At 38.4% G+C, this 128,074-nt stretch overlaps 5 protein-coding genes and 1 long non-coding RNA gene across 8 annotated transcripts; 4 read left to right on the top strand and 2 right to left on the bottom strand.

The window, feature by feature from the left end:
* Positions 1–15,829: 15,829 nt before the first annotated feature.
* Positions 15,830–37,617, top strand: LOC124167943 (endoribonuclease CG2145-like). 3 transcript variants are annotated; one of them, XM_046546009.1, is made up of 6 exons: positions 15,830–16,166; positions 16,443–16,508; positions 32,537–32,702; positions 33,138–33,334; positions 35,065–35,297; positions 36,994–37,617. In XM_046546009.1, exons 1-6 carry the CDS (start codon positions 16,100–16,102, stop codon positions 37,225–37,227), a joined length of 963 nt encoding a protein of 320 aa, XP_046401965.1. In that variant the 5' UTR covers positions 15,830–16,099; the 3' UTR covers positions 37,228–37,617. The 3 variants fall into 3 exon arrangements, with proteins under 3 accessions (XP_046401965.1, XP_046401966.1, XP_046401967.1); XM_046546010.1 differs by lacking the exon at positions 16,443–16,508 and having other exon boundaries at positions 15,833–16,166; XM_046546011.1 differs by lacking the exons at positions 15,830–16,166; positions 16,443–16,508 and adding an exon at positions 30,918–31,024.
* Positions 37,618–38,188: 571 nt separating this feature from the next.
* LOC124167944 (endoribonuclease CG2145-like) lies at positions 38,189–49,558 on the top strand. Its single transcript, XM_046546012.1, has 6 exons — positions 38,189–38,377; positions 39,582–39,830; positions 42,344–42,509; positions 43,411–43,607; positions 46,957–47,189; positions 49,070–49,558. Exons 2-6 carry the CDS (start codon positions 39,767–39,769, stop codon positions 49,301–49,303), a joined length of 894 nt encoding a protein of 297 aa, XP_046401968.1. The 5' UTR covers positions 38,189–38,377; positions 39,582–39,766; the 3' UTR covers positions 49,304–49,558.
* Positions 49,559–55,577: 6,019 nt separating this feature from the next.
* Positions 55,578–63,489, top strand: LOC124167761 (endoribonuclease CG2145-like). The gene is made up of 5 exons (XM_046545775.1): positions 55,578–55,734; positions 57,741–57,903; positions 58,002–58,198; positions 60,054–60,286; positions 62,664–63,489. The coding sequence occupies exons 1-5, from the start codon at positions 55,671–55,673 to the stop codon at positions 62,895–62,897; spliced, it is 891 nt and encodes a 296-aa protein (XP_046401731.1). The 5' UTR covers positions 55,578–55,670; the 3' UTR covers positions 62,898–63,489.
* On the bottom strand, positions 58,637–64,609 carry LOC124167762. Its single transcript, XR_006866756.1, has 2 exons — positions 64,529–64,609; positions 58,637–59,141 (listed from the first exon to the last, which is right to left on the bottom strand). It is a non-coding gene; the product is annotated as an uncharacterized LOC124167762 (long non-coding RNA).
* A 53-nt stretch (positions 64,610–64,662) lies between these two features.
* Positions 64,663–88,423, top strand: LOC124167760 (probable 2-oxoglutarate dehydrogenase E1 component DHKTD1, mitochondrial). Its single transcript, XM_046545774.1, has 19 exons — positions 64,663–65,054; positions 65,140–65,260; positions 65,700–65,868; positions 65,976–66,198; positions 67,459–67,620; positions 70,855–70,928; positions 73,406–73,519; positions 74,335–74,556; positions 75,427–75,584; positions 75,672–75,807; positions 76,689–76,817; positions 76,979–77,099; positions 78,535–78,674; positions 79,191–79,347; positions 79,931–80,133; positions 85,490–85,610; positions 86,327–86,515; positions 86,596–86,681; positions 87,681–88,423. Exons 1-19 carry the CDS (start codon positions 64,832–64,834, stop codon positions 87,786–87,788), a joined length of 2,856 nt encoding a protein of 951 aa, XP_046401730.1. The 5' UTR covers positions 64,663–64,831; the 3' UTR covers positions 87,789–88,423.
* Positions 88,424–99,412: 10,989 nt separating this feature from the next.
* On the bottom strand, positions 99,413–127,424 carry LOC124168276 (MKRN2 opposite strand protein). Its single transcript, XM_046546421.1, has 4 exons — positions 126,853–127,424; positions 105,901–105,978; positions 104,012–104,230; positions 99,413–99,855 (listed from the first exon to the last, which is right to left on the bottom strand). The coding sequence occupies exons 1-4, from the start codon at positions 126,984–126,986 to the stop codon at positions 99,654–99,656; spliced, it is 633 nt and encodes a 210-aa protein (XP_046402377.1). The 5' UTR covers positions 126,987–127,424; the 3' UTR covers positions 99,413–99,653.
* Positions 127,425–128,074: the final 650 nt, after the last annotated feature.

Raw genomic sequence — 128,074 nt, 5'->3', positions numbered from 1 at the left:
TCACTATGGGAAAATTGACTGTGCCAAGAATTTGCTGATGTTCCTTATTCCATTCTAATGAGCTCAGTATATTCACTGCCATAAATTGAGAGTCGTCTACGAGGAAGCTTAATAACCTACATTTCAGGTTTTGCAGTTAATATCATGAAATAAAGGCACTAAACTCCCTAAAATGAAATGACAACACCATGTTCATTAGTGAGGTAAAAAACTTGTGCATTCTGTCATTTACACTCGAGTATTGCTTCTGGTTAAAAAATTTTCAAAAGGAAAGCAAAAATAAATGATCTTATTGATCACTTTATGATAATTAAGCCGTTACCTGCTTAATAAATTATTCGCCTCGCTTTGGAAATTTTACTCATTTTAATTAGAAAAAAATCGTTCACCATTCCTAATTCTTACCAATGAGATCCTTCTCAGTGTTATAAATACTTATTCAGCTGATCCCGTGTGTCGAAAATTGTCTTTACCATTGTACAGATGTCTGAGTAAAATGTCTCCACGGCTCCAACAATCTAAACATGAACTGCCTAGTGGGAATAAGAAAAGAAAGAAGAGCTATGAATAAGGGAACCTCATTACCAAGAGTTCCCATTCATGGTGATGCGGTCATGTAGATTTATGTGTGAGTGCTTCGAGAGAACTGAGTGAATCACAAGGATATTATTATCACATATCATATACCTGTGAATTCGCAACGCTTATATCCTCTTCCGTGATCACTAACGCATCTTACGTTCGGCTATTGTTTTCTTTTTAAACGTGCTGTGATCCGTCCTCATGAAACGACTATTTTTCTTTTTTTATTATTTTGCACTCATATCTGGAAAAAAAATCCAGAAGGAACACAGACAGAATATTGGAACGTGTGAAGTTATTCGGTGATCGACATTTACTTGAAAAAAAAAGAATACATTATTTTCATTACTTTTACAAAATGTCGAATTAAGATAATTTCGACACCGATGACTGTGTTATTTACATTCATTCATTTTTCCAGTAATAATATTTGTACTACAGTTAAAAAAATCATGGAATGTACATGGTGAAAATCTGTTTTGTGTAACTGAAACCTAGCATTACCAATTTGTGATTGACAACGGGCAGTTTACCGCCTAAATCGTTTTAAGTGTTCCACTAACCACCATAAAACTAATGCTGAGAAGTCGCCATATTAAGCGATTTCCATGTTTTGAATAACTAAAGCCCGAATTTAAAGATAATTTTTTCCATCCCTTTCGAGGGACAGCTCCAGCGATAGCTCCATTGATGGAGGAAAAAATGACTGTTTCACGCGATAATTTTCCACGATGGCTCGAGGAATGCAAATCCTATCCCTTTTTCCATAACTCAGCACGTACCTTTTTCCGTCGTTGGCACAGTCCTTCAGCCAATCAGAACGCACGGCCGCTTACAGCAATTGCAACGCCACACTCGGCTTTTAATTGAATGCCAGTTTTTATTACGCAAAGTGACGGAATGAGCGATGGTAAAAGGGACGGTAGGAATGCCGATGTGATTTAGAAAATGATGGCTCGAGCGATCACTCTTTTGATTCCAGAAAACCTATCACTTGAGCTATCATTCTCAAGGACGGGGAAAAAATTATCTCGTGATTCAGGCTTAACCCAGGCAGTTGCATGATTGGGAAAAAATTCCAGGCCATTGCGGTATTCTATACGTTTGCAACATTGTTCTGAAACGAAAATGATCGACCTGACCAGGATGGGACAGAGAGAAGTATACTCCTTGGTAAGTACGACAACCAAATTCATCGTGGTAGGAAATGATGCATTTTATGTTAAATATAAAAACAAATACAGGATATTGTCGGATAAAAACGATAAGCATTGACTGCCTTGCGTTAAAATACAGCTAACCCAAATTTGAAAAACAATGGAAGAAATTAAATATGACAAAAACTGAGAGTCAAGCACTCTAATTTTATCAAACGAAATACCATAAATCAGAGAAATCACACAAGAGAGTAGAAATGACATTCTATTGTGTAAATCTTACTTTCCTTTAAAATGAGGCTATTAAAATAAAATATATAGTTTACAAAATCCAATAAGAATTTTTTAAATTATCAAAACACAGAAATAAAAGGTGAACGTAATGTCATTCAGCTATTATTTACTGATTGTGAGCTAATTCCTCCTTATAAAGATTAAAATAACTTCCAGCAGGCTCTGAAGGTATCATTCACTGCAATCCTTTAAGAGTTAAGATTATAATTTCAAATATTTTCATTGATTGCCATTTGTTCCCCATCCTGAAACTCCAAGTAGCCTTTTCCATGTACTTCCACCGGGTCAATGAGTCAGTTTTTTATGGTCAAATTCTGGCCTCCAAACATATAATAGTATAAGAAAACTCGCTCTTTAAATTTAATATTTATTAACGAATAGGGATTTGACACGTAGGTATGTCATAATCAAATGTCAATTCATCAAATCAGGACGATCAGAGTAGGATCCCGGTTTAAGAGTATCAAGTAATTGACTTTTGTGCATCTGTGCATTAATAACGACGTGAGTATTGAGTCATGATCGATAACGTATGAGTCCGAAACGGACAGAGCGAGCTCTTATTCAATACCGTGATTTTTCATATTAAAGCCACCAAAATTTAAACAATATTATAAAGACTCTAGGAAGATTGCAAACGAAGGCCGCACTAAATTTAGTATTAGTTGAGGTTAGGGCGTAACACAATTCATTTATGGCACTCGATAACTAAATAAAAATAGCAGTTTACCGATTGTCAACAACTCTAAACACTACAATCTCACTTCCGAAGATTGTCTGATTGACTGATTCATACAAATGCTTAGGGCGCACGAGGCTAGATACGAAAAAAGTAATGGAATCAACCCCCTCTACAATCGTCTGTAATCTTATAAAAATCGTCGAAACCTGAATTTTCTCTCTATTACAGTGTTGGCAACTGCCACTATGCATCTATCGGGGAATTTGAGGGTCAAACAATTGATAGTAATGAGGAATTTGAACATCGCGGAGAAGCTTGTTAAGGCACTGAAGCCATTATGGGTAGCTATTACTCCACACATTGTACGCCAGAAAGCCTGGAAACCAAGAACCGTCTGGTATTCCTAGAATTCAATTTATGTACGTTAGATATCATAGAGAAAATAAACGATCCTTAGGGAAAAAAACGGCAACAAAAATTTTAAGAACTGGTAGGTTGACAAGAAAAGGCTAGCGAAAGCGAATACTGTTGTTGTTGTAAGGAAGTTGTAAATATATGGAGGTGCTGTTTCCGGGTTTTTGTCGTGGTAAAATTTCCGCCATCTTAGTTTGACAATTTTTGGACTCAGTCTCCGACTGATATTTTGAGGTGGCTAAGCTTTGTTCTGAAAATGAACTAAATTAAGAGAAAAATGCTACCATAATCATTAGTATTTCGCGGGCGATTTTCATAGGATTTTTCTCATCATTCGCGATGCTTCTATTAATGTATAAACTGTGTGTCTGTTAGCCACTGTACTGGTGGGGATACCCTTTAAAATATACTTCATTACTGTGATTGCTAGGATGTCCCTTGACTATAATAAAATTAAATACCCGTATAAGTGCAGAGAAATGACTATTCTACACTCGTATATTTTATTTTCAGCTGAGCTGGTTCTAGAACGTAATCGAAGCAGTGGCGGATACAGATGGGGGGCGCGGGGGGCGCGCTCCTCCCTTGCGGGTCCGGCCGTATTGCCAAACATTGCAGAACCACAATTGTGACTTTTTTATATCACAAGATGGCATTGTCTTATACATGTATATAATTACTTTAATGAAAATTTTATTTTACTCTGCCTGTGACTTGATTATTTTTTAACACGATAAAGTAAAGGCAACTCAATATATCTTTTGCGCCCCCCCCCCCCCTCTTGAGTGTTTTCTGCATCCGCCACTGAATCGAAGTGATTGATAACAATTTTTCCCTGCGAAAAGATATGTGAGGCATAACGTGGCGAAGCCTACCAATGAAGTAAGAAAAAAAGGTTTACATTGCGCGTTCCGTTATTTATTTTAATGTATTAACGATTTATAACCAAAAATTTCGCCAAATTGTTGGCATTGACCCTAATGGGATTGCCAATGTTTTAGTCTAACAATAAGTGGGCGTGGTTTGTCCTACCCAAACATCTCCATTCCGGCCACACTTCGCTCCACGCTCGAAAGTAGTGGTGCCCCCTCCAGATATTTACAGCCTCCTTGGGAAGACCTCACTCGAAAGGGCATTGTAACGCTGAGCGCTCCGATTGGTAGCTGAGCAACAATTGCGAAGGAGCTACCCCAGCTAGCGGAAGCGAGTCTACCACTATGACCTCGCCATTTTCTGTCCTGAAAGACTGAGAGCAAGTAAAAAGTCGGATATTAAGGAATAGAAAAAGGCTTTCAAAGGGTTGCATGAACTGATTGTATATATCCGCGGGTTGCAAGGCACCCATCTATCTGTCTTTCCCTTCAGCTCTTACCTAATCTCTTGAGTGCAGCCTGCTGGGGCGGAAGCGGTGCTCCTAACCGACCCACTCTACACAATGCAACACTGGCGCTTAAATAACATAATCCTATTCCCGCCCCTAACCGACAATCGACCATACATATTTCGAAAACGAAAAATATATGTTTAAAAAAATCAGAAGAACTAAACGTGACGGAATGGAATTTTTCCATATCGTGAATAACTAAACGCATTTTTTTTAAATTAAGCCATTCTCTTTCAGTACCGTATTCCTCCTAATATAGTCCCCCTCTGAATATAGTCCCCCCCCCCTAATTTTGAGGCTTGAGTTTCGGGAAAAAAATTTTAAAATGAGTTTGAATATAGTCCCCCCCTTAAGTTTTATCACGGGCATTATTGGAAAAAGGGGGGACTATATTCAGACATATACGGTGTATAGTATCGAAATATACTACACATTACTATCGAAATACAAACAAATTTTAACGGCTCTAAAAGTGATAAGTCAGCGGTAAAAAAATCAGATACTTATGTTTCATTCTTTAATTGAATGGTCTAATACAGAAACCTCATAAACAAAAATCTGTAAATTTTAGGAAATCGAGAAACCATTCATTCCTATTATTTTTTCATCATGGTGCAAATGTTCTCATATGTCAGTCTCTTATTCCACTACCATATCAAAAACTCGCCATGGAAGAAAATAAAATAATGAGTTGGTAGTCTAAATCCAAAAATTCAGGTCGAGAATTTTCTCAGCAAGATATTTTAAAATTTCAAGTCTCCGGCACTTTTACCAATAAAAAATAATTCCGTGAACGTAAAAATAATTAGGTGCCCATCAAGCGACCGCGGAAATGCAATGCAATCGCGAAGAGGATGTGGCCTGAATTTGGGCCGCAATGAATTTCATAACAAGCAGTTTTCATCAGTCACGAAAAAATAATTCCAGAGAACGAGAGTAGAAATAAAAATAATGTTGGCTCTGATAAAAAGGCCAGCGGATGTGGTTAGACGACTTTCAACTCGCTTTGGCCGAGCCGCAGTCCAGAGAAAAAGCACATGAGAGAACCATCATGTAAGAACATTATATCATTTCCAGAAGATGGAATATCGGACGGATTCACCCGGGCCAATAACAGGTAGGTGTGTCTCCACCAAGGAGGTTGTAAATATCTGGAGAAGGCACCACCGGTTTCGAGCGTGGAGAGAAGTGTGGCCGGAATGGGGGTGCTTGGGTAGGAAAGCCACGCCCACTTTAACCAAAACACTGACAATCCCATTAGGGTCAATGCTAACTATTTGGTGAAATTTTTGGTCATAACTCGTTAACACATTAAAATAAACTATGGAACGCACAATGTAAACATTTTTTTCTTACTTCATTGGTAGGCTTCGCGAAGTTATGCCTCACACATCTTTTCCCAGGGAAAAATTGTTATCAATCACTACGAAAACGCTCTAGAACCAGCTCAGCTGAAAATAAAATTTATGAGTGTAAAATAGTCATTTCCCTGCACTTACACGGGTATTTAATTTTATTATAGTCAACGGATACCCTAGCAATTACAGTAATGAAGTATATTTTCAAGGATTTCCCCACCATTAAAATGGCTCACAGACACAGAGTTTATACATTAATAGAAGTATCGCGAATGATGAGAAAAATCCTATGACAATCACCGGCGAAATACTTATGATTATGTTTATACATTATTGATGATTATATTATTACATTTTTCACTTTATTTGGTTCATTTTTAGAACAAAACTTAGCCACCTCAAAATATCAGTCGGAGACTGAGTCCAAACATGGTCAAACCAAGATGGCGGAACTTTGATCACGCCAAAAACTCGGAAACAGCGCCTCCAATTATTTCACAACCTCCTTGGTCTCCACAAACTACCTGACTATCGCTGTAGGATTTAATTATCAAGTACACAAACTAGAGCTAATAATTGTGTCTCCATAATCTACAGTTACCGACTTCTTTTAGCAACTAGTTTTTGAAGCTGTTCGGATTTTTAGAGAAAAATAAAACAAACTAACTAGGATTCAAAAAAAACGAAACCTTTTCACGACGAATAATATGGAACCATCCGGTTTTTACATCGTCTGGACGAAGGCTTATTTTTTTATAAGTTCGCTTTCCTCTTAATGGGATTTATGTAATCTAAAAATTATCAATGTATATTAACTCCAGTGACATATGCTTGTGCTTATGCTTTGTCAAGTAGTCACACAAAAACAATATCTCACTGAAAATTGAAATATTCTAAGAAATAAGAAGTGAAATTAGACCTTCACAGTAAGGGCAATAAAATCTATGAACCTACGGCTAATTTACTAATAGTTTTGTCATTCTTAACCGCAGTTTATAGCAGCCTTTTACGGTTATTGACGCATTGCCCTATAGCTCACCCTAAAGCCCGAATGACACTTCCCAATTTATTTTCCAATCCCTTGGATATTGGATCGTGGTCCAACTGACACACACCAATTTCTAGTCCAATATCCTTTTCACAATATTGAACACAATTTCTCGCCCGATTTGGAATAGGGTGGTTTCCTATTATTTTTTTATTTCCTAAATCGAAAGATTATTACTCCTATGGAGTACGTATTTCACGCTTTTAGATTTTTAAATTACGATATCTATTTTTCGCGATTAAATGAAAAGTGAAAATTTCCAAGCGCGCGAAAACGCGACGGCTAAGTATGAATGCCGGGAAATCTCCGTGTGACGTCGTTCTGGTTCCCGCTGCCGCAAGTAAGGTGACCTTGGGGCGAGGCTTTGAGGGCTGATACGACGCAGGATGCTAGCAGGTAGCCTAGTACCCTGCTAGCTGGTAGCGCTTGGCTTAAATTAGGATTATTAATACCCTGCCATACGAAGGAAACTTTCCGACCTTAGGCAATTTTAATACGCGATTATTAAGAGATGTTTCCCTGAGCTCCGTGCCTCATGCATGCATTGGTAATCTCAGACGATGTAAAACTCCTATCTACTCGTATAGAAACTAGGTCCCTGTGACGTCACGTGGAGTGGCATCGCATGGGCGCCAATCTGGCCTTTTTCAAATGAGAATAAAATTGACCCTTGCCATTCGTCTAAACCGGTATTTCTAAAACCAAATAATTTTTATATTATGAATACACTAATGGTGGGTAACGAATCGCAATCAATGCCTTCCGTTTTCTTTGATGAAGGAAACTACCCTAATAAGAACAGGTTCTATATTCTCGCCGCCAATGCCCAATCAGAAGTCAGTTTTGTTTACTCCTCGAGGTCAACACAAGAAGATCTTTGCAAAACAACCCATTTGGCTGTATAACAATGGTTTTCCGATAACTCAGTTGAAATTTCTTTAGCGTGGACGTAAGAAGTTGCTCCACCATTGATTCAAGCGTACAAATCACACGAATGCTCATGCAACGTAAAATCATCGAAATACAGTGGCGTTCTCTAGCGTGACATTAGAACACTATTATGGCCATATTGGCGTGAATATTGATACGCGTTTAACGCAGGGGCGGACTGGCCAGGTCGGTTGGTCGGCGATCGCCGAGGGCCCCGAGCTTATGGGGCCCCTACAACGCTCGCGTCCACCGTGAAGCGTTTTTGAAAAGTGTAATTAATTAAGAATCAGATTACTTGAGCTCCAGAGATTTTTTGCTATTTTAAAATTCTAAGTTTTCATTAATTTGCTTTATTATACAACATACTCAGTGTAAAAAGGTCATATAAAAATAAATAAAAAAAAATAGTTGGAAGAATGAAGAGAACATGATTCTTATTTGAAAGGGATATTCGAAAAGCTCATTGTAGAGTTTTTTTTAGATTTATTATTTAATTATATAAACTGACAAATTCTCACTTTTTACAGTATTTTTTTCTGAATAAATTGCTATTTTTATTAACTTTTATCTAGCTTTAATGAGCCAAAATAGCGTCAAAATCCATTTCCGGACATGCATGCGCGTTGAAATGATAGAATAAGCTACTGGTATCAAAGAAATCAAGAAAAATAAGTAATTTATTTTTAGATCCAAAAATGCCGCTCCAGAACTTTCTCAGTGTGTAGAACATCGTCTGAGCCTCCGACAGTTTTATTTTAAAAAATAATTCGGTAAACCTCAAAATAATTAGAACCCCAGCAGGCGACTGCGGAAATGCAATGCAAACACGAAGAGGTTATGGCCTGGATTTGGGTCAAATTGAAGAATTAATACTATAAAAAATCTTAATCAAAAATAGTATCTAATCCAGTATTATCCAATAGTAACTAACGTAATCTTAGGTAACACTTATCGCGTCAATCACGTCAACTGTCGAAATGGTGAGACAATTCTCACCCTTAAGTTTGCATGTACCTTGATTATTTTTCATTACGATAAAAGTGTAGGTAGCTCAAAATATCTTTTGCTCACCTTCCCCCGTGTTTTTTCTGTATCCGTAACTGAAATGAGTTATTCCGTCACTAGACTTAATCTATGTGCCTCTGTTCATTCCCTGGTATGGTTACTTCCATTCGAAGCCGATAGATAGCATAAACATGCAGAATTGTAATGTTTTCAATCATCATACGTTGAGTGGTTATTTTGTAATGGAATTTTGAAAAGAAGCAAAAACGGCCGGCATACAGGGAATGATCAGCGGTTTTTAGGCCGGCATGCTAAGTTTTAATGGTATTATCTAGCATTGTGTGAAAAATCCACATATTCGCCTTGACCAGGATTTTTCATGCATTGCGGGTGACTCCGTAAAGATATCACTGTAGCTAGTCCCGGTATTCTCAAATTATCTAGCATTGACTAATATTTTTAATTTTGTTTATTTATGCCCGATAGTAGTTTAGTCACATGATAATTCAGAGAAGTATCGCTGGACAAAACGGATGTAATGAGTGAGAAAGCAAAACGACGGAATACTTCTTCAAGGTTTTCTGATGTAATTTTTTCAACAATTCAAAATACAGTGCTAATAGGTTTCACCTTGTTTTTTTACGAGCGCGCTCCATATCCAGGCCCATAATTTTCCGGGTTAGATCCTCCAAAACCCACGTTCCGTTGATAATGTAGCATATCTACCAGGAACCCCGGCAAGAAGTAAATTTCCCCCTCCAGAAAAAAAAATTGAGTGAATACATGACCAAAAAAAAGTTCTGATGATTTCTCTCTACGGACGATTTTACGTCATTGAGCTTCGTGTATTTTTTCATAAACACTTTGTAAGGCGATAAAAGACTTCAGGTTTTCCCTGTGAAACTAACAGCAAACATCGAATTAGCGCGGTCAAGGCAACGGAATCCGGAAAAATTACCCAGCAAAGAAACGGGAGGCTCTAATTAGACGTACTGAGTCATCGTCGTTGGCTGCTTAAAATCACCAGAGCTGATAATTCGAGGCGTTAGCTCACATATCTAGCTTGCTTACTCGATACGGTGCCTGGAGTGAAAAAATCTGGAATAGAGAGGATTTTAAATGCTATGAGTTAGTAAACTAATTTATTGAGATTAGATACTCGTGAAATGTTCAAAATTGCGTGACATCCCATGCGAGGTTGTGTTCAGAAAATAGCGGGAACTTTATTTCATTTGTCTCGCGAGTTTGGAAAGTCCGATTGTCAATTTTTTAACACGTACATAACATGCCCCTGGGTTTGTATGATAAAATGTTCAGCTGCATTTATTGTTTACTTTGTCTGCGGCAGCCGCTAAGGTTAGACGCGTTTTCATGAGCTCTGCGATTTGCGTTTGTTAGAGAAATGGATTATTAAATTAGTGTATAATGTAATAAAGTATACACAAGGCATGTGTTATGTTGAAAAAAAGACCTTCGGTGAGTCTTCTATGAGTAAAACAAGAATTTGCGAGTGGTGCAAGCGTTTCCAAGATGGCTGTGAAGACGTCGAAGACGACGGACGCCCCAGCACATCAACAACCAATTAAAACGTGGACATTCTGAAAGAAATGGTTTCGAAATGGCCGTGAAATTGTGACTATTTTATAAGCGACAACATTAATGCAAACATGTAAATAAATACATTCTTTCTTAACTAAATGTCCCCTTATTTTCTGATCACACATCGTATATTTAAAAGGAGCACACTTCCAAAGGTCCTTCCCAAGATGGCCAGATTTCGCAATGGCGCAATTTCTTGGCTACACTTGGGGAGGTGGTATCGGTATTCCATTTTTAGAGCTCCGAGGGCCAAATCGCCGACACCTTATATAATCGGAAAAATGCACAAGTATTCTCCAAATATTTACATTCTCGACTTTTCATCGCGAATGGAATATTGTGAGCTATGTGTTCCATTTAATAAAAGAAGCACATGTCCAACGCGGCTGAAAGTTAGGTCCATCATCGATTGTTTATCTATTAACCGCTTTAACTATGGTGAGCACCATCGGTGAGTCAGGAATACCAACCTCGGCGTGTTGTTGCGGCAGCAATGTTTGTTTTTTCATGCTTCTAAACAAAAGAGGATCTGTTTACAAATGAAGTGATGGGAAACACGATATTTATGCGGCTGATTGCTCTTACATGTAAATAATTTCACAACACCGTGGCACGATACACAATATGGGTTACATCGGGCATCATAACACTATAACGCAAGAAAGTGACCCAGTTTCTGACGATAACTGCAGTCGCCAACTGCGCCAGTTCCGTAACTCAATCGGCAGATAGATCGCTCCTAGCCTCTGGACCCACACCGTCACATGCGATCAGAGGTCATATTCTGTTACGCTCATCTTGCATACTTCACTTTTCGCAAGGCATATCGATGGCTAATTTCTAACAACACGTATCTTAAATTCGGCCGGTTTGTGACGGGTATCTTTAACAAAGTGTAATATTGTTAAAAAATAAAATAAAGGCAAAAAAGAACTGTTTGTTTACAAATGAATGCTTCTTTTTTAGTTTTATGTACTTTTGGTTTTTAATTTCAGGCGACAAGTAAAGAAAATAAAACTGTTTTTTGCTCACCTGAAAAGTTGCTATTTTTGAGATACGTGTTGTTAGAACTTAGCCATCGATGTATAATATTGCTGTTTCCACCCCGTCAACAATGAACCATGGTTTCCAATACCCAGTGTTAAATTCCTGCTGAAACGGCGCGGCGCGGCGTTCCGGTACCTCTCAGCGAAAATAGGGTCGTGTCAAAAAATGTATTCTTTTTTTTATAATTGGTATATCATAATTCCTCATTGTAACTTTTATTACAAGTTTTTTTTTAAATCATAATTTTTATGGGGAGGGAGTTTATATTTTTAAATCGTTTGGATTAAGTGTAGGTATGCTTTCCGGTACCTAAAATTTTATAAATTAAGCACTGCCAATACCATATACAAACGTACTCAGGTAAAACACGGAAATATTCACATGAGTCTCTCATTGTTCACGTAAAACCGCGAAATCACACGAAAAATTTATAAATAATCTTAAACCACCCAGCTATTTCATATCGAGGCACACCTGATGGATACATAAATAATTTTCACCTTTAAAATCAACATTTGTACGTGTAGACATTAATTTTGACCTAGATTGGACCCTTGTGGAACTTGCAAACAGACATGAGTATGTTATAATTATCGTTTTCATCCTAAACTCGTACGCAATGATGCCACGTAGTCTAGAAGCTTTTGAGCATTAGATTCACCTGGGGGTATGGGATATTTTTTTCATAGCTCACGCCTGTTTCAGGGATATATTTCATGGCTAACTACTTCAAAGGTCTTTTTTGTATCCGTTATACGCTTTATTATTTATAATAATTATTTAGTTATATTCAGAGCATTAAATCTATCAGTAATAGCATGAATTGCACGCTTAAAGACCTTAGTAGTTTATTTTAGGAGTTCATAAACTTCTTTTGTCATCCGAACGTCACAATTGGAGCTGAAATTAATGAATGACGTGTTCCGTTGAATTTTGGATTGGCTTTTTTGATGCGGTAGTACATACAAAAGAACCGGTCTATGTTTGCCCTTAGCTGCGTTCACGTGGTAAAATTCCATCAAAAGAACTTCAGACAGACATATGTAGCTCAACAGTCGGGTCCACTGTTAAGCCTTATCAGCTGTGATTTGTTTTCGGGCCACGTGACCGACGCGACGCGGTTCGATTACATCACTACCGCTCAATGTCAAGGTGGGCCGAATTTACTATAGTAGAATAATTTTCCAATGTTGTTTAATATTTATAATAATATCGTTTTCAATTCAGGTTTGGGAGAAAGAAAGCGAGCATATCATATATTTCGAGGTAACACCAGAAACTGTTAGAATACGATGAGTATAAGGAAGAGAAGGAAAATAATAATAATAATAAAATGCCTTTATTCGGGCGAGGTTGAGACTGGAAAGTCCCCTCTTCCACCTAACCCCTAGACAGCACCAGCAATAGACACCATGAAGAAAGAATAAAAGAAATAATAGCACCGGAATAGTAAAGGCAGAGTAGAAGTCAAATAATAACGTATAGAGCTAACTGATGAAGAAAAGTTTTAATCATGGAAGGGACAATAAGGGAAAACGCAGGAAATAATAAATCGAAGAAATGAAGACACAAAGCTATGAAAAGAGAAATTAAACGATATACTACGCCGGGTAACGGTATGGAAGGAACATAAATGCAACGTAAGGGAGAATTGGATAAGAATGGAGAAATAAGTGCACTGTAAGGAAAGGAATCGCTTTACAGCTTGGGAAAAAGAGGGCAGACAATGTCGAAAACTCAGCACATTAGAGGTAAGCGGACGCAGAAGTAATGATATAGGTAAAAAAATAGCGTGACAGAGGAGGCTCTCATGAAAGGAAGAATTAATGGGAGTATAGAAGATTGAGAGTCTAAGGAAAGCGCTCTCGAAGATTCTGGTCCAGAGCATCTCGCTCAGCAAGGTATAATTTTTAGTAAAAATATTCATCGATACACCTTTGTTTTCCTTGATAGTACGAGGAAAGAATGACATTTTAAATCACTCAGTCCTGCCGTCTATTTTCTTTATTTTCATCTCGCAATAACGCCTACCTTAGAACGACGGCAAACGAAGGATACGTTTCACGTCGACTAAGAAAAAAGACATGGTTGAAAAAATGGACCAAAACTCATGCCAGCAGGCGGTGTGACCTCTCAAAGATCATGTATTGTTCCATGCAAGCTCACCGCAACCATGCAAAAAAAATACAAATTATGAAGTTGAAAAATGTCCATGCAGCGGCATGACACTTGTTAAATGTTGAAAACAAGGACCAACAAAACCAAACGAGAAAAGAGAAAAAACATTCAATTGGTCTACCTAACGAGCGCAGCAATCAATTGCATTATCGCCAAATTTTTTACTATACCTGGTAGCCCTAGGAAATAACGTAATCTTAAATCTCTCTGTTCTACATTTTATTTCCTTCATCTTCCTCTAGTGAATTCTCCTATTTTAGTACGACGGTAAGTGAAACAGTGGCGTAATTATGGGGGGGATGAGGAGATATATCCCCCCAAAACCTCAGAGAAAAAAAATATTTAAAACTATTGTCTATTTTTGACGTATAATAACTGCATCTGCTTAGAGGAATATTTTAAATGCCAAAATGATGTAAAATATATTTCCAGGCATTTCATTTTTCAAAAATTTTCCCGGACTCCCGTTACCAGGGGGGTTGCTCCCCCAGCCTCCCCCATCCCCCCCAAAGCATATTAATATTTACGCCACTAAAGTGAAGTATTTCTTTCTTGTCACCAGCGAATACCTCCTCACGCATATGTCGACTATAGGCGTCTCTCCAGGCACAGGAAGCTGACTCATCCATTCCAAACAAAAAAAATAAGAGAAGGTAAAGAAAGACGAACAAACACTCCTCGCCAGATGCGGTTCGATCGCGAATCGATAAGGGATTTCGTAAAAATGAGAAAAAAATACATTCCCCCTTGCATTTAAAAAATGAGCCGGCCCTTCGTCAGAAAAGATTTCACGTGGGATGGAAGGCGACGAAGAACGGGGGAAGAAGAAAGAAAAGATGATGATGATGACAAGGAGGAGATGAGAAAAAAATTTTTGGAAGAACAAAAAAAAACAGGCGAAGTCTTCTGGGCGTTCACTTTATTCCTCTTGTGTGGGTCCAGTATATAGGCATTATTGTGAATGCAAATCATTGTATGAATGCTCCTAATAATAGAATATGTATCTGATTCAGCACACTTTCCAGTATTAAATATAAACTTGTCAAAGGAAATGTTTCGGGGACAGATATCGTCGATGCTAGCGACGTTATAAATTGATATAGAAATTTTGATGTGTCATTTAGCCGGCCTTGTCTGCTCTAGTAATTAAATGCACTATAAGTGTATTGAGTTCTTTTTAAATTAAGATTGAAATTTGAGATAAATTGTGAAAATAGGTAACCCATTTATAGTATTTTTATGTTGGGTGAATTTAAATTTATTAAATAAATAAAAAAGGACAAGGTACCTACGAAGAATGAAAAGACGATGACGAAAAGGAGTAAGATGAAATCGATAAATACTGTGAGAGGCTTTTCTCTTTAACTAAACATACATTCTTCTTTCTTTGACACACTTTCTTTATATCAATAGAATCAATCAAAACTAATTTAATAACTTATCAATAACCACTTCTCAATAGCAACCGTAACCATACTTATGTATAAAATGTTTGGTATGCCAATACCCACAGAGGAGACAAGGGCGTACCCAGGATCATAACTAGGGGAGGGCAAGCCATGGTCAGGAGGGGGGCAAGCCAAGTTGAGACATTTTAGCATGTAAAAGGTGAATGAAACCAACATTTTAAGAAAACTGTAATAGCGCTTTATTAGTTTATGAGATATTTACCTTGAAAAAATAGTTTTATTTTAGTTACCTATCTTCTACTAATACATATCATTTTTCGTGGGTTTAAAGAAACTTTGTTGAATACTTTCGTTCCAATTAAGTACTGATTTTGCTTAAAGACTTATGATTTTGCTTAGAGGCTTACGATTTTGCGGTTTTTGCTTCTAGAGGGGGCAGCTGCCCCCCTGCCCATCTCTGGGTACGCCCATGAGAGGAGATGAGAAGATTTTTTTCCAGAAATGAAGGAACAAAAAAACAGTTGAAGTGTGCTGGGCGTTCACTTTTTCCCCTTGTGTCGGTCTGGTAGAGGCATTCTGAAGAAGGGACTGGGAGGAGTAGGGCAGATGAGGGGAAGTGAGAAGGCGAAGGAGGGGAGAGAGACGGCTGGTGAGAAGCGAGAGTGAATTATTACGTTGGGTGGAAAGGGTAGGCGGGAAGGTTGGGAGAGTGGGGCGGACAGACCATAGGATAACCTCACGCCGGAGGACACCCAACCAGTTGGAAGACCGAAGGCGTCGTGAGAACTCGACCCGTACAGCGACGAAATGTAAGGAATATCCACACCAAAGCCATCAGGAATACGTGAATTATTGTCAAGGACGCTAGCGACAGTTGTGACGTGAAACCAAGCCAAACAACCGTCGTGTTCACACCGACGGCGTCGTAAAGGATACAGCAAAACAATAGGACTATTCCAAAACAACCAGAAAACACCACTTCTAGCGGCTGGGTTCAACCGTTAGGACACCAATGGCTACGGAAACGACATCAGCGAAATGGTTGGCGACCGCAGCGGTCATCTTGGCTGTTATCTCTCGTGAGTCTTCATGAAACATGTAACTGTCGTCGTCAAGGCGATGAGAAGAAACTCTCAACAATGCTAATAATAAGACGTGCCCCTTTAGGATATCCTGCTGTCCACTAAAAGGCGATTATTCACTCTGTATATTGAAATAGGGGAGGGATAGAATGGGCATTCTCTCAATTTTTAAAAATAAACCCAATGGCTCTGAACACCTTCGCAAATTGGACGCGCACGGTGTGAGGTACGGAAAGAAATAACCTGAGGCCTTGTTGTGTCCCTCTGTTACAGTGTTGCCGCATTTTCAAAGCCCAGAAGACTATGTCGAGGATGTTGAGAACGAGGCAGGATTTGAAGGCAAGGAATACACGATGGCGATCTGCTAGCATTTAAAGGATCCTAAAATGACTCCCCATCTCAGGTCGTTGGTTCAAGTATTAAAGAGGAAACCATGAGTTTCACATCAACTAGAAAGGAAATAATACGCATATTCAGTTCCTGCGCGACAGTAATCAGTAGAAGCAAAATGTCTTTAAAGAGCAAACTATCTTTAATAAGAAATTGTTACATTACCAATTTTCCTTTAGAGTAACGTTGTAGAAATCCTTGAAAACAAATCTATTCCCTCACGATTTAATGTTCTTAAATTTAATGAATACCGTTTTACATTTCCCCATAATTGTCTTGCCGACAAGATTAAATCTGCCGCGAACTATGACCCTTACGAACTCTTGACGGTGCAGCAAATGGCATACGATACGTCAGATTTCAGAAGCATGATTTCAGCCTTCACGTTTGCAAAAATAACCCTAAAAAAAGCGTGCCACGTTGGAAATTTTTCAAAGAAAACATAATTTCGTGAACACCTTTGGTGTTTGCCCTTCGGACAACACACCTCACTTGTTTTTTCTCCCGCCGCGTAATTCATTCCGGCGTCTTCGTGAGTCACTGAGCGACTATCCAATGTTGCTATTGTCACAACACGTTCTTTTACCTGATTAATACGGTATTGTTTCGTCATATGAATTTCCGGAGCTTCCTATTGCAGTCGACGGATATTTCTTTCAATGCCATGATTCATTTTGATTTAATGAAAGGTAAACACAATGAGGCATGTCGTGAAAACAATCTGAGAAATTTCCACCATAATAAGTATTTTACCTCGCTTTATTAGATTATATCTTTTGACCAGCCAGAATTTATTTTATAACATTAAAAGCGTTTAAGATACATGAAAAGTTCTTCTAAAACTCATTGTAACTGTTACATTAAACATTTTTGAAATTTTCATTGATTTAAGGGGCCGTACATTTTTATTATTTTTTTAATTAAACTGTTTTTCATATAAAAAATTATATTTTATACGGCAATATTATTTTAGATTTTTTGCTTGTAGTTTAGATTGATAACTTAACGTTAAAGAAGGCGTAAGGTTAAATGAACCTGAACATCTCTACTACCAGCAGAATTCAGCGTAAGGAAAAATTACTGAACAATATCCCATCCACATTAATTCGAAAATTGAAATAACAAATTAAGACCATACAAAGAGATTGCGGGAAAAGTCCGTAGGCATCGAAGAATTTTCAGCGCAAAATTCGAAGGGCGTTGTAATAATACAAATCTTGAATTGAACTGACGATAAGAAATATTCAAGAAATTCTCCAAAGTTTTTATCCCATGGATGTGCAGGAGGTGGCCTGAATCACAGAATTTTAAGAATTCCGTTCTGCAAAAATGTCGGCCTCCGCAGTCCAATGAAACCGTAAATTTTACTTGTTTAAAACTGTTGGTCATGATGAAATTTTCAGAGCTTAGAAAGCAGACCATTGTCAATAACCATCCATTTCTCAAATACGTAATTTCCTCCATACATAAAATGCCGAAGAAAAAAATTCTTATTTAAATTACGGGAAAATATTGAAAATTCTCCTCTATTATAGACCCTGAAACTACTGAGATAATAGCGTAAATTTTCAGCGAGCAATACGTACGTTTTCACTGGGATGCCGAGGTCGAAATTTTTGTCGAACAACACTCTTTCTAATCCGTGAGGTCTAGCCACCTCTAAACATACATGGAAAATAAATAAAGAGTGCTTCAGGAGGCGGTATTGGAGACGATTTTAAGCATTTTTTGTCCATAAACATGGGGTCGCTGCTACTTAGTTACTGACCTATGGCATCGAAAACATTTTTTGGATGGTTACCATGAAAACAGTTTTTCTTGGGTATACAGCCTTTACGACATTTTATTTAATATTCTGAATTTTTAAGGGGATTAAAAAAATTAAGGTTGGACGAAAATGTGCGATTATAATTGTCTGAAATGATTTATTTTAAAATGCGTGTGATTGGCAATCGCACTACTGATACTCACTCAAAGCTCTCGGTTAATTAAACTCAAAGGCTGCATACCTAAAAAAAAAAAACCTTTTTCATTGTAACTGCAAATGGCATCCAAAAAAATGTTTGCGTTGCCATAGCTCTGTAACTAAGGAGTTGCTACCCCATGTTTATATACAACAATGCTTACAATTCTCTCCCCTACCACCTCCTGAAGCATAGCAGAATCCTTCTGAAACACCGTGTAGATAAGAATGAATATTTATTTCTGTCATTTCAATTCAGAATTTGTGCTCTAACAACGCCCTTCGAATTTTGCGCTTCAAATTCTTCAACGTCTATCAACTTTACTTGAAATCTCTCCAATAAGCCTCAATTAATTATTTCAACTTAATTATCGAATTAATACGCATCAGAAAACATAATATATTTTTTCTCTATGCTGAATTCCGCCGGTAGTATAACTTATAGAGAGGTTCAGTTTATTTCACCTATTTCTTATCATGTGTTACGTTACCTGTGACGTCAGATCTAATCAACAAGCAAACATAATATTTTTTGTAGAAAACATATTTTTGTGGAATGATCTCTCTTATTTATCGATGCTCAAGCGGCAATCTCCTTTGAGAAAGATCTCCTTTTTGTGCCCTAAGAATTTGAAGATGATTCGTCAGTTTTAAACAAGAAATACGCCACGAAAAAGGACCGGTCTAGTGGTGGTGATGCGGCAATTTAACCCATTACCGCCCAGAAAACTTTCTGTTTGCGATTATGGAGATATTTAGATACGGTACTCTCCCATGGTCGTCTTCAATAATCCAGTGAAATATTTTGGTGATATCTCGACTGGTTTCTTCAGAATGACCCGTAGCCACACTGGGTGGTAACGAGGTCAGAATAAAATTTTGTCCAATTTCTGCAAGTGATCTTGATTAAGAGAATTAATCTTCAGGGAAAGCATATTTTTAGTTGAAGGAACGTTAAAATAATCTAAACAACACCATTCCGAGTTTACTTTTATGATACATGCATGTAATATACAGACATTAGGCGTCCATATTGAATGTCCGTTAAGGCCGTTTTACACGGTACACGGAATTGCGCAATCTGACGTACGTGCGAAGGCGCATTCAAAATTGCGTCGTGTAAAGCGGCGAACTGCTAGAACACATGCGAGAATGCGTGGATGCGATACGGCAAAATAGCCCCTGTTCTAATTTCGTTCATGCATTCGCGCAATTCCACGCCATTTTAGAAATTAATGCAGCTCTAACCTGCGTAATTCCGTGTACCGTGTAAAACGGCCTTTACGCAACCGTCTCTTTATGCCAGTGGGCTTATAGCAATCGGCTCAAAAAATAAATGAAAACTAGGATTAAGTTATTGCAAACCTCAACAACATATTTGTGACAATTAGACAGGAAAATGGAGCGTGAGTTTTCTTCAAGAGCCTCATAAGCCCAGAATGGTAGGATGTAGCCATTTGGCTAAGATGGGCGAAAATGGATGAAAAGCAACTCCTACCAATACACACCACCCTCCAACAATGAAACCCCGCTACATTTAATTTATTAGAGATTTTAGAGAAACATTACTTCTTCAAAATTTTGAAACGAAGTCTTTCAACGGACTTTACGCCCAAAATCCAGTTCTCATGTGAAAAAAAACTACGAAAAGCCACGAATGGCGATAAAATTCATCGTTGGTTGTGTGCGAGGGGGCGTGGCCTCTGGCCCGTCTTGACATTGAAGGGTAGTGACGTAATCGAACCGCTTCGCGTCGGTCACGTAAACCGAAAAAAATCACAGCTGATAAGGGTTAACAATGCAGTCGACTGTTGTGCTGTGTCTGTTTGTAGTTATCCCACTGGAGATTTCACCACATGAATGTAGCTATGGGCAAGCCGGGCCAAGATCTTTTGTATATATTTACTACCGAATTAAAAAATTAAATCCAAAATTTATCGAAACACATCATTCATTGGTGATAGTTTTCCGGGTTTATACCGCGTTGATTCATGTTTTTGCGGACGACAGTTTCGGGCGCGTTCCAGCTCCCGTATTCGGGTCCAAACGCGCCCGAAACGCGCTGGAACGCGCCCGAAACTGTCGTCCACAAAAACATGAATCAACGAGGTGTAAACCCGGAAAACTATCACCATTCAACTCACCGCGGAAGCCTCCGTAATAATCACACCATTCATTACTTTCAGCTCCAATTGTAGGGTTAGGATGGCATAAAAAGTTGATGAACTCCTAACATGAGCTAATAAGGTTTTTAATCGTGCACTTTACACTGTGACTGATAGATTTAGATATCCGACTCCAAATTGCACGGCAGAATTTCACAGACACGTTAGCATGGGCGTACCCAGCGAGGGGCAGGGGGGGGGGGGGCAGCTGCCCCCTAGCAGCAAAAATCGTAAAAGTCTTTAAGTAAAATCAGTACTAAATTGAAACGAAAGTATTCAACAAGTTTTCTTTAAACCCACGAAAAATTATATATATTAGTATAAGATATGTAACTAAAATAAAACTATTTTTTCAAGGAAATAATCTCATGGCTTCCCCCCCCCCCCCCGTTATTATTGTAGACCGTGGCTTGCCCCCCCTAGTTATGATCCTGGGTACGCCCTTGCACGTTAGGATTTAAAATTCGTTAACATATATATTCTGATGTCACTACACAAATTAATATTTAAAGTATTAAAAAATAGGTACTAGGTTATTATCTGACGCCAATAGCTAAGGTAAATAGCTAATTTTATCAGCCTAATCTATTAAGGTTTCATTTTCGTTTTTGATTGATGGTGCGGGTAACGGACATTAACTACTAGTTAGCATTTTGTGAACACTTCACACGTAGTTTTCTCTCACTTTTTGCGTTCAATTCACTGTTTATCGAAAAAAAATATGTTCCAGAGTTCAAAAATGGAAACTGTAGGCAAAAATTTCCGCTTTACGGCGGTATTCTCAGTTTTTGGCGTAAAAATATACTCCAGCGGTACAACCATCCATAATTTCCCTAAAATAGATATTATTGCTACTTTTCATCACCGCACATAGTAACTCTTGAAGGGCAACTACATTTTACATCCATATTTGCACCACCTGATAAATTGGTTCGTTACCTCCATGTTTCCACTCTCAGCTGACAGAAGATTCTTCTTTTTGTAGAAAATCCTCTTCGCCTGCGCTCTCCTACTGACTATTTTTTTTTCTTTCTTCGTCCATCGTATGTAATTTGGCTTCTTCGGTAAGAAAATTCTTTCTCCTCTTCAATTTTTTTATTTTCTTCGTTAAATATTTGTCCTAGCCTCCTCTTTTTTGCTGTATACTAATATCTTAGTCTTGTTTTCTTTGATTTTCAGTTTATATCCGGCCATTTTAATCCCCAAATTTGTCAAAGTCTTCTTCAAATCATTCTGTCTCGTCTTTGACCACTAAGTCGTCAGCAAATCGCAGCAAAGTAATTACTCTTCCGTGGATATTACCACCCTAAGCCTTTTCCTTGATTTCACCGATACTTGTCGGTCTAAGCATAAAAAACATCACGGGAGACAGTAATCATCCTTGTCCCTTTCCTTTTACTACTCTTGATTCTGCTTAGTTGGGTCCACATTTTGACACAGCTACTTGGTTTTTATAAAAACTGTGCACGATTCCACGATCATTTTAGAGCACTCCAACTTCTTTAATAATTCTAAACATTGAATTCCATTCTACGTTATCAAATGCCTCCTCCATGTCGTCAAACGCTATGAAGTCAGTTTGTTCTCCTCCATTCTCTCCAACGGATTTAGTAAGCTCAAACGCACTTCGCAGTAAACAGGTAACAAGACCCAATTAGCGATGCTGAAGTTGAATCACTTCCACAAATAGGGGAGGTGTGATTTATGGGCGTTTAGTGAGGTATTAGGAGAGTTCGAGAGTTCTTATGTTAATATCGTGTTTTCCGAAAGTTTCTGGGGGGAAGTTAAAATCCTAGACCCCCACCTCTTCCGCCGACCACGGCCTTGTCCTCTGCTTAACTCACTGAGAGATAATAAAATCATCAAGAGATAAAAGAAAAAGTAGATCCCATACTTAAAGCGGAAATTTGGCGAAACCGCTCGAAAAATAATCTTTTGTATGCAGAATTTTTTCATATATGCTGGTGAATATTTCATTAAATTTTATGGAATGGTGACAGGAAACTAAAAAAAAATACTTGAAAATCCCATAGCTCTCCTGCCCAGATCGAAAACGACCCACCGGGCACGCAGTGAAAAATGATGGTAAAACTATAGATGAATGTTTTTATTATGTTTAATTTAATTTAAATCGTTTAAAACATTATAAATACGTTTTTTTGATGCAGCTTTGGTACGTGACAACATACTTAAACACTAAATTACAAGTTATATCTTTTTGGTATATTCTAATTTTTCAACGACTAAAATCCCACTTTTAATATTATGCAAAAAAGTTAATGAATGCATTTAAACGAAAACGGATAAACTTAATCATGATTACATTAGAGTAAAAAATAATACTTAAGATAGCAAAAATCTTACTGCGGCACGGCAATCCGGTTGGTGTGATGGCTAGAGCGTTGGCTTCCCACCCCGTGGGCTCGGGTTCAAATCCCGGCAGTGGCAGAGAATTTTCAGAGACTACCGGATCCCTGCTTGAATGTTGTGTGGAGGACATTTCAAGCGCAACACTCCGTCCATCGGATGGGACGCAAAGCCGTTATCCTATAAACGCCTTTCGTTAGAAGCAGGCTAACGCCGACGCCGGGTTTCTCTCCACCCTTCCTTCCATACCCTTCCCTCATGGCGCAATTGACCTAAGCTGTCGGTCGCTTCCTCCAAATACCATACCTTATTGCGGCATACTCTACATCTACCTGATGACGTCAGCAAGTGTCATCCATGATCTACTAGTACAATTACATAGCATTGGCCTTAGAGATGCACTCGCATCCGCCTTGGTGAACCCCGCTCATTTTGTTTCACTCCTATCAGGGCCGTATTTCAATGAAAAGAGTCCTAATGCTGTTCCGCTTATGAGGGCCTTTCACCTCCCATTTTTAAGTTTGTAAACTTCATGAGAGATGATAAAACACATCATTAGTGTGATATACAAAAGAAGGTGAAATAGAGAATGTGAGAAACTACAGCTAATTGGGAACTTTGATAACAGAGGACTGGAAAAGTATATAAGAAATAAAAAGAACGATATGAACGGCGAGAGAAGTTTATAAGAAAAAGAAAAAGTTTTGTGTAACAAGGGACTGGACTTATAATTGAGGAAGATATTGGTGAAGTTTTATGTGTGGATGTGTTTATGTATGGATCTGAGACATGGACGATGGGGAAGAGAGACAGGGACAGGATTGGGGCGTTTGAGATGTGGGTTTGGAGGAAGATGGAGGGAATACGGTGGACGGATCGAGTAAGGAATGAGAAAGTGTTGAGAAGGGTAGATGCGGAAAGAACATTGATGGCTAAAATAAATAAAAGTAAGAGTAACTGACAGGGACATGTGATGATAGTTAATGGCATTCTGACGGTAGCTTTCGAGGGAACGGTGGAAGATATCAGGAAAAGGAGAAGGCTGAGGCTAATAGGGTAGTTTCCTTCATCAAAGAAAACGAAAGGCATTAATGCGATTCGTTACCCATCATTAGTGTTATCATAATATACAAATTATTTGGTTTTAGAAATCCCAGTTTAGATGAATAGCAAAGGTCAATTTTAACCGCATTTGAAAAGTCCAGATTGGTGCCCATGCGATGCCACTCCACGTGACGTCACAGGGACCTAGTTTCTATACGAGTAGATAGGAGTTTTACATCGTCTGAGATTACCAATACATGTATGAGGCACAAATCTCACGGAAACATGTCTTAATAATCACCTATTAAAATTACCTCAGGTCGGAAAGTTTACTTCGTTTGATAGGGTATTATTAATCCTTATTTAAGCCAAGAGCTACCTGCTAGCAGCCTGCATCGTATTGGCGTTCATAGCCTTGCACCAAGGTGGCCTCACATGGCGGCAGCTGGAACCAGAATGCTGTCACACGGACTTTTCCCAGCATTCCTACTTAGCCGTCGTGTTTTCGCTTGCTTGAAAATGCTCACTTCTCATTTAATCGCGAAAAATATACATCGTCATTTAAAAATCTAAAAGAGTGACATACGTACTCCATGAGTAATAATCATCCGATTTAGGCAATACAAAAATAGGAAACTACCCTTTTGTCAAGATCGAAGTTGAAAATTCGAGTTTGGATCGAAACTTGAAAATCATGGCTCAGTATCGATTTTCTCGATCTTTGAATATTAAAACTTATTTTAGATTTTAATCGAAATCGATTTTTCCATCACTACGCTTTAGCTATCATTCTGGGGTTCGTAAAAATTGATAGTGAGATTCAAACTTTGCGAACAAGTTAGGTAACGTACAAGTCGTTGGGAGGCCGAACCGGACAAGGGCGCGTGGAGAGGATGCTGTTTGTTTGGAGGTGTCTTTAGCCTCGATTCTCGAATTACATTCGAACCCATCCCGCTTACGTCAACCGACAGACTAGACTACTTTTCTCATTAGCGGTTGCTCCCTGCGTTATAAGTGGCGCGAATGTCAATAACCCATCCCGAGGTCCCCTTGGCAATCCAACAGCGTTTCAAGTTACTCGCACAGAGGTCTCGTGGCTTTGCAGTTGACAGTTCAATGTGCGCCGCCACTTGTGTCATGACCTATTTCACACGGATTTTTTTATCAATCCCTTTACGATGCGTTCATATCGCGGTGCACATTGGTATGAGATGCCATTTTACGAGGACAAAATTGGACTTTTCGATTGCGTGCAAAACTGTTCGAAAACAATATCTTAGTGAACCTAAAGCATCATTTTATTGTAAATTAAACATTTTGGCTTCCTTGTCCGGCCATTTCTTTTAAAGTATGACTTTTAGCGGAAGTTGCTTGTGTGAAAATTCTCTCGTTTTTAAGCGGTATATAACTTTGAAATTACACTGCTATTTTACCATTTTGAAGACGCTTTAAGGTTGTAATGAGCCAGGGGCGCAGGTAGGAATTAATGATAATGGGGGTTTCAGGTGCAACTAATACTGTGGGGGTGTGGTATACCCCCCAGGGTAAGAGGGAGAGGCGAGAGCCCTCCGCCAGAAAAAAAATAAGATAAATGGTTCAAAATGTTGAGTTTTACGACCTTCTGAGGGATGTTTCTTTAATCCTCACGCTATTATAAAAGCAATATTGATCCTATTAAGTAAAATAGATTTAATTCAAAAATTTCTCTGAGCTCTGGGGGGGGGGGGGTTTATCCCCCAAAACACCCCCTCGATCCGCCACTGTAATGAGCAACTATACTTTTCAATGATCCATTTACCTGATTTATTATGGCAGCCGGCCGCCATTGCCTCTTTGGACAATGATCATAACGTTATTGGACAAATTTATTTTTTATCACAAAGTTTTAAAGATATTGAAACAACCGCAGCCTACCACCTGGTACTCATATGATATATTATAAGGAAAACTCAATTCCTGACGCTATCTTGAAAGAATTATCTGCCTTTAACTGCCATTTTATGATTTATTACCAATGTGTTAACCTATCGCCTAGCTACCGTAACGACATTTCTTGGCATATCCCTCTCGATGGCACGATTCTCCATTATGTGATACAGGAGGATGCAATTAGCCACTAGATGAACATTATCGACTATGTGTAATCACATCTTTAGCTCTTTAGTTATGAATCAGAGAGCACTCTTGAGATAAAACCAAAGTATTCGGCCGCCACAATGCAATTGTGCCATTATCCGCATTAGATATAAGAAATAGAACAGAACGAGACACAGTAAAGTAATAAAAATCCCACATATCGATGGCTAAGTTCTAACAACACGTATCTCAAAAATAGCAACTTTTCAGGAGAGCAAAAAAATGGTTAATTTCTTTTACTTGCCCACTAAGATTAAAAACCAAAAGTTCATAAAACTGAAAAAGAAGCGTTCATTTGCAAATGAAGAGTTGTTCTTTGCTTGTATTTTATTTTTTAATGTTATTACACTTGGTTGAAGATACCTGTCTCAAGCAGGCCGAATTTGAGATACGTGTTGTTAGAAGTTAGCCATCGATATGCCTCTATGCATGGGGCAATAGATTTTTGTCCAAAAAAAGCTCTCCACAGGCCACTGTGCGGTATTGGGGCTTAGCCAGTGGCGGATACATATGGGGAAGCCCCGTAGCGGGGCCGCCCGTATTGCCAAACAATGCAGAACCACAATTTTAACTTTTTTATAACACAAGATGGAATTGTCTAGTACCCTATTGGAAACATTCAATTCTGTTCCGTTGAAAAGTGATAAATTTCAATTGCATACATGGAAATTCAATTGATTTACTCATATTCAATTGAATTTCCACTTTTCAATTGAACGGAATCAGTGGCGCTGACTCCATGGGGCTTGAGGGGGCCCGAGCCCCCTCGAAAATTCGTTATGGGTGTGAGGAAAAAATGTGTCAGGCTTGCTGACTTTCCCCTGACTGTCCAGATATCGAGATTCCAGTTATCAGGGCTCTAATGTTGATCATATGACTCTTTTAAAATGCTTAAAAAACTTAAAACTCACTACTTAAAAATATTTCCCGGGGCAACGTCCCTGGTTTTGGGCACCCCAATATTTTATGTAAGTCGGCGCCCCTGAACGGAATTGAATATTTCCAATAGGGTATAAGTGTATTATGAGTTTAAACAAAACTTTCTTAAACTTTCCATGTGACCTGATTATTTATTATTACGATAAAATTAAAGGCAACTCAAGATATCTTTTGCGCCCCTTCCCCTTGATTTTTTTTCTGTATCCGCTACTGGGCTTAGCGCTGTACAAGTCCCGTTCATGAAACCCACTACTGCTCGGCCGACGTGGGTGAGAAGTTTTCCATGCGTACGCAAGTTACCGTTAACCCATGAAAGGGCGGATTCCGGGGGAGAAGAAAGGGAGAATTTCTCTTCCCGAGAGAAAAGAGTGTATTAAAGAAGGAAATAATTTAAAAATTGAATGAAAGTCACGTGACTCAATGCCAGTGACGTCATGGCAAAATTAGCAGTGACGGAACGCACTTTCCTTAATTTTTTTAGAAGTGAAATATTACTCTGTGTGTTCTATTTATTACAAGTTATTATTTACATTTGATGACAAAATGTTTTGTTTTGGTTACGAATGTATACATTAGTAAATTAGAGACGCCGAAATTGATACAATTGTTATTTGACTATTATGTCTTTTGTTAACCAGGTTCCGACACCATGACACTACCGCTCAATACCACATTACCATTGAGACGATCGAGGTAGGTAGGATCAAAGTAGTAACGTCTCCCGCCCTCAACTAGTCCTTACTCTAAGCGTTTAACCGATGATTTAAACGAAAAACGTTGTTAAAAATGAGTTACAGAATGGCACTATTCGGTCGGTAAAAATAAAATAATCGAGTAACGGATAGGGGTTTAGGGCAAATATAGGCACCGACGCACAGTGGGCTGAAATCGAAAAAAACTGGCCAAAAATCAAAATATCGACTTTTTCATTTCGCACCGGAACTCGTACACCATCATTTTCGAATGTCCTGGGCATCTAAAACTGAAATTAGTTTTTTTCCAAAATAATTTGTTTAATTTTTATAGCTCGCCGAAAATTGATAAATATCTACGAAATCTTGAGTGCGCGATTTTTACGAATAAGTTCAATGTTTGTTCTCCAAGCTATGATATACTATTAATAACTCGGAATATTTAAAGATCTTGATTTATAGAACTACTCTATTAATTGATTAAGAATGAATTATTGTTAGAGTCCACTGTTATTTTTTTAACTTTATGATTTGTTTAAAATGTCACTGTTTTTCATTAATTTTTCACCTAATGCTAGGATGAAAGTAGTTACCGCCGCTTGCCGCTCCTTAGATATTTACCGATCGCTCATAGAATCCGATTTTTAAAAATCTTTGTTCAATATCCCATTGATAATTCACACATTTTCGAATTAATGATATGGTTAATCGCCACGCTATGTTTGCCGGCCTCTGTGGCGGCGGGATAAAGTCCTCGCCTGCCAAACTAAAAGGTCGCGGGCACGAGTCTCGCCTGGGAAATTTACCTTTGTCATGTTTGTGCACGTTTGATTGTTACATGTCCATACAATCCCATCCCTTTTCCCATCACTCGACACGTCCCTCCGATGCGAAGGCCGATTAGTGCTGTGTTCGGAGGTATGGAAATAAATAAAATAAATAAATAATCCATCCACTGATAGAAAATTTTGAATCCTTTCCATAAATAATGCGTTTTTGCGTTTAAAAAGTGAATTTTCGAGTCTTAAGAAAGTTAACTCTAAAATTTACACACTTTATGTTAAATACGATATTTGTATTTGACAGATGTTTTTTTTTATTTTGGCTAAAACAAGGTTGTAGGATTTTTGGCCAGAGAATAGGAGCCACTGAGCTAAATTTCTTCTGAGCGTGTGTATCACGGAAGGCGCCATTAAGCCTGTTCACACGATCTTTTTTCCATCCCTTTCGAGGGATAGCTCCAGCGATCGCTTCAATGATGGCGGAAAAAAAATGACTGTTTCGCGCGATCATTTTCGAGGGATGGCTTATAGGATGGAAATTCCATCCCTGTTCCCGTCACTCGGCACGTCCCTTTTTCCGTCGCTGTAACCATCGCTGGCTCCGTAATTTGGTCAAACTGAACGCACGGCCGCTAACAGCGATTGTAACGCCACGCTTTGCTTTTAATTGAATGACAGTTTTAAAAATGGAAAGTGATGGAATAAGCGATGGAAAAAGGGACGTTGAGAATGACCGTATGATTCAGAAAATTATGGCTCGAGCGATCACTTTTTAGGTCCCTGAAAACCTATCACTTGAGTTATCATTCTGAGGAACGGGGGGGGGGGGGGAAATGATCGTGTGAACAGACTTTAGGGGTGCCACCGTCAGGACCTTTATGCTCGACTGCATTGGAGACCATCCGCGCTGAGGCCTGCGCTCCAAAAAAAACTGTCTCCCGTCGCCTACGTCATCGTATTCTGCAGGCGGCACAAAGTTCTAGCGAGAACCAGATGCGAATCTTTTCGGTCCATGTGAAAGTTCGAGAAGGAAAGGGCGTCGTTTTGATGGGGCATAATGCGGATGATAGCTATTTCGCCGTTTCCTTTTTTTCCTCATTTTCGCGAGATCCATGAGTCCGTGAAAATTTGCGTTGTCGGATTGGCATCGGGGCCGAGAGAGAGGCCAAGGTCAGATTTTGAGCTGGCTCGCCCAAAACATGTCGTCATGCGAGAGAGCGTCCAGACATAATAACAAAGATGAAAAACACGGGGATGAGTGGGGGGAACACGAATGACCCGAAACGCAGCGATGAATATAGGCGGGAGGGGGGGGAGCACAGGGGTTACGAAACCCCCTATTTTATCTAAAATTTTCAATTTTTTTCATATCCTTGTAAGATAGAAAAGAGAGTCATTGGCAGGTCCAGAGAGGGGTTAGAGGGAGCTATGCCCCCCCCCCAGGGATATCCAATTCACACTAGATAAAATGGTAATTTTGTTCAGTTGTCGAATATATTGGAGAGGATGCCTCGAAAACTCAAATTAATAAAAATTTACATAAATTTTTATTTTATGAACATGATTATTTGGAAACTTAATAATGAGAAACCCTTCAAGTGTTGTAACAAGCCTTAAAATAGTCACAAACTCTTGAACCTCCACTACTGCTGTGAGTGTACTTTTAATCAGTGGCGTAACTATGAGGGGGATGAGGGGAATAGATACCAGAGAAAAAAAATATCATAAAACTATTTCCTAGTTTTGATTTATTATAAATGCATCTACTTAAAGTTGAATTTTAAGTACCAAAATAATGTAAAATGCATTTCCAGGCATGTCATTTTTCAAAAATTTTCTCGGACCCCGATTGCTTGGGGGGGTGTGGGGGGGAGTTGCCCTCTAGGACAATCATGCCCCCCCAAAGCACATTCCTAGCTACGCCACTGCTTTTAATTGTTGATTAGTTTCGATATACATATTATCTGTATCATTTTCAAGACTTAGTGATGCATTGTATTGAAACTGGCTGGCGATTAAAAGTTAAGTTTCGGAAAGTAAACTTTGTCATCTTTCCTAACTTAAAATGGAATTCTACGAGGTTAAGGCCTCAACAATTCAGTGCAGAAAGAAAATTAATCCTGATTAGCAAATGAGTAATCCAATCTTATCAAAATTGAAGCCAGTTAAACAGAACTTGAGAGATAAAGAGTTAGCAAAGCAGTGTTATCACCTCAACCAATGTAAGATCAGATTTGAATCACACCTGGAAGATGTATGTATGAGTCAAAAGTTTTCATCCTGGTAATCTTGCTAAAAGTCAGACCTGAAATATCCTTCATTTCTCAGTGCTGCAGAACTTTTATCTAATTCAGGAAAATGTCAGACCATGATATTGGTGAGTACCTACCTCTATCACAGGGTCTTGGTTTGTACAAAGGGGAGGACAAACGAGGGAGTCTGGGCTCCCCTAGCCACAGTGGGATCAAGAGGTTTCCCAAAAAAATTTACATTTTTAGACTTAAAAATGGCAGTTTTAGGCAAGTTATTCAATAACAAAGTGATTTAATTTTTTATAGTAGGTAAATTTGCCAGAAAATATATAATAAATACCTTTACAAAGTGGTACCCTACAAAAATTTAATTATTTCCAGCATTAGGTTTCGGTGGGGCCATAGTGCCCAAAGATCCCAATATATCTGACACTGCTCTATACTGAAATATTCTCCTCACAAGGAGTGATGCTGTTGCATGATGTCAATAAATGAGGTTAAGCCAGTTAAACCAGTTTATTTGAACAAAACAATAATTCATTAAAGAGGACTCATTAGAAATCATCGATGAGAAATTGCAATCATGAATGATAATTACTTAAGTAACTGATATGATGCAAAAGGTAGAAGCTTTATCAGGAAAATTCTATTGTGTGCTTAATTTGACTTTCCAGGGTAGAAGGTAGGTATAGATTCCACTTGACTGCAGTATTCACTTAACCATCGTAACAACTTTGACAGAAGCAACTCTGCTAACACTCCATCATGGTCATGAGCAAATAATATTACATTTTTGCTGCACCTGCTGTGAAATTTTGCACCTACAAATTTGAGTTTCAGCAATGAGAAAAGGTGGCTGAACATAAATTTTGCGAGTGATATATTTTCAGAACGTAAAAGCACAAGCATATAACTCATATATGTATTTTCCTCTACAATAATTTTCCCTGACTTTAAGCCTCTATGTTCTAAATTGTAACTTGATACTTTGAATAGCAGAGATGCAGCTCATTAAATAATAGTCCAACCAGTGTCACTCCATGGCATCTTTCGCAATAAGAGCCCATTCTTAAATAGGTATGTACTAGGCAACAATCAGCATTGTTTCTCACCAGGGATGTCGAGGTGGGGAGAAGGGATTTAGAGATTTACCCGAGGTTCATTCTTATCTTAAACATTTGCAAAAATGAACCCTAAAATATATTCTTAGAGTTCTTAAGGTTGGATGTTGGGTAAGAGACAAACAAGTCCCAGTTGTGACGAGTCACTAACTTTCTGTTTTTTAAGCCACAACAATTGTGAGTGTCATGTGACAAGCATTATTATTATTATTATTACAAATTGCCATAGTTCCTGGATTGTCTTTGGAAGATCCTGCTCACAGCAAGTAGTAGGTCAAGATGCTTAAAACTTTTGCAGAGATGAATTTTAGACCCATGACGACATAGAGAATGCTAGTCATCATGCTAAAAGATAAATTAGCAGCCCATGACAACAAATACCTATCATCGCAGCAAAAGGGCTAGGACTCAGACTTAGTGATTTAATTTTCATCTCTCACCTACCTTCATCCGATGAAGGATATGATCAACTTGCCAGTCAGCTAATGATTTGGTGTTGATCCTAATCATCTACAGATTGGAGTGATGCAGCCGTCAATATCGCCCCCACCTCCGACGATGAATTGGGATCCTTCACCGAAACCCTTCTCCGGCATGATGTCCACAATGCAGCCAAGTATGTGACCATCCATACGCAAGGGAGGGCCGCATCTGGGACCCGGGAAGATCACGCACCAAATCAGTTAGTAATCTGTATTCTTTCCAGTTCATTTTGATAATTGCACAAATTCATCTATGTATCGCTTTCCTGGAAAGAAATGAGCTTATGTTCATTTCAATTCCTATCCAATTTTCACATTTCATCAAATTTTCTCTCCATTTTCAAATAAAAGCATTTAATTATATTTATTTTTATGTTGTGATTAGTTATTTGAAAGTTTTTTTTCTGATTTTTCTCCTCCTCTTGTTTGTTTCTGTATGTTCTCATAGTTTACTTGGGGTATTTTTGCTTTGGTGTATTTTTTAAATTTCTTTTACTTTTTGTTGCAAGTTGAATTATGCCAAGTGTATTTTTATTTCTGTTATTTGAGCAGAAATTGTTGTGTGTGTTTGTATGTGCTCTTATGGAGAAAACCAGAGTATTATTAAAATGTTATTCATTCATCAATTCCTACAGCTTGCTCACGGTGGATTCAAGGGCATATCAAATCGCCACTATATCCAAGCTTCAACTGCTCTACAACAACTACGTGGCGGATGCAGGTGTCACTGAGCATGTGACTGCAGGGGAAAGGGCTGAGGAGAATAATTTGCTAGATGCCATCATAGACACACCAGTGATGTCAAGAACACACCGCTTCCTGGCAGACAAAGGTAATGCTAACCAATTTCTGTTTACCAATCTGCATCTATGCATGTGACTGGGTACAAAGTAATTGTTGATACAGAGCTTCAAAGACAGTCAGGGGCGCCGACTTAGAAAAAATATTGGGGGGGCCCGAACCAGAGATCGTGCCCCGGGAAATTTTAAAAGCATTGAGTTTTAAGTTTTTTAAGCATTTTAGAAGAGTTATATGATCAACATTAGAACCCTGATAACTTTAATCTCGATATCTGGACACTCCGGGGAAAATCGACAAGCCTGACACATTTTTTTCTCACACCCATAACAAATTTTTGAGGGGGCTCGGGTCCCCTCAAGCCCCATGGAGTCGGCGCCTATGAAGACAGTTAAATTACTGAAATTGGTAACACGAGCCATATGACCTTTGATATGCTAAAATACAAAATTCCACAGAGAAAAAATCATTTGCTTTGACCGGGATTCTAACCTGGATCCCCCAATTTCCAGTTGAACGCTTTAGCCAGTTAACATGTTGCGTACCGGGGTGTTGAAATGTAGAGGAGTAATGCACCTTGATAGAGGTCTTGAGATATATGTTAAAGACATGATATGATATGTTGAGATATGTGGCTAATGTAAAAAAATTATTTTAACTATTGAAACATTATGATGCTTTCATTCATAATAAGTAACAAACAAAAATGAAAACGAACTACCAATTACCCATAGGCGGAACTGGTGGGGGGGGGGGGGGGGCACGGCGGCAAGTACCCCCCTCACACCCTTAAAAAATAGGCAAGATTTTTAATACGGTCCCATTATCATTGCATTCATTTTGCATTACGAGGTACATATACTTGTGCCCCCCCAGAACAAAATCCTGGATATGGCCTTGCTTGTGCCCCCCCAGTAAGAAATTGTGGATCCCCCCTGCATCTGCCTATAGTATGCTTTAAAATTGTGTAATTTGACGCGCCTAAATGACGAGAATCTCCGTCATCCATCCGAAATCCTCAGGAAAAAATTAAGGGAATTCTGGTCATCCGTGTGAAACGTGTTAAGCTACCAAGGTGTCATTCCCCTCTGAGGAAACTCCACTGGAAATTGGGGAATGCTGGTTTGAACCCCTGTCACTGTGAATGATTTTTTTCTCTGTGGTATTTTCTCACAATATGAGCATTGTAGGTGACAATGTAAAGTTATCACCGTGGCTACAGTCCGGCCGGCGAGAGTTGTCCGATGACAGATAAAAAGGAGGGGTGAAGAACCCTACGCCAGCACAGTTTGCAGCCAATCGCTGTCCTCCAAACGCACCTCACACCATCGCCTAGTCATACAATGTTGTCACATGCATTAATAACCGACGAAAAAAGCCTGAACCACCAAAATAAGCCCTTTCTTCGAACCACAAAACAAGGGATTCTTCCATGGCCCGTATGGATTCTTCCTTTGGGTCCTTCACTAATGTCATCCCTTCCGGCTCCTTTCCTCACGGAACCCTTTTGTTTACAAGCAACATGGGTGTTTCCTTTCCATACCTGGCAACCTTGCCTCCTACCCCTTCTAACTGTCATCGGACAACTCTCGGCAGCTGGACTGTAGTCCCGGTATACTTAAATCAATGACTAATGAAAACACAAAGCCAATCGAGTTTAATTCATTGTCTAGTGATCTAATCAGTCTCATCTGCTATGTGTTTAATTAAGTTACGGTGCTAATGCTAACAGCAAATGACAATGCATGTACCTATTTCTTTAAGGCTACGTGAGGAGGGATCAGAAGTCCTTCAAGGACATGATGAGAGAATTATGGTTCGGCATGTACTCAAGGGGCGGAGGGAAGCTGGGCTCTAGTGCCATGGAGCACATCTTCCTCGGCGAGCTTAAGAAGGGAGAGATATCTGGATTGCACAACTGGATATTCTTCAACAATCAGGAGGCGCAAAACCATGCAGATTACCTGGGCTATGTGCGCAGAGTGGATTTGGGAGGGGTAAGTAATTTAAAACCATATAGGTACACCTAAACTATAAAACTGAACTTCAATACAGTAGATTCCGGTTAATTGGGACATATCGGGACTTGTGCACTTTGCCCCAATTAAGCGGCTGCCCCAATTAGGCGAACTATCCTGTGTATGGGCATAAACAAACGTTGAAATGATGGAAAGAAGACTAAAGAATGTTTATAATGCAACATAAGTTTATTAAACTATTAATTTGATTAATTAATCAGCAGTTTTAGTTAATTTATTATCATTTTTAAGAATTAAAACAATTTAGTTAAAAACATTTTTCACAGCCTCGGGCGATACTGAATGAATGTCTTTTACTAACTCTTTTTAAAGAAAAGTCCTATCCTCTTTCAGATAGTAGAACAACAAGAGCATTCAAAATAGGGCAAGAATAGGAACATTTGGGAAAAATAAGAGTAAATCAAAGGATGAAAATATAAAAAAAATAGTATTCTGAAAACAAAAAAAAATAATTTCGTCACGAGTCTATGTTGCCGACTCATGTCCCATTAAAGCGGCATGCTGTCCCAATTAAGCGGAGAATACTCTGGAATATTCCTCTATTGGGTTCTGTTGTTCAAGATCTGCCCCAATTAAGCGGCTGCCCCAAGTAACCGGTGGACCCATTAAGCGGAATCTACTGTATTTGAATGAGGGATGGATTGGTTCTGTTCTTTAGTTTTCGGTTCTACCGGTTCTTGCCCATGGGGACAGGACTACAAGGCAGGCCACTGCTTTAAGGTTGCTCTTCAATGATAGATTTTGTTTCACCAGTTTACACAATAAAAAAAATATTGACCAATTAGGCCAGGAGCTTCTGCACTTCTAACATTTCTTAATTACATTAATTTAAAATGATATTTACAATATTATAAAAGTAGAAAAGTACATCCTATTATTAAACGGTTAGCATAAGCATGCAATCAAGCTTATTTTTAATAAAGCCCTAGTTTTGGTTTTCAGGACGAAAACTGTAAGTAAATTAACACTTTACGAAGCTACGAGCTCTTTCCCTTCAAACACCCCATTACGCTTCCATTTATTATTTGTGGGGCAACTATTTCCTTGCTAATATAATGTCAGTAATACATCATGTTTTATCCATTCATTTTTTTAAATTTCTTACATATCACTAGTACATATTTCAATCTTTTTGCTTCCATTTCAATATATTTCTCAAACTCTAGTCCTTTCTATTCAATGCTCTGGTAAGCAGTGGCGCCGACTCCATGGGGCCTGAGGGGGCCCAGGCCCCCTCAAAGATTCGTTTGGGGGGGCGGAGCCCCCTCAATAATTCAAGAAAATAATTTAGTTATATTATGCTTTGTGAAATCACAAAAATATATTGGTATTTTTTATTTCCCATGCTTGACGATAGTTACCTTTTAAAATAAATTCAACAAGGTGTTAAAACAAATACATTCGGTAGTAAGCAGGTTAACTGAAAACAAATGGTGTGAATCATGATAGTGTTTCGGGGCTGCGACAAACTTTGAATTTAACCTCTCCCCGGGGCAAGACCTCCGATATGGGCCCCCCCAATATATTTTATAAGTCGGCGCCCCTGCTGGTAAGAATGGAACACTTGAAGAATGGAATGGGATTTAAATAAATATTCTAAAACAATGGTATGAATGGCCACATTCATGTTACTAAAAGTGCCTATCATTTTCAGAAAGGGTATATTCTCAAACTGCCTCTGAAGTGGAGCCATACGTACAAGCCTGTTGGGACAATGTTCATCGGTACAAGCCCAGAATTGGAGATGGCTCTCTACACTGTCTGCTTCTTCACGAGGCCTAATGCTCGCTGCCCGATAAAGTTAGCTAACCAGAGAATATACATCAAGACCTTCACATTCCGGTACAGAGGAAAAAATTACATTGGCAGTGCCTATCCAGATATATGATGAGATAAACAGTGCATTTGTGAAAAGTGACTTGAAGACAATAATTTACAAACTAGGTTCAGCCTAAAACTTCCAATTAACCAGTGATTTTTCATTGGAATCTATGCTCAAACCTGTGCTGCTGCATTTTTTTACATTTTAATATTTCATATGTGACTTAAATAAATGTGATATGTATTGGCTTGTTCATTGTAATTTATTTGTAAACCTTTGTTAAGGAAGCCTCTTGACTAATGTACATAACATTTACTCTATGAATTATATTTATCAATGTTTATAACATGAGTTTTACCTAAATGATTATTTTGTACAATGCCTGTCACAAAAATACTGTTTTAAGAGCGAACTTGAAAATTCATAATTGACCATTAAATTTTTATATTGATAGTACACCAATCTTCATCCTTATTTATCTTTCAGGAAAAATTATCTCAAGGTAATTGATGAACTGGCACATAAACAAAAGCCATACTTCTCAAATGCCTATTTTACAAGAGCGGTGAAAAATGTACGGAAAAAAAATAGCAAGAGATTTAGTCTAAATCAGGATATTCCAAAAACTTTAAAAGTCCCCTCTCTACCCCAAAATAACTACTTATATGCTTCTCAATGGAATGGAAAAAAATATGCATACAATGTGAAATATTGAAGCAAAAATAAAAATTACACATTAAGTGATCAAGAATGGATTATCAGTATACATCAAGGGCCCAGTTTTGGACTCTTCCCTCAATTGGGATGGATTATTGAAGCCCTGAATTACCGACATATGACAGAAAAACCTAATATGTGTAACACAAATGGAATTCTCTTGATCTTACCACCAGGTAAGGAATGTGAGTTAAGTAGACATTTTGGATTCTGACTCATTGTCCATTCTCAATTGTTCTCAGCCTTGGGGATGGGCCTTGAGAATTTGCAAGAATTTTAATCTTAATCTGCAAGGCTGAGAATGGACCTTGAGAATTGGTGATGAGTTGGAGCCTGAACATTGGCTGAGTTCAAATTTCTTACCCAATGGCGAGACCAAGAAAATTTCATTCATAACATTTGCTGGTGTAATAAGTGTCAGATCATACAGAAGTACCTATCATTCAAGAGGAAGACCTATCTCCATGAGGTCATGCCTGAAACTAGCCAGACAATTAAAGTATGCACTGAAAATAAGAGCCAAATTTAATAAGATACATACTGGGTTATTTAAATTTAGAGGAAAGGCGTATCTTGGTACAGGTGTAGAGGTTGAAAATATGTGCCAATTTGGGTGAACTGCCTTTGCCTTAAACATGGTTAAAAATCTAATGTTTAAAATGTAACTTTACCTAATCAAAAATGACAATACATATGCCCATTCATAATAAGTAATGCAGAACAATTGGAAATTTACTATCAAATGCAGACAGTAAGATGGAAAATTTTATGAAGTTGCATGTTCAGAAATGACACTATTCTAGCTGTTAGAAACTAGATAAAAGTTAATGAAAACAGCAATTTAGTCCGAAGAAAATGTAAAAAAATGAGCATTTCACAGCTCATAAAATTTTAATAATATATATCTATACAAAAACTCTAAAATTAAGCTTAACGAATAACTCTTTCAAAAAAGGATCAGTTTCTCCTAATTCTTCTGGCACCTTTATTTTATTATTTTTTCTAATGTTCATTTTGCACTAATTATGTATAAAAAAGGAAAATGAATGAAAACTTAGAATTTTATAATTGCAAAAAAAACTTTTTTTCAAGTAATCCGAGTCTTTTTTTATTACGCCTTTCATATACGCTTTACGATAGAAGCAAGCATTGCGGGGGGGCCCCCTAAGCTTGGGGCCTTCGGCGATTGCCGACCAGCCAACATGCCTGGCATGCCCCCACTTATGCTGCTTATCTTTTTAAATAAAGTGACCCAGGTTTCAATAAATAATCATCATCATCAGGAGTAAATTATTGTTAATACATAATTTATAATTAATAATTTATGCCTGATGACAATGATTATTTATTGAAACTCTGGTCCCTTTAATTAAAAAAAAAGTAGTACATATAAGTAATGGTAATTCCACCAAGAAACATAAAAATGGAATACCACACAGTTGAAAATGAGTCAGTGAAGTTAGTACCCAAAATATTCATAGCAATTTTTATAATTAATAGCATCGTTGGTCTATACATTGCCACTTGTATGTTAGATATGAATGGGCCGATATAGAGGATGAAAAACAAACAGGGTGTATCCTTGTGAGGATTTTCTTATCTTAATTGCAAACTAATGAAAACCACACCTTGGTGTAGGGAGAGGGGAGGTAGAGGATTACCAAATACGTCCCTCACTCCCACTTCCTCTTCCTGCCCTTCAGCGGCTGTTTCAAAATTGAAACTTGACAAGACCAGTTTCACTCCCAGAATACATATGTAAAAGGAACCTCACAGCTCAAAAATCCACTCCCATGAGAGAGCCCAGACACAGCAGAGCACAGTCCAAAGGCCAAGAAGCTGCAGACCAAAAAAAGGACATTGGGAGGCTGAAGGAACTGTGGCTACTATGGCCCTGAGAAAAACTATCCTCCAGTTATTGTCCATGACAATATTCATCATTTACACCCCAAGTAAGTATGTATTGAAATGGAGGGTAGTTGGACTTTTCCACAAATACCTTCACGGAATTTCACTGACAAATCCAGGTGGAGTTTGGCCTTATATGCTATGCTAGCATTCCGAATGAATTCAACCGATTCTGGCATCATACAATGAAAGTTTGACATATTGAAATAAAAGGTACTTAATATGGAAAAAACCTACTAACTTATATTTCTATGCGTTGAACTTCCACTCTATAATTCCTGAATTGGTTGAATTTACCTCATGAAAGAAAAATTTTTGACTTTTTTCATAGTTAAAAGCATAGGCGGATTTGGGGGGTGGGCATGTGCCCACCCCACCCCCCCCCCCCCAGGCCCTAAACAAATGTACATGATTTTCAATATGGCTATTATTACGCTCGTTAAGTTTTGTGTACTACGTAGCCTAATTCATTTCATTTCATACTAATAAATTGATTTGATATTAAAATAAAGAGAATATTTCACACAGTAATTGTTGTGTGTTGTTTTTAATCTCAAAAATGAGAAGACCATTTGCCTATCAGACCCTTGTGCCCCCCCCCAGAAAAAATCCTGCATCTGCCCTTGGTTTAAAGGTATCAACTAATTAAGATTTATTTGGTGGCAATGGGGCAGAAGGGGATACAGAAAAAACTCAAAGGGGGGGGGGGGGGGTGGTAAAGATATCTTGAGCTACCTTCACTTTTGTTGTAATGACAAATAATTAAGTCACAAGCAAAGTTTAAGGCAGTTTTAATAAAACTGATAATATACATATACAAGACAATGCCATCATATGATATAAAAAAGTTGCAATAAGATAGTGCCCTTCATCAAAGAAAACAAAAGGCATTGATTGCGATTTGTTATCCTCCATTATAGTACTCATAATATACAAATTATTTGGTTTCAGAAATCCCAGTTTAGAAGAATGTTAATGGTCAATGTTAACCTCATTTGAAAAAGGCCAGATTGGTGCCCATGCAATGCCATTAAACGTGACATCACAGGAGCCTAGATGCTATACAAGTAGTCAGGAGATTTACGTTGTCTGAGATTACCAATGCATGCATAAGGCACAGAGCTCAGGGAAACATCTCTTAATAATCACTTATTAAAATTGCATACGGTGGGAAAGTTACCTTCGTTTGATAGGGTATTAATAATCCTAATTTAAGCCTAGTGCTACCTGCTAGTAGGTTGCTCTGCTACCAGCTAGCAGCCTGTATTGTAGTGATGGCTCATAGCCTTGCACCAAGGCAGCCTCACACAGAGGCAGCCAGAACCAGAATGACGTCACACGGGTTTTCCCCGGAATAATAATCTTTTGATTTAGGTAATAAAAAAATAGGAAACCACCCAATTGTGGTTCTGCTAAGTTAGGCAATGCGGGTGGCACCGCAAGGGGTTGGCACGTGCCCCCCATATGAATCCGCCACTGCAGTGGGGTAAAGTCCTTACCTACAAAACTGAGCATTGGAGAATCTAGTCCGGCCAGGTAGGTTGCCTCTATATAGGGAATGGATGTTTGTGGATAATATGCTCTCGACGGTGTGAGAGATTTCATTGTGTCCGACATTTCCAGTACCTCACATTCCTTGTCTTCAAAGAATGATGATGCCACAACTGAATGACCATCATCTTTCGGGAAAAACACTACATACTTTTTTCACTATGCAAAACATGAGAAGCACAAGCAACCTATTAGGTTCATACTTTTTCTTGAGGCCTCCTCGTGAGTGATCCCTTCCCTCATAGTGTGGGCATGCGAAGTCATCAATATGAAGCTAGAGGGTAGTTAGTTGGGGCAGTCAGTCTCAGATGGGTATATATGTCTCACAGGTGGGCCTGAACATGAGTATGGGCAACAAATGCAGACAGGTGGATACACGTGTAGTTAAAAATGATATCCTGTGTGTAGGTATAAATGCTATGCTTCATTGAACGATCTACGGTCATTTAACAGTTGAAAGAAAATAAATTCCCCAAGGTCGTACTCCTTGGTGGGCAAAAAAGGTAGGAAGGTGTGTGGGAAGTTAGAAGGATGACAGTGGGGTGAAACGCAACAATTTAAACTGAAACACAATAAAACAAACAATCGCTCCAGCTCACTCACTCACCTAGCAGATTTGCTAATGGGAACAAATTCCATGTAGGTCTCAATCACACACACTCCAGTTCACGAAGCTGGTCTACATTCTCATTTGAGGAGTCCTGCTTGGTAGGAGAAACACCGGATCCAGCTTCCTAAACCCAAGTGTGTGTGATTGAGACCTATGTAGAATTTGTTCCAATCGGCAAATCTGCTAGGTGAGTGAGTGATCTTGCGCAATTGTTTATTTTATTATTTTTCAGTTAAAATACTTATGTACCAACCCACTGTAATCCCTCTAACTTCCCAAAAAACCCCTGACCCTTCTTTCCCAGCAAAGAGTATGGATAATTTATTTTCTTTCAACATGCATAAATGCTTCCATGGTGTCAAATTTTCTATTAAATCATTATCTCTTCTTCTATAGCTTTCAGTAATACAGCTACCTCCACTGCTTCAATAAGTGACAAAGAGTTACAAATCCTCTCAGAAGACCTCCTGAAAAATGACATCAACAATGTAGCTGATTTAATAACAGTGAATTTACAGAGTCAAGTGCGACAGGGGAACAAGGACGATGCTGCTCCATCCAGGTGAGTGCCATGAGCTCATCTATCTCAAAATCATCCATTTATATGATTTGAAATTCTTCAAAAGAAAAAGCATTCCTCTTAATAAGGACTCAGCCAAGACCCATTGAATTCAAGCAAAGCACTTCAGATACTGCAGCTATTTAAGAGTCCTTTACCTCCTTGGATAATTTTCTATTTCAGATGGCTTAGTAAAACATATTTCTTGGTCCCCTAAAGCAAAAGAGTCGTGGGCATTTTCAGTGGGGGGCAGCAGGGGGAGGCTGCCCCTCCCCTCCCCCATCAGAGCAAAAGTAAATTTATTTCTAAATGAAAGTGATATTAGTGTAAAACATTTGTTTGAAATAAAAATTTTTCAAGCAAATAATTTTTAAAACTAATAAAGTGCTGTTATAATTTTCTTGAAATTTTGGTTTCCTTAACCTTTGCTTTGTTACAGCTTCGACACCCATGGCCCCCCTCTACTTTTGATCCTGGGTACGCCCTTGAATAGAGAAGGTACTTCCAGACACAGTACTTTTCACTCATTGTTATTAAAATCATAATCAAAGTCAATCATTATTTTGAACTATTAGGTACTTCATGTTGCATTATTTTGTCAATATGTCCCAGTACCCATTGATATTATACTTTCAAGACATTGCAGCAAAGTTTTGGGAGGACATTCAGAAGGTTGCACCAGGATGTTGTTGCAATGTCATAGGTTTACTGGAAAGCAGTTGGTCACCTCCAAATACCAGTACCATTTATAAAGCCGGGCAAATTTGGGGAAAATAGAAAAAGACATCAAATAAGAAATGATTTCTTAGCACTAGCATGGTGCAATATTTCAGATTATCTATGCTGTTGTAGGGCTAATTTCAAAGTTGATGCATTGCATGTGGGTTATCACATATCATTACAGGCTGCTGACAGTAAATCCAAAAGCCTGGGAAAAACAAACAATTGGATTGCTCCAGCTCCTCTTCGACAATTTCGATCCAGATGTAAAAGAGCCTGAAGAAGTTACTCCAATTGAACAATATGAAGTGGACAGATTCCTGGATGCCATTCTAAAAACTCCCATCATGGAAATAACACGCAATTTCCTAGCCACAAAAGGTAAGAAAAAAGTCATCCAAAAGTGGCATCACTTAAGTTTTATCAACATCTATTCAAATAATCAATTAGTATTTACAGTGCAACCTCGATAAAACGAGACCCCACGGTGCTCAAATAAACACTCGCTATAGCGAACTGTCGCTTTACCAGAGGTGGAGCAAATAATAGCCAATATACCTATTGCAAACAGTTACACAGGAATAGGAGTGGTGCGGCGACCGAGACATTTATATCCGATAAACGTAAGCATAAATCCAGATGAAAGATTCCACTGTACTTATAAAAAAAAAAAAAAAACTAGTTAAACTACTGTACGTGGTATAATAGCTGTGCAATTTTACTGGGAGTGAGTAGTGCTATTCATACGATTAAGCTGGCCAAGAAATATATCTACATATCAGTGGTGTCATGGTGCCGGAACACGCCGGAATGCCGTTCCGGCACTGGTAAACAAAAGACATAATCAAATCAAATTGTCAAATAACGCTTTTATCAATTTTGTTGCCTCATAATTTCTAATACATATATACATTCGGTACTGAAACAAAAAATTTGTAATAAAATGTAATTAATTACTTGTAATATAAAAACACACAGTAATATTTCACTTCTAAAGAAAGATTAAGGAAAGTGTGTTCCGGCACTGCTAATTTTTCCATGACGTCACTGCTACATATTGTAACGGTTTGAACCGCGAGAGCCGCCCGCTCGCCTCCCATCCGATATCTCCCCGAACATGTGATAGTTAATTCTCCACTTCCCCAAAATATAAAACTTACCGTTTCAGGGCTCCAAATCAAGTCCCCCAATTGAACGTGCCTGCACGCGCACTCACTTACAAAAGGATTGAAGGCACTTGTGGCAATAGCAAAAAATAGTAAATTCAATGAAATCCCTTTCACAACTGATTTTAATAAATGAAATAACATTGATTCAAAAGTTTACACAGAAACCAAAATATTCCCCAAACACAAATGATAAATCCCTTTCCAAAATACATCGGCGTCACCTCCAACATGAAATTTGAACATCTGTCTTCTCCTTCAAAATCACAATCTCACTCTATCAATGAATATTATTCAAAGATGATGATCCTTCCCAATAACAAAATACATCAATGCTCCTTGGCTAATGAACAACGTGAATAGTGTGAAGTCAGACTCACAAAAATTACGTGCAAGGCAATTATTAAATTATGCGTTAGTCAGTTCAAATGGCCACCCGTCTTGAATTAGGGCTCAATGAAACGCCAAGTAACTCCTAACATTCACAAATTTTGCTCAAGCTCCTCCACGCTAGCACTTAAGTCTTGCAGGGCCGTGACTAAGACCAGTCAACAGCGAATTCACTAGGGCCTTTTTATGGAGAGTTCACTAGAGATTTTCGGAGGGGGGAACAATCTGGATTCAAAGGACCTTTTAGGACTTTGGGAAATTCCAAGCTTACGTCCTTTTTTAGATGTCCACGCCTTGCCAGCTGTCCACGTGCATGCCACCTCCACTTGCCGTAGCCTTGCTGCCACCGCTTATCACTGCACACTCACGATTCGACTTCTTTCGTGACAGAGTGTAGGAGAGAGAGAGAGAGCGAAACCTCTCGTCTCTCCCTTATATAACCTTTTTCTTTCCCATAACCACCTCCGATGCACACCACTTTTTCCCAACCGAGAGGCGGGTTTTCAAATACGTTCCGGGAGAGAACCACAACGTCGCCTCTCCCGGAAATCCACTTCCACACTATTCCACTTCAATTCACATACATAAAAAATATATTCTACATTTAAAACAAAAAAAAATAAACCCTTCACACAGATTTTATGCCGAACTCTGTTCAAAAATGCCAAAAATGTGAGCGTGCGCGCAGACGTAACCCCAGCCACGATGTTTTAATCTGACGCGTCGGGCCGGCACCGGACCGTACCGCTACAATATCATATATGTAACATGGTTATTCCACATAAGTTAATTTGAAGAACTTGAATATTCTAGGAAAATCATTATTAATCCATAAATGTGTGCATTTATGAGTATAAAACTGAGATGCAAAACTATTTCAGGCCGGTACTGTTGCTTGAGTGTTTCCTTCGTCTGAAATAAAAGATGTGATACTTCTTTTCTCGAATAAAAATTCCACTTCCATATGCTACTACAATACAACTTGGTTGCATAGTCAATAATATCTTCCCTTATCCAAGCTAAATTTAATTTGGGCGTAATTATAGCAAATAGATTGACATCCAAACAGAGTATTTATGTAGCATATAATCATCAAATGCAAACACCCTGATGAAAAATATACATTTTGTTTGGTCACCTGAGTGATTTATCAGTGTTTGTATTTGATAATGATGTTCCGACATGAAAACTTGGGGTATTTAAATAAATTTATTTGGTATTATCGAGTTTTTGAAACTCAGTTACAATGATGTTCAAATTCCATGAAGTGTCTAAGTTACCATAATGTGCTTGACTCATTTTGACATGGAAGTGGAAACATACGCAAACCACAGTAGAGGGATTTTTTTGGTCAGTTAAATAGAAATATAGCTTTGAGGCATTTGAGTGATGGCGGCAGAGATCAGCATCGGTAATTGCTTAGGACTTACTCCTGGCATGGCGGTGGAGAGGGATAAGCCAACTATTGCATGATTTCGGTGGCCAATGAAGTTTTATTGCCAGCCCAAAAAGCTTATGAAACAAAATTGAATGCAATTAAATACACAACAGTAGGAATAGTTCTTGGGTTTCCCGCCTGGTATAGATTTGGGTCACAGGTCCCAAAGTTTTGATGACTAAGTCCGCCGTCTTCAGGGGTTGATGAGTTCAACCCCTGAAGACGATGGCGGACTTGGTCATCGAAACGTTGGGACCTGTCACCCAAATCCACATCCGGAGGGAAAACCGAGAACTATTCCTGCAGAGCATATGCCGGGGAAAACTTAAATTCTACACAACAGTAGTGAGAATTTCTTGACAAATTTATGTCTGAATGCAAAAATGGGGGTTGAGCTTCTACAGCCTCGGAACCGTAGAAAGGAAAATATGAACTCAAATGGTCATATATATAATAATAATAATAATAAAATGCCTTTATTAGGGCGAGGTTGAGACTAAAAAGTCCCCTCTTCCACCTAACCCCTCAATAACGTCAATGCAAGCATATTAAAAAATGGTAGACAAACGTTTACAATACAAAGAACATACAATATACACTGTTTGTGAAATGTCAAAAATATAAACAACGGCCATTTGAGAATTTTCCTTTCTACAATTTATGTCTGCCATTAATTTCATTTCTAGAAGAGACTACACCAATCATTGGTAAGGAGTATGTACGTATTATCTTCCAGGTTACGTGTCATATGATCTCAGGTCTTTCAAAGAATTCATGTACGAAATTTGGTTCCAAATGTATCCAAGAGGGAAGGGCAAGCCAAACTCAAGTGGTTTCGAGCATGTTTTCATCGGAGAATTGAAAGGGAGAGACATTGGTGGTTTCCACAACTGGGTTCGTTTTTACAATGAAGAGCAGCAGAACAGGGCAAATTACCTTGGCTTCATTGAAGATAAGGCAACAAACAGAGTGAGTACATAGATATAAATTTGTATTTCAAAATTTAGTAGCTTAATTTCACCATGTATCATGATAAAGCCCTTTAGTTTGAAATTCTTAATTTTTTTTAAATTCATTGCACTAAATCAAAGTAGTTTTATTAAAATAATGGATCATCATAATCAAAGGTGGACAGTACTGATTAAATTTTTTGGGGAGCATAGTAGCATAGTGGGAAGAGAGCTTGGCTTCTGATCGAGGGGTCACCGGTTCAAATCCTCGGTGAAGCCTTTGGACACCCCAAATCAAAACCTTCAGAGATCAAGGTAGCCCTGGGAAAGGAATTGGCCCACTACCCTGAATGTGTGAGGTTCACACACCTGTGGTCTAGTCCAAGGTGAGCTCCACCCTCACCTGAATTAACCAACCTTTGGGTTGAATCACTGATTGTGAGTGAGTGAGTGAATGCTATCAAAAAGTAGAGGCATAGAGACAGTTGGCAATGCTGTGATAGGTGTATAATTTAGTGTTTTGGCAATTTATCCTAGGGTCAGGGATGGCAATAGAAACTAAACGAGAGTCAAAACCACTAAAATTTCAATAGTCTCATTCCCGGGAGTAAAATGTAGAAATGAAACAAAATGGATTTAAAGCCGGGGAGCTAAACTCAGGGTCGAAACAAAATCAGAGTCAAAACTACTTCCGGTCGAAACTAAATTTAACCCGTCAGCACACAAAATTTTTTTAAATTCACAAATATTTCACTTTTATAAAATATGATACATATGAGCTCAACACAATGAACACAATCCAAACTGACTGAATAATAGAGGAAACCTTCTACTAAGTATGTGCAGGGGCGGATCCAGGATTTCTTTCTGGGAGGGGCACAAGCAAGGCCGTATCCAGGATTTTGTTCAGGGGGGGGGCACGAGGATACCTCGTCATACAAAACGAACGAAAAGATAATGGGACCGTATTAAAAATCTAGCATATTTTAAAGAGTCTGGGGGGGGGCACGTGCCCCCGTGCCCCCCCCCCCCCTGGATCCGCCTATGAGTATGTGCACCGATATGTATGCTAAAATTCACATATCAAATGCATTGCAGGAGTATTGGCTAGGCACTACATTGGGTGCCATATGGCACCCGTGGGCATTGATGGGTTAAAATTTGGGACGAAATGAAATGCAGATAATGTTTCGCAGCAAAGGGACCACGTGCTTCACCTTCGAACGGTTTAGTTTCGACCCACGCACCGAGTACAAAGAATGGCTGAATGAAGTAGAGGTTTGGCCTACCGCCATTAGATGCATGGGGCACTCATATTATTACCACTAACAGGAGAATGGTGAACACAAACAGACCATTCGATTTATAAACTCGATATTCAACCTCTCTACATTCTATCATGAAATGGGTCGAAACTATTCCCTCTTTCCCCCCTCGACTCAACTTCTGGGATCAAAACTTAAATATGAGCAGCGGAGTTTCGACTAATTTCATTTCGCTCCTGGGAGTAAAGTTTTGTCTGGGGTTGAAACTAAACTCCTTGGTGATTTTAATTTTGTGCAGGAACAAAACTATACCTAGGCCTCGTATTTTCGTTTCCCTCCGGGTTGAAACGCAACATTTTCGTTATGTTTCACTTGCCATCCCTGCCTAGGGTTTCGAATGCTTTAGATGGGGTTGATTCTATGACATTTTGTCATATTGCATCTAGTTCACCCCAAAAATTTGTATGAATTAGTCAGCCAGTGGTCGGAAGTGAGTTTTATGGGATTTGGATGTAAGTATTACAAGAGAAAGTGATCCGTCGGAAGCATTATAACTACAAGCCATTGATTAATTATTTAAATGCCACCTATTTTTAAAATACATGACTGATCACTTGCTCTTTTTCATTCACAGAGAGGAGGCATTATCAAGCTTACCTTCAAGTGGGACTCAAACTTCAAGCCAATCGGATCCATTTTTGTTGGCACAAGCCCTGAATTTGAAATGGCATTATACACAGTTTGTTTCCTGGCCAGACCTAATCGAACCTGCCCGATAAAACTGAATGGATTACCAGTTATAATTCAAACACATCAGCGTGAATACAATGGCAAGGTTTACATAGGAACCGCCTATCCAGCGAACTGAAAAGAGACACTCAAGGGACTCCAATGAGAAAACCATTAAATGTTTTGAAATCATTTAAGAAATATGATTTCCATAGAAAAACAATTTTCTCTATTGAAAAATTTATCTATTTTCACAGAATACTCATTAAAATTGAGAAATAATCCTTTCATATGATTTCATTAGTACTGTCATTTGCAATGATTCAGATAAAAATATGTTGGTTACCGTTAATAAATGTAGCAATAAACACTGAAAATAAATAGCTAAAATATATTTTTCCTCTCATCACCTAGAGTTTTTTAAATCCTTCATTATGCTATGTGAAGAATATAATTTTTGATCCTAAAATATATATTACATGCATAGATTAACTTAAAAGGTGTCAATCTAAATCTTTACACGTAAAAAGGTATGATGTACAGAAAAGGAAGCCCATACAATTATTGAACCAGAAATTACCACTAAAAGGACAAGGCTATGACCAGCAGGGGTGGAAAAGGTTTAAATGTTGAGACCTCCCAAAATATTTGGGGAGACACAGTAATAAGTGCACCCCTATCAGTAAAACTCCCAAAAACTTTTGCCTAACAATAAGTAGTCAAAACGGCAATGAAAAACCAAGCCAACTATTTATTTCCCTGAGGAGTATGGTGTTCAGGGTATTAAGAGTGGATTATATTTTTTAATATGAGGTTTTAGCAGCATTGGAGATAATTCCTTTGGATTTTCAAATAAATGGCCCCTCTGTTTTAACTTTCACAACTTGACCATAACAAAAATATGGTAGGTAAAACCACTTTGATCAGAGTATCATCAGATCATCACTTACAACGCAAAAAGGATTTCTTTCCAAAATTTTTTTAACATAAACTAGTGTTCATAATAAAACCCTAAGTTAACCATAGTTAAAGGAAGTAAGTATGCAGAGCCAGTAGGTCCTAATTTCCACTTGATCAAGGGTGCAATGTCCCTATAGCTGGGAACCACAGTCAGATTTCCGTTGTCTTCTGATGAATGTAAAACAGGTGGAAAAATGCATCACTGGCATGACTGAGTGAAATGGCATCCTGAGAAAGTATTTTAATAAACCTCCTATTTCAACTTTCTTTACCAATATTTCACAAATTGTAAAACTTCGAGATGAAAGAAAGTTAAGTCATAAAGTATGGGCATACCTCGGGATATTTTGCAGCATTTCATTTAGACCAGAATCTGAAATGGCCTGTAACAATATTCGGAAAATTCATTATGATTTAATTTGTACCAAAAAAGGAATAAAGTTGGAGTGGTAGCTAGAGAGTTAAGGCTTCACACTTTTCGGCCCCAGGTTCAAGTCCCGATGGAGTTAGAGATTTTTTCCACAAGTTGCTTGACCCCTGCCCGAGTGCTGTGTAGAGAACATTTCAATTGCAACTTCCCATCCATCGGTTGGAACGTTATGCCATGATAAATTTGGTGCCTGTCGCTAAAGGTAGTTTAATGCTAATGCTGCGTTTCCCTCCACCCTATCTTCTTTACCCTTCCCTCATGGTGCAAATGACCTCAGCTTACAGTCACCTACTCCAAATACCTTAGCATAAGAGGCAGTGGCCGATTTTGGGGGGTCACTACCCCCCAAATTTTATTGACAATTTTTAATTTTTATCAGTTAATAGTTTTTGTATCCTTGAAAAAGAGAAAATGAGTGTATATCAGTGGCGGCGCGTGCGTATACGCATGTTAGCAAGTGCACACCCAAAGTGGAATAAATTATAGAAGAAAACTATTCCTTTGCAACGCGAAGGATAAAAGTACTGCATATGCAAGAAACATGAGCCCCCGAACGCTACAGCTATCTCCTTTTCGAATTCACCGCTCTAAAAGTGTGCGATCCCGTGGCATCATGCCGGGAGCATTTTCGGTCTGTACGATCGCTTGAGGGTGCTCTGGCGGGACGAGGTATGTGCTGTTCAAAGGGGCGATGGGAGCAGACTCAAAACCATGCGAGTGCGCACGCGCATATATTTGGTGACTGACTAGCAGGTAATGTAGTGGTGTAGCCGCCACCTACAGTACCTGCGCCCAGAATCCTAGTCCGTCTACAGAGCCATCTGTATGGCCGTTTTCTACACTACTTCCTCATAGGGTGTAAGGAAAAGAGAATGAATTTCAACTACCGTCACTTGCAAAGGTGTGTTGAGAATAATTATTTCCATACATGCTAATATTATTTCTATTCATGCAATTTTAAGGGTTGAGTGTACCAGTGATATGTTTTGCTTGCTATGTATTCTATTACGACGAAATATGATGCTCATGGATTAGGATTAACATAATATAATTAAATCATCCTATATCTGTTCTAATGCACACCCTAGATAAATTACCACCAGCCGCCACTGGTGTATATGCAAATGCATGACTACAAGTCTCAAACGTGAGAGAAGTTTGAGTTGTACTTATCATAGAGCATACCTTTTTTAAAATTTTCCACCGTAGAACACCCTCTTTCCTAGGGGGGTATTCCATACTCTCCGGACCCAAGTCATGGCTCCCCCTCCACATTTGATGCTCCATCCGAAACTGATAACAGGGGCAAAAGCATCAGTTTAACTCAATATTTATGCATTATAAATTTTTTATCTAAGAAAAACAATATTTTTATCCAACATAAAGCAACATGACTTATTATCCAATAAAACAATTTTTCAGGCAAAGTAAATTAACAAAACTAATGATTTTTCAAGAAATTTTTTACCAAATTACAATTTCATAGCAGTGTAGTCAATTACTTCCCTTACAGATCAGCAGATCTTCCTGTGGGAGGTTTCCCCACAGCCCCAAAAGTTCTTCTCTAGTAGCGACTATCCAACATAAATTGGTGTAGGAGAGATACTAGCCCAGGAGCACCTATCCTCTGACATTCCGTTTTTTTATTTTGCTCTATTTCATGTCCACGCCACCGATTCACTTTTAATTGTTTTCAGGGGGGGATTTATGATTTTTTCTAGGGGGGCACAAGGTCCTGACAGGCAAACGATCTCGTCATAATTGAAATTAAAAAACAAGATATAACAATTACTGTATGAAATATTGTCTTAATTTTAATATCAAAGTTGTTAATACGAAATCAAATAATTGAGACTCCGTAATGAACAAAACAAAGCGAACGTAATGATAGCCGTATTAAAAATTTTGTCAATTATTTCAGCATCTGGGGGAAATGTGCCCCTGTGCCGCCCACCCCCCCCCCCCCAAAATCCGCCAATGATTGTTTTCATGTATAGTAGATGATCGATTATCCGAAAATCTAAACAATGGAATGATCTAAGCAGTGGAAGGTTTTCCCAAGTTTTTCAAAATCTCTATTTTTTTAAGTTTCATCATTGAAAATATCGAGAAAATATGGGGAAAATATCGCTATATAACCGTCTCAAACTCTGACAGTCTTCACGGCAATCCCGCGAGAGCTAGTAAACTAATTTCCCATTTTTTTCGCAAAATATTTCATCACATGACTTGGGATAAATAGACGTGGTGATTTCTCGCAACAGAATTCACGTCATCAACGTACGATGTCTATTCCTCGAACTTTCCGGACTTAATTAGGAGAATACGGAATAGGGTTGAATTTTATATATCGTGCACGCCAAAACATTGCTTGAACTCTATCCGAGGAGATATGCAGTTTTGAGAATAATGGTTGGTTTTTCTCATAACTTGACCCTTTACTCAACAATGCATCATTTCCGCTGACACTAATGCACGTTCCGAAAAAGATATTTTCAATGTTGCAGTGTTGCCTACATCCAGGTAACTGATCTATCCACCGGAAATACCGTTAGTCCGGAATGCGTCTGGTCCGAAGCATTCCGGATTAACGATCAACAGGATAAAATTTTTCGATAAATACACAGGAAAATTCAAACATGAATGAGGAAATAAAATCACAGAGAGTAACATCAACATCATTTATGCGGCGAATAAAATACACAGGTACTTGATTGGAAGACTGCCAGGCCTCTGGGCTGGCAGAATAAGAGGAGACTATACCCTTTCGATGAAAACCAAAGACGACTACCCATTAATTTCGGTATCAAGCAAACGAAATCAAATTTTTTTAACGAAATGTATGGTTTTCCTATGCACGCGAATTGGCAACAAATAACCAGGGTAGTCAACCCGCATACCACCCGTGAAGCAAATATCTGGCAGGATGCCTGTCCACCGTAGTTACACAATTGAAAGACACAGGACCGCCAACAAGGAGTATGTTAGAAGGAAGCTGCCCAATCAAGAAAATACTCAGGCATTCAGTTTATAATCCAACTATGTGAATGACGGGTGATATAACTTTAGGGAGCAGCAACCTAAATATAGCGGATATTACATGTAAAATAATTTAAGCGTGAGCAATAGGGTACGTAGCTGACAGAGGGTGCGCTCTGAAAGTGATGCAATTATTTTTAAAAATCAATTCATTGAACGGATTGACCCAAACACTAAATTCTTCAAATTCTTTGGCCCTGTATACATTATTTCCAGCGACTCTGCCATGACCGATACGCACCCTGGAAGGCTTCTTCGGGGACCTTTCGCAAGGTCTTCCTTACGGGTGATTGGATCTCTTCTATAGACAAAAATGGGTTAATTTCAAGGCTGCCTTAATCTGAGGGAACAGAATGAAGGCTGCTGGGTTGACTTCAGGATTATAGTAGGGTAGGGTCAGTGTTTGAACCTGGTGCTTGGCCAGGAACACGCGGACTCATAGCGCGATGTGGCAAGGCGCATTATTGAGATGGAGTAGCCAGGTAGCTTAGGTGTCTTTTTTCGTCCTGATGACCCTTTTTCAGAGCCTTTCCAGCCCATTCATGTAATCGGCAGCTTTTATAGTCTGTCAGTGAGGAAAAAAGACATGGAACTAAACTAAAAATCATTATTTTTCAAGCAAATAATTTAATAAACTAATTAAGCCCTGTCATAATTATCTTTAAATTTTGCTTTCATTAACATTTTCTGTGATAAAATGTTACAAATTGAACGCCGACGGCCTTCTCCTCCCCCCGCCCCCTAGTTTTGATCCTGGGTACGCCCGTGGTTGGATACGGAGATATTTTTAGAGCCTGATATTATTTCTAATTGTTCAAGTGCATCCTATATTGGGCCTTTTGATATAGTAGGTATCTAGAATTCACGTAATGCCATGGAAGAAGATACTTCTAAGTAATATCTTATGAAGGCACGGGGCAGCGAAACGTGAAGGGAAAAATATTTTTTTTTTAAACGTTGAAGACTAGAAAATTGTAAGGCACATCAAATTTCACCAGAAATAGCTAAAAACGGCCGATTCATCGTTGTAAAAGTCATTGGAATAAACAAGTTTTTATTTTAAGAATACTTCACGTCAATATTTCATCAAGTTTCCAAGACGAGCACGTTGCGCCGTTGCACTTTTTCATAGCTGTTCCGACCGCGCCCAGCGACTTCCTTGTTTACTAACTCGAAGTGGGCGACTCAGCTAATCAATTTTGAGTACGCAATTCTGTTAATTGTAAGCAACTTTCAACTCACGAATTGATACCTATCTAAGTTAGCAGTGAACTTCCCGTTAAAAAAATGCAAGATTACTGTTTTCGGAGTCGACTTCTGGCACATAGTTTAAATTTTCACGGCAACGCTCTATCAACTCGATGATTGACATTACTGACACGATGATTGGATTCAAATCTTGCCAAAAAAACTTATCTATAACGCAAGCAAGGCAGCTCAACAATAATGACTTAATTGGGCTCTACTGTCGTAGGCATAACGCACACAATAAATAGATATATTTACTTATAGATAGATTAATTCATACAATATTCTGTTTAATATCGCAATATTTAGAAGCTAAAATAGACGCAAATCTGTATATGTTGTCTATGGAATAAAATATTTTCACTCGCGTGAAAACTTAAAAAAAAAACTCTAGCGAAACGAGCGAAGACGAATTTGAGCTAGATATTTACCGATCAATGCATTTCAATACTCACAATTAAACGCTTTAAGAGTTGAATTTGATACTATTCATATCATGGAGAGGAAGCTCTAGATGGTGCAAGGGGTCTTGAGAAAAGGTTGCCTTACTTCACTTGAAGAGCAATGATGACTCCTTAGGAAAGAGACGAGCAGATGATTGCCAAATACGTAGTTTTAAAGTTAACTTCCTGTTCAGCGACTGATAAAAAATTGACCAAAAAATAACATTTTCAATAACAAGATGCAAACATAGATGGTATAAATAAGAGAAACCGATGGTGTCGAATCGCCACTACGAAGTTGGAAACCAGATACAACAGAAGTTGGTCGGAAGATCAAGGCGACAATAGAAGGAAAGCATCTGGGAAGCTGAGATAAGTACATAACCATGGGGCTGGAAAAGATATCCGTTTGGATAATATCCATGACGATACTCGTCATGTATCATACAAGTAAGATCAATTTTTTTTCCTTGATTTAGATGATAGGTAAAAGTCATAAATTCCTCAATGAATGCGGTTGCATTTTTGTAAGCGAACCTCAAAGATTCCTCTCAGTGTTAACAAGGTTGGTCCGAGAAACGATCAACAATACGCCATTTACATGAAATTTTCAAAAAAACTTGACCCCTGTTTTTTGTGAACTCCGTAAAACTCAAACGCAAACTGCAGTGTTCTACAATTTCATGAAAATAATCATGTGTTTTTGCACTCCATTAACTTCTACCGACCTATTGCAAAAAAATTAGGAAGCACGTTGTTTCAGCATCGGCAAAAAAGATATTTACGAACTTTTTAAACGCGTTTGGGGTCAATAAATTTTGAAGAGGTAAGCGACACTTTTCCCAACTGCATAAGTGGATTTATAAATGAACATTTTTTGCAATGGTCCACTGCTGCACACCGGCTAATAACTGTAGTGATTTGAAATTGAATTGGGTGCGCTAGAAGCTAGAGGAAATGTATTGGAATACTTCGGGTTCGATCTGGGGAGCTACTGTCGGCGTCTAGATGATATGCCTCTATACTTTGCAAAATTATGTCTGAGCTTGTTCACATGTTAAAATAATAACTAATACGTCATCTTAAAGAAAATTTTATTCTTATAATTCTAATGTATTTTTTGTTTTATAAAAAAAAATTAAAAAATGTAGAGACACCAGCGCAATAAATACTCCGCTCACCGCAAAATTAGCCGTTTTGTCAACTTCATGAACAGTTGGTAGCCAACTTCATGAAGCTTCGGTTGAGTTACAAAGTTCATTAAGTTGACAAAACGGTTAATTTACGGTTCGCGGAGGCATTATAGCACTGGTGTGTCTACATTTTTGAATTTTTCTAAAAACAAATATAAATCAGAATTAAGAATAAAATTTTCTTTAAAATGATGTACTATTCATTATTTTAGCATGCGCACAAGCCTAGATATAAATTTGCAAAGTACAGCGGCATATCGTTTTCACGCCGACTGCAGTACTAGTAGCTGTCACCACTGGAGTATTTAATCCTTGGGAGTATTTCATCCTTGCTGGCATGCCGCCTTCAACTCATACGTGAAATGCGTATTGCATATGAGAAATATTTATTGGTAGATTTCGCGGAGTCCACCCTGGGCCTAAGTTTAGTTTTTTCCACGAATATTTTCAGATGAAGATCATTCGTTTGGATTCCTTTTTTTGCCCTCCGAGTGGACCCATTTCTTCCCAGAAAATGTTTTGCTGGCGGTTGTGAAGATATTTGGGTTCGCTGCTGCCAGGGACTGTCTGGGGTGGTTGGAGGCCCTCTGCAGGGGCTCATATTGGGACCCTTATTACCGGAGGATTGGGGATCCTCCCCCGGTATATATTAAGGAAATTGCATGCTCGGAAATGTATTTTGATGTTATTCTGGCTCTAAAAAAAAACTATATATAAATTGGTAAAAAAATAGCAATTCCGTATGAAAAACTACTATGAAAAGTGAGATTTTGCAGCTAAAAATTTACTGTGGTTCTAATATCTAATTAGTGAATTTCTGCTAATCAAAAAAACTAAAACCTCTTGAAATAACCTCTACGAATAACCCTTTCAAAAAGCATCAGGTTCTCTTATTTCATCTTCTGACGCCTATATTTTATTCACGGGGAACTTCATCCTTGGTGTAATTAACTTTGCATCTGTGCACATGGCTGTGTACAAAGTACATAACTTGTTTCATGCAGAGCCGTGACCGAAGTGGTCACTATGGCTGAATTACTTCAAAATAGAGTGAAATTCATTTTAGATTCATTCTATGTTATGATATTTCCACTAGTTATGAATCAATAATATGTAACAGATTAAAAAACACCGGTGGCTTCATGTGAAATATCTACTAACCCACCATGGCTGCCAACGTGTTAAGCCTGGGTAGGGGATTACATCTCATAAAATTTCCAATTATGTTTATCAATTGAAATTTGAAATACCTCCATTTTTTAGCTTTCACAGGCACAGCTGAGTTCTCCAAAGTAAGTGACCAAGAACTACAAGCCCTTTCAGAAGATCTTCTGAAAAATGACATCAACAATTGTGCTGATTTGATCACAGTGAATCTACAAGGTCAGGTGAAACAGGGGAACAAACAGGACAGTGCTCCATTTAGGTTAGTATGCTAAGACTTTGAGATCCCAGATCTATAAATTGTTCGACCAAGAATTACCCGAATAATGGAGCCATCTGCTCTTTTTTCCTGATTTATAGGCTTCTCACAGTGAACCCAAAGGCTTTGGAAAAACCGACTATACAAAAACTTAGGCCCCTCTTTGACAATTATAATCCAGATGTTAGAGATCCTGAGGACATCACCACTCAGGAAGAATATGAGGAAAGCAGCTTTCTGGATGCCATTTTCGATACTCCAATCATGGCAAAAACGCATAATTTCTTGGCTAAGAAGGGTAAGAAATGTGACAGTGTTAACGGGTATCTACCAAGCTTTTTCCTACTCTACTAAAAAATTATCAAAGACAACTGAAAATGACGCCTCGGTAGCTTAACTGGCTAAAGCACTCGACCAGAAATCGGGGGATCCGAGTTCGAATCCTGGTCAAGGCGGATGATTTTTTCTCTGTGGATCTTTCGCACGATTGTGCATTGCGGGTGACTCCCTTATAAGTTATCACCGTGGCTAGTCCCGGTATGCTTTAAACTACAACTGAAAAATTAAAATGTACATCAACTCTTGGGCTACAAACTAAAATTAAGAAAGGCTTTTAAAATTGCACCATATACCCAACAAAATGATACATAAACAATGAGAATAAGTATCCAAGATGAACGTTGCATAGTTAATTTGTTGCAACAGTACCTATTGGGTTAATGATTTAATTTTTAAAAAATAGAAGACATTTTTCTCCTGATTAGTAAGGCTCCTGATAGCATAGCTCTAGTCTATCCCTGTTATATTGATGAGAGAAATGATCTCCAAACAATCACCTGTCAGCCCATCCCAGTTTTGCAAAGTACATAACCACATCACAAATTGGAAGTCATTCATATTTCTGTTTCAGAATTCAAACAGGTTTAATTTAATACCTAATTTGAATTCTTGAGACGCAATCTAAATTTACACACAGGAAAAATAATTTGCCTTGACTTTCATTCAAATCCAGATTGGAATTAAGATACAAGTCTGATTTAAAAGCTGCTAAAGATATCTGAGAGGTTGGCTTGTAGTTTTCCATGTTATTCTGAATGGATCTCTCTATCTCATGGGTTTCCACCGTATTGGTTACCAGAGGTTGACAACAGTTTTTCCTGGACTCCACTAGGCGTCTTCTAGTCCAATTACCAAACTTGGCATTTTTGCTGCATTCAATTGCCCTCATTCTCTCACTGCACCTGGGCATGACATAAAATTTTAAGAGTAAAAGAGCAAACCTAGACACAACATAAAATTTGATGCAGCCAAAATCATTGCCAAGGAAAGATATTATTCCAGGCAGATAAAGGAGTCAATTGAGATCACCAAACTCCAAGAAACTTCAACAGGGAAGACAAGATACCATCTAACTAATGCTTGGAAGATAGTGCTCCAGACACTGGCCTATCACAGTGCAGCAACAAGAGAATGAGGGCTATATAAGCCCAGCCAAATGCCGATATCTGCACTTCGACCTGAAAATGCTTGGAGGAATCCCAGCGAAATATCATCAACCTCTGACATCCAACGCAGCAAAAACCCAAAATATGGAGAGATCAGATGATCTGACATTTTTCATATCACTTAAAATACAATAATGATGTAAAATAAGACTTTCTTAAAATTTCCACACTTCTAAATAATTTCATTGCAACTTAAATGACATCCAAGAAAGCTTTTTGGGTAAGATTCACTCATGAAGCCATGGAAATCTAAGTAACCCCTGAGTAAAATATTTTTGTCAGCAATAAGTTGACTGTGGATTCGTGTTGAAATACAGTTAGAGGGTGTAGTCCAGTGGCCGGGGTAAGGGATGGGCACCCTGTTGAGCTGGGTCCCAAATCTGAGGGACGAAAATACCAGGGTAACTCGACCCCAAAAAAGAGCTCCCTGCAGAGAGGTTAAAAATATTCTCATGCTACTATTATCCTGGAAAGAGTTTTCCAATTGTAGGAACTGGCAAGAAAGGGTTAAATAAGCTCCAGTAAATGATGGCATATAGTTTCAAGAAATCTTGGTTAAACCCCATTTCCAAGAATTTCACAATAGGTTCTGATAAAAAGTTTGAAATTACCACACACATCAATTAAAAGCGAGAAATTACTTTCCAGGTTATGTGTCAAGTGACCTGGACACATTCAAAGAGGAGTTTTACAACGTTTGGTTCGGCATGTACCAAAAAAAGGCGAGTGAACCAAATTCTTGTGGTTTCGAGCATGTTTTCGTGGGAGAGCTGAAAGGCACTGAGGTTGGTGGTTTCCACAACTGGGTGCGCTTCTACTTGGAAGAGCAACAGGGTACTGCAAATTACCTTGGCTTCATTGAAGAAAAGGCTAAGGGAACGGTGAGTGTTTTTCTGAACATCCAAAGAAAATTTCATGATGAATATTGTCATTTCACTTGGGCTACCACCTTGGCATGGTTGAAAGGCTTGCACGTTCCAGTGACACCTAGAGCTGCACTGGGGGATTAATTCTGAATTAATCTTGGTAGGGTCACCCTTACCAGATAAGTCGAGGGGTATGAGCCAAACGAATGATTGTCCATGTGATGGTGTCACGTAAAAAACACTGTTGGAATGGAAGTGGAAAACCCTACAAATTATCTCTAAACTGAAAAAAATGGAGTAAAAAAAAATGAACCTCAGAAACTCATAGAACGGGACCCATCCGCAAAGGGCGGGTGTTCATTGCAAGGTCGTTGGGATCGTCAACATGCGAAACCCTTGTAGAAGAGGGAAGTAGATGAAGGAAGGGAAGACTGCCAAAATGTTTCTCAAGTACTGCACTGAAACTCAGCGTAATTCGTAGAATACTTTAATGATAATAATTATGTAATCAGGTGTTTCATCCATCAAAATAATTCAAAGGAACACGACACTTAGTGGATGTTTTCCATGTTTACTGGGCCTGGTGAATGTATAGAAATAATTTCCTAAATATCTATGTGAAAAGTAAAGGGAAACGGTTTCTGAAGTGTTCCGGAGCATGTCTATCGTGTGTTAATACCTTTACACTCAAGACTGCTAATTTCAAGTTTAAGTAAATATGTATGAGGAGGTTTCATTCAAAATAACAATATTATGAGGGGGTGTTAACATTCACCAGATATAACAATTAAATCTGAAGTATTAATGATGAAATATATCATCAGAGAAAAAAGCGATCCTGCATTCCCTGGGCAAATATGTACAGATAATATTTTTCGTAATGGGGTATGCTAATGTTCAGAATATAACTTTACCAAATCAAACGTTATGATGCATTTATTCATTATGAATAATGAATAACAACTGAAAACAACCTAACGAATACGTATTGTACGCTTTAAAATTGTTTCGGTTGGCTCGCCTATATGACGAGAATCTTCGTCATCCGTCAGGAATGTTCGGGAAAAAAATGATGAGAATTCTCACCATCGGTACGCAACGTGTTAGGAGATGGGCTCGGAGGGCCATATCACTGTTAGGTAAAGTTAATTAATTTTAAATACCCACCCATGATATTTTATATTTAAAATAAATTTAGATTAAAACTAAGGAAGTATAATAGCCTGGTAGTGGTACGAGAAGTAAATACATACAATTCATATGAAACTTTGTGGCCACAGGGGAGTAGTCAATTTCAAGCATGGGGAGAGAGTATTTCAAAGAAGCACCATGGTGCTTTTACAAAAAAACCTCATGCAAACATATACCCCAGCAAAAAGATTTGCACCAAGAGTATTAATATTTTAGTGTAGAATCCTTTGAGTTATGTATAGCGTGTCAAGAGGTGTATCTACCCAGTAGGATGTACAATGGCAGAAGTTGTACGACATGACTTAACAGACTGTAATGAGAAAACGATGCAAAAGACATGTAGGATACAACCAGAAGTAGCACTACGGGCCTTGGGAACATGAGATGCACCCAAGGTTCTTAGGCTGAATTTGCGTATTTTTCTCCCAGCCATATTAATCTAAGTTTAAATTATATTGTGGAAGTAGCAAGGAAAACAGTGTTTTGAGAGTTACAGGAAGGAAGTGTGGACAGGGAAATAACTCGCACACCTTCCCATTTCATCACTTAATTAGGACATTATAGCCTCTGAATACACGAATTTATCTTTTTTTAAATCTTAACATTATTGTTTTCATAAATCGGCATTCAATTTAAAATTCGGCTTATAGTGTTCGATAGAGGGTAACTTCAAGAACTCACTGCGGTAAGCAGTTACGCCCGCGGAAAGGCTAGAATTTGAAATGGCGCTGGAAGTTGGGTCTACAGTGACGTCAAGCCAATGGGAGCCTGAGTCGCGAACGAGGCAACCTTTACTCTAAGAATCTTGAGATGCACTTACACACTCACTTTGGCTGCAATCCATGCAGGAGTATGGAAATGCATACCAGAAAGACAAACATACATCCTTTTTTTATACATATACATAGATAGATAGACAAAAGATATTAAAAACCCAAAATACACACCTATTGCTCCAATATAATTTACCTGTTAACAACACAAAGATGTTTTTAACTTATTTAAACTTTTGATGTTTTTGATTTCATTGCACTTAAATGAACAGGTTTTGCACTTTTTTGGACAAATTAGGTACCTACCATTTAAGTTGGGGGGCCAGACTCCCACTGCACCCCCCCCCCCTAAATTCTGCTCATCGACTGCTGAATTGAATACATAATATACTGCTCTAAATCTAATCCCAGCTCTTCTCAATTTACAAGGAGGATATTTTCTCAAGATTACCTTCAAGTGGAATCAGAATTACAAAGCTATTGGATCCATTTTCATGGGTGCTAGCCCTGAATTGGAAATGGCTCTCTATACTATCTGCTTTTACACCAAACCCGGTGGAGTCTGTAGGCTAAAACTGGGAGGTAACAATGTTTCCATTCAAACTTATCAACATGAATATGCTGGAAGCATTTATGTGGCAACTGCATATCCAGCTAATTGAGAGAAAGGCTTAGGTATCACTCACATGATAAACGCCTGCAGTTGAAATTTTATAACTTACATAAAGGTCCTGATGCCTGCTATACAAATATTGAAAAATGCAGTAATGAAGAATAAATCATATTTTTTTATAAAAATTGTATGATTATTTCTTCTATGCAATTACCTCCTATTGACAGTGGTTTAATAATGTAAACTTTAATTTCCATTAAAGTTTATTTTCAAGAACAACTAAATATTTAAGGCAACCGTAAACCAAGTGTTACTTGATATGATTTGGTATTATTTTTGTGTTTGAGTTGGTATCACTTACCAAAGCACAATTCGATACCTACTAATTACAATTACAGTGGATGATTTGATGTGTCATTAGATGACTGTAAGAATTATAATGACGCAAGACCTTTTAAAAATATGTCAAAACATTTCAAGTACCACTCCGGGTTTACGATACTTGCTGTCTGCTTTGAAAATATCTTTGTACAATCTTTGCAAAAAGTCAAAATACCCAAGTTTGATTAAGTGTTGTGCCTCAGTAACTACTTAATCAGCTAGCATGAAATATATTGAAAATAAAAAGAACTTAATTTCTACATTTCCTCAATATTAAAGTGCAATTCTACCGTTTGCCGTACAATCTACAGGGTTTCTATAAAAAAACTCAAAATTTCTAATTTTTTTGCACCACCCTGTACAATTTCCATCAATTTTTGTATGTATCATGATTTTTATGATTTATATGAAAAAATTAAAAAGGTAGAGGTTGTAGTATTCAATCCCACTTTCCACATGTCCCACCTGCCAACCAAAATCACTGAAATGGGTCAGATCACAGTGCCAGACAATTTAAGTTGGAAAAATACAAGGTGTTGTACATATTAACATAATGTAAACAAAAATTACATAATTTTTATTTTTATTATATCAAACATATTTGTGCCTTGAATGCATAAAGCAAACATCATGTCCGACCGTTTTTGTGGAGACCACATACACAAGGGCATACCCATAGGATCAAAACTAGGGGGGGGGGGAAGCCATGATTGTTCGAACTTGATCAAGTTGTAGGTAAGATTTAAGCATGGAAAAGGTGAAATAAATCAATATTTTAAGGAAACTGTTACAGCTCTTTATTAGCTTTTAAAATTATTTGCTTGAAAAAATATTATTTTTCTTAAAGACATTAGCGATTTTTGCTTTTGGGGGGATTGGGGGGTGGCAGCTGCCCCCTCACTGGGTACGCCCATGCACGTACATTGATCTCAAATGCCCAATACTCCAAGTAATTAAAAAGGGAATTACATGTACACAAACAAATAAATATGTTATCATGTTAGAGAAAGAGAGAATTACCTATTATTGAAGAGTTATAGATATAAACTTGTAAATAAAAATTCGAGACGGCTAATATTTATGAGCGAAAAACAAGAAGATAAAACGAATTTTATGCGAACATTATTACCAAAGTTTTACCGAAAAATCAGGCACCCCAAATTTTACCGGAAAATCAACCTCAAGGTCGGTCAGTCCTCCAACAAGATAAAAATCGAGGAAATTCGAGAAGAACGAGGGTGAAATATTTATGCCTGGTTTAATACTTCAAAATCATCAAAAGACACTAAGAAGGCTCACCTGGCATATGAGGTCTTCATATATGACTTTTTCTTTCCTCCTTACGGACCCGTAGAAGTGATAATTGGAAGCACCAATTCAAATTTCCCTCTTGCGCATTGCTGCATTCTCATCTCGCGCTGGCAAGTTCCCCGACCTTGACGATTGTTCATTGAACGCCTTTTTCTCCTCGCAGAGAACCAATTAGGTTAAATTAGAAATCAGCTGGGTCCAGAAGTTCTTAGTTCCTCAGATGAGTTTGAGAAAGTTCGTGTAGCTTCCTGAACTGCTCGAGAAATCAACATCCACCTGTTGCAATTGGCAATGAATCGTTGCTGGCGAAGTAACAACCGAGCAGCCGTCAATGGATTGCAACAATTGATGAACGTTTTGCGACCAATTCCGTGGATTACAGGAATTTCTTATAAATCATCAAAATGCTACTCATGTCATCATCGAATCAATACTAGTAAACTCATCAAACGTAGATATCATAGTGAACATGGAGTTTACGGGTATAAACCAAAACCAGCGACAGAGTACCAAGGTACGTTAACGTTCCTCGATATTTTTTTACTGTCGCTTATCCATTTTATCAATATTAACTAGTAAATGTCTATTTTAAATTATAGTTCCTAAGGATGCTTTGGAAGCAAGAATTGCTCAAAGTAATTTTTACAGGCTAGTGACAGCATACAGAGATCATGCTCATAGAAAAGCTAACATCAACCCAATTTCTATTCGAAAGCCGAGGTATGTCCAACTATGGTGTAAAGTACGCATTTATTGCTTTCTATTCATTCCTATACGTAGCAACTTTATATGTAAATCTCAAGGGTGAGGATGAAAAGCCAGAGAGTTTTCTGCGGTTGCTTGAGACCGCATGGATTCGTTGGATGCAATCTGTTTAGTTGAGTCGTATGGTTTTGCATAAGTCACAGAGCATCCGATTGATGCAGCTTGAGTTCAACTCGAGGTTGCATGATAAGCGCATGATAATGGTTAAGAAGTAAATGTAATCACTGTGACCTTCCCTTGTTTGTGATATCTATTGGCACTTAACAGCTCTCTCTGACTGAGGTCCACTCATTCACTTGGCGACCCAATTAACACATTTAGGAACCAATGGTTTACAGATACTAATTCGTCATTAATTTTCACCATCCTGAGAATACCCTATTTTTTATTTCAGGCAAGTCCCCGAATTAGACGTAACTAGGTATGGACTCAGAGAAAATGAATTATGCAATTTCTCGGGTATATTGTACGGTTTCAAGCAAGAAGGTACTGTTGGTGAAGCTGTTGAATTTCTGGAAAAAGTATATGCAGGAAACATCAGTAGTGAGTTCAATTACCTACAGGTAAATGTGGAATCGAGTAAAACTACTTTGCGGGTGCGTTCTTTACAAGAATATCGGCGTAATATATCTACATTATTTTAATTTTTTCGTCATTCTATCGTGCTCAGGATGAAGAGGCACGGGAATGGTTTACAGAGAGGATTGAGAGGGAAGTGTCTGGTGAGACTATATCGATTGAAGATCGTAGAGTGATAGCAGGAGATCTTTTGCGATGTGAGGCGTTTGATCACTTCTTGGCCTCCAAATTCGTGACAGTGAAACGATATGGAGGCGAAGGTGCTGAAAGCATGATGGGATTCTTTTCAGAAACGTTTAAACTTGCAGCAAAAGGTGAGACATCCGAACTCATAGCCGTTGTTCCTTATGCTTATTTCATGATGAGTGACCCTTGAATGTGCTTATTGTCCCAGTTTCCAATGTTTCAATCTTATTTATGAGCTTAATTTTACTCTTTTATCCAATTTTCTTCTTTAAAGACCCTTATTATTCTTCATGTAATAAATGATGCTGCAGTACAAGATCTAGGAAATTCTGTCAAATCCTAGTAGGTGTCACTGTCATTCATGCTAGTACATGGATGCACGCTAAAAGGTTTTATACCTTACATGTATTAACAGAGAGCAGAGACTCTTGCATCAACATTTCTTTGTGTGAATACTATATTGCCTAATGTGGACTGGGACCAGCCACATTTGCTCAATGGTTCCCATAAGATCACTGAAATTAAGAAACTAGGGGATCTACGGTTGGATGGGTCATTACATTATTATCTTGACCTTTTAGAGCTTTTAAACATACAATCGTTGATGAGAGAGAATAATGATGTGCCAGGAGCTGAAGAGTCCTCAGTTCAAATCTGTGAGAAGCCTCCAATAGTATCTCTACTTCAAAAATGATGTATTATTTGGGAAGTAGGCATGGGTTGAGAATCAGCAGGATTCTCATCGGTGGCGTTGAGGGAGGAATGGATCACTTAGCCCTAAAAGTGTGAACTTTACATGTTAATAGCTTAGTAAGGAGTTAAGTACACACTCACCAATTAAACTTAACGTATGGTTCAAAGCTCTGAATGGCTGGGGGTAAGGTGTATCAACATTTCTTTGTGTCAATACTATATTGCCTAATATGGATTGGGACCAGCCACATTTGCTCAATGGTTCCCATAAGATCACTGAAATTAAGGAACTTTGGAGGATTTACGGTTGGATCCACTCCCCTATGGCTTGACGGCTAGCCTCCCATGAACTCTGGTGCCTGAATCCCCGAAAAGACAATAACTCACCTATCATGCTCCCAAAACTTTTGGTGTGATTTTCTATTCTAGCTACTGTTTGTAGCAAATGCCTCTCATTTTCTATTTTTACTTACATTTTTAGTTTGTAAATGCTTTACTTTTTGTCCCCCTCCCGTAAAATATTGCACCATGAGGTCTCAAAAGAATTTTAGTGGCCTTCTGTATGCTCTTAATCCCTCCGTGAGTACCTGTGGTGAAAGGTCAATGATGAAGCAGATTCATTACTATCATTATTCAAATTTAGGCCGCTAATGAAGTTAAGAACTCCATTATCTTTTAAATTTATTCCTTCTCAGATGGTGTGGAGCAGATTATTTTCTGCATGCCTCATCGTGGTCGTCTCAATCTATTGACTGGTATGCTCAAATTTCCTCCAGAGGCTTTGTTTAGGAAGTTAAAAGGGCATTCTGAGTTCCCAGAGGGTGCAAAAGGTTCTGGAGATGTCATCAGCCATTTAAGTAAGTTTTGTCTTGTGTTTATATTGGTGGGATTGCCAAGATTTCTGGATGTGGGTTCTCCTTTAACTTGGTATATGGTCTAACAACAATGAGTACAAAGGAATTTAAAAAAATGTCTGCTTCAATCTGGTTCTAAATTATCCATGATAAAATATAAAACACCAATAGTAATTTCCACTCTTACGTATACAACTCCGCTACAGACCATGGTTTCGACACTCTTAAAACGTTGTCGGTATCGGAGTCGTATATTGAAGTGTGGACATTACTATTGGTGTTTTAAATTTCATCACGGATATATCACATTTCCACCACGTCAAGCCTGAAACCATTTTTTTTGTCGTGAATTGCCCTTTTAAAAAATAATTTTTGGTATATTCCTGGTGTTCAGATGTTTTTTCTAGTTGTTGTTGTCCTCTGTGAAATACAAGGTTTCATTTCAGAGTAAATTTATATTGCTGGGGTGACATTGTTGTCCAACGTCAAAACTGCCTATAATTCCAACAGGAATTGAACTATGTACTTGGGTTTTGATCCCAAGGTAAATTAATCAATAAAACAACTTCATAGGCATCAAAGTATGGAGGGCAGATTGGAAATCCTGTGACTGGACACTGTGGGGACTTGTGATCTGAAGTCAGAGCCCTCTGAACAAAATCTAATCTTCTTCCTTGAGTGGCAAATGCATTGGCATAGACTCGATGTACATGTACCAAAATTCTTCTGAAAATTTTTAATGACCAGTTGATTTTGGTGAATGGAGTTCATGTAAGTCCAGAAATTTGGAATTTCTCAGGGGAGGCCCATCAGTACGAAAGGGTAGCAAGATTTTTCAGCTGTGGAACAAATATTTCAATGTTTTTAAATTGTGAAATACAAATATATTTATGGGGCAAATCAATTCATTGAATTTTGGCATGGTCTTTGCCTAAGCCTGAATCACACGATAATTTTTTTCGTCACGAAAAGTGATCACTCGAGCAATCATGTTTCTGAAATTCCCGCCGTCACTTTTCGCATCATTTCCGATATCACAGCTCGTTGTCATAGGACCAGCATTACGAAAATATATAGCGTGTTTATGTTTACCTATGTTGTTCCCACAATTGTCATACGTTGCACTGCAATCGTTCCATACGGGCATGCATTCTGATTGGCTGAAGTGATGTTTCAGTGATGGAAAAAGCGACCAGACAAGTGATGATAAAGGTGGTGGGAATCCTCACCATTGGAGTGATCGCGAAAAACAATTGCCGGCGAAGACCAGTTCCGAGTGATCACTCGAAAATGATGAAAAAAATGATCGTGTGATTCAGGCTTTGGGTATTGTGGTACTTGTATTGTGGGCTCTCTTATGAACAAAAATACATCCTATGGTGTTAATTATCAAAGACAATGTACAAGGATGTTAAGTCTCATCTTGGTCCTTTATTGAACTATTTTCAGTTTCAGATGTTACATTATACATTTTTTTTCAATGCCAGCTGTAATTTGCTGGTTAATTGCCTCTTTTGAAAGAAAGGCCCATTATTTTTTTATGAGCTTTTCCTTATTTTTTCAATCTATGTACTTGTGCATGGAAATGGTTCTGTGGTTTTCTAGACTCTGTTCATTTTATCTTTGTGGGTGAGCTGGTGTGGCTAAGGTAAGTGGGTATTAGGGGAGGGAAAGTTTCTCGACACCTGACTTTTCCTTTGTCATTAAGCAGGCAAGGCCTAGGAAATTCAGTCTCAGACCTCCATTGTGTTACCCTGTGTCATTTTAATTGTGAATCTGCTTATGGAGCAGTGTTGCCAAACCTCCAGTGTTCTCCTTGTACAACACACTCCCAATTACCCGGGGTAATGATGGGGAGAGACGGCATGAATAATCGGAAAACATGGATAACTCAAACTTTCACTTAAATGTCTTGTAATGTTCATAATTTACATAAAACAAATAATATATTATTATTTATGCAGTTATGTTATTCTAGAGTACTTCCTGGACTCATTGAGGGCTTTCTTTGCCAGACCGTGATCTTCTTAGCGGCGATAACAATGTTTTACTTGTATTATTATAGCTCCATATAAGAACTGGTTACGAAAACCACGCATCCGTGGTTGTGTGATCAGGGGCTCAGAAAAGTGGTTTGCATGAATGCTTCAAAACCACTGCGCGAAGTCGGAAAAAACACTTTCAGGCACTACGCCACGTTGTCGCATCTCACACAAGATGCCCGGGTTGCAACTGCTGCAGGATGTGTACCCGTGATCGCACACTGCGAGGCTTGGAAAACAGGAACACAGAGTGAATGTGGCTAGCACACGTTCGCTTCCATTTTACGATGGGGATTCCAATGGAAATAATAAGCCCTGTGTATGCTAGCATTCAAATGCAAAAATTCCAGTGATTTTGCGTCAGATTAATTTTTTTTATAAAGATCGCGAAAAATATTGAGCAAGTGTGAAAATCATGATAATCCGCAACACGGATATACCACAGCCGGATAATCGGGAGTGTGCTGTTTGTCTTAATTCATGCCTTTCACCAGCAGTATCGCATTCAGTGTTAGCTGACAATATCCACAGCTTCTGTGAGGGGATTATCCTCATTATCTTATAAATGATTAGGTATATTGTCTCAGTGCCAGGCCCATAATACCTGTGGCCAGGGGCGCAGCTAAGAATTAAGGCTAGGGGGGTATTAGGCGAAACTAATACTTAGGGGTGTGGGGTATTGCATACCCTCCAGGGTAAGTGGGAGTTGCGGGGCCCCTCCTCCAGAAAAATTTTAAGATTAATGGTTCAAAATGGCGAGTGTTACGGCTTTCTGAGGGATATTTTATTAATCCTAACACTATTCTATAAGTAATACAAATCCATTAAGTAAAATGGATTAAACTTTAAAGTTTCTCTGAGCTCTGGGGGGGGTTTAATCGCCCGAAAGCTTGCTGCGCCACTGCCTGTGGCCCACCCATGACTCACACATTTTCAGTTACTAACTAGGGTGGCTATGTACATTTGGCAATGTTAAGTTCGCTCCTGCTCTCTCTCTTTCTCTCTCCCTCTCTGTACTACCCCTCCCCATCGAAGCCCTCCTAGTGTGTCCAAGTTATTAGGAAAGCTCACCCGCCTGCATAAAGTGAACAGATTATAGCATATACATTCTTGGTTTTTTTCTTAATGCTGTTGTGGACATAGTGGTCCGTTTTTGCAGCAGTTCTTCCATTCTGTGTCACTTTACATTTCGCAGCTTCCTCAGTTGATCTGAATTTTGATGGAAGGTTTCTTCATGTGACCATGTTGACTTGTCCATCTCATCTGGAGGTAAGAGGTATTAATATTCTTGGTGACGAGGTACTTGCATGCAGCACTTGATTTGCATAACACGTGGTACTTTCAAATCGTTGCTTTCCTCTTGGGTTCATCACACTGATTGATCACCTTTGCCTTTTTAACAATGCATCCTTATCCTTTTTGGATCTGATATAGCCTGACCATCTTAACTTTTGCTTTGCTTGTTTTAAATTTTTATATTTATATTTAGTCATATAATGATTAACCTGCATCTAAGTCTGAATTCTACCACAGATATATATGGCATGTGATGCTAAGTTACCATCGCATATGTTTTTGCTCCATAACTTTGTAACACATTCTAATAATCATATTTGGGATTGTTTGGAAGGAAGGTGGAAAATACAAAAATAGAAAACAAAAGTTGTTCCTTTAGCAATATGCATATTCATTGTCATATGTATTCTACTTTTCATTATGAGATTAGCTTGAATTAGAAACGTTTTCAATGTCCAATGGAACTCACTATGTATGTTCATGCTGTCTCAGTAGGATTAATAAAATTTAAATTAATTCTTTCGAAAATAGATTTTTGCCCATATGTAAAGAAGTAAAATTTGGTGCTTTCTATCATGAATACTAATTCAATGGAAATTTATCTTAAGTGATGGTTTATACAATTGTAGTAGGTACATACACAGAAAGCAAAATAAATTGGTAGTTTAAGCTTTTTATGTGTACCACATGAGCAGGAAACTTCAATCATGTAAAAAAACTCGGTTATTTTAGTCAAAAAAAGTTCTAACTGACAGCAAAATACATCTGTACAAAAACACTAATTCGCATGAAAGAATGCAGCATGCAAAGTCGTTGGTCCTTACATGTATTTATCTCAGAAAAAAACTATCTGATGAACATAACTTCCTCCAGCACGTACCAAGAGCTTTTAACAGAGGTATAAAAGGAGGTGAAGGGGAATGTAAAGTGAAGATAGTAGGAAGACAAAAGGGCAACAATGAGGCCTTAATCGATATTTAGTCAGTCCTTTAATTATTAGCAAATCCATCAATAATTGCAGTCTCCAGTTGTGCTCAGCCTAATTCACTTAACATCTGGGTAACGCTGTCTGTGCGCTCGTAGCAGTTTTTGACAAACTGTGCAGCCTTCCTTTGCATTGCATTCAGTTCATGAATTAAGGCTTTCTGCACTCAATCCCATGTGCTCTCTGCATATGCAAGATGTAGTCGGACGATGCAAAATAGCACCTTTCTTTTACTTTCTTATCGAAAATCTACCCAAAATATACTTGACAAATCATTATTTCTTCTGGGCTATGCCGCAAATATTCCTTATATGTGTTCCCCACGAGAGGTTGGAAGTTAATGTTACCCCCTAATACTTATTTGGTTCTTGCACTCATGCCTTGTTGGTGTCAAAGAAATTAATGGAAGACTTGAAAAATCATGAATATCCATGCAGTGACTAAAAGTTATTCTAATAATGAAAGACACTCTGTTTCTTCCACAAGTTTATAAAAATTTATATTTTATGACCGCTTTTGGCTACTACACCATTATCAAATACTTGTAATATATAAATAAGTATTTGATAATAGTGTAATAGCCGAAACCGGTCATAAAATATAAATTTTTATAAACTTGTGGAAGAAACAAAGTGTCTTTCATTATAAATATGGAGCCCTTCCACCACGTACGTGCTTCAAGTTTCGATTTAAAAGTTATTCTCTATCTTTTCGATTGTTATGGCAGTTCCATTAAGGTTTGGTGACTTTAGAGGAAATTTTTCTTTCCCTCTCCCAAAATCATCAATAATACGATGGTGGCTTTATCAATGGGAAGCTTGCTTGTGGTTGTACTGACATATTCTGTACAGATCCTGTGGCTGTGATAAGTTTAAAACCAGCTATGTATCTCTTTTGGACATAGTTTTCAAATGTTTTGCAGCATGTACCTCTTGGGCTACTATGTACATATTCAGATGGCACAACCTACCATGGTGGAATGGAATGTTTTTCTATGAGTTGCAAGTGGCTTATATTCAGTCGAGTGATGCTTGCTTGTGGTTTAAAAGCCTTGAGAGTATCATGGTAGAATCTCTACACATTAGATCTTTTTTGATCTCATGTTTTTTTTCAAACTCTGTGATTATGTATTTGCTCTTTAAGAATGAAAACATGAATTTGGCTAAACTTTTCCGTGTCTAGACATCGAATTGTTATCTTATATGAACTTCAAATGAACTATGTGGTGAGTATATCAATCACAGACACTGATAATGTTAAATCATTACAGTCACTTATCACTGCTAAGTTATATCTTGATGTTTCAATCACATCTAATGTAAAAAGGCTTTTAGATCTGTGTATATTTTTGCTTATATATTTTACTGTAGTGGAGTTTCTGATTCAGGTTTCTCATGAAAAGGTATACTTGCAAGTACAATGTGATATCAACACTCAAAGTTCACCTTTGTTCTCTTTCTTACAGAGTGTGAATCCGGTGTCTATGGGTAAGACAAGAGCTCGTCAGCAGTTGCTTAAAGATGGTGCCTATTCCAATGACCCAAAAGCTAGATGGAGTGACAAAGTTCTCAATGTTCAAGTAAGGGAATTTTAAAATAGTAGTGTGTAATTGCAGAAAAATTGAAATTATGTTCATATAAACTCTTATCTAATTCCAGAGTGAACATAAGCTGAAATAAATCTTAGTAATTAGAGCATTATTTGAATGCGATCTATTTTTTTTTTTTTTTTTTTTTCAATTTCATGCGGTAGTGATTCAACTGTTGCTGGCTCATGTCGGTGGAATTTCATCATGATGATTATAATAATAATCACTTAATCATTTTCCTTGCAATATTTTCATGTATAGATAACATTAGCAGTATAGGCATATTTATAAGATTTTCCAGGGACTAGACCATTATAATTTTGCAAACACTCCCGTCCTGAGTGTTGAAAAACCTACTCAGGCAGGACATGCAATGGCGCAGCGAGGGGGGGGTTTTGGGGGATAAAACCCCCCCAGAGCCCAAAGAAATTTTTAAGTTTAATACATTTTACTTAATGGATTAGTATTACTTATAGAATATTGTTGGGATTAATCAAATATCTCTCATAAAGCGGTAAAACTCGCCATTTTGAACCATTAATCTTAAAATTTTCTGGAGGAGGGCCCCAGCAACTCCTGATTACCCTGGTGGGTATGCAATACCCCACACCCCAAAGTATTTGTTGCGCCTGAAACCCCCTCTAGCCTTAATTCTTGGCTGCACCCCTGAGAACATGAACCCACAATCCCAGGAGGAGAGGACTTTACCCTGTCGTAACTGGGGCTGACAAATCTATTGCTCCAGAGTGATTGAAGATAATGGATGACGACTCACCCACAATTTCCCTGCTGTCTTTTACTTCCAGGTCCATGGAGACGCTGCCTTTGCTGGGCAGGGAGTGAATCAAGAGACATTGGCACTGAGTGGTGTTCCTAATTTTGAGGTTGGTGGATCAGTGCACCTCATAGTCAACAATCAACTTGGTTTCACAACTCCTGGTGATAGGGGTAGATCCTCTGAGTATTGTTCGGATCTGGCCAAGATGATTGGAGCCCCTGTCATTCACGTGAATGGTGATGATCCCGAGGTAAGGAGAAAAACATATTATGGTGATTGTATCATTTCCCAAAGTTTGACGAAGTGTTGTCATTGTCAATTAACGATTGCTTCTCTCCCTTGCTCATTGATTCTTGCGAACTGGAGCTTTATTAATTTAGAAAGATTTTTCCTGATGCTCTGGGCACATATTTTAACATATACATGTTCTCTAGTATGCAAAAGGTTAGAGTTTTCTTAGTCAGGGATAAAAAATCATGGTATCAGTGCCTGCCAAATGTTTACTAATGTGTCTTGGCATGAGTGAGAAGGTTCGTGTAATTAATTTATACGTACTTCCATAGCAATAAGGGTAATTTGAACCCCAAAATCATCACCTTCATCATGTGTAGTTATAGGAAAACCTTGCTGTTTATATTGAGTCCCTTGAGTAGCAGGGTTAGTGGTCATAATTTTCCTCACGAAGCTGAGGTTTCATTTTTATTCCTAAATGAATTAAACCATCAAAGAGACTGATGGTCATTGGCTTTGTATGACCATATCTACTCTGTGTATTTATGCAACTAGAATAAAAGAATAAAATAGGTATGTCTTATTCAAAGGGTAATGTCATCACAAATTACTCACTCTCATCACAATTATTGGAAACAAATATTTGCTGTGAATATTTGTTAACCAATTCATAATATTCATATGCTTAGGTTAAATATGTGAACAAACATCATTAATGTTTATGTTTTATAGTCTCAATACAATAGTAATTTGACGTGGGAAATTGATCCCCATTCATACATTTTGAAGAGTGTGCATAATTTATAAAATTATGTCTTATATTCGGACATTTTTGTGATATTACACACTATTTTACCTTTCCAATATATCATCTATTATTTATTTCTAGTTGGTTGTTAAGGCAACTCGTGTTGCAGTGGATTACCAAAGAAAATTTCGGAAAGATGTGTTCATAGACATGAATTGCTTTCGTCGTTGGGGACACAATGAGCTGGATGATCCTACCTTCACCAATCCTCTAGTTTACCACATCATTCAATCTAGAAGGTCAGATAATGACTACCATTTTGATTTTACTTTCTTCTTCATGTTTCTTTGTTATGCCGATTCATAATTACTGTTCCTTTTTTTCAGGAGTATTCCTGACTTATATGCTGAAAAAATGGTTAAGGAGGGTATTATGAACCAGGATGATGTGTCAGAGACCATTCAAAAACACACGCTTTGGCTGAATAACTGTCTCAAAAGTGTGGACAACTATAAACCATCAGTGAGTGTGAGCTTGAAAAAGTCAAAAAAAAAATTGCTTCTATTTTATTTTTTGCAGACTTGGAATATTTCGGAGAACAGAGAAACCCTGTGGAATTAAAAAAATATTCATTAGAAATTTTTAGGCATAAAGTGTTACAAAGCCAGTCAAGTATTTCATAATGAATAGTTAAAGTCATTGAATGGTGAAATTGTTTCCTATTGAATTTTAAAAATTGTTTATTTCACGCAACCAGTTTAGTTGTGGTATAACATCATCTGAATTAATACCAGATGACGTTGCATCACAATGAAAGCTGTGGTGTCGAATTAAGTGAAATCTACAAAGTTATTCTATTAACAAATATTTCATTACATTAAGAACAATTGAGCATTATAATGGCAGATATTTAAAAGGTTGAGACTCTTTTCAAAGTTATGTATGTACAATGGAAGCTACTTTGTGATTTATTCCTAAATATCATGAGAAAGTTATATTCTTCATTCAAATAATGCTTCCCAGAGTGAAATTTTGTATGTTAAATCATCCTTCTAAACAGAACTGTGGCCAGAAGTGGAATTCAAGGTCCTTTTGAGTATTTTGAATTGCATTACGTGTGGATGAAACTATGGTATTCTCCAAATATGCTAAAATATGTCTAAAAAACATTAAAAGCAACTTTGAACTGTAATTTGAATTCCGATTGCATTCCAGAACTTGTTGAAATAGTGGACTTAGCCTATGCATTATAATGGACAGCATTGAGTCCAAAATATACACAAAACCGTCACTTTTCCTTCTATTATTATTTAGTATAATCAATCTGTATTGAAATTATCTAAGGATTGCATTATGATTTTTATTTTGATTCGTGTATGTTTTTTGTTTTTATTGTATAACAGCAACACTACAAAAAACAATGGAAGGGAGATGTCCAGGCCCCTGCTCATGTAACCAAGTGGGACACTGGCGTGAATCCAGACTTGCTCAGATATGTTGCAGCCAAATCAGTGGAATTCCCTGAAGATTTTGTGAGTTTCATGAGCATGTAATTTATATTGTATGTTTGGAATGTGATCTATAAAATTTTTGGGCACATCTATGAATTCTATGGCCATTTTTTGCAAATTAATTTTTCTTTCTCTTGCAAAGAATGTTTATTTATATATCCGGTCTTTCTTACTCCACACAGAATATTCACCCTCATTTGTTGAAGACTCATGTCAAATCAAGACTTGAGAAGATAAACAAGGGAGAAAATGTCGATTGGGCCACAGCTGAGGCAATGGCTTTTGGATCATTATTGTATCAAGGTACATATATTCTTTAAGTTATTTTACTCCCAAGAATACAGCCAACTCCCTTATTATTCGGGCTAGAGATGGGGAGAGGAAAACATGGGTAATCCAAACTTGCACTTAAATTTGCGATAATGTTCACAATTTACGTAAATCAATCAATATATTACAGTAGACTCTTGTTTATTAGCAGTGTAAAAATACCCGAGTGCGACCAAATATCCAGTTCCCTTTGGATGTATTCAACCGCATGCAAGGCCATGGCAATGATTGTGAGTTTGCAGTATGAAAAATACATTTAAAAATTGTAGATAATATTTTTCTTAATTTATGATTGGTTTACCATTGAGGAATCTTCTAAAAAAATCAAGAGTATTTTCCTGCCGCTCATTGTCTCAGTAATGTTAAAGCAGACGTCCTAGTAAACTTGAAACATTCCTTGTCAACAAGGAAATAAAATATGTAATTCTTTTTTTAAGAAGAAATTCCTAATGGAAATACCGTATTTCTCTGAATATAGTCCCCCCCCCCTAATTTTGAGGCACCAGTTTCGGGAAAAGTTATAAAAATGCGTTTGAATAAAGTCCCCCCCTTAAATTTTACCATCGGCATTTGTGGAAAAAAAGGGGGGACTATATTAAGACATATACGGTAATAATCCTGGTGTAGACTTCCATCAAAATGCAATAATCTTGGTGCTCTTGCACCCAATTCTAATTTTTAAAAAGATCATGGAAAATGTCAAAGGACTGTGAAACTCGCACATAATCTGCAAGACGGATAATACAGAGCCAAATAATTGGGAGTTAGCTGTAATCCTTTAGACCCAATCAGAGATTAGGAGTTTCTGGAAAGGAAACCATTGTAAGTTGCACGAATACAAGGATCAAGAAATTTGCTATTTCCACATAATATTTTATTAGCACCGACCATGGTTTCGTTACAGAGTAACATTATCAAGGTGAAGATTTAGGTAAATTGACAGTATATATATAGCAGGAGTCGTTGGTTAGGGGGAGGTAAGGGTTGGGGTTGGAGCTGGGTTTGGCGTCACTGTAGGTGGGGTGGGTGGAGGGGTGGATGAGTAAGGGGGAAAGTGGAGGAGGGGGGAGCAAGAAGGGTAAAGGTGGTCGTTAACAAGGTATGAGTCCCTGTGGCTTAAAATTTCCAATTCTTCTAAAGCGTCTAATCTCCGTCCTTTCTTCTCAAAATGCAGAATGGTCGGGATGAAGTCACTAATGTGCCCCATGTCATTAAGGTGTTTTGCAAATTGGGAGTGATCCTTCCCCTGTCTATGACACATCTGATGCTCGGCTGCCTGGATGGAAAAACTCCTCCCTGTTTGGCCGATGTAAATCGCGTCACAGTCGGCGCAATTTAGGCGATATACTCCGCTCCGTTCCTTCATTGTAAGTTGATTCATGAACTTATCCTTGCTCTTGGTTTTCAGATTATGGGGTGAGAATAAGTGGGCAAGATGTTGGCCGGGGTACATTTTCGCATCGTCATGCAATGCTTATTGATCAGAAGACGAATGAAATCTTTATTCCACTCAACAATTTGATGCCAGAGCAGAAAGCTTGCCTTGAGGTAATATTTTTTGTGAAGGTTTTTTTTAATGTGCTAAAGTAAATGTATTTTATCTATTTGACTGAGTGAATTCTTGAAATAAAGCTGCCTCTTTCGTTGAGATATACTTTTTCCTTATATTCTGTCAGGTTTCATGAGTTCCTGGTCCAGAAATCTTATGCCTCATGAAACAAATGAAATTGTCAAAATCTTAAAGAGTATTTTTGTGATCAAGTGCGTAGAAATTGTGATAGACTATGAGCATCACATACCTGTAGTTGCCTCTTATGTGTAAAGAAAATAATCTTTGGTGAACTGCATTTACTTAATTGAAAAATAAACAATGCATGGAATATGGTTTTATTGCTACATTTTAAGTGCATATCTTTAGGTTTGCTATTTTCTATCAATTTTGACATCATATTCTTCTAATTCATACTATTGGTCCCAGCAGTTATTTTCTTCATATCCATTATTTGTTTGTGGCCATTTATGTGATAAATTCAGTCTTGAATTGGTATTATTTCTGCCCTTAAGGTATGCAACAGTATTCTTTCCGAGGAAGCAGTTCTGGCTTATGAATATGGCATAAGCATCACCAACCCTAATATTTTGGCAATATGGGAGGCCCAGTTCGGAGATTTCTTCAACGGAGCCCAAATACAGATTGATACCATGGTCTCCTCTGGCGAGAGTGAGTAACTTTGATTCATTTGGAGTTTTTCATTTTTTCAACCTTCATAGTTGTGTGTTACCTTATGCCACTATTGTGTTCATCCATTATTTTTCTACTATCGTTAATAACATTAAGATCCATATGGGCTTCTGTGTTTTCTTTTAGCAGTTGTAGTTGGAAAACCTTGCATTTTTGACTAAAAAGGGAAAGCATCCTTAAACATTGAAAATTTAGTGTTTCAACTATTTTTCTTTGGATTTCAGACTGTTTTGATGGTAGTTTTTAGAGCTCATCTCGTTCATGCCAAACGTTTGTGTGAGTGAGTCAGTCAGTGAGTGTTCGGAAGTGGGCTTTATGTGATGTATGTAGATGCCTCTCAGCATGGCAGTTGGCAGAACTCCGTTTGGTCTGTGGCAATAGCGGGGCTGAGAATTTTCCTTTTTCTCATGATTTGTTTTTTTCATAAAATCTAGAAGTTCATACTGCGTCTTATGTGTCAGGAAATACAGCACTGAAACTTCATGACAGTCAGCAAGCTAAAATATTTGAATGCATTTACATTTTCCAATGCCAGAAACTCATCAAACTGTACCTTTTTCAGCCAAGTGGCTTCTGGAGAGTGGTCTAGTGATGATGCTGCCTCACGGTTATGACGGAGCTGGTCCAGAGCACAGCTCATGCCGCCTCGAGAGATTTCTCCAGCTGAGCGATTCGTCAGAGAATGCTCCTGATGGGGAAGATGTTAACTTGCAGATTGTCAACCCTACAACTCCAGCTCAGTACTTCCATCTTCTACGTAGACAGGTATTGAGATTGAAGGATAACTTCGCAACTGAGAAAGTGGGGAAATAAGTGCCAACAATTATGAGTTTGCTGCAATAGTAGCAAGCCCCGTATAAGTTCCATTTTTTTGTTATGATCTGCATAAATTTCAATAATCTCAAATTGTTAAGTAAAGATTGCTTCATTTTACAGTTTACATCCTCGGAGTGAGTAAACTTTATTTCACAATGCACCCTGTTGCGTTTTTTTACTTAGTTTCTAAATACAAGTGCTTCGTCACTTATGTAAATTTTGACGTAATGCGGTCAATTTTGGGAACATAATTAGATTGAATTAGCGCCTTTCATATGTGGAGTTTTGTACTTAACACATTCCGTGCTGACCGTTTTTTGAAGAAAATACCCTGTGGCTGACTTTTAGGCAAAAATTTGTATTTTTTATTATTATTTTAACGACGTGATCTTATGATTTGTGATGCCTGATATATGTGTTCGCACTTTTTTTTTAAAAATAACCCTTCATTTGTTAAAAATTTGAAATTTAAATTTTCAAAGTATCCTGTCAAACTTTTGATACCTTCCCGCAACACACCTACATGTTTCCCACATTTCTTTGCTCTTTGTCAGTACTGTAGCGAAAAACCGTTCAAACTTTATCACTTTCTGGAAAAAACTAATGGAAATAGTAATGCAGCAAACATTATTTTTATAATCTGGAAATGATACATTCAAATACGATTTTAAATGTTCTATTGCTCAAAAGAAAATATTGCGAGTATAACCAATATTTCCAGCAAAAGTGTTGCTCCCTTTGGTGGAAAAATTATTATGAACGATATGATATCCTCTGGATAAGATTTAATAATGATATACATTGGTTTATAAATGAAAGGGAAAATTTGTATAAACAAAGAATTGCTGCAATGAAACATATTGTTTTACAAATCAAAAATTGACCAGTATTTTTAGAATAATTTTTCAGTTACTAAATACTTCGCATAAAATAATATCTTTTTAAATAAATATTGAAACAGAAAATATAAAAGGTAAACATTAAAAATAATTTTTTTTCGCTGGGCAAATAATTTTCTGCATCACAAATTCTTGTGATACTTCTGGAAACAGTCAACACACAATCGAGGATCAGATGGGCAGGTGGGGCTATAATATGATGTATCCTGGTGGACATTCTTCTTGAAGCACTGCCTACATCTCTTCTGTTTTCGTCTTTTCTGTCTATCGTGTTTTTCATATAATCAGGGAAATGTCCTAATAAGCCCTTGGTTTTGGTTGAGACAGGCTAGGATGACTTATCTCCTCAAATGGATCGAAGGTACAGATTCAGATCATAAGGGATTCTATAACTGGAATTAGAAAGTCGATGAGAGGAATTTTACAAAAATTTTCTTTGAATAAAAATTATGTTTCAGCAACAGTGATTTCAGTGGGTGGATACCCAATTTTTAGTACCATTTGATGAATTTTCTTTCAATGGGAAAGTCAGACACCATTTGATTCCAATGATAGAGGCCACAATTGTAATTGCTATGTTCAACCGCCGCATGTGGCTTTCTCAGCGTGCACCCTCGTTTTTTCGTAGATTCGTTCATTTTTTGCACTCAATTCAGCGATGATCATCCGCACTTCCCTCTCATCCGTCCACCTTAGGATACCAATTTTATCCTCATGAAAGGCCTCCACCACCTCACCTTTCTTTATTTTGTAGCAGAGCACCAAAAGAGGAATAACTTTCTTGCCTCTCCTCAGTGTCCCCGTCAATTTAGGTTTCCCATTTGGATGAAATCTAGAACTGGCTACGCTGTTATAAAAGTTATCAATATAAAAGGATTAGCCTCAGTCTAAATGATCCTCCATTATTTATTTACCATCCTCTCCGAATGCCCTTTTCCAGACACTTCTGAGTTGGAGGACCTGCAGCGCCAAACCCTTTGCTTTCGTCAACATATACAACTTTATTGCGTACCAGTAGCGCTTTCCCCTCACATATTCACTATATCCCAGCCTAGCTCTACATGGAACCATAGAATCTTCCAAACTTAGGTCACGTGAGCGGGTCACTACATTTTCCATTGATTCCTTGAATGCGTCTATATGGAGATAATTTTGAATAATCGGTGGGCCAGAGGAGTGTTAGAGTCAGAGAACGTAGATAGGTTCTTGTTGATTTGAAGGGCTTGGAGAATTGACATGAATTCATCAAGCGACTTCTCTCTCCTGAAGCAATGCAAGTCATATGAAGATCAAGCTTTTCAATTATTGGAGATACGGGAGATTTGGATAATTCTAGCACGAAAAATAAGGCCAAAAAGTGGGGAAATTCTTCTATAGTTAAATATTCTTATTTAGTAAATTTCCTTCAGGACATGTTTGCCCATTTTATATCCTCGGATGTATATATCCTCGGGCCGGATCAGTTTCTCCGAGTTCGGCGGCATGCGAATGGGTTAGTGGAAATTGTTCTCTTAGGCATTTTTTTGTTGGGGAGGATGCCAAATAGAATGGTTTTAAGTATTTCGGATATTATGGAAAAAATCAAGTAAGGAGTCTCTAATTCAAATTCTAGTGAACATAAGGATGGGAAGTCTAGCTATTGTGCATGAAATGTATATAGTAAAAATAAATTGCAATATGGAACCAGGACTTTACTGAAGTTATTGTAAAATTTATGCAAATATACTTATTATTTCATGCATAGCAGCAAATAAAGGGATAGCAACAAATTTTGCCATGATGAAATCATAGAAAGTAAAATTCACTCGGAAACTTTAAAAGTATAAGAACGGAAGCATTTATTATTATCGTGAGGATAAAAATACACATACCTGGAGTATGTCCGAAATTAGGCAACCAGCTAAGCAATTTACCACGATAGCGTTAATTGACGTTAAAAATGAGAAAAACAACTAGGGAAAAATAATTGTATTCCTTCTTATAAAAACCAATTAAACAAACACAATCTAATCATTGCGTTAAAAGTCATAAAGAAAGATAAAATACCTTGTAATAAAGTAATTACCTATCCTCGTCAAATGCAAAAGTATTTTTTCATTATTTCGCTTTGAATATTTGTAAAAGTTTTTTTTTAAGGTATAAGAACAATTGTGAGAATATATAACTGTTTTCTGCATTATAAAATGAAAGTAATAAAGAAATACATTGTAAAAAGCCACCCCCAAAGACGTCCTTGCAGAACAAAACCGGGTAAAATAGAAAAACACAGAAAAAATCGAAAAAAAAATTTTTTCGGAGCTTTCCGCACGGCAAACAGGCGAAGAGTGGTGACTGACCCTCTCCCATACCCTAACAGCGGTGGCTGGCGCTCAGGGCGGAATATAACGCAAAAGGGAAGCATGACGTAGCATCTACGTCATCAGTCACTGGGTAGTGGCTGCCATGACGTAGACGCTACGTCATCAGCACGGAACGTGTTAAGTGAGCCTTGCAGGTGAATCTCTAAAAGCTACCACATGCTGAAAGCAGTGAAAAAATAGGGAATAATTCTTACTACCTGCTCCGAAATTTTTCCGAATGGATATCTTCACGTCCACTTACACCAAGTGCTCTAAAATCAGGTTCTAAAACAGGTCTTGGGGGATGGAGTTTGTACCTATGTTATGGGCAACCTATTTTCCTTTGGGAAAGAAATAAAACAGCCTCTAAAGCTAAATTTTAGTGCCAATTTGTTTTGCATATAACATATTGAAAATGTTATTATGTATATCGTTCAAGGTAATGTCTGCGATCTATTGTAATGGGATTTGATAAAGCAGTCTGATATTTTTTATGGTGCGGCAATTAATAGGATGAATTTTGCCAAAAAATGTCCCACAAGTAGCAATCAAAATCATACTGTTATGAGTTAGGAGGACATGGTGAGAACCACGGTACATCTGACTGCAATTTAGTGGGGTGCACTATAAGCGGTCTTTTCTGTGCTTATAAATCAAGCCAAATGAAAATTTTCTGGTATCAGTGCCACTGTCTATTGTTCAGCAAGCAATATCTACACAATGTGTTCAATACCATGGGCAGTTCCAATTAGGTCATTGACTCAGACCCAAAAATCGCTATTCATTAAAAGAATTAGGTGGATATAAGGGATAGATAAGTTAATGGAAAAAAGTATTCTCCATATATTTATCAGTCTCCTATACTGTTAAAATAAAAATAAAAATGTTAAAGTTCTGGGTAAATTGCTCCTTAAAGGGAAGGCATTGCTTACTAGAGTGTAAACAAGATGGAACCATGGAAAGCCGATCCTTTTGAGGGAGGAGAAGCTATGACCCATTTGCAGGGTCGGAACCAGGGGTTTTTTCAGGTAGGCGAAGATCAGTTTGCTGCCCTACCCTCCCTTTTTCCATAATATAATATAACTAAAATATAATAAATCCGTAAGCTATTTTTTTACATGATGTGTTTGAAATTACATGCAGTATGTTTGTTATTCAGGAGTTTCATTAATATTGTTGTTTAAGAATTTGTGAATTAATAATTATTGTTAAATAATTTAATTAGAAAAATTAAATAACTTTTTTAAAAACGCTGTCCCACCCTTGTCTCAGCCATGCCTATTTGGCTGGAGTGTGTGACATCATTGACTTATCTGCGAAAGGGTTAGGGCCTTCTATTTTTTTCTGGATGTATGAATTCATATAGGGCACCAACATTTGAAATAGCAATGGTATGTGAGTGGATATCATGAGGCCTTAGGTATCCTTATCAATCATCCTTGGGTGGAATGGTGACCTGGTTGGTAGAACATTGGGCTACTGTATGTAAAGGGGGAACTGAGCTCTCACTCATCAGTGATTCAATCCAAAGGTTGTTTTTCATTGGTTGAATCACTAAAGCCTGAATCACATGATCATTTTTTTTTTCGTTACTTTCGAATGCTCACTCTAGTGATCACTCAGAAATGATGGCCTTGCACAATTGTTTTTCCCAATGGCTCTAGTGACAAGGATTCCCATCTCTTATTTCATTACTCGGCACATCGCTTAAACCATCACTGAAACCACATATCAGCCAATCAGAACCTATGGCCATATAGAGCGATTGTAGCACAATGTTTGATAATAATCGTTGGAAAAATATAGGTAAACATGAACGACTAAGAGAATGCCGAACCCGTGAGAATGTCGAAAAGTGACAGAAGGAGTGATTGAAACAATGACCGTGTGATTAAAAAAAGTGATGCTTCGAGTGATCCTTCTGGTCCCAAAAAGTGATCACTAAGCACAAAAAGGGACGAAAAAAATGATCGTGTGATTCAAACTTCAGTGATTGATCTCATCCTTGAAAACAGATGCTCTTCTTCATGTTAGAGTTTATCATATTCTTTGTGTTTATTTCATCAGATGATCCGGAATTACAGGAAACCACTGATCATAGCTTCTCCTAAAATACTTCTGCGTCTTCCAGCAGCAACATCTTCCTTAAAGGAAATGGGGCCACAAACTACATTCCACTCTGTCATTGGTAAGTTATCTCTCTGTGATCCCATAAAATGGTCTTTGTATACTGAAAACCTTCTCTAAACAGTTTGATCTTTTGTTGGAATAAATTCATTTTTCATGTCCGCTTCCACTGTGCATGCTATTGATGCCTATTTTTAAGGTGCTTAGTGTTTTTACATATATCATATTTATTCCAATGAAGAATGTGGATATGCACGAGGGCACTCTAAAACTAATGCACACAAATTTCCTGACACCACAATGGGGTAGTTTGCTTCATCAAAGAAAACAAAAGATGTTGATTGCGATTCGTTACCCACCAGTAGTGCATTCATAATATACAAATTGAAAAGGATGGAGATTATGTTGAGAAGTGACATAGTGTTCCTGAAGGTTATGTTAATACACCATAAAAATTAGAAGTACCTACAACAAATTTAATAAGTTGTGTTCGATCGGGCTAGATCGGGCGAAGTCCCAAATCTGACATACCCCAAATCCTGACTGTGCCGGATTTGTGGTGCATAACTGTTTTCTGCAAAATAATTTTTTTAAATTTATTACTACATACATAATCTTGATTAACTGTTATCATAAATTTAAAGTTGAGGGTGTTGAATGTTTTACATGCTGATGATTGCAGTGAAGAAATTAAATGACCTTTCTATTGTATCTGTATCATTGTTGTTACAACCATTCAGGGGCAGTGTAATGGCATTGTTACGTCTTCATTCGCAGGGGATCATGTAGCCAACCCTGAAACAGTGAGAAGGGTGGTATTTGTCTGTGGAAAGATGTATTACTCCCTTGCCAAGCAACGTGAAGAAATGGGTGTTAAAGACATGGCCATTATCCGACTAGAATCACTGTCTCCATTTCCCACTCATGAACTCTTGCAAGAAGTCACAAAATACAGAAAAGCTAAGGGTAAGATAAACGGCATCATCTTTACTTTTTCTGTGCATCCATCATGATACATACTAATTACTGTGCGTCATTTATTACAGTTTTCATTTGGAGTCAGGAGGAGCATCAAAACATGGGAGCATGGACTTACGTTCGTCCAAGGTTTGAAAACCTCATTGGCTGCAAGGTAAGTGGAAATAATATTTGATGGGCATGTTAGTGATGATTTAAAATATATGATTCAATTAAATTGCTCTGTGTATAATGTACTCTTAAAAATATTCATTCACTTGGGAATTTCAATGCTTAAATTTCAATCAATAAAATAATCCCTCAGTTGCTATTAAAATAGCTTCAGTTCTATTTGTTTATATTTGGGGAAAGTCGTCTTCTTTTTTGTAGAATGTGGACTCACAGTGAGTCAGCAAAAGGTTGAATCTTTTGCTCTAATCTAGGACTGATTTTTAGTACATACATATGTAACTTCTACGTCAGTATGTTGAAATTGGGCAAGCATGAATCTGGAAATATTTTGTCTGTGTACTTCCCTGTAGTAAATTTAGTAATAAGTAAAATATTTTATCAATTGATAAATCAGATTGTTTTATGCTGTTATCCTGACTTAAGTGTCTAGAATCTACAGCTGATCAAAGTTGAACATTTGGTTAGTCTTTAATGCACATCTGTTTCCAGTTTTGTGTTGTTCAGTTAAAGTGTGAACATGAAGTCTTTGTGGAATCAGAGCTAATTTGGGCCATGAAACCTTTTTTTATGCTCAAATGCAAAGTATATACTAGAATGAGAACATCAGTATGGTTTTTCATGCATCTCATCTTTTTCTGGAAGTGGCTGATATTAAATGATATTCATTATTCTTTTCTAAGCTTTAGAAAAATAATACTTCATTGGACATAATAACTTTTGAAGAGTTCACCAGGTATTTTATATTTGTGACGTTTTTGTCATTAACTGGTTACCTACAATTAAAAAAATGTCAAAACCGGGGTTTTGACATTTTTTTATTGTTGGTAACCAGTTTTTTCGCTACGCCATTATCAGAGAAATAGGTACATATATGCTTGTTATTATTTATTTAAAATTTTCACATACTCAGCCCTTTAAATTTTGTTTTCTTCCTTTGCCCTCGGGTTCATTTTTTTAAATGACTTTTTTCTTGGTATTTCAGCTGAGATATGCAGGCCGTGGTCCATTAGCAGCTCCTGCTGTTGGTATTGGCTCAGTTCATCAACAGGAAGCAGCTAAAGTGTTAGAGAAACCTTTCTCTTTCAACTAAACGATTTGACTGAGATTTTTTTTGCAGAGGAATCCTGAAGTTAGCTATAGTACTGATTAAGTCTTCCACTCAAAGATTTATTGCAGCTCTGAAGCAATTTTGATTTCCTTTTGGTTATCTAGGGTTGACAAGCAAGTTGCAATTAAAATTATGCATTGTTAACCTTAGTGCCTCAAGAGAAATGATATGTCCTATCAACACAAAGGTACCTGAATTAGATTACTGCCAATTTTAAAGTGCATATAATGCATCTATAGGGAGTTATGCTCTCATGAAAACCCCAGTAACTAACTCATCATGTTCCTTGTTGCTATATGCCGTGAATTTTGAATCCTTTTATAACTTTTTGACTAAGGTGAAACCTTTTATAATCTCAAAACTTAAGTCTGATGATAATCGCATGACTCACATTCCTCTAAAATACATGCGTATTTATTGGCAGTCCATTCATGAATTCCACAGTCTGCTTGGCACATTCACTTTTTGAAACTTTGAATGTATCAAATTGTACCTTTATATTGTATTTTATATTTGTATCTATACACTGTTTTAAAAACATCACTGATGTACAAAGAAACCATGAAATGGTCGTTTTTGTTGAATTTGAAATTAAAAAATTTTGAAGCAAAAATATATCTTGATTAATCGTTATTCTCTTCAAATTAAGATACCTTAAAAGCTTATATGTATTATGGAAATTGACATGTTATAAACTAATGTACTCGTCCTTGGAGGAAAAGCTGTTTATTTGTTGGTATCCATTCACATGAAGTGAATAAGGATTTATTGACAACATTGTGTTCTTGCATTTCCTTGAGACTACCATTGGAGTCCAAAAAATTCTTCGCACATTGTGAGATGAACAAATATCCCCATATTTCTATTAAAGGTATCCATAAGGCATCCCTTACTAGAAAATTCTAAGGAGAACCCTTAAAATATTGATTTTCTTCCAATTCAAACCAAGAGGCATTGGTTACATTCAGAAGAGACGAGATTTTTGAAATGTTGAAAAAACTTAGTAGTAGGATTCGCGGACAGTGAAATATAACTCAGTTCTAAGATGATGCTTTCCGTGTCGCTCTGAAAGATAACAGTTCTTAATTGCTCGATAAATCTTAGCCTAGAACGTGGCCTCGATGTCTCTAGCGGCTCTTAGCCTAATTCTCGTGAACACAGGTGACGTCAGGGTAAAATTAGCAGTGCTGGAATGCATTTTTCTTAACTTTTATATAAGTAAAATATTACTCTGTGTTTTTATTACAAGGTTTTTAAAACATTTTGTTACCAATTTTTTTGTTTTGAGAAATGCTTTGTTAGAAATTTTGAGGCAACGAAATTGATAATAATGTTATTGGACTATTATGTCATATGTTAACCAGTGCCGGAATGGCGCTCCGTTGCGTTCGTCGGCACCATAGCACCACTGGTGAACACTGTATAACGCTCTTGGGTTGGTCGTAGATTCGTATTTATAACGAATCCCGCTTTCCTTATTATTCTATTTAGTTCACGGATTAAATTTTTCTGCCATCTATCCATTTCGAAATAATGATGCTTTTCCCGTCCTTTGATGCAGATGGTACACTATTCAAGTTAAAACTCGTTTTACCTCATTGCTACTTTATATTGTTACGGTAAACTGCACATAATCACATATTTCTTGTGATACAGATGAATATTCTATCAAATACATACTACCAAAGAGTCTGTAAAATGGAGTAATTAGTTTGGAAATTTGAGACAGGTCAAGTAATTGTGGTTTGATATTTACTGCTCGTTTAAAAGTAAGCTGTCCTTCGGGGGATTGCGTTTGTAGGGATAGTTAAATTGGACAAGTAGAGTAGCGGCGATTTTTGGGGAGTAGGAGGAGGAATTACCAGAATTACCCCCCTATCAAAAATTTTCATTATTTAATTATTTAAAACTTCAAGTTGGTCATTTATTTCTTCTCCATTGTTAAACTTCTTAAATATCTTCTTCAATATCATCTGTTGCTAGAATAAAAAAAGAATATAAATGAATTTAGGCTCCAAAATGCGTATAAAATGGGTTTTTAAAAAATTGATTCAGGAGAACGTCCCTCCCTCCCGCGGGGTATTCCACACTTCCCAGACTTGGGTCAGGATCCCCCTCTCCAAAAGTTGATAATGAATCCGCCCATGGATTAGAGAGGTATTTTAAGTACATATTTCAAACCCTCGAAGGATTGAATTGTTCTCGGCCACATCCATAAAATATAAATGTCAGCGATAATTTACCCCAAATAACTCAATAGCCCAAAAATTTGTTTTCACCGAAGGGGGGGGGGGGGCTAGGGTGGTGTGTGGCAGGGACGCAGCTATAGGAATTAAGGCTGGGAGGGGTTTTAGGCGCAACTAATACTGGGGTGTGTGGGGTATGGCATACCTGCCAGGGTAATCGATGGTGCGGGGGCCCTCCCCAGAAAATTTTTAGGATAAATAGTGAGTTTTGCAGCTTTCTGAAGGATATTTTATAAATCCTAAGAATATCCTATAAGTAATATTAATGCAATTAAGTAAAATGGATTTAACTTAAAAATTTCTCTGAGCTCTGGGGGGGGTTTTATCCCCCAACACCCCCCCTCGCTGCGCCACTGCTGTGTGGGTTGCATACACTAGTAAATTTCTGTGGAATCGCACGCATAGTTCTCCATTATCATCACTGGTCAACGATCCTAAGATTACTTCGACGCAGCTCTCCACTTAATTCTCCTATCAGCTAATCTTTTCACACCTACATATTTATTCTCTTTCACATCCTTCTTTACCTGTTCCATACATTTTGTTCGACGTCCTCCTTTTCCGTTATTGCCATCTGCTTGACCCTCGACGATTGTCTTATCAGGCCACTAAGTCTCAAGATATGCCCTATAAGGGTGTTCCGTCTTCTTATGAAGTTTTCCTGAGACTTTTTTCCTACTCTTCTAAGGACTTCCTCATTAGTATCTCGGTCGATCCATTTGCTCCTCATAATTATTCTCGTACACCGTATTTCGAAGACCTCTACCCTTGATTTCTCATTTTCCGTCATTTTCCACGCCTCACTTCCGTAGAGAAGCATGCTCCAAATGTAAGTTCAGATAAATTGTTTCCTTACTTTAATGTTTAAATTTCCCGCTTAAGTAGAATCTTTCTTTGGGTGGAATGCTCTCTTTGCCTACGCTATTTTTCTGATAGTATATTTCGTTAAGTAAGCTTTTTACTTCGTATATTTATAAATATATTCGTATATCATAATGCTAAAAGTTAAATTCATCGGAAGCAACTACTGAAATCACAGTAGTTTTTTAAGCTTCGTCTCCATAGGTATTTGTTCCTGAAAATCCGCATGATTGCTAGAAAATTTTTAAACTTAAGCCCTCTTACGAAATTAGCTCATGGTTTTAAAAATAAATATTCGTGCAATATCCGAATGATCAATTCATTCATTATCTAAATACAGATATAGTTAAGCTATTCCCTAATTCTGAAGTGATTCCTTAAAAAAATGCGTCTTTTCAAATTTAAAGCAAGTTGCATCAAAGAGACGTGTATTTTGCTTTGTGGCTAAAACAAGATTTTAGGGATCTTGGTCAGAGGATAGGTATCCCCGGGATAATCGTCTCTTGAGCGAATTTATCGCGGACAGTCGCGATAAAGCTTTAATCAAACGATCATTTTTTCCATCTCTTACAAGAGACACCTCCAGCAATCGCTCAAATGATGGCGGAAAAGTGACCGATTCTCGCGATCATTTTTCGCGATGGCTAAAAGGGATGGGAATCCCATTCGGCAAGTCCTTCTTTCCGCCGCTTAAATCATAACTGGCACCGTCCTTTAGCCAATCAGAACGCACGGCTTGTAACGCCACGCTTGGCTTATAATAAAATAGGGGTTGTGAATACGGAAAGTGACTGAATAATCGATGGAAAAAGAGGTGGTGGGAATGACCGGGTGATTCACAAAAATGATGGGGCAAGCGATCATTTGTTTGGTCCCTGAAAACCTATCGCTTGAGCTATCATTCGGAGGGACCGAAAAATTGATCGTGTGATTCATGCTCATCATATCGAATTCATAACTTTTTAATTTCATTCCTCGCGAATGCAAATACTATACCCTGAATAAATAAAATAAATCAAGTACCAATATTAAATAAATAGTAAACGAAAAATAAAGAAAACATTACGAAAGCGATCACTGTTTCGGTCCCCGCAAACCTATACCTGGAGTTACTTTGGTCTATTCTTCTCAGCTGATATTAATTCACGAGACTATTCCCTCTTTTTCTATTCTGCTATCTAACGTGTTTCTGAACCAGTGGCGTGGCGGACGTAGAGTTCCAAAAGTGTCCGTCAAGTGTCCCTATTCATATCGTCTACTCCCTGTTTAACTTTCATGAGGGACGGAAAAAAATCGAATTATTCAGGCTCGAAGGAAAATAAATCGAGGGGGGATTGAAGCTCCCTGAGCCCCCTCCGTGGCTTCGTTCCTACAACCATGAATACTACAAAAGAGGATCCTCATGTTGGCCTTTCAATGTTTTGTCACTCACCGCGCATTTAAATGGGTTTCAAAAGTCGCCACTCGCGTCGCTATTTTCACGGAGAAATAAAGGATAATCATCGGGTGTTAACTGAAATTTAAAAAAATGATGATGAGATCTATCAAATTTATAACTTTCCAATGCCATTCCTCGCAAATACAAACATGCTGCATATTATTGGGAAAAATGTAGATCCATGAATGCAGGTCCCTTGCCTGCAACCAAGGGGACTGCATAGAGGAGGCCCAATTCCATTCCATTGAAGGCTGATTTCTGTAGCCACCTCGGTCGCATTTTAATCGGTTTTCAAAAATGTCCGGGGCGCGGTGATGAGTGCACTTCGATCCATTTTTTCCCAATATTTTGCAGTATATGTGTGTAATTGCAAGGAATAGCTTTGAAAAATTATCAATTCGATAGATCACATCATTGAGAATATAAATTTCAGTTGCTACCCCTAATTAAACTTTATTTCCCCGTGAATCTCGGATCAATTTTTCCGTCAGCGACGTGAGTGGCGACTTTTGAAAACCCATTGAAATGCGCGATGGGTGACAACACATTTATAGGCCGAATTGAGGATCCTCTTTTGTAACATTCGTGACTGCAAACATCAATTGAAGAATAAGCCCTCGCCATGAGTTTCGTTCGCAGACGGAAATGGAAGTGGACTATTTGGAGGTAAATTCGCCATACCGTTGGGTCGGACGTGGGAGTTAACGCGGGTATTTCTTTTTTTACGATGGCGTGCCCCGGTCGCAAGGAGAAGTAAATTACAGGAAAGACCGCATTCCAGCTCAACTCTCCCGGGAAGCGAAGGCGGCACACCTCAAACACAGCGATAGGGAGACCGAAGCCAAGCGGTCACCTGGGTCATTTCGTTTCTCGCCCGCTATTTAAATGCCAGTCTGGAATGCAAAGGGAATTTCCGGACGCCTAACGTTTGCTGCACACGCGAAAAGATAACGTCTCTATTACAGCTGGAGAATTCAACTCAAGATCGGAGGAGACTTCATAACTCTATGTACCCCCATGTCGATCATCTGCCTATGGTCATTCTTCCTATGGTACCACCTAATGCGATATATGGAACCACTAACCTCAAGATATAGTATTAATACTGTTCAGAATTCCACCGATTAAGGTAGGTTTTCATAGAATACTTAAGAAGCATTTTGGAAATCTCCCCTTTCTTCATATACCCTCTTCCCTCTTCAATTCACAGTATGGCCTACTCCCTTTCATTCTATCTAAAACTCTTCTTCCTTCCTCTCCCTCGTTTACCCAACATTCTACCCTCTATAACTATTTTGAAAATCCCCTCCCCGCTCAGTACTCGCTTCATCCATACCTTATGTCTCCCCCGTAACCTCAAGGTACATTAAATGTAAATATTCTTATATTATTTTTAACAGTGATGATTATATTATACGTCGTTTATTTTGCATTAATGTATGCAGTGGCGCAGCGAGGGGACGGGGTTTGGGGGATAAACCCCCCTCCAAAACTCGGAGAAAATTTAAACTTTAATCCATTTTAATTAATTGGATAAATATTACTTAGAGAATAGTGTAATTATTAAAAAAAATATCACTCAGAAAGTCGTCAAACTCCCCATTTTCAGCCATTTATCCTAAAAATTTCCTGGGGGAGGGCACCTCCCGTATCCCATTCTCCCGTACCCCTCAAAAGTTGCTCCTAAAACCATCCCTATCCTTAATTCCTAGCTGCGCGCCTGACTGTGTGTGTTACTATGTGCGAAACCTAAAATACAAATATGTATTTATGGTGTTGTTTTCGCAGTCTTCCATATTGAATTCCAAAAGAATTGTATAATAGGAAAGGATTACATATTGCTATTCTTGCAGTCATCGTGAAATGAAATTAATTTCTTGACTCCAAACTCGTATTATTTATCTATTATGTATAAGGGACGAAATCGTTTCGTAATAGTAAAATTATATTCCATTCTAATCTAGGCCGAAAAGGCAGATGCTTGATTTATGTTGCCAATTGCGGCAGTTTGTGATTGGTTTTAAAAAATTCCGTACCGCGCCAATGATCTCAGAGCAATGCATTTATTATCACAGTATATTATTGGCTCTCGGAAGGAATAACATTCGAAAGTAATAAATTTGATAAATCATCGCAAATATAAATTTAGTTTAATGGCCCAATTATCACAAACTTAATTTCCGCCACTTTTCCGTCAGCGCCGACCTCTGTAAATTTTATTCAACTGTGCAGTCGTCGACAACACATTCATTGGCCTACTTAAGGATCCTCTAATGCAATATTCACGTCAAGACCATTGACTCAGTAGCCCACCTCCTTGGCTCCACACCTAACCAATCTTGGTAGAAAGGAAGCTGTTCTAAATGAAATATTCTCCTACCTTAAGAGTAGCTAAATTTTCTCGGCGCATGCTTCATAAAAAAAGCTAGATTATTTATTTATTAATTGCGGCTTGTTATTTACACTTTCATCATTGCTAAGAGCGTTAGGCATGTTTTTGTAAGTGTTAAAATTTACGTGATACAGTTTTTTTCATGATCATATCAGCAGGGGCGGATTCTGGGGGGGGTCACAAGCAAGGCCGTATCCAGGATTTTGTTCCGGGGGGAGGGGGGCACAAAGATACCTCGTAATACAAAACGAACGCAATGATAGTGGGACCTTATTGAAAATCTTGCTCATTTTTAAGGGTCTGGGGGGGGGGGCACGAGCCCCCGTGCCCCCCTCCCCTAGATCCGCCTATGCATATCAGCATTCTACAGAAAAAAAATCACCTGAGTAAGTGTATTTTATTTATGATACACATAAAAATACACTTTCACTAGTAATTCGATCAGGAGAGTAAATGTATCACTTATAGTAAAAAGAGCATGCATACGTCAGGGAATATTGATGATAATCCTTCAAAATAGGATTTTCTGTTGTGAGATTAGCGATTCTCAGCTATAATCCCTTATTTCCCGCAAATATTCAACGCAAAAACTGGCCGCCACTCTTCACTCGGTTATAATAACATTAGACACTCGATTATTACAAATACTTAACGTGTCGTTATCCCTTGGGCCTTCCAAGTTATTTCCATTTCTAAACACAGAACATGACAGTTCTTCATTTGGATTTTATACGCATATTCAACGGAACAGACAGCAAGCGGCGATGGGATTGAAAATTTCATATTATCATCGATATTCAAAATCAATTCTGGAAAAATCATGATAAAAAGTAGCAAATATATTTCACTCTTGTTTCCATTGCAATTTGCAAATCTACCGCGTTTTAATCCTGTTCAAATTCTATAAATTGGTTATCTGTATGGATGTTCGGGAATACTATTGTTCATTCATATCTGCTCCAATGCTCCATCCTGCTTGCTGAAAGAGGGAAGTTTACACCGTTTGGTAGGCTTAGTAACGGCCTAATATTGGCCCGCATGGATTTGATTTTTATTCTTCGAAACCAAATACTCTCCGAATATAAATTATTTGATCCAATACGCTATCGAAAAACTTGAAGCCAGAATATTCCAATAGATCCAAGAAATCCGGATATGAGAAATTCTTTTTCGAATTCATTAGATATTCGGCGTTGCAAAAGTAAAGTCTATTGCATAAGTCATATTTTCCTTTTCCTTATTAGTTATTCCGTGAGCTGATACCTGTTATGTTACCATTTCACCACATAGGGTTTATACTTACGCTACTATAAATATTACATGTAAGCGGTGAAATTCTTATTAGTCTTGAAGTCCATTCATTTTCATTTTGAATTCAGTTCCAAAAATTTACGTATTTTGCTAATTTTAACGGATTCGATCAGAAATTAACATTTTTTGAAAAATCTCTTGCGGTTACTCTAGGTAACATTTTACGCTGACTTCAATCTCCCAAAAACTCCAGAAAGGCTGTTGTGACTGAATTGGCCAAGTTTTGAACTTACTGAAGAGGAAGCAGTGTCGCCACGATGTTTTTTTCCATGTTTTACAACACCAACGGCCTCGTTTCTGCGTTTATATCGGTTCTAATCTGATGGCCTCTTTCCTGGGAGGGCGCCGCACTGTGTGCCTTATTCACCGTGTCCAGGCAATGGAATTTACGCACACAATACAGTCAAGCACGTAGTCAAAGGGTAGTGAGGACTTCAGTTAGCGGGCTTCAGCCTAAAATTTTCCCTTGCAGTGACTTCCCGCCCCTTTGGTGACATGAAGCCCAGGAGCAATGGCGTAGCGAAGGGGTCCGGACCCCCCGAAATATAAAAACACTGTTACTTTGCTTCATAGAACAAAACAAAATGAATTTACAAAAAATTTCTTTGAAAACTGAAGTTTTTTAGATTATGAAAAGCGTTAAAATTAGTTAAATACCTATGTATGATCTTAGGTTTTCCCGGCATATCAGTTGCAGAAAAATTTCTCGGGGTTTCCACCGGTTGATGTCGTCCATGTCTCCCTGCGTTTCGGTCCGCGACTTGCTGATCATCCGACGGGAGACATGGACGACATCAACCGGTGGAAAACCCAAGAAACTTTTCTAGTTAAATACCCTGTACTTAGTACTCCGTTTTTCCAAAATTTTCCCCTCTGGTTTTGGACCCTTCCCCCGAAATTCCTGGCTACGCTTCTGCCCAGGAGCACTTATCAGGAGCACAGGAGGGCTTTCTCTGATGCTATTAAAAGCTGTGGACTGAGATCAGGGTCTCAGATCCGAAATCAACTCAATATCGGATGATATACATTACTGCCGCTAGAGCCAAATTTAAAAAAAAAATCGAAAACACATGTAGATTTCTGAAACAAACGCTTACAGAGACAAAGCTATAATGATTTTGGCAAAAACCATTCGATGACCTTAAACTTCAGCACTTTCCGGACGTTAATTATAGCTTATTTAATGAAACATATGGTTAGCAGATTCTTGAGAATTGACAATAAAAAAGACCAGTGTTGATCTATGATGACTATGAATCAAAATCACTAGCAAATAATGAATAGGATGTTAATATCCATAAACTCCGTCGCTATCAATAAAGAGGAAGAGGGTCGTTTTTGCATCCAAACGAAAAATTCAAGAAATATGTTAAAATCTTTTGCATTGAATTCCCAGAAAAAAAGTGCAATTTAAAGAAGCCTTACTTTTTATACACGACTATATATGACAAGGTAGGGCAGGAGGAGAATGGCAAGGTACGAGGCAGTGACAACTCCAAGTACGTAACGAAAAACAGTAATATTTTTTATTATGGAGATTGTAATTTAGCTGGGAAATAATAATTGATTATAAATAGGTTAAACAGATAAGGAAATGATAAAAGTAAAGAGTGGTATGAACAGTAATCGATACGAAAAAGGTACATAATACGTGAATATTTATAGTAAAAGTACCCTTTAGAATGGAAAAAAAACTGAAAATGTGAATTTGCATTAATGTCCGTGGTTGACATCTGTAGGCTACTTTTATTAAATTTTCTCGGATTAAAGCTTTTTTGTTTAGTCGCTATGAATTAAATTGTGCGCTAAGTAAGACCAGAGATTGTAATGATTACTAAGCGCTAATTTAGCAACTTTTGCGCTTGCAACGCATCTATTGTTAACATGATCGAAGGTGACTTTCGGAATCTGCCCCGATACGTAGTATGAACCGATAGCACATCTTCCATTTTCCCTAAGCGCCAGTGATGCGTGACGTCACTTTCGAAATCGTACCTTCATCATTCAAGGAAGCGAACCGAGACGAGATTGACCAGGGTCGAACCCTTCCATATAAGCGAATGTGTCCCGGAAATGTATTGGGAAGCGCACGTCAGGAGAGCTAAGGCTGCACGGTCTGTTTGCTGCAGAGACGCTGCCCCAGGCGCCGGACGAATAAAATGTTTGTCGCTCTCGGTGATGGTGGGGTATCCGAGGCTTCGCATGCTATCTAGTCCAATCATTGAAGCTGTCGATCAGCGGTAACCTCAGAATTCGTTGAAAATTAACCAAGAGGACAAGTCTAAGAATCCACGTGGTAATCACCGTCCAGTTCATTCGAACGCATGAAGGGCAATTCCATTTGTACCTTTAGAGAAAGCTATATCATAGGATATTTCGATAAAATTGTAAATTACAAAAAAATTGTAAAACGTCTAACTGTGCATGATCAAAATACATCTATGAAGGTCATGATCATACACAGAAACAAAATCAATTATCGAAATACCTTCTAAATATGCCCATAATTAACATGTGACGGAATTAATGTCCGGGCAGCCTCTAAAGTGTAATGATTTCAGACATCCTCAAAACTCTGTGAATCGAAGTATAGTTTGAAAACTTTTAATAAGGCTCTGAATAATATTTCAAACCTTGATTTCATAAAATTCAATCAATTGGCTGTTGATTAATAAGATAAAATATTTCCAGCCTAATAAAGCCAGTCTTTTAATTTGTGAGACAAATTTGACATTTTCATGGAAATGCCCTGAACAGAAAATGGAACCTGCTCTGGTTTGGTTCATTAACATGTACAGGTTGCTTCCCGTCAATGCCGAATCACTCAATTTTAGACACGTGAACTTGTAGAAGTTGGTATACAGGGTGGAGAAAAAAATGTGTCAAGACATTTTAACCCTGGATGGCTGATGCCTACAGGAACCAAAATTACTAATGATGTTTAGGTCGCAAACGCACTATTTGAGTATAGAAACTTTAAGCCAAGCGTTCCGATTGGCCGCCGCGAGCTTGCCCTGTTGCCGGATGCCTCGGAAACATCGCGATCTCAGGAAAACCATTCGAAGTCTTGAGCTGTCCAGAGCATCTGGCAACAGGGCAAACTCACGACCAATCGGAGTGCTTGGCTCAAGGTTTCTGCAGTTTAAAAATGGCGCGTATTCTACCTAAACGTCATTCGTAATTTTGGTGTTTACTAGCATCAGCTATCCAGAGATAAATTTTATGACAATTTTCTCCACCCTTTCTAGTATAAACAGGCCGGAACAGTAGGTTATCGACAACTCTGGCAATACAATAGTGTTCATATAAGTGACAGGATCAGGTGAGGACTCTATCCAAATATTTATCGTTCACTCCATCAGGTATCAAGCATTTAACAACATTTTTATTTTAAAAAGGTTAGAACAACAAGCTTTAAATACTCATTTTCACAATTGCTACTCCTTGAAGGAATTAATAAAAAAATATCATCCAAAACATTATCTCTCTCACACGCACACAATTGTACGCTAAATAAATAAATTATCACATTATTGAGTTTAAAAAATAGACACAAACACCCAAACACTAACAATCATGTGTATCTAAGGTCCACAGCTTCACTTCTGAATGTAGTAGCCCATGTTTCTAACTCTCCGGTAAACGGATACGTATTTGCCGGCGGCCGTGGTCCTCGGGACTATAAACTTCTCGCAGAAAGAGGTCCGATTACCAGCAGCCGCCTGACTCAAGGAACCGGAGCCAAGACTCCTCAGGAACGCCAGCACGAAGGTATAGCAATTGTAGTTGTTCTCATCGTAACTGTAAAGGAAGTGTAAAAAAATGAAAAAAATCGAAAAATTCAAGTTCTCTTAGAAAAATTAAAATAAAAAATCCGACCACCTGAGGAAATTCTCCATTCCGCTCAATTGTTTTTACTCTTTTCTCAAATTCCCAGAATATATCTCGTAACGTAAAGAACCATACCCTCAGTGAGTGTTGAAACTTTGACTTTTTTACCTCATAACACAGGTTAGTAAGCTAAATGTTTATCTGCATTTTCAAAATAATTTTTTCAATCTTATCGTACTAAACTATTTGCTATCGCACTAAAGGATTTGGGAGCATGAGATGTACCGAAGTACTAAGAGTGGTCGCAATTTGTGCAGCCATACGGAAATGCATAGCGAAGAGACAAACAGACATCCTATTTTACATATAAAGATAGATAAATTACCGTAAAATGGAGTACTTTAGTCCATCCGGGTAACTTTGGCACACACTCCAAAAAGAAATTTAATATTTTCAAACAGTTTTTTCAGTCAACCTATAGTCTGTCATAGTGGATCTATAGTTTGTCATGGTGAATACTATTATCATTAGGTGGCAGCACTAACAGGAGATTACGACAGTTTTCAAGGTTCCAAAATATGGAAAGAGTATGGAAGTGCAATGGGATGGGCAAAATTCCTCCTTGGGTAACATTGACTTATCAGTATAAACAAGCATCATAGCTACTAAATATCATGCATGGGACAAAGCAACCAAAGTTGTGGCATCACTGGACCAAATAAAAATAAAATCAATCACAATCATGGGCGTACCCAGGTGGGTAGCTACCCCCCCAGAAGCAAAAATCGCAAAAGTCTTTAACCAAAATCAGTATTGAATTGAAACGAAAGTATTCAACAAATTTTATTTAAACCCACGAAAAATGATATATATTAGTATAAGGTATGTAACGAAAATAAAACTATTTTTTCGTGGAAATAATCTCATAAATCCCATGGCTTGCTCCCCCCCCCTAGTTATGATCCTGGGTATGCCCTTGATCGCAATGGAATTTCTATATCATTGCTGCATCAGAAATTCACGTAGCATTTAGAATCACAAAAATAATTGGAAAAAATTAACATCACTCAGCATCAAGTTTACTGATTTTAAAATATTTTTTGTACTTACAAGTAGTGAACGAAGCCTAAGTAACCATCTTACGGTACATAAAAATAAATACTACATGCAAAACGTGCGAGGTGACCCAGGGAAATGAGCAGGACCCCTAACTTGATTGAGTGAAAATTAAATCGACTGTGGCTTACTCCGTTGTTACCTCTATCATCACCTTTCCAAGTAAAAATTAGGGATGAATCTATTGGCGAGTTAAAAAATTAAAATAAATATTCATCATCATCATAAGTCACCAATCCTAAGATTGGTTTGACGCAGCTCTCCATTCATCTCTCCTATCGCTAGCCTTTTCATAGCTACATATTTCTTCACTTTTACATCCTTTGTAACCTGTCCTACGCAACTACTTCGGGGCCGTCCCTTGCCCTTCTTACCTTCCACTTGTCCTTCTACGATTGTCTTTGTTTTTATCAGGCCATCATGCATCATGATGTGGCCAACTAAGTCTTCTGCTTAGGGGTTTTGAAAGACTTCTCTCCCACTCTTCCTAGCACTTCGTCTTTACTCGGAGGTAAGATGAAAGAGGTTCTAAAGGCAAACCCAGAAGGACTTAGACCGAGAGAAAGACCAAGAAAGAGATGGTGTGAGCAACTAAAATCTGAATTGGAGAAAGCTTGAGCTTCATAACAGGAAGAAACGGACAGAAATATATGGACGGAAATTGTTGGTGCGGCTAAATGTCAATTAGGACATAAGTTGCTCTGGGAGTCTCACGTGGGGTGGGAAGTGGGTTCTTGGCAATTGTCACGTAATTTTTTTCCGCAAGAAACAGTGTAAAATGCGATTGCAGAGTACGATCTTAGGTATCTCAAATACTGCTCTTAACTAATCTAAAATAAAGACAATGAAACAAATTGTTTTTTAAATGTTTATTTAAAGAAATATGTTAATGTCGTATGAGATTTTCTTGTGGCATTATTAATATTTTTTTTGATTTCATAACTCTTATCAAAAATAGATAGTTACCTTTTCGATACGACTCTACCACAGCATGTCTCCGAGCATGTGGCATTGGTTTCGAAGATGCAACGATGTAAACTTGGTTCGTGGTTCGGTTCCTGATGCAGGGAAATTTTTACTCAAGGTAATATATATATATTCATCCCGAGCTTTGCTAAGCCAATTTGCGCCAATTTTCAACTACATCAGTACGCCAAGTTAAGGGCAAGCCTTAATAGCTAGGTCAAGACCGTTGTCGAGACGTTTCCGCTGGCTTCTGTTTCCTTATGTTTCCACGCCCCGGTTCCCCTGATGATCTTAACCAAGAGGGTAGGAGGATGGTCGATAGATACGTAATGGTCGGGAGGAAGAGGAACGAAATTCAGGAAGCACAAGACCTTGTTCTCGAATTGAAAAAAAATGGAAAGCAGGAAAACATGTTTACCGAGATTTCGCCGTTTACGCTCGGGCGAGTGTAAAGTCCCATCACCTCGTTTCAAATACGTTTAGAGCGAACCTACCAACACAGTGAATAGCCTGTAATTGCGCAGCAGTCTTGCTTTCAGAAAGCGTAGGACCAAAGTGGTCATTCTTACTTCCTGGGACATAAATTGGCCCTGTCTTGTTATTCCAGGAATGTATTCTTGCATGGCTGCTCAGAAAAAAGGCAAGTTAAGCCTGAATCACACGAACATTTTCTCACGTCGCGAAAAGTGATCACTAGAGCGGTCGCTTTTCGCGACTGGAAAAGTGATCGCTCGAGTGATCATTTTTCTGAATAACACGGTCCCTCCCACCGTCGCCTCTCGCGTCACTTCTGATATCACAGGTTGTTGTCATAGGACCCGCATAAAGAAAATATATATAGCGTGTTTATGTTTACCTATGTCGTTCCCACGATTGCCAAACGTTGCGCTGCAATCGCTCTATACGGGAATGCGTTCTGATTGGCTGATATGGGGATTTAATGACGGTTTCAGCGACTGAAAAAGCGACAAGACCAGTGATGAAAAAAGTGATGGGAACCCTCATCGCGATCGTGATCGCGAAAAACAATTGCCGGCGACGATCATTTGCGAGTGATCACTCTAGTGATCGCTGTGGTTATCACTCGGAAATGACGGTTAAAATGATCGTGTGATTCAGGCTTTTGATTTACAGTGTGTGGGTAAACATGCATGCTTGTTCCTTCCATTTAAAGCAAGGATCTTCAACCCGAGGTCCACCGCCTAATTTCCATCCGGCAGCCCATAGAGGCTAAACAAAATATTGTAACGCGAACCTAATATAGACATGGTTGGTCGCTTTGGAGAAGAGTCTCTTCCAGGCGTTGGAGAGCGAATAGCCGTCCTCCCTGTTAAAATTACACGCTTTTGCTATTTCAATAACCTCACCAATACAAGGGGATAGTAATGCTTCTCTATAGCGATGAGTCTACCATTTTTTAAACCCACTTTGTGCAGTGGTCCTTCCCACACGTGATCGGCGATGGCGGATTAGCGAAACTGTCTATTATTGGTGGCCTTTTGGTCTTCCTTATTCACTCTCCTATATTAATCAAAAATTCCATTTTTATCACATTAAAAACCTTCCAATAGAGTCAGCAGCTACTGAATGTTGAATACTTTACTACAAGACTGAATACTATTTACACAAACGAAATTATGTTATTTTACACGCCAAAATCTAATCGAAAGCGAATTTGTAAGGCAATTGGCATTCCAATCATGGAATACCAATCTTTTTTCTTTTCAAATAAAATCCGTAGATCCAAGCGTGGTGGAGCGGAATTTTTCCATATTGAAACAAACACTTGCAATTCTATAACTGCAAGTTTTTATTTCAGCCTTTTTTTTCAAGTACCATCACTTGAAAATTTTAATTTTATATTTTCCAAGTTTTTATAATTTCAATCCACCTTGCGAATTTTTGATTTGATATCCGATCTGGAAATATCGGCCTTCATGGAAAATCTCACCCATCCGGAAACCATAGGCATCTTCATCCAACCGATTCGTTCTGAGAGTTTTTTCAAAGGCCATCACTTAAGTTAATACTTATATTTATGTACCTTTCCGAGGACCAGCAGGGCTGCTTGGATATCCTCATCAACGTTTCGTCCCACTGCTCCTTGATCATCTCCAGGTCATCCGACTCGTCGTTGAGGACAATACACTGTCTCCACGCGTCGCCGTCCAGGTGCTGACGCAGTCCGGAGCGATCGAATTCGACAACGACACCGCTCGATGACGTAACCGCTATGTGCAGGTCTTTGGAGTTGAAATAATCGCTGGTTAGTCGGGACATAAATAAAGAGAGAGAACGGAAAAAATTAGCAAACGAATTGACGACAACACTACAAACTGAAAATTATAAAATAATCTTTAAAACTGTGGGTGCTATAACGTATTTCAACCTCGTGATTACGAAAATGAAAACCAAAGCATCGCATTATCCACATGCATTTCTCCAACCGCATAGATATGCAATTGATAACAATAAAAGCTACAGGGTCTTTCAAGAGGAATTAGCAACACTTCAGGAGCTGGTAAAGGAGACAATTTTAAGATTTTGCCCGTAAACATGGGGTCGCAATTCCTTAGTTACTGAGCTATGGCAACGCAAACATTTTTTAGATGCACTTTGCAGTTACAAGCAAAACGGGTTTTCTTTAGAATTGTCTTCATTTCTTTTTCTTTCAAAAAGCCGAATTACGAGAATCAAAGATTACCAATTTAATCAAATTTGTCAAAGCACTGAAAAGCCTTGATTTTTTTTGTATATGATCGAACACAAATATTTCAAGCTTCTTAAGATCGATATTTTATTTTTCATAGAATATTCGGGATTATTTTTTCAAGCTGCAACGGCGATTTAATTTTAATATCCAAAATAATTTCCATTATTCTTAGATTTTGTAAGGACAGTGTTTTAAAATCTCGAATTTCTATTTCAAATCTGCAAGTATTTTTTATTTAATTCTGAAAAGAGTGACTCTCATACAGCTATGCTGCCTGCTTCGTAGGGCTCAAGAAGCCAGCAGTAGAGCTGTGTGAATCTGTCACATTGAAAAAAAATCTTGAAAACATACTAGTGAAATAAAAAAACTTTTGAATATTTGAATCAAGTCTACTTTAAAACATCGTAAATGGTGTCCAATGGCCACAAAAAAACCAAAAACCAGAAAACCCTCCTGTGGTAGTTTACGGGAATATTACTTCCTAGACAGGGAATACCTCAGCCGCATACACACTAGCCAAAAGGCAACCTTTGCAAAACCCGATCTATGGAGGCCGTAGAGCTCAATTGTTTTTTGTATTCCACAATTTACTTCATATTTAACAAGCAATTTCAGTAATAAGCATGGAGTGATTTATTTTATAGCTAAGGGATTATTTAGGATGCAAAGAATAATATTCTATACTTTAACTCCATTAATTTACAAATATAATATTTAATTTGTTACGCACAACAAATACAGCCTAATTGTCAGAAAGATTACCAACAATTTTCTCATAGCTATAAATAGCTTCTTGGTATAAATTATTTCACCTTATTTACCACAGAAAGGACCAAGAAATAAAATGTGATAGATAGAAGAGGTAAATGCACTTTCTCCATCAATAAAGCAACCCACAGCAATATAGATTTCGCTAGGGAAATTGCCAGCATTGGATCGGCAGAGTATCAGGAAGAGAGTAAGTGAAATTTCATCTAGAAAACTTCCTTTTAAGAAGTCAAACACATTGAAAAGCACCATCTCGTAAGAATCAAGTCGCACCGGTACAGTTAACGGGAAAAAGATATTCCGTACTTTCACTTTCCCAGGTTTTACATCACTCTCGCTCTGTCTGCGGTGACTTCAACGCCCGATATCACGTCAGACTACTTTGATTGGAGAAAGTGATTTAGCTGACGAACGATCCAACCACTGCCTTCGGAAGTAGGGTAGGTACTCACTTTAGGAAATCTCCGTGCGTGGGACGAATGACTATGGAACAGGGATGCTGCGTTGCTCGGGCGAACGGGTAAGGAACTCTGCAAGTGGAAAGGAAAAAAGGAAAACATAGTTAAAATAACTTAGGAAGTCAACAATTACGTTTACATCATTAAAAAGGCATAAATAAATACCTATAGATAAACAATTTGTAACAATTTTTCAAATATACTCACTAAAAATTTCAACTTTCCTCATAAGAACCACATGCTTTTCGTGATTATATTGGATCATAGTGAAGGATGCTTTCTAAGTAGTGCACTATTATATCCACATAAAATCGTTTCATGCTTGACTTGGTGGAAATGAGATGTGTCCATGATAAAACAACAAATAATAGATCGTGTTTAAAAAATTGTGAAAATTACCATTTGTAATTTTTTATCACGTGTGCTGTTACGCCTACGTACCTCTTAGTGTTCATTGTTTAACGAAAAGTCAAAATATTTATTACCATTGAGATATTTTCTATGGAAGCCAGAAAGGTTCTATACATTCTTACCACGCATTAAAAATTTTCATCTATCATCAATGTGAGTTTCTTCTGCTGGGCATTGTACATAATGGTACCCCTGATGCTTGTTTAGTGTTGTAAAGGACTCTTACAATGGTGATTGATATGAAAAGCCAGAAAAAAATGTGTAAACGGATTTAGAGAATATACTGGCATTCTGACATACCATTTTATGGATAAGATTCAATATACACCCGAATGGAAAGATTTTTTGAGATACTACTTTACGGCTAAAAGAGGTAGATTTTGCGAAAACCTTTTGTATCGAATCACTCGGTAGTGAGTCTACCATCTTGAAGCCCGGATCATGACTTAGGACAGTTGTGGTTACTTCACCCTTGACTGCCATTTTTGTTACTCAGTTCCAGGATCGGTTTCCATGGGCTGCTAAGCCGGTATCCTTTGTATCGGTTCAGTGCTTTCTTTTCTAGGCTAATTTCCGCAACATCATCGCTATCCGCTACCAGTAGTCTTCCAAAGATCTGTTGTTATAACGGCAGATCTGCTGGATTGAGAAGAATCTATTTATTATAAAACTCACTTCCGGTCAAAGACTGACTGTTTAATTTATACAAGCTTTTAGGCCAGAGGCATTCCCTGGTTCGGGGTCGTCTGGGGGGCAGAGCCTCCACAACGATCGAAAGCGAGTAACAATATATTATGCTTATGTGCCATGAGCGATGACTATCTTCACGATACCCAACTATGATTACTTACTTTTATGCTCAAGAAAGAACAAATCTAAATAGATTAAAAAATAAATATAATGTTTAACCTTTACCATGATTTTAGCTTGAAAGGAATGCTGAAAACATTAGCTAGTTCGAATTTTTATTCAGGTTACCAACCATATTTACGTATAGAGAGATAAACACACTACCATGTGCGCAACACTATGTTTGCGCATTACTAAACTATTACAATAATGAGTTACCTACTACGGGAGACAAATTAGTCAAAGTAAATCGTAGACATTTTTTTATGTATTTGCTTATTCTGAATAAAGGAGAAAAACAGGTCTGTTCAAATACGAAGCAAGTTGAACCAATTACCTAAAGATACAATATAATAAATAGATACAATATATAAAGATAAAATATAAATCAAGTGAAATAAAAGTAAAGGAATGAGTTAAATAAACTATCAGATAAATCAACTGTATAATATACAATAAAATAAAAATATTATAAATGTAAGAAATTTCATTAAGGACATCAAAATGGTAATTCAAAACAGCATATGAATATTGTAAAAACTAGCACCCGATGAGAAGTCGTAATGGACTCAGCATGACGAAAATTTTAACGACCATTTATAAAAAGATACATAATTAATGAATATAAGAAATTCTTTCATTTATACATTAAATTTGATATATTTTATACGGCATTGATCATGTATCGCTTGATGTTAAACGTCAATAAATGTAATTACTATTGTCAAAGATTCTTGATAACACTAACACTCACGTAAACTTCTGACTAGTCTCCTAAAAGATTTCCTCTTGACAAGTGATTTCCCTGCATGAAATCGCCAGAATATAGGGCCTTCATAAAATTTCGGTCACGGCTGGAGACTTCAACGAGCGTGCGAGGCCTCGAGTAAATATTAACATCGGCCCGTGCACACGACAACCACGCCGCGTGGTCACCAGGGGGGAGGGAGGATGAGGCACTGCGCATGGCTTCCCACGGAGCGAATCAGAGCGCGGAATTTTTTCCACGACGTTGCTGGCAGAGGGTGACTGCATTCCCAAGGGCCCATCCCACCCCTTCCTAGTGGCGACCTGCTGGGCCATTTGGCCTCCGCAACGGACGAACCACAATGCTTTTATCTCGGTTCCTCCACGTGCACCGTTGCCCCACGCCCTACGGCATCTCCAAGGCGACGGGAATAATAAAACAATATGGCGGGCCTATCAACAACGGAACCTTAGGACGGGCCGAACGACAGGATATGTTGGCAGATGTTACCATCTTTGAAAGTTGCAGCCTATTTTTCCGGTTTTATTTTCGTTTTTTTTTATTTCAGTTCAGTTAGTTCCTGATTACTCGAATTATTCAAAATTCAGTCTCTAGCTACGATTAAATGTTGCGTGACACACACCTCTATAAAGTAAGCACTGTTGTCTGATGGGAAAAGTGAAGAAAATGCACATCTTATGGTAGATCAAAATTTTTTCCAACTAGCAGAACTCTCACCGCGGATAAAAAGTAAAAAATTAAAATCGCATGCATAAAATTAAGGCAATTAAAAGACTGAGCTTTAAGGTAAGAACTTAGGTATAAGTAATAGCTTTCAATTTCAATTTTTCATTTAAAAATTGCAATGAGCAATGGATTCCACTCATAACCCAATCCTGTGTTATGACTCACAGAATGTCATTCTACACAAATTTCTATTTAGATATTTAAAAATATTTCTGTGAGCAATGGATTCCACTCGCGACTCAATCCTGTGTTATCACTCTCAGAATGCCATTCTACACAACTTTCACCATAAAAATTCACGAAAAAAACGATAAAACCAATGGATGGGAGACTTTTTGACCGAAGGGCCGACCATAAATCACCCTTAGTCATAGTAATCATGTATGAAATAACCTACACAACTTCTTGAGGTTGCTAAAGTGAAATTCAAAATAAGTAGTTAATTAGGCATTGCGGGAAACAATTGTGTTGTTGTTTCCAATCAAAATTGGATTCTATGTGGACTTAAAACCTCAAAAACATAGTTTTCTCTCAAATATCGAAATGTGGTGATACAGAAGAAGAATAAAAATCAAATTGATCGACCGAGTGAGCAATATGAAAATAATGGGAAGCCACATGAAAACCATAATAAGAAGACGAAACAACGTAATCGACCATGCCTAGGGGTTTGATGGCCTGATTGGACCTCATTGAAAACATAAGAGACGTCGATGCATTCAAACAAATTTAGATTTAGGGCGTCATCTAAAGCGCTTGTTATCAACTTAGCTTTAACTGAAGTCCAAATAATGACTTCTATTTGGAGGTAATTCGTAAATTATCATAGGAAAGCGATGACCTACGTCATCGAGTGGACGTTAGGGTGCCTCGTTTTGCCACTTTTTTTTAGGAGCGAATCGTAATACCCGGCAAAAGTTGCGTATCCGGGGGGGTATTACAGATATGATTTTTTTTCAAAATCGTTTAATATCTTCTGTTCGCCATTTTGCCTTGAAATTTCGAAATTTTCAACGAAAAACGTTAAAAATGTAAATAATTTTAATTTGGTTTCAGCAAGCACTCATTTTTTCCAATGGTGTATAACATTGGTCTTTCCTAGATATTTTAGACCAACTACGTCAGCTCTATTCCTTTTAATAATCGAGAAAATGACCTTTTATCGTGTCCCCGAAAGCAGTTTTTGTGGGTAGGCAACCCGCAACACGCATTGTCATTCTACGCTATGTATGCGATAAATGACGCGAAATAGAGATGTTTTTCAGTCAAAAACGTGTAAATGATGTCTGAAGTTGTCAAGGGTAGTCACTAGGGTGAGTGTATGCTCTTTTATGCCATCGCCGACTATATTGACCATATTCTCGTGTAAGAAGATATCACTGAAGATGGAAATTATCATTCGGGATTCACTGTGACGGTTTTATGTCCCTCAAGGGTCAAATTCACCTCCCCTGCATTCAGAAAAGAGATTTATTTTAGTATCATCTAGCAAATGTAGAGCTCCTAGCTCAGCTATCCAGAGAATCTAGCCATGCGACCCAGAGCCCATCACATGGAGGTGGCTGCACCTTGGGCTCCTTCGCCTCCTCTACCCAACCAACCAACGTTATGCAGACCAGTTTGTTTGTTCTGAATCGTCACCGTCCGGAAATATTGTGAAAAATTGAGATTTCGATTGAAATTTTGGCAGAACTTGCCGTGAAATCAAAGTGGATCTGATAACGTCATCCTTGGCGTTATTGCCGCATGCATGGGAAGCAGCTTCGGAGACTAGCTTCACTGTCCGTTCCACTGCCACTGTGTGGTGGAGATATACGGCGAATGACTATTCTGGCGAAGTGTTTTCAGGAAGTGACAGTTTTTCAACGATTTCTTCATTTGATATATTCCTCACAACTGGTAGCACGATAGTAGAAACATCGGTGCTTTCCCAATGAATCATTTCTCCATAATCCATGGCTTCAAAATTCAAATGGGGAACACTTTTGCATCTGATGCCATGGTTTAAATTACCTACTTCGTGATCTATAGCTCTAAGAATTTTATTTTGTGCCTTCTGTTGGACAGTCAGTCGACGATCACTTATCACTACGAGAAGAATATTTTCTGGGAGTGCGGGAAACACTTTTGTTTAAATGGATGAATAAACTACTGCTTGGTACTTCCTTGGCAAGTATCTATATCTATGAATGGTCTCACAGGCGTGACGATCATCATCGGTGAACGAAGATTGAGTCCTGATCCTACATTGCATCACTACGTAGACCTTTTATATAAATGTTACTATTTCGAAGAATTTATTGGTAGTTTTCTTAGTCTAAATGTATAGCCTAAGAACTGTGTTAGCTGTGGTCGACCAACGGGCTTTATTTAGTTTCCGAGGAATCATAGTGACTAGCCCTTCTGGACATATTCCAGACGCAATGGCTTGGGGTACCTTGACTAAGTACTTCAGTTCCTTATTAAGATTTCAGATTTCTTCTGGGCTGTCGTTTGGCAAGTCACAACTTATGAGATGAAATGACACCACTAGGAGCTTTTCACATTCAGGAAGTTTTGAAACTAGGTATGTTAGCTGTGTATTAATACGGGGTGGAACAAGCGCAGTCAATGTGGGCGGAGAGAGGTTGAAACGGCAACTCAATGAAAAGCAGATGGGAAATAGCCCAGTGCATAGGTTTTCCCGACATTTCTTCCAATTTTCGCAGGAAACCACCCTTCCAGCCCGCATTGGTGTTCGTCCCATCATACCCAAGAACTATATTGCTTAACGTTATGTCGCTATATTGGTCTTGAACTATAATTCCAGCTTTTAAAGCTGCGTTAAGTACAGTGGATGTAATGTGTGCTGCAGCCCCCCCCCCCCCCCCACTTACGCTATATCTCTGGTGAATTATGGCAGTCTTATTGTTAGTCAAGTCTAATTCAACTATGGACTTTCTTTCTCTTTGTTTGGTAAATGACACATCCTTAGCGCACCACTCGTCATGGTTTTCCTCATCAACTTGAGTATCCTCAAAGTATTCACAATCATTCAAATACGACAACCGTTGATTCAGATGATTTCAGTTTAAGCCTCTCATTTATATGATTACGTTCAGCCCTTTCTCGCGTTTTTTGACGTAGGGATGTCAACAGTTCCAATTCGGATTATTCTTGGACCTCGCTGTTTCATTAGGAACTGGTACTCTAGGATAGAAACATTTTTTTCTTGTGACAGACACAATTGGGAAAGTTGGCACATTTGCAGAAGGTTATATCAAATAGTTTCGTCGCCTCCTTAGTAAAAGACTTTTATAAGCCTTCCTATGTTTTCTGAAATACCGTTTTACTCTATAGGATTTAATTTGCCATATTGTTTTCATCATGTAGCGTGAGATAAGTTGAAGTACTCTGGTTTACGTAACTACTAAAATAGACGCTTTTTTCTAAACGGCACATACCTTGACAGAAACTTCAGTGATATCTTCTTACACGAAAATATGGTCAATATAGTCGGCGATGGCATAAAAGAGCATACACTCACCCTAGTGACTACCCTTGACAACTTCAGACATCATTTACACGATTTTGACTGAAAAACATCTCTATTTCGCGTCATTTATCGCATACATAGCGTAGAATGACAATGCGTGTTGCGGGTTGCCTACCCACAAAAACTGCTTTCGGGGACACGATAAAAGGTCATTTTCTCGATTATTAAAAAGAATAGAGCTGACGTAGTTGGTCTAAAATATCAAGGAAAGACCAATGTTATACATTATTGGAAAAAATGAGTGCTTGCTGAAACCAAATTAAAATTATTTACATTTTTAACGTTTTTCGTTGAAAATTTCGAAATTTCAAGACAAAATGGCGAACAGAAGATATTAAACGATTTTGAAAAAAAATCATATCTGTAATACCCCCCCGGATACGCAACTTTTGCCGGGTATTACGATTCGCTCCTAAAAAAAAGTGGTAAAACGAGGCACCCTAGTGGACGTGATTACTGACGCTTTCGAACCCGGCCTTGATTGCATTTAAACTTCATCAAATTACACATCGATAACTCGAAAATAGACTACAGATATGCCGGTTATCGGAAAAATGTCAATTCACCCTCCAAGCGCAATTGATTGAGCAATTGAGAATAGATATACAATAAGACACTTGCATAATACACAGTGTATTTAAGAACGACGCGGTTAACAACATATAAGAACCCCACTACATTTTCACGTCCGACAGAAACGACAACCTATTAGAGATATTTTGCCGAACGGAAAAGTAAGTATTGGACATCGTTTTTCCCATGAAAAATTAAGGACTTAAATAAATCCGAGTCTTTATACCGTTTGAGCATTTACTTTTTTATGTAAACTGCTGGTGTCCTAGCACCCCCCTCCACTCGCCTCTTAAGGCGGCTTGCGGGGTAGCATTTAGATATAGATAGAATTAGAATTCAGGAGCCATCACAGATAAAATTGGGGACGCTAAAATCGCTTATTATCTATAATTAGAACTGACACCAGGTGACGTCTTAACTTTTCTCACACCTGCCGTCGACTGTGCCAACAGAGACCGTGACTGCTCGAAAAAAAGCGTCACCGCCTACGTCAACAATGAGTGAGGGCGGAATTACTTAAACAGTCATCGCCCGAATAAGGAAGATATTCTCCTTGGCGACGCAAGGGAAAAAATATCCATGGTGACGGAGACAGATGCACTGTGTAACGTAATTACACAATGCCTACCTATTAGAAGGGCAGCAAAAGGTCGTCTTATTTCAATGCAGCTTCCTTAATGCACGCAGCCACCAAAGGTGATTTACGTGATAAGGAGGTCTATGATAAATCAGGTTTTCATTTGGATCTTAGTTTTACCTTCAAGATTTCGCACTTTATCATCGCATACGATTGATTTTCCTAAGGGACTACATGAGTAGATGAGACCACATTTGGTCCCAAAGAAGCTTGATTTATGTTGCCGCTTCAGTCGCATTCTAATAGGCTTCCAAAAATATCCATTGCGCGGTGATGAGGGCAGATCTACCAAACACTACATCGATATCGACAGCAACGGCTTCTAAGAAATGAGTATTTGTGCGTGCCATGTTGCAGAAGAAAATACCTTCCGTTGCTTAATTTATCTCAAGCAACCATTTTTGCATTACTATAAAAACAGAAGTAAGCAAGCTTAAGTTAATGAGTCAGAAAGAAACTCCCAGATGTAACCAGCTAACTAAAATTTTGTTCATCATACTACAACATCTTTCACACGAAAACTTAAATATACATTCATACATGATTTTTTGACAAATTTCCTCAAATAATGAAAATTTCATGATCATGTAAAAAATCTCATTCAAGATGTGAAATATGCTCTGAAGTCCAACATCCATGCAAACATGTCAAATACCCGAAAAGCAAGACTGATAAGGTTCAACTAGATGAACTTTTATAAACATTCACAAGATGATTTTCGCCAAATTTTCTCAAACAGTCACATTTTCATAAGCATGTAAAAACCTCATTTAACATGTGAACTATGCTTTAAAGTCAAACATCACGGCCACCCGGTTGGACAACCGAAAAGAAAGACTGATAATAGGTCATCCAAATGAAGTGGAAAAAATGAGCTTTGAGCGCAATCAAACTTTGCGAGGAAGTGGAGAAAATAAATGAGGGATTGAATTAATTACACATTTCATGCCCTTATTCAAAATGTGGCGAATAAATTTCCATACATTTGACACACTTTTTAAAGTACGTTTTCTTAGACCAACGCATTGATTGATCATAAAACCTAGTAGTCCCTCATCTACATATTCCAACTCTATTTTTTGTATGCTACAAAACAATGCAGTCGAAGTTTTGGCGAGGCTGCGAATGAGAAATTCAAACACGGAAGTCCCACGGATATGGCATGAAAAAAAAGACGAGAAACGACCAGCGCATAAGCTCCCTCACCCGCCAGGAGAATTCTCTCACGACAAACCTCTTTAGAGCTCTCACACAAAGCGGGACCCAAAAGTATAAAAAAAACGCGCATTAAAGAAAAGAAGAAGACAGACCGGGAGAATAATAGGCTTTTCATACACGTGTCTACCGCAAGCCCGGCCCGTTCAAAGCACGTATAAGGAGAGATAGGGGTGTTCCGTATGTACACATTCGAGCATAGACACTTGAGTACTCAGTACGGTGGATCATAAAAGCACTCTCTTTCGAATTCGGTCTGCGGCTAGTAATTAAAGTTTGCGGATGATAGTTTCTTCACGATCATCAATCCTAAAGGCCGTTTTACACGGGGCTCGGAAATGCGCAGATTAGAGCTGCATTAATTTCTAAAATGGCGTGGAATTGCGCGAATTTCATGAACGATATTAGAACAGGGGCTATTTTGCCGTCTCGCATCCACGCATTCTCGCATGTGTTCTAGCAATTCACCGCTTTACACGACGCAATTTTGATTGCGCCTTCGCACGCACGTCAGATTGCGCAATTCCGTGTACCGTGTAAAACGGCCTTAAGATTGGTTTGTCACCACTCTCCACTCAATTCTCCAATCGGATAATGTCTTAACACTTATGTATTTCTTCTGCAAAAATCGTTCTTCATCTACACACTATAAAACCCACTCCTGACCACAGACTGACCGATTAAACAAATGTTTGGGGTAAAAGAAGTGAGATACGACAAAAAATCATGGAATCTACCCTCTCTAAAGCCGTCTGAATCCCAAGGAAAAATTGTATTTTCTATCTATTACAATATTTGGGACATTTGCGGGGTCAAAAAATCGATTTTGTCAAAAACGCTAGTTTTCGAATGTAGACCACGACATATCTTGAGAAAATGTTTTAAAGACCGATCGAAGAATTTTTATTTTGGCCAAATTTCGTGAATTATTATTTCAACCACGGATGGAGATACGATGTTGCGTCATGGGGTTCAACGAAAATGGCATGTACTGTCCGAGACCAAAAAAGGCCGCAGGACTATATTAGAAGGGTGTAGGGAATGGGGATAGAACCAGGGATGGCAAGTGAAACGAAACGAAAATGTTTCGTTACGACCCGGAGGGAAACGAAAATACGTGGCCTAGGTTTATTTTCGTTTCCGCACGTAATTAAGGCCGTTTTACACGGTACACGGAATTGCGCAGTCTGACGTACGTGTGAAGGCGCAATCAAAATTCCGTCGTGTAAAAGCGGTGAATTGCTAGAACATATGCGAGAATGCGTGGATGCGAGACGGCAAAATAGCCCCTGTCCTAATTTCGTTCATGCATTCGCGCAATTCCACGCCATTTTAGAAATTAATGCAGCTCTAACCTGCGCAATTCCGTGCACCGTGTAAAACGGCCTTTAAAATCACCAATGAGTTCAGTTTCGACCCGGGACGAAACTTTACTCCCGGGAACGAAACTAAATTCTTCGAAACTCCGCTGCTCATAGTTAAGTTTCGATCCCATAAGTTGAGTGGAGGGGAATAAGAGGGAATAGTTTCGACTCATTACGTTTGACATGCGAGTAGAGAGGTAATCATTATGCTTAAAAATCGAATGACCAGTTTGCGTTCACTGTTCTCCTGTTAAGGCCGTATCACACTAGCGACTGCGACCGCCGCTGCGACCGCGACTGCGGCTGCGACTACACCCCATCACACATTGCGGCCGACGCCACGATCGCGCATGCGCACGTATGAACGTTTCTGCTTGTGGCTTGTTTGTTTACGAAAGCCCAAAGAATAGATAGAGAGCAGCAATTGTTGAAAATGTTCCTATAATATATGTTAAAACGTACTTCATTTTCATTCACCTGTGTACTCGGGTGCAATATCCAATATACTGGGCTTCCATCTTCACTTTAAAAATCCGAAATTATCTCAGCGTTATCTTATAACCTTCTTGAACTTCCCTCGCTACGGTAACCAAAACAAACAAGCACGTCTGCCGCAAGCGCGCGAGATTGAAATGGAGCTCTCTGATTGGCTGCGACTGCGGCTCAGAAGAATAGCCGGTCGGCTATTCTTCGGAGTCGCAGTCGCAGCGTCGACTGCCTCGCTCTGATTGGTCGACGGGCTAGTCGCAGTCGCGGTCGCAGCCGCAGCGCCGGCCGCAGTCGCTAGTGTGATACGGCCTTTAGTGGTAAAAATATTAGTGCCCCCTGCATCTCATGGCGGTAGGCGGAAACTCAGCTTCATTCAACCTGTCATACTTCGTATTCGGTAGGTGGGTCGAAACGTAACTGTTCGAAGGTGAAGCACGTGATCCCTTTGTTGCGAAACAATATCTGCGTTTCGTTTCTTCCCAGGATTTTAGTATAGTGTCGACCCGAAGTAGTTTTGATTCCGATTTGGTTTCGACCCTTAGTTCAGCTTCCCAGGTTTAAATCCATTTCGTTTCCACATTTCGCTTCTGGGAAGGAAACTATTGAAATGTTACTGCTTTTGACTTTGGTTTCGTTTCACCGGACGGAACCTCCCCAACAAGTGTGAGCAAATTTGCATGCGTTTGCAATGAGCAATATACATGCATAACATCGATCTAGTATAATAATATAAGTATAATAGTATAATAATGCCGGCCTCGGTGGCGGCGGGGTAACGGTCTCGCCTGCCAAACAAGAGGTCGCGGGTTCGAGTCCCGCCTGGGTAGGTTTCCCCGGTCCAGGGCATGGTCGTTTGTGTACGTTTACTTGTTACATTTGTTGAACACCCCGGTGTAAAATGGCCAATAAGAGCTGTATTCGGTGGTTTGAGAATAAAATAAAATAAAAATAAACGATTTTAATTTCTCCTGGTCAATACTATTGATGAATTCTCCTCGGGTTCTCAGTCAGGTTAATTCTGTCGTAAAAGCCAGAATACGACAGAATTAACCTGGTTGAGAACACGAGAAGAATTCATCAATCGATAGTATAAATTTCGTGCATATTCATTCATTTCCGTGAAATTCGGATCGCCTAGCATGCCAGCGACGGGAATGGCGATATTTGTATTTAAATTCGCGGTGGGTGACTTCACATCTACGGGCTGATGGGATAATCCTCTATTTTAATATATTCGTGATATTTTGCCTCACTCCCGTGAAGATATACGGATAGGAGGTCCTTGTTCTTTCGCCTTCATTGCAACATCGTTATAGCTAAATGAAAACGCCCTGATTTCATTTGTACCACGTCCACCCACACAACACGAAAAAATATACAACACTACCATACAAGGAGAGGTGGTTAGGGCGGAGCCGACGTAGATAAATCGATGAGGCATCACCGTCTGTTTTTTTTTTAATGTTGGCCGCCACGTGAGCAGATTTTGGGCAAGAAGAATGGTAAGAAAGGTCATTCATACAGGCGAGAACAGTCATTTTTGAGTCAGCACAATGTATTTGATAATATAGAGGATATTATCCCAGGACAATATATGTGTTACTATTATTTGGCGACATTTAAAAATTTCATCTTTGAAAATATTACACAATTCACAAATTAATGCAACAGTCGCTAATGTAAATACGTAAATTTGATCGACAAAAATTTACCTACCATCTAATTCATTTTTGATAATTCCTACCACATGTAACGATATGATAGTATGATGGCACTTGGAGGAAGCGACCGACAACTGAGGTTCTTTTGCGCCATGAGGGAAGGAAGGGTGTGGAAGGCAGAGTAGAGAGAAACCCGGCGTCGGGCATTAGCCTCCTCTTAACGAAAGGCGCCAAGGGGACCACGGCTTAACTTCCCATTCGACGGACGGAGTGCAGAGCTTGAATTGTCCTCTAAACACCATTCAAGCAGGGATCATTCCCTGAAAATTCTCTGTCACTGCCGGGATTTGAACCCGAGCCCACGGGGTGCATAACGGATCAGGGGCGCAGCTAAGAATTAAGGCTTGGGGGGGTTTTAGGCGTAACTAAAACTTGTGGGTGTATGGTGTTGCATACCCGCCACGGAAAGCAGGAGTTGCGGGGGCCCTCGTTCAGAAAAAAAATTAAGAATATTGGTTCAAAATGGCGATTTTTACGGCTTTCTGAGGGATATTTCATTAATGCTAACACTGTTCTATAAGTAATACTGATTCAATTAAGTGAAATGGATTAAACAAAAAAAAATCTGAGCTCTGGGGAGCTCTTGTATTCCCTAAAACCCCCCTCGCTGCGCCACTGGAACGGTTACTGATAATAATAATTCTGATTCCTAAAATATGGAAGGTTCAGGATGATAGCGTAAGTTTTCATTGAGTAATTATACGGAAAAATACAAATTATGACCGGTCTAATGTCTGCATATACCTACTATAGCGTATGCATTGAAGATAATTTATCTCTTTATCTCCATTTTGTCCCTGAAACGTGAAGAAAGGCTTTCTACATGGAATTTTTTAACGAAAAAGATGGAAGGCCACAAAAATCAATGCCCTGGGTAGGGGCCAACTACTCAAGCGGGAAAGGACGGTTTGATAGTTGGGAACTTTACCCTACCGCCACCGGGGTCAGCGAAGCAAGTCAAAATAAAATAAATGACATAAATGCCACTTTGACTAAAAATCTCCGCCCGCTATACGTAATACCACGACTTAAAAATTACCCTATGACTTTTCAAGCATGAAATACGAGCATAAAGTCATAGAAGTAAGCAAACAATTTATCAGAACCTACATTTGGAGAATTTTCCACTACGGAAGTGAGACATGAACAATGACAACAACGGATAAATCAAGGATGGATTCCTTAGAAATGCGGTGGTACAGAAGAATGAGGAGGTTCAAATGGATCAACAGAAATGGATCAACCGAGTAAGTAATGCGGAAGTCCTAAGAAGAGTAAGAGAGAAGAGGAGCCTCGTGAAAACCTTGAGAGTGAGACGGAACAACCTTATAGGCCACATCTTGAGACATGATGACCTGATAAAGACCATGGTCGAAGGACAAATTGATTGCGAGAACGGAAAAGAAAGACATCAAATGAAATTTATGGAACAGTTATAAAGGGATTTAAAAGAGAAAAAATACGTAGGTGTGAAAAGATTAGAGATAGGAGAATTATGTGGAGAGCCGCGTCAAACCAATCTTAGGATTGTAAACCAGAGATGATGACGAATTTTTAAAGGAAAACTGAACCTGCCAGCAGGGGCGCAGCCAGGAATTAAGGCTGGGGGGGTTTAGGTGCAACTAACACCGAGGTGTGTGGTGGTATGAAATACTCATCAGGATAAGCGGTCGGTGAGAGATTAATAAAATGCGGAATTTTAAGATAAACGGTTCAAAATGGTGAGTTTTACGGCTTTCTGAGGGATATTTTATTAATCCTTACACTATTCTATCAGTAATATCAATCCAATGAAGCAAAATGGATTAAATTTAAATATTTCTCTGAGCTCTGGGAGGGTTTTAACCCCCCCCTTCGCTGCGCCACTGCCTGCCAGTACGCAGTTCGTAGGTGAAAAAAGCGGGTCGACAGGTTAGGAAAGGGATAGCGGGCGGACCTGTTAACTCCCACGAGTCGGCTGGGGCATTGTTGCGTCACATCGAAAAAGCACGATCGCCAGCATTTCCTTTCGCGATGAATGGATTCGCAGGATTTGCAACGGAGCCCTGTTAGCACAGCGGCGGGCGTCCACAAAGGTCAAGCCATGCGAATCGACGCTTGGACGAGAATGGCTGTAGTCTCAGTCCGGTGATCTGAGTCCAGTGAATGCGATTATTCTTCCCACTCGGTCTCGACGCTCAAGGACGGATTGGGCTTGAACCTCGGGATTAAACAGAAGGGATATTTCCAGAGCAATCAGAAAAAGGAATGGTAGGTTCATATTCTAAACTAGTAAATCGTTAACCACAAAAAAATAATACGAAATGCAGAGTAAAGGTCGTCTGAAAAGATTTTCACCGGCCGTTTTTCGTAATTCACAGATATAAGTTTTCTTGTGACAGTTTTTTTTACTTCTTAACCTAATAACAAGAAATATGTAGCCGAAAAATCGTCCTGAAAATTATTCCGAATAACTTACCGGCGTTTTTACACGTTTTGTGACGTAATGCATTTTCAAACTCATGCTATAAACTAGAGATTTTCCGAGTATTTAGAGCAGAAACTAATGAATGTCTCTCGGCATCTCTAAGTAAAAAAGTTACATCATAAGAAATACAGAGGCTAAATTTTCAAATTTTTAATTAATTAAAATCTACTCTCATATAAAGATTTCTACTCCATAGATAAATAAATAACTCTCTAAAAAGATCTCTACTCGGCATAACGTCCAAATTTCTACTCGTTAGCTCAAGCTTTAGAGCACAGTTACGTAATAAAATCGCTTAAGCGGAAGCGATACGTCCTCTTAATATGCTATAGTCACCTGTGTACGGCTTACCTTAGAAATTTACCTTTACCGATCCAAACGAATTTTCCAGTTGAAGTACTGACTGAATGAACTCCGTTAAGAGTCGTAAATAAGAAAAAATTGGCAAGCGAACCCATTCAATTAGCTCAAACGTGCGACCCCTTGATTTCTGACGTGACTGGTGGTCGAGGCAAGCTCTAAGCCACTCTCGCCTGCCGAAGCGTGACTTGCAGACACGATTAAAAGCACGCAAACTGATTTTCAAACTTCCTGACCCGTGAAGCGAATTCATTGCGCACACACGCCAACGTCAACAATTGACTTCACTGTTGCTAAAATAAACACTGCTCACACGGAAACAGATGACAAATGCTAAGCCGAGAGCTATTCATACACGGAAGGCTAATGCATACAATCCCGCGTGGTTGCGAATAAAATGGGGAAAAACCAATGTCACATGTTGAGCAAATAATTTAAGCAACAAGTGCATACCAAATATATAAGATGCCGACTCAAAACTCGGTCTCATTGTCAGTCAATGCTGGAACCAGAAAGTTGGCTTGGATGGGGGAGGATAGAACTCAACCTTGACCAGACCACGGGCATGTGAATACCAAAAACTCTGGGTAGGCAAGCCAGTTCCTTCCGTGGGCCGGGTTCTAGGATATATGTATTTATTTCCGAAGTGTATAAAGACTTCACCCGGGATATGAACCCGGAACTCTTACGTCGAATGCTAGGTGCTCTACCCTCGAAAATCGAATGATGGGGACACTTTGGAAAGTACTCAGTCGTCAGAAGCAGGGGCGCAGCTAGGAATTAAGGCTGGGGGGGGGGTTAAGGTGCAACTAATACCGGGGTGTGTGGGGGGGTATGAAATACCCACCAGGATAAGCGGTAGGTGCGAGGTTGGTAAATTGCGGAATTTTTAGATAAATGGTTCAAAATGGTGAGTTTTACGGCTTTCTGGGGGATATTTTATTAATCCTTACACTATTCTATTAGTAATATCAATCCAATTAAGTAAAATGGATTAAACTTAAAAATCTCTCTGAGCTCTGGGGGGGGGTTTTATCCCCCAACCCCCCCCCCCTCGCTGCTCCACTGGTCAGAACAATAACATAACAGTACTGTAACACGTTAAGGGGAAAAATATTTCCCTGAAACAAACGTAGGCAGACTCTAATGTAAATTGGGAGTTACCGCACGAATTTTAACGGAGAAATAATGAGACAATAGAAACTCGTTGGGACAACCACTAGTGGTGAAGGGTGTCACGTGCCACGCATGTAAAAACCATCAGTGTAAATAAATTATGAAGGGTGAATACTGCTGTCTGTAGTGATATTGTAATTATTTTTTCCATGATGTACAGCAAACAAAATTAATCGAAATACGGTCAAATATTACTTATGGAGCCTTTATTACGTTTATGGTATTTTTCCACCAAAACATTATAAAAGCGAAGTACCTCAATATATGACCATTATAAACACTTTTTAGATGCTACCAGTCATTTTAAGGATAATAAATAATGCAATTGTATTCTATTTCTGAAAATCTGTGAAAACAATATCACTAAGCTATAGCATAGCTAAGGTAGATATTACGCACACATCGGATGAATGAAAAATTATGTACTCCACTTATTCAATAAATTTAGGTGGCCTTCATATTTATTACTCTATTTTGCTTTCCTGGCCTCGGTAGCGGTAAGATTATGTCCCCATCTGCCAAAACAGAAGGTCGTGGGTTCGTGTCCCTCTAGGATAGTTAGCCCCTATCATGGGCATTGCTTTATGTGACCGTCCATCGTATATTGTTTGAAACACCCGATGGTAAAAAGCCTCTCTGGGCTGTTTTCGGTGGCTAATGGAGACAAATAGATACATTATCTTCTGCAGCGTCAAATTATTCGCAACGTGTAAACAAACTGCATACAACAAACAAAAAAACAATCAATTATTAACTTTTTCTACTAGCACCAGAAACTATAGGAACCCAGAGATAGACTACTTGAGTCAAAACATTATTTTCGCAATAATGATATTAATTATTCTTAAAACGAAACCGAACGGAGTGATTACGCCATTAAATATATCTGCCAAGAGTGAAAGGAATTACTCGGAAGTAGTGAATGGCTATGAAAGGTTTTGATACGCATGCCAATAGATATATTATCGGATCATATTTCAATGGAAGTTGGCATACGATAATTTTCCTGAAAGCAAAAAATTTTAACAGCAATTTAAAAGTATACGCCCAAGATTACAATCAAAGCAGCTCTTAAAATAGCGGGCCAAGGTAAATAATATTTCTTAGCACAACCTGTTGACCAATATGAGAGGTCCGTTTTTTTTTCAAACTCCGATAGCCCAGCAAAACCATACAAGCGACAGGTCAAGTCATTTCTGACCGTAAGTTGTTACTTTAAGGTGAGTGGCAATCTCATTAACTACACTACCTCAAATGATCTCCCGTCAAGTGTGCACTGCGGAGAAACTCAGAAAGCCAGAAAACTCGCAGAATGTCTTCAGCATTGACTATTCTTGATCTTTATGCCGATGAAATAAATTTTTAACGTTAATGCAGCTGTTCAGCGTGAAAAATTACGTCCATTCCCATTCAAAACAAAAGAAGAGATAATATGCTGAATTCTGGAAGTGTTCTGATCCATGACAACGCCCGTCATCTCAGCGCTGATGCAGCCCAACTGCTCCCAGAGCAATTTCAATGGGACATTTTCGATCACCCGCCGTACAAAACCGACACAGTGCCGCGTGATTTCCATCTTTACGCTGTAATAAAGATGTGGCTTGGAGGGAAGCGTTTTCAAACGGGCAATGAGCTTCAGGACAAAGGCAACATTCATTGGAAGTCATTGGCGGCAACATCCTATGAAAGAGGTAAAGTTAAGCTTTTCCACAGGCACGACCAATCGCCGAGGCAATTATGTCGAAAGGACACCACAAGTGAGCTAAATATTTACTTATGAAATAATTTTTGATCAATCATTTCGTCTTCTGTTCATGGCCCGTCAGAGCTAAAAAAAAACGGCCTTCGTATATTTCCATGGTACCCTATGGCTTGATAAAAACAGCAAGACGAATGTTAACCTACACAGGGTCTCTCAGGAGTAATTTTAATACTTCAGGATGAGGTAAGGGTAGATTTTAAGCATTTTTTGTCCATAAACATAAAGTTTCAACTCCTTAGTTACTGAGCTATGGCAACGCTAACATTTCTTTGAATGCACTTTGCAATTGCCATGAAAACGGTTTTTCTTAGGTATCCAGACTTATAGACATTTTATTTTACCCTCTGGATTTATTTTAAGGACATTAAATAATTTAGGTTGGAAGAAAATGTGCGATTATAATTGTTTGATACAATATTAATCTCTGAGCTTAATTAAACGAGAGTTTTGAGCGAGTATCAACAATAGGATTGCGCAATCTAATTCATTTTTAGATTAATTTATGGAGAAGAAAAAAAATTGGAAAGAAAACATCTCCACCAAATACCAGCGATATTAAATGCATAAGAATGAGATTGACGGGACAAATTATCAAAAGAGACGAAAAAAGTTGGTTGAGGATTTTGCTCGCAGATTGAGAGAAAACGGGAAAGGGAAAGTTGGATAGTGGAGTTGTGGGGAAGAAGAAGAGATAGTGGGGAAGTTGACGAGGCCAAATATCAAGTCGGACGCAGATGGCTCAGGGAGTAAGGCCTGAATTATACCATTATTTTTTCCGTCCCTCTGAATGATAGCTCAAGCGATAGGTGTGCAGAGAATAAAAGAGTGATCGTTCGAACCATCATTTTCTGAACCACACGTTCATTACCACCATCCCTTAGTCCATCGCTTAATCCGTCACATGAGCTCAACCCCTATGCCGTAATTTAAGCGACGAATTAGTTGTTTTTACATATAAGTTGTTTTTGAAAACTTCAATTTTTATTTTTGGGGTTACTGAGTTACCCCGCACAGCTGTTGGGGGGAAGAAAAAAAACTTGTTTGTTTTAAGAGTGCAGGGATAAAAGTTGAATTCAATAAATTTTATTATATTTTAAATTCAATAACGCCAATAATCTATATGATGGCACCGTTTTTACTTGTTTTTTATCAATAGAATGTTAGTCAATGTGCAGTTACAATAGCAAAATATGAAAGATTCCTGCCATTTCGCACAGAATCAATGTAAAAACCTAAATTTAGCCAACGATATACCTATAAATTATACATAACAAGAAATAATATCATTAAAAGAAAGAGCCATGGTGTTGAATTACAGGAAATACTAAAATACAATATATAATTTATAAATGGGGTACCTAAGATACCCAACACAGTCGTTCGCGAAAGTTTTCTAGATGGAAAGTCACGGAAGGGTTAAAGCGATCGTTGGAACTGTCCCTCGAAAGGGATGGAAAAATAATCGTGTGGTACAGGCTTAACAGTAATAGATACTACCAGGCACGGATGCAGATATTAGCTCCGGAGGGTGCTTCGGTGGTATGTGGGTTGCCTACATTGGTAATATGTTTTCAATTCACCCAAAAAGACCATAAATTTCATAAAATAAGCTGTCAAAGTCGATCGCAAGGTGCTGAAAACCCTTATCATCTGTTTTGATCGAAACGTCCGTAGTTATCACCGATCGGTCTCCGTAGTCGTTTTTTTTTCGAAATACGCCTAATTTTTCGGAAAATTTTAGTTTTAGGGTATTGGCGCCACAGGGGCGGATTCAGCATCAAATTTGGCGGTGGGGTCATGCCCACGGTCCGGGGAGTAGGGAAGAGAGGTGCGATTTGTAGAGAGCGCTACACTTTAGGATAAATACAGCTCAAACCTCTCTCACGTTTCGGATTTTGAACCATGAATTTACGTGGACACTCCCTTTACAAGAATATAAAATTTATTTAACTAGAAACAATTAACTTTTTCGATAAACTTTGGGGGATCATGACTCCTGTGAACCCCGCCCCTATTGCGGTAGTAGTTAATGTTAACAGATTTTGAGAAAATTGCCATGCCTGAAGATTTTGTAAAAAGAGGGAGAAACGAGGGAATTATTTCGCTTCCAGAATAAACACAAATTTCACAGAAAAAAATACGCGCATCTTCTAGCCACAATTAAAGCGATTAAGAAACTTTGACATCGCAGATGGATCATTAACTATTGACCAGAAAAACACATTAAACCGCCTTTTAATGAGTAATTGACGTATTGGAAATCTGTTAATTTTATTTCTTAAATACGCGATCACTACCGTTTTTTAACAAAACAATACAGGGTCTCGTTGCGATACTTCCACGAGGAGCAGCTGTCAAAAACGTTATTCGGGAGCACCACTGAGTGGCATTTGATTCCTAATTTTTTTACCCATGTGTTTGGCAACAGGCTCCATTATTTCAGCAAACGATTGACACAACATATTTTAAGGTAAACGGAGAATTCCAAAAACCACATTTAGAAGAGGAAAAATTCTGTATGAAATAGGTAAAATTACTTTTTAAGCCAAAACGTTGAAACCCCGAATTGCCTTTAACAAAATTATTTAACCGGAAATTCCACGGTAAAAAAAGGAATTTAATTGTTATTACAGAAACTAATCAGAGAACCATATAAAAATTCGACAATTTAACCATAAAACTTAAGAAACATATCGGGGGAGGTAGGCAGGGGATCCCCGACAGATACCTTACAGTAGTTAGCACTGAAATTACACCACTGGCTAGCGAATTTATCGGAAAATGTGCCAGGATATCCAAGACCAAAGTAGCCGCAGTAATCACACCGATATTTTGCAACGGGCCCTCGATCTAACATTACAATAACTATTGCGAGAACTCTTTGACCTTTACCTGAAGGGCAGCAGCATGAAGTGCGTGTCAGGGCGCAGAGGTTGCCCACAGGCCGGACAAGAGCTGCCCAGGCCGAAGCAGAACACTTTGGGTCCGCAGTGCTGGAAGCACACGATGCCGGGGTCGGTGTCCATCGCCGCCTTCCGCCGAAAAAAACTGTATCCGAGAGACTGGGTGACTCACGACACGAGAATCCTTGAACCCGAACTTCCGACGGTCAAATCACTAGAGCCGTCCGTCCCACGGAGTCACCGACCGGTTTGCACCAATAGTTCAGTTCAAAAACAGGCGTGAGGAGGACAACATAAGCCGCGCGCGCCGACAATGCTGCTCCCTTGACGACCAAAGATAAACAACGTACCGCGGCTGAAAAGGTTCTTGGCTGATCACAACACGCCGCGGGCTGGCGTCTATCAGGAACACGGCACGGCTCTCTTCGGGTACTTCCTCATCGCCTCGTCTACCTTCACCGGCGAGTGATGAGTCCGTCTGACCGAGTCGCACCTCTTCATCGCCATCCGAGGTGAACTCTGATGCTCCTTCTGCTCCCTCCCGGGCACACGGACACGGCGATCTAAAATGTTATTCAACTTCAGAAGCCGGTTAGACCTAGTTCAGAAATACGCCGGTGAGGTCTCTGCCGACTGAACAGCATGCTGCCACCTACTGGCAGCAAAAGAACCTACTCGAACGCCATTGTGCGGGCTTCTTGATACTCAAAAACAGAGGTACACATATGAAGCCGAATAGAACAAGAGTATTTAGGATTCTCATCCGAAAAAGCTGTCTTGGAAACATAGGTTATGCTGAACCACCAAAGATTATGAAGCATAAAAACTATAAAAAGTAGCATTAAAGGAAATTTGATGGGAACCTATAATGTTATCAAATTATCCATGCCATTGATCATATATAGTTAATGAATAGTAAAAGGTACTCTTTTGATTTTCATCTTATACATGACACCTCACTCAACTTAGAACCTAGGGCTTATTTGGATCAAGAAATTAAACAGAAAATTTGATAATACTGGCACAAGTACCTAAACAACAGACACAGCTATTTTCGTAAGAGATTGTGGTAATGATTACCTCAAATATATAACTACATTCCATCAAAATCATTTAATAGATTCCAAGTTTTGGGAGATAGTAGCCCTTGAGACTAAAATTGTAGGCGAAGATGGGAGAGCACGAAAAATTTAGCCTCTGACTTGTTTTTT

This window comes from Ischnura elegans, chromosome 11 (assembly GCF_921293095.1).
Source record: "Ischnura elegans chromosome 11, ioIscEleg1.1, whole genome shotgun sequence".
Taxonomy (NCBI): Eukaryota; Metazoa; Arthropoda; class Insecta; order Odonata; family Coenagrionidae; genus Ischnura; species Ischnura elegans.
This window is presented reverse-complemented; position numbering and strand designations above follow the sequence as displayed.

What these genes read in the sequence shown, in the direction of transcription:
- LOC124167943 (XM_046546009.1), top strand. Translation starts at nt 16,100, where the DNA reads ATGGCTACGGAAACGACATCAGCGAAATGGTTGGCGACCGCAGCGGTC. An exon ending in GAAGATCACGCACCAAATCA is followed by an intron (nt 32,703 to 33,137) that starts GTTAGTAATCTG and finishes CAATTCCTACAG; the next exon opens with CTTGCTCACGGTGGATTCAA. An exon ending in GCAGAGTGGATTTGGGAGGG is followed by an intron (nt 35,298 to 36,993) that starts GTAAGTAATTTA and finishes TATCATTTTCAG; the next exon opens with AAAGGGTATATTCTCAAACT.
- LOC124168276 (XM_046546421.1), bottom strand. Translation starts at nt 126,986, where the DNA reads ATGGACACCGACCCCGGCATCGTGTGCTTCCAGCACTGCGGACCCAAA. An exon ending in ACGCACGGAGATTTCCTAAA is followed by an intron (nt 104,231 to 105,900) that starts GTGAGTACCTAC and finishes CCGACTAACCAG; the next exon opens with CGATTATTTCAACTCCAAAG. An exon ending in CCCTGCTGGTCCTCGGAAAG is followed by an intron (nt 99,856 to 104,011) that starts GTACATAAATAT and finishes CTTCCTTTACAG; the next exon opens with TTACGATGAGAACAACTACA.
- LOC124167760 (XM_046545774.1), top strand. Translation starts at nt 64,832, where the DNA reads ATGAATCGTTGCTGGCGAAGTAACAACCGAGCAGCCGTCAATGGATTG. An exon ending in TGGATCATTATTGTATCAAG is followed by an intron (nt 77,100 to 78,534) that starts GTACATATATTC and finishes CTTGGTTTTCAG; the next exon opens with ATTATGGGGTGAGAATAAGT. An exon ending in TACATTCCACTCTGTCATTG is followed by an intron (nt 85,611 to 86,326) that starts GTAAGTTATCTC and finishes CTTCATTCGCAG; the next exon opens with GGGATCATGTAGCCAACCCT.
- LOC124167761 (XM_046545775.1), top strand. Translation starts at nt 55,671, where the DNA reads ATGGGGCTGGAAAAGATATCCGTTTGGATAATATCCATGACGATACTC. An exon ending in CAGGACAGTGCTCCATTTAG is followed by an intron (nt 57,904 to 58,001) that starts GTTAGTATGCTA and finishes CCTGATTTATAG; the next exon opens with GCTTCTCACAGTGAACCCAA. An exon ending in TAATTTCTTGGCTAAGAAGG is followed by an intron (nt 58,199 to 60,053) that starts GTAAGAAATGTG and finishes ATTACTTTCCAG; the next exon opens with GTTATGTGTCAAGTGACCTG.
- LOC124167944 (XM_046546012.1), top strand. Translation starts at nt 39,767, where the DNA reads ATGGCCCTGAGAAAAACTATCCTCCAGTTATTGTCCATGACAATATTC. An exon ending in CAATTTCCTAGCCACAAAAG is followed by an intron (nt 43,608 to 46,956) that starts GTAAGAAAAAAG and finishes ATTATCTTCCAG; the next exon opens with GTTACGTGTCATATGATCTC. An exon ending in AAGATAAGGCAACAAACAGA is followed by an intron (nt 47,190 to 49,069) that starts GTGAGTACATAG and finishes TTTCATTCACAG; the next exon opens with AGAGGAGGCATTATCAAGCT.